The sequence below is a fragment of the Pollachius pollachius genome (genome assembly GCF_949987615.1).
Source record: "Pollachius pollachius genome assembly, chromosome: 8".
NCBI classification, from domain to species: Eukaryota; Metazoa; Chordata; class Actinopteri; order Gadiformes; family Gadidae; genus Pollachius; species Pollachius pollachius.
The window spans coordinates 11203158-11339197 of NC_136941.1; the positions used below are offsets into that span (position 1 = coordinate 11203158).

General features: G+C 46.0%; 6 protein-coding genes across 11 annotated transcripts; 2 read left to right on the plus strand and 4 right to left on the minus strand.

Annotated features, from left to right (window-relative positions):
- Window positions 1–2117: 2117 nt before the first annotated feature.
- plekhg5b (pleckstrin homology domain containing, family G (with RhoGef domain) member 5b) lies at window positions 2118–53892 on the minus strand (the record flags this gene model as incomplete). Of its 5 annotated transcripts, none has more annotated exons than XM_079740691.1 (21): window positions 53398–53891; window positions 41498–41574; window positions 24196–24337; window positions 23601–23703; window positions 23033–23093; window positions 22069–22160; window positions 21804–21940; window positions 20521–20687; window positions 11911–12105; window positions 10412–10585; window positions 9054–9149; window positions 8251–8451; window positions 7686–7796; window positions 7288–7437; window positions 6856–6993; window positions 6615–6734; window positions 6386–6518; window positions 5759–5874; window positions 5245–5393; window positions 3920–4999; window positions 2118–3786 (listed from the first exon to the last, which is right to left on the minus strand). In XM_079740691.1, exons 1-21 carry the CDS (start codon window positions 53477–53479, stop codon window positions 3777–3779), a joined length of 3534 nt encoding a protein of 1177 aa, XP_079596817.1. In that variant the 5' UTR covers window positions 53480–53891. The 5 variants fall into 5 exon arrangements, with proteins under 5 accessions (XP_079596817.1, XP_079596815.1, XP_079596818.1 ...); XM_079740689.1 differs by having other exon boundaries at window positions 3920–5017; XM_079740692.1 differs by lacking the exons at window positions 41498–41574; window positions 53398–53891 and adding an exon at window positions 35144–35268 and having other exon boundaries at window positions 3920–5017.
- Window positions 53893–55868: 1976 nt separating this feature from the next.
- Window positions 55869–61808, minus strand: nol9 (nucleolar protein 9). Of its 2 annotated transcripts, XM_079742235.1 has the most exons (13): window positions 61674–61808; window positions 60564–61092; window positions 60181–60391; window positions 59584–59714; window positions 59138–59273; window positions 58879–58975; window positions 58402–58499; window positions 58129–58296; window positions 57772–58024; window positions 57248–57362; window positions 56747–56921; window positions 56474–56607; window positions 55869–56316 (listed from the first exon to the last, which is right to left on the minus strand). In XM_079742235.1, exons 2-13 carry the CDS (start codon window positions 61038–61040, stop codon window positions 56200–56202), a joined length of 2112 nt encoding a protein of 703 aa, XP_079598361.1. In that variant the 5' UTR covers window positions 61041–61092; window positions 61674–61808; the 3' UTR covers window positions 55869–56199. The 2 variants fall into 2 exon arrangements, with proteins under 2 accessions (XP_079598361.1, XP_079598362.1); XM_079742236.1 differs by lacking the exon at window positions 61674–61808 and having other exon boundaries at window positions 60564–61185.
- A 917-nt stretch (window positions 61809–62725) lies between these two features.
- Window positions 62726–67028, plus strand: zbtb48 (zinc finger and BTB domain containing 48). The gene is made up of 10 exons (XM_079741831.1): window positions 62726–63451; window positions 63536–63828; window positions 63909–64014; window positions 64422–64514; window positions 64659–64745; window positions 64907–65061; window positions 65296–65432; window positions 65749–65913; window positions 66051–66139; window positions 66236–67028. Exons 1-10 carry the CDS (start codon window positions 62768–62770, stop codon window positions 66752–66754), a joined length of 2328 nt encoding a protein of 775 aa, XP_079597957.1. The 5' UTR covers window positions 62726–62767; the 3' UTR covers window positions 66755–67028.
- A 277-nt stretch (window positions 67029–67305) lies between these two features.
- klhl21 (kelch-like family member 21) lies at window positions 67306–76592 on the minus strand. The gene is made up of 5 exons (XM_079742558.1): window positions 76461–76592; window positions 70693–71783; window positions 69408–69813; window positions 68941–69013; window positions 67306–68669 (listed from the first exon to the last, which is right to left on the minus strand). Exons 2-5 carry the CDS (start codon window positions 71717–71719, stop codon window positions 68331–68333), a joined length of 1845 nt encoding a protein of 614 aa, XP_079598684.1. The 5' UTR covers window positions 71720–71783; window positions 76461–76592; the 3' UTR covers window positions 67306–68330.
- An 11663-nt stretch (window positions 76593–88255) lies between these two features.
- syt6a (synaptotagmin VIa) lies at window positions 88256–120916 on the plus strand (the record flags this gene model as incomplete). The annotated part of the gene is given in 8 exon segments (XM_079741515.1): window positions 88256–88412; window positions 112601–112823; window positions 112825–113034; window positions 114152–114710; window positions 118060–118180; window positions 119316–119487; window positions 120448–120598; window positions 120845–120916. Coding segments are annotated over 8 exon segments (1665 nt in total).
- A 3613-nt stretch (window positions 120917–124529) lies between these two features.
- olfml3a (olfactomedin-like 3a) lies at window positions 124530–128883 on the minus strand (the record flags this gene model as incomplete). The annotated part of the gene is made up of 3 exons (XM_079742350.1): window positions 124530–125353; window positions 126811–127135; window positions 128776–128883. 3 exons carry the CDS (start codon window positions 128881–128883, stop codon window positions 124530–124532), a joined length of 1257 nt encoding a protein of 418 aa, XP_079598476.1.
- Between the last annotated feature and the right edge of the window lie 7157 nt (window positions 128884–136040).

Consider the following 136040-nt stretch of genomic DNA (forward strand, 5'->3'; position numbering starts at 1 on the left):
AAATGTACTTATTGTAACAAATGCACTTACTGTAAGTCGCTTTGGATAAAAGCATCTGCTAAATGCCCTAAATGTAAATGAACATGTGTGAAAAAGCCATGCATCTACTATTGTACGACTTGATTGTGAACCTGTACAACCCCCACCGTCTCCCAACACAAAGTTGGCATCACTTATTATGTCACACTTAACATAAACCCAACCTTATCAACCAAGACACTCTAATGTCATGATGCAAGGAGGATGATCCCAAACTGCTTTAGACACACACACACACACACACACACACACACACACACACACACACACACACTGGCAACTGTTAGCTTGGTGGTCATGTTTGGTGGACAGGCGTCAACGGGAGCCCACAGGGGCCAGATGTTCAGCGAGGGCCCCTGAGCAGCATGGCATATGAGGGTCAGCAGGATAAATGCCTATGAAGGTCAGCAGGACCGGCCCACTAAAGCCCACCTCGTGCCTGGTACTGATGGAGGGCAGCTGTTCACAGGGGATATCCAGTCCATATGGCTGCTGCTTGTCCCTGGGCCTTTTCACAGCACAGCCCTTGTAAACAAGCTGTAGTCCCCATGTTCTCTGCCCTTTTTTTTCCTCCTCCCCACTCCTGTTAAACATGCCCCGAATCCAATCAACCGCGCCCCTCTAAAGGGGATGATGTTGATTAATGGGAATGTGTATGTGTGGTAGTAGTAGTGGCCGATAAGCCCCCCTCTGAGATTACACCCAGGCAACCCACCGGCTCGGCAGCCAGCCTGCCATCCAGCCTGTTGGCGGCCCACCAATGCAGGGGGGCACCAGGAAGTGGGCGCAGCTTAGGGCAGGGGATTGTTTTAGACAGACAATGGTGTCTACCTGGTTTTAATCCCTGCTCCAAGAGTACAGAGGATTGGCATTGGAGTTTTAATAAACCAAAGTGCTCCTTTAATCAGGATTTGCCAAAGTGCCCCTTTTGTGTTAATCTGACATTTTTTGTTACAGGATGATTTTTGACATCTGTCATGCCGTGGATGTTGTTGGCTCTCCATCGCCCCCCAGATGCACAAAGTTCTCTGTAGAAAGGGAAAGGTGGTGGGTGCAGAACTAGAACACACTCAAACAATGTCTAGTGTTGAACATCAAACCTTTCAGTAGCAGTACTTCAGAGCAGCATCAGTAAGAACAACATCCCAATTCACAACAGAAGTCTGTCGACTCAAACAAAAAGAGTTAAAATGAAGGCAAGAATGCCATGCCGAACATGGTACAGTGCCAAAAGTAGTTGTGTACCTGCTGTACCTTATATCATTTGTGTATGCATTATTATGTTTGTGTTCAGATGGCTACCGCCCACCACAAGCTAATAGATCCCGAATGTTTAATTACTTTATGAAAAAAAAAAAAGGAAGCTGCATTTTAATAATTAAAGACCTGCATATCAGCCATAGAACATCATAAAATAGTTTTAAAATGGAGGATTACAACTGTTAATCCAATGGGGGGCCAGATGTGAGAAGGGGAGGGGCCCGGTCGCATCCAGGACCAGATTAAAAAGGGGGGGGCGCACTTGCCTGTGGATTAGGGGCCGTGTGGCCTCAACATGCTGTAATCTGCAGATTAGCCGATATAATCACCTGTAAATACACCTTGGCCACGGCGCTGACTTGGGACATGAGGTGACGCTCTTTGCCAGGATTGGACGGGGCACACCTGTGTAAAGGACACACACACACACACACACACAGGAAACCAGGAGGAGGGAGGGAGGCATAGACCCACATGGTCAGGTATTGCGCAGTGCAGTATACTTTCCGAGACCCGCCCCCACAACGAAGAAGAAAATAACTTGATAGGACTCCCTTCTTTGATATCACTACAAACCTGTGCACTCCCGTCTCACTCAACAGTTCAATTGCGTCCACACCAACCCAGTCTTCATATGACGTATTAATCCACGCTCTGCTGACACACGTGTTCTTTTGACATTTGTTTTGGCTGCATGAAAATGACCTGTGGGAACCCAAACCACAAGCTCCCACAAACCTGCTCCATTACAACGGATTAAAACATTCAAACAAGGATTACCACGTACATATTTTTAGCATTTTTGTTTTATTTTGTAAGACACTTAAAGAGACATTCCTGAAAGGGGCCACAAATCATTTTGGTTCATAGCAGTACATGATAGCCTGACGAGAAAACGAGACAACAATTATTAAGACTACACAGACAAAAACAAAAATCCTTATGGAAAACTATATCTATATAGATATAGATCTATATCTATATAAAGACATAGGAATAGATATAGATATTTATAGATAGCGCAGGCATAATAAATATTACAATATTTCAAATAGACAAACTAAAAGTAAACAAAGTTAACCTATTTGGTTGGGGAAACCTTTGGAAACAGGTTATAGAAGCTAAACATCAGTGTGTGAGAATGTTAATTCATCGGGGTGGACTAATCTGTCTGTTGTCCTATTCTTCCAGAGCAATAGAGTAGAAACCACCATTAAGCCTATGGAACCGCTTTTAACGTGTTCAGTCAATTCAACGGTTCATTTTCATCCCTGTGCTTAATACAAAACCAACTTGTCATTAGTTCATCATCAAACTCCAGTAACTAATTACCGGACCGATTTGCATCTTGTGGCCGTCTCATGACATAAACAGATAGTGTATCTGGTGGCTGTGACCGTTATTCTCTTGGGTTGGCTTCTACTGGCTATCAAGTCTGCCTCCAAATCATTTTGGGCATGCTAGCAAATAATTCACAGATGCAAAATACATTTGGTTCAGTCAGGAATAATGGACTGTATCTTTCACTCACTGATACAAACGCACATCCATGCATACATGCACGCACGCGCACACACGCTCATGCGTGCGCACACACGTTCATGCGTTCGCACACACACAAACGCGCGCGCACACACACACACACACACACACACACACACACACAGTCATACACAGTGGAGACACAAAACGGCAAACAATTTGATTGAAATTCATTGTGTCACTCTGAATATAATTTCACCCCTTAGTGATTCTTCTACCTAACAAAGATAATTGTGCAAGATTAATTTATTCTCTCTTTTCTCAAAGTGACCGAGGAGCAGTATAAATACTAAAGCGATTGGTGGGTGCCATTCGGTACTTTGGTACTTTTGGAACTGCGTGGCCCTTTCCCTGTGACTTGTGTGAAAGGTATGTGGACTGGGAGCTTTGGCTGACTATCCAGCCCGTGCCCCATGTAGCCCTACCCAGGCTGGGCTGGGCTTTGGAGCCGGATGAGGCAGAGAGACCATGGCTTCTTCTTCTCTCTCTCTCTCTCTCTCTCTCTTTCTCCCGCTCTCTCACTCATTCACGCGTCCCCTGTCCAACTCGCTCGATGGGGCCTGAAGCACCTTCATGTCTTGTACGCCACCCCCGGTCCCAGTTCAACATCAAGGATCCAGCCCCTTTAAATGCTACTTATCAAACAAAGTGCAAAGCAGTTAATGTCTCACTCTCCTCTCTCCCTCTGTGCCAATAGAGAAACTATAGGAAACCAATGCAACTGGAGAAAAAAAAGAGGGGGTTTGTTTTTGTCCCAAAGCAAAGTCAACGGTGAGGAGAGTCCCACGGCTTATCCACGGCCACACTGGAAGGGAGAGGGCAGCGAGAGAGAGTGCATTTTGTGCCAATAGGAATTTCAGTCCAGCCACATGAGACCCAAAAACAAGTGTTTGCTCCTTATTCATGGCCCGCGAGAGGCTGATCCGCCACAGTGGTTATACCTCCCTAGGAAAAATGAAAAATACACAAGGTTAGGTTGGTTCCGAGCGACACAACAAACGAGTGATTTAAAAAAAGAACTGGAGCAGAAGGCCTAAGGCACGAGAGAAGGAAGATAAACCAGGAAATGCAAACTCACGACGCAGTGAGGGTGGAATTCAGGACCAGGGTGGTGCGTATCCGGTACAGCTGCGCCACAGTCAACTTCTTGTGCTGCGGGCCCGGCGACTTCCTGCTCTTCACGGAGGTCTCTCCCACGGCGTCGACCGCCACCGCCAGCGACGGCGGTGTCGCCTCGTCGTCCGGCTGGACCGCCTGCGCCGCCGCCGCCGCCACCGCCGCCGCCGCCGCCCTCCGGGCGTCCGCTCGCTTCAGGGTGGCGTCCACCTTCTCGGCGGGGGGCCGTGCGTCGCCGGACGCCACGGGCTCGGACCGGAGCAGGAGCTCCATGCCGTTGTGGTGGCCCAGCTCCGTCAGGCTCTGGCTGTGCAACATCGACGGCAGGGGGCCGTCGCCGGCCGACGGGCCGCGTTCCGATGGGCTGCCGAGCGCGCCCCGGGGCGTGGCGGGCTCCTGGCCGCTGCCGCCGGCGTCGTGGCAGCGCTGCAGGAGGTTGTCCTCCGAGCGGGAGACGGTGAGCGCGGGGGGCCGCTGCAGGCAGCGGAGGCGGGGCAGGACGTGAGGCCGCCTCCGCGGTTTAGAGGCCTGGACCACGGAGAGCTGGGAGCCCAGCGAGGTCGACTCCTCCTCCTCCTCCTCCTCCTCCTCCCCCTCCTCCTCTTCCTCCTCCCCCTCATGCTGCGGCTCCTCCTCTACCTCTGTTTTAAACCGCTCCCCGTCCCCCTCCTCCCGCGGCCCCCGCCGCTCTCCACCCGGGACGTCCCGCCGCTCCCCCCCCTCGTCCTCCTCCGTGTCCTCGCCCTCGCTGTGGCCGGGCCGGGCCCCCAGCTCCTTCAAGAGGGACTCCGGGGAGAGGGTCCCGTAGGCGCTGTCCATGGAGCGGGAGCGGCACTGGGGGTCGGGCTCCGGCCCGTCGGCCCCCGGGCCCCGGTCCCGGTTGAGGTCCTGGGGGAGGCTGCCGTGGAACCGCTGGTGGCCCGCTAGCTCGGGGGCCTGCAGCGGCCTGCTGGGGCCGCCCAGGGCCGGGGTGGGGGTGGGGGGCTCGGCCAGCTCCTCGATGTCCATCACCGACAGGGTTTCCGTCGAGCCGTCCGATTGGCTGACAGAAGACGAGGGTCTGTGAGTTCAATAGACGGGCTTAACGGGCGTTCATGTGCAGTACAGGGCCGATCAGTAAATGTTAAAAAAGTAATTTAGGAGAAAATTAATTGTACCCAGACACCAACATTTGCATCAATATAATCCCAAAACAAATAGTAACCCATAGAGACGCAACTCAATAACATAAATGGGTCACGGCTGGGCGTGTGAGAGAGAGTGTGTGCGTGTGAGTGTGGGGGTTACCTGGTGCTCAGCTGTTCTGTGTGTCGGAGCGAGGGGGAGCTGGTGGGGGAGTTGCTGCTGGCGTCCTCCTCCTCCTCCGGCCCCGGAGCTACGGGGGGGCAGCTCTGCAGCCGCAGCAGCTCTGCAGCCCGGAGCTTCTGGAGCTGGTTCTACAAAGGGTCAACCGGGCCAGGACACATCAGTACACACACACACACACACACGCATGCCGTGAACCACACTCCCCTGGTAACTCTCGGTACTAGCGTAATGGACCCAGGGGGGCGTCATAGCAGCATTGTGTATTCTAACTTATAAAGAACACTATTATTATAGAGATCCTCAAAATTCAGAAAGAATATTAAAATGCAGATCGATGTCAATGGGTCCAAGTATTTGATCGTTTACTACTACAACAACACAATAAAACAATAACATTAATACAAATAAAATAACCAGTGTATTACCATATTGACGAATAGAATAAGATAAGATAATGGATACATAGACGCCAAATCACGATTTTTCCTTTTACCTGGACATTGCAGATGGCATCGACCCAACTTCGCCCCTGGGCGGCGCTGTTGGCTTGGAACGTGTAGGCGGCGACAGCGTTCTTGAACTCATTGAGGTAGATGAGGATGAACGAACCTGCAGGAATAGATGAATGAAACATGAGTCGACGCTGTTGACAGGAGGAGGAAATGACACCATTGGATATATTTATAGGACCCTGCATGTAGACTCATTTCCCTGTTGGTCCAAAGTGGCTTTCTTTCCTGATTCCCAGGTCAAAAGGGAATATGTGTAAAAGGTGGGGAGTAGGTTTACAGAGTGCGTTAAAGCCGCAAAAACACTGAACCGAGTCCATGTCGAGTTCTTTACCTGACATTAGTTTTTTACACTTATTGTTATTTATCAGTGAAAGTCTGAAATAAATTAAAGGCGTAAAAGATGCCAGACAATAAGATTAAAAAAAGGCAGAAGTACGGTGAAGGATTATTGAACAAATAATAGAAATGTAAGCAAATAAAAGACTTTCGCCAAACTTTAGTTTAAGTAGTGTGATCTGACGGGGTCTAAAAGGCTCTTTTGTGTTTGGAAACTTGTATTTGTGTGTGTGTGAGGGCGTGCGCGTGTGTAATGCAGCAGAGGGCCTCACCGGGGTCTTTGAGCTCTTTGCAGACCACGTTGTGCACGAGGAGTGGCTGGCGGATGACCTTCACCTTCTCCACCCGCTTCACGCTCTTGGTGATGAGCAGCAGGTCGGTGAACAGGAAGCAGTACACCTCCATCTGCAGAACGGGACAAAGGCACCACCTTAGAACCCCCGAATTCAAACCCGCTCTCTTAACGCAGCTCTACAAAAACACAGGAGGTATTGTTCCTACCCGGCTGTCTTTCCCCTCCTTCATTCTCAGCGCGCCCTCGAGGTGGAGCTGCCGCGTCTCGTCTGGCGTTGTACCCCTCATGGGCGCCATCAGGTCGAAGTGGTTGAAGTCTTTCAGGACCTATGAGAGGAATTTCAGTCCAATGTTCCAAAAAAAAACAAACTGCAAACGAATCCTTTCCAACTTAATGCACTTGAGAGAGGAGAGGGCGATGGGAGTGGATCACAGAACAGGTCCTGACCTTCTCCACCTCCTCGCTGCTGCCCTCCACGGCCTCGTAGGACTCGATGCGGGCCGACATGGTGGCCAGCTTCTGCTTGTCCTGCCGCTGGCGCATCTGGGAGTCCACGCTGTTGATGAAGCACTCCACCGAGACCACCTATCAAGAGGAAACACAACAGTGCACCTTAGCTCAGGTTACGCTCGCAAGAGCCTCGGTTCAAAACGACTTCATCTCAGACGCAGGGCATGCCGGTGGCAGGTAGGGGGGGGGGGGGGCACCTTGCTCTTGGATGCCCACGCAAGGTAAGCTCTGGTTCCCAGTAGCTGTGGGCTGGACGTCACACATCCTAACCACTAGTGGATCCCGCCCCGATGCAGTGTTATTCTGTTCAACCAGTGACATGGGAATACCCCCCCCCCCAATGGACCCTGGGTAGGGGGTGCAGCTCACCATGCTGCTGACCAGGTCGCGGGCGGCCGGGTCGTCCGTCTTCTTCAGGATGCTCTTCAGCAGCAGGGGGTACTTGGTCAGCCTCTGATGAGGCTTGGCCAGCATGTCCGCCAGCTTCAGCCTGTTACATTGCTTCTTGGTCTCTGCCCACTGAAGAGAGGACAGACGCACACAGTCAAGATGGACACAGAGACAGAGTGAACACAATCTGCAGTCAAAAACCCCAGACAGAGAGACCGACAGACACTTCCTTCGCTCTTTCTGATCTGGCTTATGCGTGTGCCAATTTGAGCTAATTAGCAATGACCAGTGTTTGACGCCAAGTGAGTGGCCCTATTCAATGTAAAGGGGGGAGTAGAGAGAGAGCGAGAGAGTGAGTGTGAGCGTGAGGGACTGACCGTGACGTAGGTCCTGAAGAGCTCGTTATCTCGGTGCTGCGTGCGCATGTACTCCATGCTGGCCTCCTCCTCCATGCAGTAGCGGATGTAGGGCTGGAACCTTGAGCCAAACTGGACACAAGAAACGCCAGGCGATAAATACTGTTGTTGGTGTTAGTGTTACTGTTGTGAGGGTTAGGGTTCTTTACTGATAATAATGCTCTTGTGAGGGTTAGGGTTCTTTACTGAAAATAATAGCGTTGCCTCTGATGATTTCAACATGACAGAAGAGAGATGATGAGATGACGATGACGGAGTTCATCAGATGAGGATGACGACGAGTCACCAGCAATACAATGCCGCGAGACTGGGATTTGTTTTGATTCATTTGGCATCGCGAAATATGATCATTTACATCATATCCAGTATTCAATCGATGTGCAGCTCTGCATTGTAGGGTTGATCAGCCAATGTGTGTCAAACAAGTCTCCTCCCTCCTCCATCTCCGGGACGACGAACAACCCACGTGTCCGTGTACACAATCGCCGGACGGCGGTAACAATGTCGGGGCCCCGGCTCCACTCACCGTGGTGAAGCCGTGGTGGAGGGCCGCGGGGTCCAGCAGGGCCCGGGCCTGCCGCGCCTGCTCCAGGGCGGGCAGCATCACCTGGCCCCACAGGGCCGTGTGCAGGCGCACCAGGTCCTGGATGTTGCTGAACATCTTGGTGGGGTCCACCTCCGTCAGCAGGCCGCTCTCCTGCAGGTTGAGGAGGCCGCTCAGGAACAGCTGCCCGGGGCGAGAGACAGAGCGAGAGAGAGAGAGAGAGAGAGAGAGAGAGAGAGAGAGAGAGAGAGAGAGAGACAGAGACAGAGACACAGAGAGAGACACAGAGACACAGAGAGAGACACAGAGACACAGAGAGAGAGAGAGAGAGAGAGAGAGAGAGAGAGAGAAGATCAACATGAATAATAAGTGCATAACAAAAACAAAGATCACCATGTCCCAAGAACAGATCCAACCAGAAGTCAATAGGATCTGGACGGTTCACTAAGGTTTGGACCTTTCATTAGTGTCTCGACAATTCAGCATGGCTGAAGTGCATGAAGGGTATGATCTCATTCTTCCCGACCGTCACACAGACACAATCCTGCCAGGAATCCCAGGTCACCGAAAGTTATCGAACGCTGGAAAAATCGAACCTTTCCATTTGAGACCTTGCCTACTGGGAGGGGGGTGGGGGGGAGTCAAGGCCAGGTTAGTCAGTTAACGAGGTAGTGCGGCGTGACTCAAAAAATCATGCATCAACATGTGACCTGCCTCTACGTCTGGCCTTCTACAGTTTTCTCTGGAGTGCGTGCAGACGCTGTCCTCGCTGAACCCTGACTTACATCGGTGATGACTCTGAGCTTCTTGATGTACGTGGCCTCGGTCTGAAGCAGCTCCCAGATCGCCTCCTGCTGGTGGAACTGTCGCCTTGTCAGCACCTGCAGCCACACACACACACGCACAATAAGTTACACATGTGCATCGCATCATAAAACCAGACAGTGAGGTATGTGCCTTATCAGAGTGGGCTATATATCACATACTGTGTGGTTTACAGGCAGGAGTTGTGAACACATTGTGGCCCATTATTAGCACAAGCTGATAAACACACTCAATAGCAGGACAATGGCCACTCAGGATCAAACTAATCAGAGGGACAGCTTGTAGGACACCCATGATCCTCAATACCATAGTACAGCAACTCTTACACACACACACACACACACACACACACACACACACCAGAGAATTGACATAGATTCCGCCACTGACATGAGCTAGCACAGACACACACACACACACACACACACACACACACACACACACACACACACACACACACACACACACACACACACACACACACACACACACACACACACACACAAAAAACAGGGTGTCTTTGTTCCAGAGCAGACGATTCACAGACAGTTTATCACAGGGTAAATCGATAACAGCTGCCATAAACCGTCCATCAGCCTGAGCACCTGGACTCTTGAGTCACACTGGATTTGCCATAAACAATCAAAAGACCAGGCAGGTCAAACGGGAGTCAAGGTTTAATTTAAGAGAGAGTCAAGGTTTAATTTAAGAGTAAGTCGAAACTACGTATTATGATGACATCCATACTTCTGAGCTAGTACTTCCCTTCAGAGGGGGCTCAGTACACTTCAGCATGAGAGACTGGACCCATTCATCGACATGGTGTGTGTGAGTGTGCGCGTGCGTGTGTGTAGGTGTGTGGAGGTGAGTGAGTGAGTCAGAGAGAGAGAGTGAGTGAGAGTGTGAGAGAGTGAATGAGTGTGAGAATGTGAGAGAGTGTGTGTTTGTGTGAGAGTGTGAATGAATGTGAGAGAGTGAGTGTGTGTGAGAGTGCGAGTGAGTGTGAGAGTGTCAGTGTGTGTGAGAGTGTCAGTGAGTGTGAGAGTGTCAGTGAGTGTGAGAGTGCGAGTGTGTGTGAGAGTGTCAGTGAGTGTGAGAGTGCGAGTGTGTGTGAGAGTGTCAGTGAGTGTGAGAGTGCGAGTGTGTGTGAGAGTGCGAGTGTGTGTGATAGTGCGAGTGTGTGTGATAGTGCGAGTGTGTGTGAGAGTGCGAGTGTGTGTGAGAGCGCGAGTGTGTGTGATAGCGCGAGTGTGTGTGAGAGTGCGAGTGAGTGTGAGAGTGCGAGTGTGTGTGAGAGCGCGAGTGTGTGTGGGTCTACCTCGGGGCTGTCCAGCAGGGTCTGCCAGCTGTCCTCCAGGGCCAGGTTGGTCTCCTCGTCTGCCCCCTCCCCCCAGGCGTCCTGGTGGAAGGCAAGCTGCTGCGGCACCTTGGGCAGGCCGAACAGCATGTAGGAGTGTAGCTTGTTCTGGAGCTGCTCCCCGCGGTCAAGCTCCTACCGTGGGGGGGAGAGGGAGGGAGAGAAGGAGAGGACAAAGGAGAGGAATAGAGAAAGAAGGAGGGAAGGGAAAGAAGAAAGGAGAGCCAGAAGGATAACAAAAATAAATGGAAAAGGAGATCAAAAATGAATTAAAGAAAGCAATTGAGGGAGAAAGTGTGAGAAAGAAACAAGGGAAGAAGGACAAAAGAAAAATATAGAAATATTAGTCGATTACCGCGCTATATGGCCAACGTTCAACTCAACAGAAGTTCAGCGTTCAGCTGAATTAGAGCCAATTAAAAACCCAACAGCATGACAGCAAGAAGAAGACACCACTATTCTTACAGTGGGAGGGACACCATTGTTCCTATTCAAACTGTAGGGGAGGACACGCGCGTTAGCATATCCCCTCTGCTCGCGGGCGCCAGCCCCTGAGTACACTCCACCTCTCCGTGGCCTGCTGTCGGCCCACTCTTATGTAGTTATGAAAATGAGCTCTGTGGGTTGAGACCTCAGAACAATGGAGGGCACCGCTCGGGTTGTCAGGGGTGATGCCTGAGCACCACGACAGATCTGGATCATCGCCCGGGATTAAACCGAAAACGGTGATGTCATCTTGTGCCGAGTGTTTAAAGACGAGGTTGTCTTTCTTTAAAAGGCCCTTGTGTGATTGGAGCAGGGCCGGGGTTTCGTTATGGCGGGGAGTTAGGGGGAAGGGGTTAGAGGTGCTGGGCAGAGTGAGGGGAGATGAACCGCTCCCTGACAGGTGACTGACAGATACGCTCAGAGTCAAACATCTGCTACTGTGCAGGATGTGACCTCAGGCCTTGCAAAGACAATAGGGTGTGTGTGGGCGTGCGTGTGTTCCTGTGTCGCCGGCCCTTTGTTTGTGTGTGTTTGTGTGTGTGTGTTGCTATTTTGTGTGTGTTTTTTCGTTTTAATTGTAGTTAGTTTTTTCTGCATTAACTGACTATCAACAGACTACAGGGACTAGATCAATTGAACATCAATCACCTTCTGTATAGACTTAAAAAAGAATCCTAATACAGGACAGAAATGTGGAGTTTGTAGGTCAGAGTGTGCAGGGGAAGCCTCCCCCCACACACTTCAACCGCTGCCTGCCTCTAATGGACAGTTGGTTGGTTTGTATGGGCATTACACCACCAACACCACCACCGCCTACTACAATGTTCTCAATACTTCAGAACACAATCAATACCCTGCCATAACACACACATGCCTTGAGGCGGACACTTTCATTAAACTCTTACAGTACCGAGCATGGGGCATGGGAATTGAACCCCCTGCCCCATGTCGAGGGGCGTGTTCTTGGTCCGTACCTTGCCGAAGGCGGCGGCCCCGGCGGTGGAGCTGAAGAAGCCGCTGAAACGGCTTGCAGCGCGGTTCTTCCAGTTGTCGGGCCCTGCCCCCACGCCGGGCAGCGGCGTGCCCATCTGGCTCAGGGAGTCCGGAGACGGGATGTTGGAGTCTCCCAGGAACTCGGTGATGTTCTTCCTCCGTCGGGCCTGATGACCCTGCATGGCACGGGGGGGGAGGATACGTTAACGCGTGTCACAAACAAAGACATGGAGAAAGGAAAGCGAAAGAGGACAGTGAGGTGGTAATGCGACCGGGGGTCCGCGCGATGACGTCAAGCGCCTTCCAGAGACGATGAGGGAAGTGTGCACAGACGGAATCAACAGGAAACCGGCTTTGGGAAGAGGGGCGGATTCTACAAGGAGGTGACATCAGCAGGACCGTTAAAGGCTCTGAACGGACCGTCTTTCCACTGCAGGAAGGAAAGAAGGAATGCCTTCTTCCTGTCTTAGGGAATACCCGTAACATCACAACAAGAAACTGCCCAGAGAGCAAGAGAGAGCGAGAGCGAGAGAGAGAGCAAGAGAGTGAGCGGGCGAGAGTGAGAGAGAGAGATAGAGAGCAAGTGAGAGAAAGAGCGAGAGAGAGAGGCAGACAGAGAGACAGACAGAGAGAGAGACACAGAGACACAGACGTAGGGTTGGGCCCAAGGAGGGCCAGGGGTCTGAGCATTGTGTGGTCACCTCCATTGTTCCCCTGTCAGTACGGCATCACACACCCTCCCCTACACACACACTCTTACTTTAGGAGCGGTGGCAAAGCAAACAAGCGGGTGGCGTGGCGGTATCTGAGGAAGCAGTTGTTGTGGTTTGACGACGTGGTGCGTGGCAGTGCTGAAGAATGCTCTGCTCAGCAGACACGGGGCAACCTACCCTTCAGAACCCTACAAGTCTACAATTAAGATTCAAAGTGCCCTCCCCGATGCAATCTGTGTAAGATGTTATTGGGAACACGGCCGTGTAGCGGATACACACATCTGATGCAACCGCCAAGTGTGGCTCTTTTGTTTGGTTTGAAGAAGGCATTACGTGGGCTGCATGTTGCAGACTCATTAGAGTTGTACATGATGAGCTTCGACTATGATGGGAGCTATTAACTGAAGTAGCTCAAAGTTACCATTCGTCGTGATACCTTCAATTACAACAACTATTTTGTTTTTAAAAAGGAGGGGACTGGTAATGAAGACTCGCGTGAAGAGATGTTCCCCCCCAAGTCATTCATTCATCAACATCAAGTGTTTGGAGTTCCATATTTAGATGCCTTGGTCAGCAGAAATTAAATCAGGGATTTTTCTGGGGAAATCCGACAGGTGCTAGGAAACACTCAGACTCTGCTTGGCTTCCCAGTGGAGCTGGTGCGGCTGATAACTCAACACTGGAAAGGGAAGTAGAGGAATTACTGTTGACCAATGGCACATTCACGGCCATGCTCATGTATTTTCCCTGCTCTATACGGTACCGTGGCCACTGGTTTTCCATCATGTATTTACCAAACCTGCTTCCAGGATTGCCCCTTGAGGATAAATACAGTTTTTATGCAGAGTATTGCGGTATGGCTTCTAGCAGTTTAAGCAAAATCTAAGAAATAAAAAAAAGAAAAAATTGCATTTCAAATATAAACTTGTGTGCAAAATTGAGAACACAACAAAGATGACTAAAGATGACTGATAAAAAGATAGATAAAAATCTTGCACAAATATTATACAATGAAAAGGAAAAAGGCGTCCTGGTCATTCCTTAACTTAATTAGAGCAACAGAGAATAGAGCAACAGATCAGCCATCATGCTACTCACCAATGAAGCTAGACGCATCTCAAACACCATCCTAATCCCTCAAGCAGACTCAGAGAGTACAGCCCGTGAGGCATCCAGCCGCCGGCCCCTCTCAGAACCGGCCCGCACCGGCTTCAATACTGCCGGGGTCACGGTGTGGACACCAACGCACAGCCAGGGAGGGGAGTTGTAACCGCAAAAACAGCCAGAGCCTAGACGTCCATTCAGAAGGGTCTCCTAACACCGAGCTTTGGATAGTGTCCCACTGACTGGCGTGCTCGGCTGGGTTTCTGTCGATGCTCTCGATCCTGGGTTTTCTCTTGCTTTCTTTTTTTTAAGGACACGACGGCCATGGATTACGTCCTCCCAGTTCAAACAGCCTGCATTGCACACCGACACTGGCTCAATGTCATAGCAACCTGGAGGAGCCAGGCCTTATTGTGTTGGGACAGGAAAACGGAGGTGGGGTCACACTTAGTAGTAGGGAGGAAGAGAGGGGGAAGAAAAAAGAAAAGCGCGGCCAATTTCCATAAACGGAGGCGGAGTTGTAGAGCGACAGCTTGGGGGGGGGGGGGGCTTGGGGGCACACATCCTGGTACTGTGGAGATCCCCTTGCTATTTCCTATTCTCTTGTCTGTCGCCCAGCTTATGATTTCTTACCAAAGCACTGCCCCCCCTGCCATCCCCCCTTGCTCATTGCAACTATTGCCCAATTGCAGAACAGACACCAGCTAGCTGTGGTGGCAATGGGGTAAGGTGGGATTATGGAGTCTTCTACAGTAAACAAAACCAAAAGCAATGGGAGGAAACCATGAACATTTTCAGAAGTCCCCAAGGCATCGTTGTTCTTCTGAAGCCAATAAGCCCAAGGAGGAAGGCCTTGTTGTGACCGTCAACAGTTGTCCAAGTAGTACTTTCAAGTAGAGGAATTTTTAGACAAAAAAAAAACCTTTGGACTTTTCTTTGAAATAAAAGTTGAATTCATCAGGGATGAGCCTTATGGTGCCTTCATGGAAATCCATGTTCAAGCTTTAAAAGTGTATCTCACGTTAATTACTGCAACAAAACACATCCTCAAAAGCAGGTGGACGTGTGTCCTGATCAGAAACAACTGTAAAATACATTTGTGGCATTCCTTTAGCACACGTTTGTTCAGGAAGCGTTGTTGTTTTTCCGCCCACCCTGTTCATGGTAGCTGCTAGTGTCGAGCCGTAAATGATCCTATAGAGTCAACAGAACACGCTGTAGCCGTTTACCGCGTTTCCCCAAGTCCCTGCCTATGTAAACACCTCCGCCCGGGCAAGTGTTGGCGGGACCCCCGCCACGTCACGGAGTTGACAGCTCTGGGAACCGAAAGGCCTGCTGTGGACCTGGAGGTGGTGGGGGGCGGCAGGTGGAGGGGGCAGGTTAATGATATCAAGTCTTGGGGCTTTATCTTATCGTTAGCGTTTGTGGCGTTAACATTAGCGGAGGATGAGGAAGCGGGGGGCAACATTGTTTTAAGGTACCCTTCCCCCCGCAGCCAGAAAGAGATCGCATTGAAAATAAATAACGTGGTTTCACAGTTAAGGTAGTCAACCCCCCCCCCCGCTCCTGCCTTTGTTTACGCCGGCCGCCAGATAAGGAGCCCTTGATCAGGCTGGCTGATTAATGACAGGTAAAGGCTGTGACACAAACCCTTCCTAAGACCCGTCACATTGGGGCTTCAGCAGCAGGGAAGGGGAACCGTGCAGATGGTCGACACAGTGGACCATTTGGACAACCGACAGTCTTCCAATAATCCAGAGTTTAGGCGATAATAATAAAACTGTGTCGCAGAAACACACGTTTAACCACATGAACCTGAAGCAGGAGCAAGACATGGGAACTATCGAAACAATGATCCCAATGCTCGAAACAATGTTTTAAAATCACTTTTAGAGCGTCAAACGATCTTGGAGGTCCTTAGACCCATACACAACCCCCATACACTGTTAGAATTAGAGTAGCTCTCGCATGCAAACACACACACACACATAAAGATGCAGTCAGTCAGTCAGTGGCAAGCGCCCACACAACGTCATGCACAAACACACACGCCTGTTTGTGTGGTCAAACACAATCACACACAAATACATACACACCCAACCATGTATCCTGGTGGATTAAATACAACAGGACGGTATGAATGGACAATGAAGAATAGAAGTACTCAAATGCTCAGTGACAGCGACATTTGACCAACGATCTGTTGTTCTTTTTGCTCTATACGATGTTGCGGAAATGATTTGTGTACCATCATATTGAGCTTACATAGCCTACCTCCATACAAGTCACATCAATGCGTTAGAATAATGAGTTTATCATTATTGATGCAAACTATAATAACTGGTAATGCTTTCTAGCACGGGGGGGGGGGGGGTGGGGGGCAGCACCATCTGTCAAACGTGTACTATACAGAGGTGTCATAGACTACAACATAGAAATTTACGTAGTTTTGCAAAAGCATAAAAATTCGAAAGGTATGACAAATTCACATGTTTCAACCTGAAGGAACCGATTCTCGGAAAAGAGCCGCCCATCACTGACAGGCAAGCGCCGTCAAACAGGTCAAACTGTGCCTTTACCATCACAAGGGAGGGAGTTGACCCTAGCATGTCAGCCTCTCACATTCCCCAGGACAGGACAGACCCCAGAAACAGACCGTACAGTTCAGCCCATCTCACCTGACATTGCGGTGGTGCCGAGGACTCTGGGATGGCAGAGTCCAGGGGCATGAGGTCCCAGCTGTAGCCGGACGTCAGGCGACCGAAACGCACCATATTGTTCCTCAGCTCAAAGCTAACCAGCTAACCAGTCAACCTGCAGGACCTGACCCGCTCAGATGTTCAGTGGACGGAAATATCCCTGGTAAATCCAACGGTCAAAGGAGCTCCATTTGCTGGGTTGACTAAAGTGCACTGTTGGCCTAGTACGGAGTCTGCCTATCTTGACTTGCCACTCAAACACACACACCTTAACAGAGTCCTGAGCAGCCAGCTTGGCTCCTCCCACCCTTTAAAGAACAGTGCTCACCCCCCCCCCCACACACACACTTTCATTACAAAACTTAACAGATACACATTGATCACAATGTGCAGGTTTCACGTTGATATTCATGAATGCAAGTTGCATCAGGAATACATACAGTCCATGCATATACCTAGATACTTAGATGACGCCATCTTTAATGATACTAGTTACGTAGATACACATGGTATGTACCATTCATATTAGTCATTTTGTATGCATGACAAATGCATAGCCTAATCACATCTAGCTATATTACATCATACCTAAATGAGCAGATACTCTCGTACAAAGAGATATAACCAAAAAGGTCAATAAATTCTACTTGTCAAAATAGCTTCATTAGGATTCACAATGAGTAATTAAACACTTAATAACCTCATCAAACTATTGCATGAGAGTTCAATGATCCGTTTACTTCAACGGCATTATGTTGTTTTTAACTTAATCTCTGATAAAGACGTTAATGTTCAATCAACTGATAGTTGTCGCTCTGTTAAAATCAAAGAAAGAGGGAGATTTTGGGGCTTATCACCTACACAGAGAACATCCTCCCACCTCCCTACTCCCCCATATGCAGCCATGAGCCCCCCACCCTCCAGTTAAACCATTATACTGCAGAGCAACTGCATGTTAATTTACAACTTCCCACTTTATAAGTCTAACATAGAGGCCAGATAGCCGCCCTGTTTTATAGTCACACGCACACAATCTTCACTGTGTGGGCAGTTAGGACGCAGTGTGTAGCGGGCAAAACAGAAGAATGGTATAATTGCCGTTCCAACTTGCTAAACATCTGCCTCACACCTTTAAGACAAAGCACCGAGAAGGACTTTCTGTGAGCAGAAGTACAGAAAGAGAAGTGGTTGAACAAGCGAGAACATTACAGTAAGCTACGACTGAACAACGGTTGGGGGGAACTATGTGTGTAAACACACACATGCATGTATTGATGAATACACCTCTATTTAGTATTTAGGGTTATGTTTATTCTGAGAGCCAGAGGGGCCAGACGGGTCTTTTTCCAAATAGTGAACTCCTCAAACAAAAGAGCTTCACACTTCTTCTGTAGCCACCCCAACACTACGTTCATTTACACTGAAAACATCTACTCACAACCAAACACCAGGTGCTCTTTCAACTCAGAGGCTCTGTCTTTACTCTGGTTAACCCCTACAATCTCATTGGCTCCATCTGTACTCTGGTTAACCCTCATAACCCTAACCCTGCCACCCCCGGCTCATCTCAGAGGTCCTGTGTATTGTCTGGTTTACTCCATCCTAGAGGTCCTGTGTATTGTCTGGTTAACTCTTCCTCAGAGGTCCTGTGTATTGTCTGGTTAACTCTTCCTCAGAGGTCCTGTGTATTATCGAAAGCGACATCTTAGGAAACGATCACTATAAGGCCATTATATTACAGCTGTGATATTGCTTGCCAGGCCTCCACAACTTAAGGAGGAATGGTTAAAGAACATTAGGAACATTTGTACAATAATGATCAATGCTAATCCAATGGAAAAATAAACAATCGAGTTCAGGATCGTTTGCATCGATTGGTTCTGATAAAACCACTGGTACCATTGATTATCCACCTGCTGCTTTGTGCAAACTTTTTACGATAGCGTTTGAGATTTGAACGATTGTAAACACGGTTTCTACAACAGAGTGGCAATGCAAGTCGGTTGCTAGGCTGTTATATTCCCATGCCAACGATGTATGAATATTATAGTGTGATTAGACGGCAAAGGTCGATTCAGATCCTTACTGGAAATCACACGGCCTCAGTGTATCTAGCTTTTTGACTGGCTGTAAAACTTGTTTTACTGCTGAGAGCTCCACACTCTAGTATGTTCAGGAAATCAGAAAAGAGAGGAGGAAGTAAAATGCTGGAAAAACCCTACAGCGGAAAATAAGCTCAGGTTCAACCCAGCCAAGGGTAGGGGAACCTGCATTTCTTCTAAAACAAAACTATAAACCAACCAACTCTGCAATTAGTTTCAATTTTACAGCCTCTGACTGCATGATAGATAAATAGGCTTTTCTTTAAGTACAATCCATTTCATATAATGATCATCATTTGACCACATCGTATAACCTTCCACACAATTAAATACATGTTGATGAGGGTGACGTGAATATTTATGGAATATAAAAAGGGAAATATAGGAAAGGGAATCTTGCATCTAATGATCCCAAAACATATTGACATAACCATCACACTACACTTGAAACATAATATGGAATATGATGATATTTTGGTGTGGTAATAAAAATACCTGCTATAAAATGATATTTTATATCAGGTATTTAAATAACACTCAATCAATTATGTAAAACCGACAAAGGACAGATGGGAAGCAATGTTTTATGAGAGTTATCAGCATAACTGGAATGTAGATTAGGCCAAGCCGCCTGCACTGTTGAACCTTGCCTCCAGCTGCATGGCTGAACCTTTGCTTTGATGATATGTAATGATCCACACTATCTTTCCTCTTTGTCCCCAACAGGAGGCGACATGTAATCAACATTAACTTGACTGTAACTGCTTCAACCATGGGGTCATTCTATTGGGAAGAGGTGAACAATTGGCAGTTTTTTTGTCTTGGATTGGAATAACACAGTGACCCTACCTAGATGAAATGATATTTGCCAAGTGGCAAATATCATTTCAAATATCAAAACCTTTCCAGCCAAAAGGAACTCGATTCACCCAGGCACGCATGCGTCTAGGCTGCTACCATGGAAACGCCCAAAAAACTTGTCAGCGATCTCACGTCCTCCCATTTCCTGTGTCTTGGGAGTCTGGGCTGAGACCCAAACTGGTTCACAGCCACTGCGGTTCGATGCCCGGAAGCCAGAACCAGCAGCAATATCCTCCCAGGAACAATTCTAATTCAACTATTTATTCCGTAACCATATATCCAAAGTGTAGGTCCAGTTCCTTAACACTCAAATGACGAACCAAAGCTCACCTAGAAAGACCTTAATGACTAATGAACTGAGCATATGAAAGCATAAAAGGGCGAGGAAGTTAGCAGTTTGTTGCATCTCTTATGGCACATCTTTGAACGCAGACCAATTGGAGAAAAAGCCTCCAAAAGCCTTCTAGTGTGTAAGAGGACTTTAAGCGCCCCCCTGTGGACACTATTTGTACTATTAATCCAATACTGTTTCAGAAGACCAGTAATTTCATAACATAAAGTTTCAATATTGGAGCGTTGGAGAAAATTACAACTAGGAGTATAATACAATTGTACACAATAATACCTTTGAGGGCATGGTTAAGAGACAAATACTATTTACAAAATAACTAAATAATTCTTTTGAAAATCCTCCAAAAGAAAAGTGCCATTCTTGCCATTCAGTAACGGACTGACTTTTATCCGAATAACTCCCGGCACTAGGACTAACGCTGGGGTCCCCATCGCTAAGACTAATGCTGGGGGTCCCCAGCGTTAATCCTAGTCCTACCTAATCCTAGTCCTAGGTCTAACGCTGGGGTTCCCGGCAACCTGGACTGTTTGTTTCCAGGCACTGCTGAGCAACAAGCCTCTACCTGTTTGTAGCCACCGGGGCAACCATGACCTCATCAGCAGATCAATTAGCTGTCTGTTCCACATCTGAATTGGACCGGATGACACACATATTCAACATGCGCGTGCACACACACACACACACACACACACACACACACACACACACACACAAACACACACACACACAGGCCAACCATCCGTGTGGGTGTGAGGCGTACCAAGAGGTCAATGCTGTCGCTTCGCCCCAGGGAGCCGTGCTCTGCCTTCTCGCGGGCGGGGGCCAGGATGTAGCCGCTCTGGTTGCCGCAGGGCTTCATGTTGGGCAGGCTGAGGGAGCGCAGGTCCTTCACGCCCTGCTCCACCTTCAGCTCGTCGCCCGGCCGCGCTGCACAGCCAAAACACACAAACACATGCGTCTGCTTTACAACCGTTTAGAAGTAATGACAATGATTTAGAGCTTTTTTTAGACACTAAAAGCCCTTTAGATAGTGTGTGTATGTGTGTGTGTGTGTGTGTGTGGTGTTTCAAATTCAAAATAATCAACAACCAGATTACAGTTTACTGGATAACTGGGGTTTTCTGAGTAATCATACTACATATACATAAGGGAAGGGATTGAACATGCAAAACAGGGGGGAAATAACAAATAAATTAAGTCAATGACCATATTTAACCCGTTTCATAATTTGTAAGTAACCTTGAACCAGAGATATTTTCAGTGAATTCAGTGATAGATCATGAGGAAGCTGGTAAGGGTAAGTTTGGTCAGGTTAGCAAGTAAAGAGGTTGAGGTGCAGTTTTTGGGACTGCCCAAAAAGGTTAAAAGTTCAAAAGGTTCAAAGGCAGTCACTATACTGCCCTGGGGACTTGGACTGTACTTTATACACAGATATACTGTCGACAGACAATGGCCTAGTTAGGCTTGAATGGAATGTTACAATACAATGCAGCCAATACCAACCACCCCCACACCCATGTGACTCAGTAGCAGACAGTACTCTGTCCAAACTCTGCTTCATATTTTGAATAAATAATTGAATCATTGTAATCAATCCGAATTAATCGGTAATCTACTGCAAGCAAGCCGTCTTTCTCCTTGGATAAGCGATCGTCCTCGATTGTATCTGGGTATATTCAATTATTTTCCTCTTAAATAAAATTTAGAACACAGACCCTGTTAATTATTGTCCCTCTTACAAATTGTACACATACTTTATATATATTATATGCAATTATGCTTTTAAATGTTCAATATTATAAGCCATAAGCTGTGCATTATGAAGTCATTGGAGGCTTTGCAAAGAAAGCCCTGGGTCTTTTCTATTTGGGTTTTTCCTATGTGGTATATTATTGTTTTTATTGTATGTTGTATTGTTGCTGCTGATGAGGGAGGGTGTCGGATGATTTCTAACTGCAACTTGAGTCCCAAACCAAAACTGCCCATGGGACTAAAAACTTATGTCTAACTGAATGCACACAACCACATGATGGCTCAACTCACCTTTAACCTTGAGGTAGTGTCCCCCAAAGCGGTACGCCTCAAAGTTGAGGGACAGCGGGGTGTTGGACTGGTCCAGGAACAGGTCCACCCGGGCCAGCTCGATGCCCTTCCTCTCAAACACCGGACCCAGGACCTCTCTGGTTCCCACAGGAGAGACAACAGAGGCGTCATTGTACGTCCAAATCGATACACACAACACCGACACACACCAGTCTTAGAGTGGGAGGGGAGCATGTGTCCGATCAGCCTGGGGGAGTCCACTGACCTCAGCGTCTTCTTTTTCACCGCCGGTACAATCTCTGTGTCGATGTCGACGTTGAGGTCGAATTTGAGGCTGAAGCACTCCTTGCTGGGGTCCTGTCGGCAAAACAGAACATTGTCATTTTATGTAGATGGGGGGGGGGGGGGGGGAGTCTGACCATATCAACCCTAGGTTTCACTCACTACAACACATAGGCTTGTGGAGACATTGGAGTTATGTTCATGGAATGGTATGGTGATGATAGACAGAAGGTTGGCCATTTCAAAGCAAAGGTCAGAACCAGGTATCTTTTATGGATATATATCCAGATGGAAATTCTATATGCATTTGACCAAGATAAACAGCACTAAATCATTTCTATAATATTGGGCGGAGCAATATCAAAAATAATAAATGATAACACCAACCACATTGAAATGATCATCTTGTTCCAAGTCATTTGGTCCTACAGTAAAATAAAACGATGGTACTTATGTGCTACCAGTTAGCTACACAAGGGGGCTCCCCTTCACTAAGGAGCCGGGCCTCAGAGCTAGCCTAGTCTAAAGGGGCTCACTCTGTAAATCCTCCACTGCAGCTGAGCAATAACACCGTCTGCCAAGCCAGGTGGCTTCTTTGATCCGACGCAACTCCTCAACAAATGACATCAATCATTATGTAGTACTGGAGTGCATCATCCCGTAAACACTGCAATGTTTCCCCGAGGTGTGGGACGGTGTGTCATAGTCCAGGTTGAGATCACCATGCCCTACTAGGAGCATTTAGAAGGCAATGTGTCAGAGTGTCACTGTGTGTGTGTCCAAATGTGAGTATGTGTCCGAGTGTGTGTGTGTGTCTGAGAGCCTCTGTCTCTCTGTGTGTGTGTCCGAGTGTGAGTCTGAGTGCCTCTGTCTTTCTGCGTGCGCGAGTACGTGCGTGCGTGCGTGCGTGCGTGCGTGCGTGCGTGCGTGCGTGTATAAATATTTACGTCAGTGTGTCGTCTCCGCGGCTTCTTCTTCACCAATTTCAACGCCCCGGTTTTACGTTCCCTGAAATGGAAACCGCAACGGTTAAAACACACCCACACGCTCCCACACATACAAACAAAAACACATTGCCTCCGGAAGACCAAACACACGACAATCTTTCAACTTCGGAATACTTTCATTTATTAGATGAAAACGCACATACGTACGCCTCGGATATGTCAATATAGTCCGGGGCGGACTACGTGCACAGTCTCATCGCCGTGGCGAGGGTCCAGGTAGCGTAGCGTGCATATCAATCCCTCCGTGACTGTCCCTCCTTCCCTCTCTTTAAAGCGTATCTCAAGACCTTTCTGTTTCAAGAACACTTCTCTTCCACCCCTGCACAGACCCCCTGTGTATATATATATATATATATTCCTTTTTTTTCATTGTTGTTTTTTGTACTTCTTGTTGTGCTGTCTTGCTCCGTGCGTGCTCATGAATCTGTGGAGCGACCTTTAGTGTGAGAAGGGCAATAGTGAGAAGGCCGATATAAAACAAACGTATGATAACGGAGAGGCTACTGACCCGCGGTCGTGCACTTCCTCCTCCTCTTCCTCCTCCAGGCCCGAGGGGGGGCTGGTTCGCGGGGGGCAGGAGCGTGTGGACACGTTCCGGGCCAGAATGGAGCCTGGAGGATTCAAACACACATGTTGACACTAAATAATAGAACACACAGAGGATACCATCGAGAGATACTATGGTCTGATCATCTGATAGACCGGAGCTGTCCTTCCTCACTTTCTAGAAACGTCCATCACATGACATGGAGGATTTCACAGAGAGTACAGGATCTCTGTACATTGAGTTCAAAGATTGTTTACTGTTAAACAAAAATCGATTCTAGCCAAGCTCAGAGACCTATAGGTCATGACCTTAACCATGTCGATAAAGACACAAAAAACACGCAAGAGAAGTTTATCTCTTATGTGTAATAATTCACTTAATAAACACTTTATGTTTATTAAGTGAATTATGATGATGATTCATATTTTCACATCTTAAGAATGTGGTGTGACACATCGATGTAGCGGTTTTGACAGGTTGACACATTGCCTCTGACACATTGAGCTTGTTAAACTGTGGCTGGAAGGACTTCAATTGGAGAAACGCTGACTCTTACCTTGGGGTTGCAAGTCAAACCGGGGGTGCCGCTCAAAGTGCATGCTGTCTGTGTTCTCAGAATGAAAGCGCAAGTCACATGACTCACACAGGTGAAGGGGGCGTTTGCTGTTCAGGTCTTGGCAGTCTTGGTGGTGGCAAACCTACGTACACAACGACAGGGACAGAAAGGGGGACAAATGGGGTGTCAGAATCACCAGAACAGTACGAGATGCACATGATGGTTAGAAAATGACGCGGGAGAAATACAAGGCTGAAAGCTTAAAGATGGTTATGCAAATTCATTCCATCCGTGTTCAGACACACATTTGCTCATCTAATCCTTCAGTTTATCAGCTCTGTCTCTCTCTCTCTCGCGAGTATTAAAGCAGACGTTTTGACAGATTTATAGTTTGACCACTAACAACAACAGTTTGCTCCTTAATATTAACTAACAGTAACACACATTCAACAGATCTGAGGGCTTTGGCTAGCCATGCATATGGGCAGTTTCATTCAAGATAAATGACACCAGCTGATTTCAATTAGGAGGTCCTCTGAGCTCTGCTGAAGGTGATTGGCAGTGACATCAGCTGGTGTTCTGATTGGCTGGAATGCAATTCTGGCATGCATAGTCATGACCCTTTGTTGCACATTAGGTACAAGTCTGGGAAAGGTAGACACTTGACATTGTGGAGTATTTAAAGTGGCATGTTCTGATTGATTTTTTTGCCCAAGGAACTGATCGGATCTCATTGAAATTAAAAAGGGTGGTTATATAGGTTAGATATAATTTGAGTGTTATTTTGCAAGAAATGAGAAATGAGTGAGTCAAATGCTCTGTAGAAATATCTGCTCTGGTTGCCTGTGCCTGCCTCTGTCTGATACAATTCTGATTGTTAACAGCTCAAAGCTAATTTCAGGTTTCAGGAATTCCTCTTGCCCGTCAATCTCACTGTGCACGCAAAACATGGTCATTACAGCACCAAAGGTTTGCGAGTGTAACAACAATGGTGGAGAAACGTAGGTAGTAATGGGGCGGATTATTTGATAAATCTTGCCCTCTATTGATCTGTCTTCACAACTCTCTAATCCAACAGCAGCCTTAATGACTTCTTAAAAGTTCAATGTCTTTTAGGTTTGTCCTAAACCCTTTTATCCTTTGTGGGGACCATGTTTTGTTTCAGGAAGTGAGTGGCTGTGGCAAACCAGCAACGTGTGACTACTGTATAATGATGCATTAATGTTCTTGAGACATTTCCCAAGTTATCAGTACACAACCACAAGTTGAAACATCCCCCACTCACACTCTGTTCATATCACCGCCAAAGAACACCCACGGAAACTCTTGCCTTTCCTAATCAACTTCTTGGATCTGACCAATGGCTCCCATCCTCAGGGGCAACCTCCCGCCCCCTCGCCTGGTCCATCTGTCCCCCACCACTGATTAAGGAGACGCATAAGGAGTCTCCCTGCCGTTACAGGCCGCAGATCGGCTGCTGGATCGGACCATAAGAGGTAAAGCGGGGGGGGGGAGGGGAACTGACCACGGGTCAGTAAGTGGAAGAATCTCCCAAGTGCTGCTGCAGACAGGGCAGCAGAAGGCCAGACGATTAAGCTCCTTTCTGCCCAGAAAGCTAGATCAACGCCCCCCCCCCCCACCACAAACACCCATATCTTCCTGCCTCACCCTCTTCAGAGAACCAGGACCACCAGGGGGTCGCCCTAACCACGTCTGCCCCCCCACCAGGCCCCGTCCGAGACCTCACCCCTGTGCAGGAACCAGGATGTATGGGGTGATACAATGGAGGCCCCGCTAATGGACTTCCTCACATTGTTTCCATCATGTGGTCCTGGGCATGCGCGGCCTTACACAAGGAACAGACACACACACACACTCTCACACACACACACACACACACACACACACACAGCCGGCCTGTGAAGTGTGTGTGCTTGTGTGTTTGTTTTCGGCAGCGTGCAGTGCACTCGAGGGACAGAGCATGTGCCAAGGAGTCTGGCTTTTATGTAAACACAACAAACATAGATGAGGCCGAATCCCCAGGCACAACATTGTCCGATAAACATCATGTCCACAGCTTGTGCCAACACCCACTGTATTCATATCTGCGTTACGGAGCGGCCCCGGAGATCCACTGTGACGAGAAATCGCACACACGAGCGGGGCAGTGGAACAGCCATCACAGTCAACACATGCCAAGCACTTGATAAACACATCTACTGTACATGGAGAAGACCTGAGAAGGAATGATCATACAATGGCTGAAAACAAACAGTCCCAGGTCCTTACTGCTCGTTAAGCAGTAATGGATCCAAGCTGTGCTGGGATTGGCGGTTATCAGTTTCAAGGGAAGCTGATTGCCTGACTACAGAGAAGCGGCACTCTGGCCAACACTAACACTGTACAACAATTTGCAAAAGTGAAGAAAGACAAAAGTGCATACAAAGAAGAAAGACAAAAGTGCATACAACCGGGCGAGCTGGATGGAGAAACAGAACCCCACAGAGGAACCATGGTAACCCCCCCCCCCCCCTCTCTGTACCGTTGGTGTTTGAGCAGCAGCAGCATCAGCAGCAGAAGTATCAGCAAAAGCAGTATCGGCGGCGAGGGTAACGCAGCCTTCCATCCCAGTCCTGTCCCAATCGGACTCCACCATGTCCATGTTGGTAGCCATGGTCCTACCGCCCCATCCCACGCAAACCCCAGAGCAGGCCAGACAGACACTCCCGACGAGCTGCCTGGCTCTTAATCCACTCTGCTCACGTCTAGCCAGCCTAAGCTCATGGAGAAGTAGGCTGTGTGGGGAAACAGCAGAGGGGGGAGAGAGAGAGAGAGAGAGAGAGAGAGGAAGCAGGAGTGGACAAGCTGAGGATGAGGAGCAGCAGGGACAATCCCAAACCAAGAGTCAGGAAGGAGGAGATAAAAGGCAGAGAAGTAGAAAAGGAAGAAGTCTCTCTCTCTCTCTCCTCCCCCACTACTCTAATCTAGTGGTCCCTAATTGGTGACTGTGGTCTGTCAAAGCCATCTGACACTCCAACAGAGATTACACAGCCGCCCCCCCGCCCCACAACCTGCCCGTCATTCTCCCCACCCAGGAACCTTCCTACCACCACCCCTAGTCCCTAGAAGTAATGTAGGGATGCAAGGTAGTAGCCACATAAAGTAATGTGGTCGGAGTTCAAACTAAGGTAAGATTCATGTCAAGTAATGTTGTAGTAATGTCAAGCATTTTAATGTAGTATTAATGTAAGGTAATGAAATGTAATTTTGTAATATTAATGTAATGTTATCATAATGTGAAGTAATGATTAGTACTAATGTAAATTTATGTTATATCAATGTAATGTTAAAGTAATGCTATGTAGTACTAATGTTAAGTAATGTAATATAAATGTAAAGTAATGTAGTCACAATGTAAAGTATTGTAGTAGTAATAGTAGTAATATAATGAGGTAGTAATGTAATATAATTGAAGTATTGCAATGTAGTATTCATTTAAAGTAATGTAGGTGTAGTATAACACATAGGTAATGTAAATAGTACAATAGTAATGTTAAGAAATGTATTGTAGTAGTATTGATAAAGTAATTTTGTAGCAATGTAGTGAATTATTAATGTGAAGTAATAATAATGTAGAGTAATGTCTCGCGTTTTACCATTATTATTAACATGACATGGCTTTCCTCCCTGAGCAGGATAAGGGAGAGTATTGTTTGGCAATAAGACAATCCAAAAATAGTACGATGCTCATGATGCAGTTGCTTGATGAGCAAGCAACTGCTTTGTTATTAGAACAACAATCCCCTATACCGATTACGTTCCATGCGTTTGAAGTACGGCTCATGTGAAGTCTTTCCCTCGTCTCTGACAGGAGACGGCAGCCACAGAAGCAGCTTCCACCAGCACCACCACAACGACGAGACGACGCAGGTCTATACGTAGTCTGGCTCAGAGCTCTGGGCCTGGAGGTCTGACTGCGGCACCCCTCAACAAGTCCACGCACCCACAATCCTATCCAACGCAAACGGCGGCAATCCAAACACCACAGGGGAAACAACTCTACCACCCCAAACTGGGAGGTTCAGCCTCAGCAAGACGCTCGCGGCCTCGTCCGTTACACCTGTAGGGACACACACGGAAGAGCTGCGTATCTTCCGACATTCACAGTAGGGTGGGAGGGGGGGAGGAGGAGGGGAACATTGTTGCAATACTGAACATTCCGATTGATGAAAAGAGCTGATTGATAGTTTGGTTTATTATTCTGAGGACCTGACTCTCTCTCTCTCTCTCTCTCTCTCTCTCTCTCTCTCTCTCTCTCTCTCTCTCTCTCTCTCTCTCTCTCTCTCTCTCTCTCTCTCTCTCTCTCTCTCTCTCTCTCTCTCTCTCTCTCTCTCTCTCTCTCTCTCTCTCTCTCTCTCTCTCTCTCTCTCTGTTCTAGCCCTGATTGAGGAGGGGGGTGTGAGATAAAGGGATATGAGGTGTGATTGGGAGAAGGGGGGGGGTTAACGCCACCAAGGATGACAATAGCTGAAGGTCCTCCTGAACCTCAGCCCCCCCCCCCTCCTCACCTCGCCTCACCAAACCACTCCTTAACTCACCCACCGTCCCCCCCTCCCCCTTTACCAACAACCAACGGTATTTATCGCCAAAACCTCACTCCACCTGCTGGACACTGCCTCTAATCCGTCTGAATAGTGGTGGGGTGACTAGTGGGGAGCTCCGGGTGTGTGTGTGTGGGTATGTGTGTGGACTGACTGCAGCTGAAACACTGCACCCACATACACACACACACACACACACACACACACACACACATATATATATATATACACACACATACACATACAAACACCCCTTTTATGAATCCCATTGGCTGCTCTTTGGACAGCTGTGGCTGGCACACACACACATTACCCCCTCTCAACCCCCCTAGCGTCTCTTGTCGGGGCAAACCCACGCCACGTAGCACCTGCTGAGTGGGCTCTTGTTCCAGCGCCGGGCTCACATGCATCCCGGCACGCAATGCTTGCTGACGCCCGGCACACACAACATACGGAGACTTTTATCTGTTGGTATGGGGTTCAACTGTTGCGTGGATGTCGACAATTGCAACATATTCGATTTCAGATTTCTATCTGTGGTGGGCAGAACAAGAGGGGTGTGTGTGTGTGTGTGTGTGTGTGTGTGTGTGTGTGTGTGTGTGTGTGTGTGTGTGTGTGTGTGTGTGTGTGTGTGTGTGTGTGTGTGTGTGTTTTAGGGGCTCATCTTGCCTGGTGGCAGCCGTCCTAACAAGTAAGTTCATTAGAGTATTAGCGCCCTTCATCTATCTGCAGATCCAACATCCCACTTTTTATACCAACTTTCTACAAATAGCAGCACCTCATTTATATTCAAGCATTTAGAATCCAAGGACTCAACGTCATAGATGTTATCAATACATTTAAATCCTTCAAATGTTGTTGCATGGGCTGAAATGAAAGCTAGTAGAGAACAACACTCCACATGTGAGCATTAGGGCTACGCGTGTCTGCCTGGTTCATGCTTTAGCTAGCCTATTGTCAGCTTCTCATCAGCTTGCAACAGAGAGACTTGGGGGGGTTAATACTTCCCTTTGTATATTCAACAAGGGTCTTAAATGAGGCCCCAAAAGGGATGTTTGAAGCATTCCGATAGTGCCTCAAACCTGACGGAAATGGTGGGATTCGGAATTAGTTGGGAGTCTTTCCCTTGTCATTAAACAACACAGAGCAGGTCTACAATATGTCTTATAGTATCGCTCAACTAAAAACATCAAACTGAACCCTGCTCATAACTCAGTCTTTGTTGATTTGGCACATGAAACCACCTGGCTTTTACACTGCGATGGACCAACACCACACACACACACACACAATGCACCGTCTGCCCTCCCTCCCAGTACTCCTTTGAAGCTGCGTCCACAACAGCAGGTATTATCTGCTCCATTATGTCCCTTGCATGGCATTAGTCAACAGAAAAAGGATCAAATCAAAGCCCACTTGAACCTGAACGACTCATACAACACCAACAACTACGTGCCCAATGCAGCTCTGGGATGGCACCATATTGTCGGTTATTCCGCATCGCACGAGAAGCTTTGTCGATTCCTTTGTCCTCTTTGCCAAGACTCTGGTGTCAAGCGGCTATGTCGGTCGTATTAGTCAGGGGCCCCGAACACTAATCCTGGCCCTTCCCAGAAGAAGGCCTGCAACAAAAAGGGCCATGTGTATCATCACTGAAGACCTGCTTGGCAGTGGTACGGGATTGCATCATTTGCATCCACTCATCTTTGCCCATAAGTTGTCTCCTAGTAGCTAAAGGTGCATTTTTAAAAAGACTGGTTCTCCACCTTTCACCAGTTTCTAGTTTTGCCATTTTCTCTCTGAAAGCTCTCAGCAGGAAGAAGGATAGCTCTCGCCCTAAAGTTAAATGGATAGCTCTCAACCTCCAGCTAAATGGATAGCTCTCAACCTCCAGCTAAATGGATAGCTCTCGGCCTCCAGCTAAATGGATAGCTCTCGGCCTCCAGCTAAATGGATAGCTCTTTGCCTCCAGCTAAATGGATAGCTCTTTGCCTCAAGTTAAACGGATAGCTCTCGGCCTCCAGCTAAACGGATAGCTCTCGGCCTCCAGCTAAACGGATAGCTCTCGGCCTCCAGCTAAACGGATAGCTCTCGGCCTCCAGCTAAACGGATAGCTCTCGGCCTCCAGCTAAACGGATAGCTCTCGGCCTCCAGCTAAACGGATAGCTCTCGGCCTCCAGCTAAACGGATAGCTCTCGGCCTCCAGCTAAACGCATAGCTCTCGGCCTCCAGCTAAACGCATAGCTCTCGGCCTCCAGCTAAACGCATAGCTCTCGGCCTCCAGCTAAATGCAATACTCTCGGCCTCCAGCTAAATGCATAGCTCTTGGCCTCCAGCTAAATGCAATACTCTCGGGCCGGCCTCTAGCAGAAATTATAGCTCTCGTCCTCTAGCCAGAAGGATAGCCCTCGGCCGCTAGCTAGAAAGATAGCGCTTGGCCTCTAGTTAAATGGATAGCACTCAGCCTTTAGAAAGGCAGCCCACGGCCTCTAGCCAGAAGGACGGCTCTAGCTGGATGGATAGTGCTTGACCTCAAGCTAAACAGATAGCGCTCGACCTAAAGCTAAACGGATAGCCCTCGGCCTCAAGCTAAACGGATAGCGCTCGACCTCAAGCTAAACGGATAGCCCTCGGCCTCAAGCTAAACGGATAGCCCTCGGCCTCAAGCTAAACGGATAGCGCTCGACCTCTAGCCAGAAGGATAGCACTTGGCCTCCTTCACTTAAGCACAGTCATTCCCATGTAACTTGACATAATCATAAAATTCATAAATGTGATTAATACATTTACATGATTATAATCCTTTGCTATCATATCTTTTATCTTATATGAAACCCAAATGAAGAGAACCTGAAATAAAAGTGAACTTCAGCTTGAATATTGTGATCCTTTCTTATAAAAAGGGGCCCAGTCTCTTCGCTTCAGCAGCGAGAGGGCAAAAAGCACTGCCTCTGAAACGGTCTGAAGCGGTCGGTGTGACAGCGTATAGTCATGCACCGTCTTGTACAAATAGTGTGATTGTTGTGAGCTCACCAAACACGCCCCGCACCAGACAAGAATGGGGCTGTGTGACTAAGTGCCAAAGGTCTGGGGAAGACACCCAGGTGTCAGGTACACATCATAGTCTGCGCACGGCGGGAGCCGACGTCTCCTTTTCACTGCTAAGTGCAAAGACGAACCCTAACCTTTCAAAACGTAAACACGCCGGTGTGGTCACGCACACGCTTGAGGGAGCCGGCGAGAGAGGGAGATCGCTCAAAGATGACCACCGTTGAGAAGCTTCCGGAAAATAAATAAAAGCGGGACCATCTGCTTTCCTCCGGTGGAGTTGGGTTAATCCCAGTGCTTTTCTGTTTCCACGGCGCACACACACACACACAAGTGGTTAGAGGAACATCTATGGTGCGCCCGGCAGACACTCGCGGTCTGAGCAGCAGCTGCGGCGCTGCTGAAATCCCCAGCAGCAGCCAAGAAAGATATACTTTCCCAAGTGCGCCTTTTTCTGATATTTCTGAGCGCGCTTGGTGCTCCCCGTCAGGGTTAGAGAGCTTTGCTCATTCTGTAAGCAACTTTCAACAACCTCCGGGGGCCGGGTTAGTGTGTCCCGGCCCCTCCGCCGGCCGGACGAGACGTCCTTTTAACCCTCCCCATGACAGAGTTGCCATTAGCAGGGGGCCTGTGTGGGACGGCAAGCACACAGCGCAACATCAAAGGGAAGCCGCGGGGGGGGGGGGTTGTGGCCGTGGCCGGGGCCGGGGCCGGGTCCGGGGCCCCGGCTCAGATTTATCCTCCAATAAATGAAGACCGTGCGGCGGGCGAGGAGGGCTGGGTGGGGAGGGGGTTTAGACTGAGCCTCCTCTGCCAGCTGCACCCTTTCTTCTGCTGCCATCCGCTCTGCTGGATGGGGAGGGGGGGGAGGGGGAAGGTGTAGATGAATGTGCCAGAGCCTGCCTTTTTTTTTTACCTTTTACTGCTGGCTCTGTGTGCAACAGCACCGCCTGCCTTGTATTAACTAGCTGATCCTCCCCTAGGCCCCCCTTGCCCCCCCCTCCCTCGCTCTTTCAACACATATGGATCCACTCAAACAGAGGCACTTGTTGCATCTTACCCTGTCACCACAAGAGCAAGGTGTGCAAGAGTGTCTCAGGGTGCAAGTGTGTGTGTGTGTGCTCGCTTTTGTTTTTCTTGAACATGTGCGCCGCCGGTTCAACAGGAAGTCCCATGCCGGCGGAACGATCCGTTTAATGAGAGTAACGCGGGACGGATTGATGTGGCTATGATGTCATCGCAAGTGATGACATCATGGAGGTGGGTCACAGAAGGTGGACTGCCTTCATTGGTGTTTTGGATGGTGTGTGACATGTGTCCAAGCAGAAGCTTGTTTACAATAAACATTAACCAAATCCACAGCGTTGGGCTTTATGAGCTGCATCCTTCTTAAAAAATAAATAGCTGATCAGAATATGTCATCCTTTTTTACCGAATGAGTATGCCGATAAGTTGTCACGCACTATATTTCACCACCCACTCCCTAATCAGGGACAGGTTGTTGAGCAAGCATCATTATTTCTTCCCAGATTACACAAGCCTGTCTCCTAATCATCATCATCATGAGAATAAAACGTTACTTCCACATTCAGACATTCGTAGTCAGGGTTCGCAGAAATACATCTGCTTCATTTCCCTCTTACCAGAGCAAATGCTATTGTGGAATCGGCAATGATTCCAGTGGAATCGACATTCTGAGAGACAATTAAGTAGCTGTGACGTGTGTGTGTCTTTCTGTCTGTTGGACAAGGGCTGGTCAGGGTTAGGGTAAGAGTTCTTTCCGCGGTTTATTCCACTGACTACCACAAACTTTCCAACCTGCACGTCAGACACACTCACAGGAAATTACTCATTTTTAAGAAAAAAAAAGAAAAAGTATGTTTCTACATACATAAAATAACAGTTTTTCCAACAAATCACGCACAAATACAGCAAGGTCTGAAAGTAGGCAAATGTCGTTGTTCAGGAAACAAGTACTTAAAACACAGAACACATTGTCTTTACAGACACAGAAGCGTCAGGTTTGAAACCAAAAAAAAACATTTGTTTTTAAACTCAACACTAAATGAGGCTAATTCGATTCCAGCTGAAGCTCCGCCCACCACAAACAACGGATCAAACGGGGGAAACGGCGAGCACTCACTCACACCGAGAGACCCCTAATGTCTAGAGACACCGACCAGCTCGGTCACAGGACGGAAGAAAAACAAGAGAAGATATTTCAAGCAACAAAAGGATCCTCAAAACACCCAAATCACATTGTTTTGTTGGCAAAAACACCTAAAAACAAACCATAATACGCTGCAAACTCACCGGGCCCGCAGCTCTGTTCTCACTCTGCTCTGACAAAGTCAAGTGTACTTTATGATCTGCCCTGTGTGTGTGTGTGTGTGTGTGTATATGTGTGTGTGTGTGTGTGAGAGTGTGTATGTTTGTGTGTGAGGCAACCATGGGCTGGACTGTGACGCAACCCAGCTGTTCATATCCATAGCTGCAAGGCAGGAGGAGAAGGAAAGAGACGGAGCGGCCGTTGACGTAGCAGACACCCCCCCCCAGAAAAACTAAAAAGAAAAGGGTGGCAAGAAGAAGAGCCTCTTTTTCGCAGACCTCATAATTGAGACACAAGCTGTTTCCCCTCACTGTGGACGCTGGAAACGGATGATTTAAAAGTCTTGATGTGGGGGGGGGGGGGGGGGGGGGGGTGAGAGGAGAGGCGGAAGGGGCCGTGGCGGGAGAGCCCCCGGGTTGTTGATATAAGTAGCAGATGCGAAATACGCAGACACTTGGGGAAAAAACCGACCTAAACAGTCCAGCACGGCCGGTCTGGCTGCCGGGTTACACAGGCACACAGCGCTGTGTTGTGCAGCAACACGTCTTCCTCAAAAGAAATCAGTGGGAAAGCTCAGCAGTGTGTTATATAGTGAGAGGGGGGGGGGGGGGGGGGGAAGAGTTCTTCCTATAAGAGCAGGGAATCTTAACTCCCCAAATGGCTTAAACATAAAGCGATCGGTCCCCGAATATTGCTGTAAAAACCGATATATATTTTCACCAGTATCAGGGAAAACCTACTGTAAAGTAACCGACGAAGGCTTGAATGCTTATTTTAGAAAATGGACATGTGTGTGTGGACACACACACACACACACACACACACACACACACACACACACACACACACACACACACACACACACACACACACACACACACACACACACACACACACACACACACACACACAAACACACAATCCAACAGTCTTGTCGCCTGAAGCCAGTACGGTTTAAGTGTTCACCTACCACCACTCCCGAATGCAGATTCCTTCCCACTTTCACTGACAGATTTTGACGGATAAATCCCGAAGGTCCAAAAAACTGGCAGATGTCACAGGGTTTAGATCCCAATCCTAAAGAAAACAGACGCAGCCTCCTTTTTCCGAGCGCGTGCCGGGAGAGTCGATAACGAGCCGGGATTAGCGGAGCGCGTGCGGCGGACGGAACCTCTACTGTCTGAAACTTCCCACAGCGGAGCGACGTTCCCGGCGGGACTACCGCTAATCAGACGCGAGAGAGGGAGTGTGGTGAAAGTCTGTGCTGCTCCCACAGGCGAGGGTTAGAGTACACAGTCCCTACAAAACAGACCTGGTCTACCACGCCTTTCTCCCTCGATCACACCCCCGCGCCGACGCCCGTATCCTCGGCTGACTCACGTGGATTCATCACAGATGCACCACGCCGCCAACTTCTAGGTGGGAAATTACAAGTCTCGTCGAGTGTCTGTTTGCATTATTGTTTTGTTGTCCTGTCTTTTGACTCGTTTCTTCTTCTCTTGATCCTCTTTGTGTATAGCCATCTGACGCAAGGCTTTTTTTCTTTTCCCCCTAATCATAAGGCTTTGTTGTCGTTTGTGGTGTACGCTGGCCCTTTAAAACCCTAACCTGTCGTGGAGTAAGGTCACAGTGGGGTGGCCGTGGGGGGGGGGGTTCACGAAATGTGTTGACTCTGAATGATGTAACTCTGATATCATCATTTAGTTAAAAAATAAGAAATAGGGAAGGAACGGCGTGAGAACTAAACTGCCCTAATGAATCCTCATCATCACCGTGGGACCCAATCCATCAATACTGTCTCATGTCCGATGGCCAATACATTGCATTGGACTTGATATTGTTTTTGTTGTGGTTGGCATCATTTGTAAGGTGCCCGTGTCTGTGATATATTTTGCCATCGTCGCGCACACACACACACACACTGAGACCATACCAGGTGACCAATACCAAGAGGCCTTTGCTCTTTGGTCATTGGACCTAAGCGCAGATGAGCCATGTTTAAATCCTTCACAATTAGCTAGCCAATTCTGAACCACTCAGAGAAACACAGACTGGGGTACATATGTAGTTTTGTTTGTTTGCGTGCACATGTGCGTGCGTGTGTGTTTGCGTGTATCCTTAATCAGGCCAAGGTGTTTAAAAAAGGGTTAACCCTGTGCCACACTGCCATGGTTGGGAGGCTGAGATGTGGGCAGTGCGCCAGTCTCCTTATCCTTGATGCACAACCTTGGCAGTAACCCTCATGTGACCCCCGGAGTTAAAATAAAGACAGATCTATTTATCCCATGTCTTCCAGTGAGGATGAGTCGGAAAGAACTAGGGGATAATGGAAAAGAAGAACATGAAAGAGACAGAAAGTACGAAAGCATTATATAAAAGTCAACAAAAGAACATTTGACATTGTGCGGTCTCTCTTGGGCCACGACTGTTTTTCGTTGGAAACCCTTACTCATCCCCGTCGCGATAATGACACGCTTTACAATTGCAGATTTCTTCCTAAACGTCGCTTCTAACTAAGCCGTGCAGATTGCCAGTCTAACAACACTTCATTAGGCAGCAGTTGTTTACACACTGCAGGAAAAGGCAAACCGACAATTAGTGGGCTTTGCCACGGAGTGGTGCTTCGCATGCGAGGGACTTGGGGATGTTTTCTCAGCCCATCATCAGTGACGGTGGTGGTGGGGTCTCCTCTTTAGCCTTTGCAATATCGGTTGGCCCCTGACCAAGACCTTTCCACTAGACCTGCCAGTCAGGTGGCGTCTTCCTGTTATGAACCTTTCTGTCGCTATGCGGCTTCCTGTCATGGTTGCTCCTGAGGGTTGAGGGGCTCGAGATGGCGTCACTAGGACCCCCTTGTCAATGTTTCTACTTCCTAGTCCCCCCTGGCAAGACATTCTTTGGATGGTTGCACATCAACAAATGCGCATTCTGCTTTTTTTACATTCTAAAAACACCAGTAAGGATGGGCATGCATTCCAGTGGTTCCCCCATGTATTGTTTCAAATGTTTTTGGCCATCCCTTTGTTAACTGTTCTCCTGACTTACACTTGTTGTGACCGTATGGAAGTCCCAGTTATATAGCGAATATTGGAATAGTCTTATCAAGGTATATGACGACACCATAACTTAAATAAGTAATCACTCAAAAATGTCCTATTATTAGAAGAATAGCACACAGTTCTATAAAAAGAATATTGTTTCATCCTAAAAGAATGTACACAAGTAATGAAACTCTCTCCCCAGACTACTTCTTTTGGAACATTTCAGGACCATCCCTTCACCAAGGACTGGAAAAGTACAGCAGTGTTTAAGGGCCATTCTGATTGGTTCCCTGCGAGTGACAGTATGTGTAGACGTGTGCAACATAGAGGGCTGAAAGCCTGTTGTGGCCTGCTGTTGGATTGCACAGTGTTTGGAAGAATGAAGAAACACTGAAGACTGAAGTCCAACTACTATTTAAAACCAGGCTAGTGGCTGAAGGACATGCATCCAAGGTTGACAGCTTCATATTAACCATTACATGTAAAAGCTTAACACGGGTAGAGCGGGATAGATGGCATTTGTTCTATACAGTGAGCTATTAAAATGAGAAATAGCCCTGCATTGCAACTAATGCAACCCTGCTTTAAAAACCCTAAAGTTTAATCGTAATGAATTACCAAGCTTCATATTAAACAGGAGTCTAAAGTAAGCTTGCATACACATATGACTGGATTGATTTAGCTTTGAAACAAAGTATTGGCGACAGAATAAAACTTCTATAAGAAAAACTAAATTAAAAAAAGAAAATAGTAAGCAACATGTGGAGTTAGTGGGAAAGACTAATAACGGCCAAGAGCATTTAATCCAAGTTCTGACTCCAAATTAAACACTGGATGTGGTGGAAATATTACAAGACCACCTTTTATGTGTACTAGTGGCCCATTGTATGGTGTGACCATAGAGTTTCTACAAAAATGTTGAAAAGCTCACATGTTCCACATTAATCTTTTCCTAAGGTTCATTAAAACAGTGGTGTGGTTTTAGGTACCAAAATCTAATCTTAGTAAATTTTATATCAGCATTTTCCAGAACGCCTCCAAGAACAACCAGAACAATGAAGACAGCCTCACTACTAGCATGTTCTAACCCGGTATTATACATTAAACATTGCATACAATACACCCAAATGTCGTCTTATTAACAAAAAATGATTGATTGTTGTCTGATTAGCAAACCTACAGAGAAGGGATATTAGCCCATGACACCTCATGACATCACTTCCTACGCAGGTAGAGTTTATCATAACGTGACTGAAAGTGTCTGCCAATATGTCTCAACACGCAAACTTTATGTCTCTGGGTACGTCAGGCGTCCACACAGGTTAGGGGTTGAGAACCGACAGATAAAGACTACAACAGAGTTGAGCTGAGATGAGCAAGTGTGAGAGGCAGTATCAATTAAAGTCTTTCTCCCCGTTTGGAAATGTGTACACACAGTTCCCATTCCCGTCCAAAATTAGAAGTTCAGGAATTCACCTCATCATTTACAACGGTATGAACAATATGACACAACTCTCCTGGATTGGGTAAGTCTGCTCGCCATGAGCAAGCCTTGTTTTGGTTTAAATAATGTTGGCTTCCTCTCAGTGTTACTCATCATGACTTCAGGATTAAAACCGAGCAAAAACAGAAACAACGGATGAAACCTCAAGAATACACTTTTTTTTTTAAAGAGGTTGGGTTGAGAGTGAGGCTGGGGAAAACCGTGACGGACCGAAATAGATCCTGGGTGGGGAGACATGCTAATGAAACCGCCTCATTCTTTTTCACGTCAAGAAAAACGTCTCACAGTTTCTCACTTTCTCTCTCTTCCCCCCACACACACACACACCTCTCTCTGTCGCTCTCTTTTCTCCGCTGCCAGCTGTTTAGCATTGGGAGGGGCCTGGTTGCCACGGGAACCCACACCTTCAAGATACTTGTCTGGTCCTGTCCTACAGAAGGCTCAAAGAAACTGAGGGAGGGAGGGATAGGGAGGTTAGGAACGGGTGATCAGGGGATGAAGGGGTGACAGGAGCAAGCTTAGGCCAGCTTTGAGCCCAAATATAACAAATAGAGTCTGGCCCTCCACTGGTCCACAGGTACCTGATCAAACCCCTCTAATATAGCCCCCGTCCCCCCCGTCCTGATAGCCACCTGCCAAGCCCGGCATGAGCCACTCTCTGAACTGCACCAACCACAGAGACAATGCTAAGCTCCCCTTCGGCTGTGGATCCGCACCATCAAAGCTAGCACGATCTGTGTCAGGTGGTGACAACATGGAAGGAGTGTGTGTGTGTGTGTGTGTGTGTGTGTGTGTGTGTGTGTGTGTGTGTGTGTGTGTGTGTGTGTGTGTGTGTGTGTGTGTGTGTGTGTGTGTGTGTGTGTGTGTGTGTGTGTGTGTGTGTGGCGGGACACCTGGTGTGATTGAATAGATTTCAGATGAACTCAGCGCAACCCGCACGCTAAAAGGCTAGGTCTCCTCAGCCCAGGTGTGACTGGAGGAAATGGGGCTCTGTGGGGAGTCTGGTGGCTATGTTGCGCCAAGCCCAATAACGAAGCCCTGCCTGGGGACCAAACTGGTTTTCAGAGGGAAACGGCAGCTGGGAGGGAGAGAGCCCCAGAACAGGGGAACGCAGAGAATCCCTCCCATCCCATGCTGTTTGGATCTGCTCTGTGTCTTGTTGCAAAACAGGCCCCTCTTCAAAGAGATTGGACTTAAAATATATATACACTTTCAGTACTCTTAGAATCACTGCTAAAAGCTTTAAGTGTTTTTTGTTCAAAGTAAAAAAAAAGAAAAGAAAATCCTTTGATGCCACAGTTAGTGTGTGTGTGTGTGTGTGTGTGTGTGTGTGTGTGTGTGTGTGTGTGTGTGTGTGTGTGTGTGTGTGTGTGTGTGTGTGTGTGTACGTGTGTGTGCGCATGTGTCATCTGAACATGCTGCAATTCATGTATGGATCGCTCAAATGGTACATTTATGTTCTCTATATGTTTGGATCTGTTTATGACTCTCAGTAGCCTTAAGATAGTAAGAGGAGAGAGAGAGCGAATGAGAGACAGCGAGAGACTGAACACAAACTCTGTTGTTGTGACATTGCCCTCTGCTGTTTAAGATGAGACGCAAAAAACGGTCTGGCTGCTTCCCAGGGATGAGACGGATTCAAAGAGAGGCCCGTGTCCAACATATCCATACCCAGGATCAACAACATGACTCAATATGGTAAACAATTACACCTCGATAGAAACCTTCCAGTCCCGTGGTGCTCTTGATTAGCCGATTACTGTGACTAACAGTGACTCAGAACATGAGTCACCTTTTCTGATTAATACAAGTTGACTGTTATGTTAGTGTTTACTTGTTGGTCAGACTTGCTCCACTCTTTTCGGTCCGACAAGTGGGATGAGCTGTCCTCTGTCGTCAGTCTGTCCACCTCATCCCTAGTACGTCGGTCTGGTCTCTCGTAGTCCTATTACATAACATCGGCCCCTGACCCCAGCCAAAGGGGACCAACGGTGTCACACACTATTTGTCCCTATTTGTGGCTGCCCGATGTGACAGACAGACAGGCAGACAGAAAGACACACTTCAAGAAAGCCAGAGGCCCTTTATTAGAGCCTTTTGTTGAAAGAAAAACAGAAAAGACAAGATTGTTTTTGTCTGGGGGGGGGGGGGGGGGGGGGTTGGGGGAAGGGGGAGCTACTGCATGCAATTCTCTGAGGCACAGTGGAAGAGATGGCAGATAGGGGAGCAGGTAAGACCTTAAGCGCTCCCCCACTTCCTGCTGGACTTTATTGTTCTCTATTTATAACTCCTAGCCCTCTTGCTGTCGTAGGAGCACCCGACCAGCTCGGTAACTCGCTGCTTTCTCTCACCTCTTCCTCGACTCCATTATAAACGTTTGCTGTATTGGATGGTTGAGGGAGTACCCTCTATACCCCTAGGTCATGAGGCCGTTCTACAAATAGACCAAACTTATAGACCAAAGAAAAGGCTAACTTCACTTAAACAGAAACATAACCAAATCGAGAGAAGGTTGAGTCAGTGGGCAGGGAGCGCTATCCTCAAATCCCTTTCTCTCTTGGCCAGACTCCCGTTTACCAATCCAGCAGCTTCAAAGGAATAATTCATTTCACAGTCTAGTGGGCAGCGAGCAACACACTCCCTTTTGACACCTAAAAATAACACACACACACACACACACACACACACACACACACACACACACACACACACACACACACACACACACACACACACACACACACACACACACACACACACACACACACACACACACTACCTTGGAGGCCCTGCGGCGTTCCGGGCACTCTGGGTTCTGGCAGACCACCCAGTCCTCCTCCTGCAGGGGCTTCTCGTCTGGAAAGAAGAAGAAGAGAAGTTTGACTTAACCTTCGAGAGTATAGTCAGGGGACGGGAAGGCATCAGACCAGGCCAGTCTCAACGCTGGACATATGAAGACAATGACAACCTTTTATGAGTGAGGTTAACCCTGTGCCAAAAACAAATTTGTAAATACTGCCACAAAGGGGATCGTTTAATAATAATAATAAATTATATTTATGTAGCGCATTTCAAACTCAAGCACACTTAAAGTTTTTAAGTGTCTATTTAAGACCAACTTATTAAGTGATAAATACAAAAAAAAATTCCTGTTTTATCTAAACAAGTCGAAAAAACAATCCCTTTGGTCATTGAATACAAACTTTGTTGCTAGGAGTGTGTCAGCGTATGGGTTTAAGATGTCACCACATCAACAAGCCAAAGTAGTACAGATCGGATATGAAGGAACAAGTGAACGCCAGAGGCCAGTCTTCAGCAAGCGTTCAAGGCCAGCGTCCTTTAAAACATAAACAAACAATGCCCTGGTCCGCAGTCAGAGCTAGGTCATGCAGAGCAAGAGCTGGAGCTTTTGCCGGCCTGGTAGCAGAACGAGTCACCTTCGAGTCAACCGCTAAAGCTACACCCCAAGGGTCAAAGGGGAGGACGACAATCAGCGTAATTGGTGCCCGATGCGGGGCCCACCCGAAAGCCCCTCCGAAAGGGGGGCAGGGCTTCGTTGCCTAAAACTGTCCGGGGTCAAGCCTTCCAACTCTGACCTGGTTCAAATTGCAGGAAGAAAGCATGCACCAGCCCTCCACCACAGCACTCCCACATGCATACAGCCAGTCTTGTGTCAGGCTTCTATAAGCTGAGGCTTCTGTAGAAGAGACACATCAGTCCCAGGGTCCTCACAAGAGCTCTGGCTGGCGGCAGCAGAGGGAGCCTCCAGCTTTTATAGACATGTGTGGACACATACACATCCATATTTACCCCAATGGAAATCGGAGAGAGCGCGAGAGAGCGAGGCGTCAGAGGGTGTGTGTGTGTGTGAGGGGTGTTGGTTTGTGTGTGTTTTTTGGGGTAAAAATATGCACATTTTAAAGCAGTAACAAGACTCGAGAGTCTGGAGGGGTAATCTGTCTGTCTGCCTGTCAGGCACTGATGAGGAAAGGAGCAGCTGTTGCCATGTGGTTTGGAATACAGATGTGCATCTGTGTTGTCACTCCCTCAGCCTGACTCAGCGGAATCCCAAATGGCACGCTCAGGCTAAACGACTGGTGATAAAAAGCGCCCATCACGGCAATCTCGCCGTCAACCACTGGCCTGACTCTCTTGACCACCATCGTAAAGCCACGTAGTAACCACTAGCCGTATCTCCTCATTACCCATCCATAGTCTTCCTCACCTCCCTCAAGCGTCATGTCCACATATCCATTGTTTCAGGTTCAGCTTCCTTTTGTACTTATCCTGTTTTATTCCAAAACCGCTCTTTCCTGCAGAACATTCAAACGCGGCCTCCTTTCGTTGATCTCTCCACCTCTCCCTTTGCTCTTTCCCTCTTGCTCGCTCTCTTTTGCCCTCGTTTGCTCCCACTCTCTCCCTGATGAACAGGAATTCCTGAACTCAGCACTGCTGATTAAGCCTAAAAACAAACCGACACAGGCACACACGCTGCACACAAGTGTGCACGTGACGCCACACAATGAACCTGTGAACTAAAAAGCGACAGATTCCCTGCAAGCCGTCATGTGCTCCAAAACACACAAACAATCTCCAGTTCAACTACCGTGCGCACAAATTAATCTGTTGCCACGGATGAGCGGCCTCTGTCATCTACAGTTTGTACTTGTAGCCAGAGCTAAACCAAACCTAACCAGCACAACCAAAAGGGCCACAATCCATTCACTTACCACTCTTACAATGCTTTATGGAATTGAAGACCACCACAATCCATTAGTTTTTTGGTTACTCTCGCTTTGCTGCTTGGATTACTGGTAAAACGTTTTTTTTGTACTACAATCTTTTTAATAGAGAATGTCAAAAAGTTCAAAAAATGCCCAGCGAATGTGGAGCAGATTCAACCTCATATGACAGCCGGAAACAGAATCAACACCTGTATTGAGGCTACTTTGATCATTCATGGTCCTAGCATCGTTACGTTACCTTGAAAACGGTAACGTAACGATGCACCTCTAGGCCAGGGGGAAAGGTTATGCAACGGCTCCGGTGACGGGACAATAGACAGATAGGAGGCAGACGGGAAGGCACGCCGACAAGGAAACCTGGCAGGGAGCTGGGCCCTGGGCAGCAGAGATAGATGCACGCTAGCGACACTTGAGGGATGGGTGTGTGAGAAACAGAAGCTGGCGGGACTCGACGTAGCTGGTGAGAGACGGTCAGGCTGAGGATGGCATGGCTCCAGGGAAGAGCAGGCTGGCAGGGGTGCCAAGGAAGAGGCGGCACGTGCAGGAAGCTCTGGGGAGACGGCGGTACAGATGGGCAACAGACACGCAAGGGCGACCGGCTGGGGCGGTTTGCTCTGCTGCGTGCCAACGCGACCTGTGCAGTCTGCTGTGGGACACATGCTCAACATAGCTACCTTTGTTTTTCATCCAAAGGGCGAGTTTGGCATTTCAAAGGAAAAAAATGAGCTGTTCCACATGATGATTGCCGTTGTGTAATGTTAATAAAAAAAAAGCTTAATAGAAAACCATGTTTGCATGCTGCACACTGAATTGAACAATGGAATCACAGCTGTATCGTGTTCCTCCATGGCTAAATAAGGCCAGGTCTGGTGGACAGACCCGAGTTCTTGATCCAATCTGCAGCGCGCAGCCAACATCAGGACAGGGGTTTCAGCGGCAGTGGGGGCCGGGAAAAAAAATATCCTGTTCGTGTTATTTTACCCCCGCAGTGCCCCCCCTCCCTCCACAAACCTTCTGGCTTTATTAGCATATGAAACTTGTGTTTACATTGCCATCGCAGGTAAGAATAGTTCTCGACATAAAATGAAGAAAAATGGACACCCAAACCTCATAAGATGTGAAGATGCAAAAACAAGCTGATTGGATAGTTTGTTCTGCGGTCGTCTTATTGGATAGCTTGGACTGCCTTTGGGTGGATGAATAGTGTGGACTGCTGCTGGCTGATAAAAGGTGGAACATTCTTTCTCCCATCACGTCACATGCAAGGGAAACAAACTGTAGGGCAGGATAAGGCCCAGACTTAATTACACTATGATCATGTTTAAGAAAGGTCACGTGGCGTTACATAATGTGGATTTTTTTCGAGAGCATTTATGTCCCAAGGATACAGTAATTGGTCAGAAGGGCTCACAGCACCTTGTGTGTCATGCAATTCTTCATGAGACGTGTGGTGGGTTCAAGTAGCAGACACAAAGAGAAAGAGAGGTATTTTCCCTCATTACTGGAATCCCAGGCCGATTAGTAACCCTGGAATGTTGCTATTGGGTGTAGGGATAGTATACACGGAAAGGGGACACTAGTTAATAATACAATACGACTTCATGCTTGAATAAGGTTGGCAGTATGTTTTGACATCCCATTATAGTCCCTTGATATCGCATACAAGTCACTTGGTGACTTATCAAGAAGCAATAGTGCTTGACAAGTCAAATCCCTGTTTTCAGATCTTACTCGAAAGACAACTTAAAATAAGATGTACAATGTACAGTATTGTGGTGAACTAGGTTCTACACGGATTTGAGCCATGCACAAAGCAGACTAAAGTTTGGAAAGGGAAAGAAACTGGTTGCGATGGTGAGGGGAAAAAATGCTCAGACATGTACAGGTCTTGTACATTAGGTTAATTGGATTGATGTTGCTGGCTTTTCCTTTCAGATCCGACTACGTTGGTTTGATGACAATCCGCTCACAATCGATAGAGCCCAGTATGGGACATCACATAATCTGATTATGCACTTGCTGAAGCTAAAGAATGTTATTTAGGCAGTAGAAACCTAGTTTAGCCATATTCTGTTCAGTGGTTATCTGATTCACCCCCACAAACCCCAATGGCGCCACAGATACATTGCTGCCATTGATAACAAAAACATAGAAAGGGATCCTACCTGCACCCTGGTTCCTTTGTGTTCTACACACATTTCATCCAGTGTTCAACACCACATCTTTCAAGCAGTGCGATATATCATTTTTATATACCGGTATATCATGAATTTGTTATCCACCCACTTCAAAAGACAAAGTCAGTGGCACAGTGACAAACTGAACAACTAAACCGAGCTTCCTTGTTTCTAATAAACAGATACCAAATCCGGTCTTATAGCATCTATCAAAGTAAAATGATCAACACAGGGCAAGGAGAGCTGCATTTGTCAATGTGCCTCGCCACAGACAACAGATAATTCAGCCCGACACATATAAACAAACTTGTAAAGTCAGGCCATGATGTGAACCACCATCATATGGGTCACCAACTTCTAATCTATATATAATTAATTTTGTTGTTCAGTCAGATGGAGTCAAATGGATATTGGCACTATTGATTTTGATTACAACTTTGAGTCAATATGGTGACATAAACAATGAACTTACCGACAGGCTACAAGCAAGTAATGAATAGATGTAAAGAGTTCAAATCCATACTAAATAAAGCCTCTTCACATGTCAGAATAAGAATCGCGATACCGGTGTCGCATCAACTAATCCGAGTGCTTACAGAGACCATTCACTCTTCAGAGTTAATAAGCTTTAAGAAGGTTGACACCAATATCCAGGATGTGTTGCTGAGTGTGGAGGGCCGGCATAATCAGACAAGGATTTGAGACGTTGCGTTGAGACTGGTGAGTGTCGGGCTTGAAACAGGAATGGGGGTGTGTGACTGAGTAGAGCCATGGTTCTGGAGTTCCTCTAAGCTGCCGGTGGCTGAAACTGAAGCTTGAGAAAGAGAAAATGAGCCCTAAGCCGGGGAGAGCTGACGTTGAGTGCAGCAGCAGAGTAAGGAAAATGTTGGTGCCCCCGCTTAATTACAAGCGAGGGTAAAAAAAAAGGTGAGGATCAAAGCCTGTTCACTCTGGGGAGCTCCTCCTTGCTAGGGCCAAATCTGCCAGACAGGTCGGCCTTTAACGGCGACCACCCCTCAGCTAAGTGGAGCAGGAGGGGTAAAAAAAAAGCCGGAACACCGAAAGCCGGTTGGCACAGAGGGCAGGATAAAAAGCATTCCTCCCCACGGTTCAATCTTATCACTTCCCTTTGGCTAATGGAATAAAAAGAAGGGCTGTGTAGCTGGGGGAAAATAAATCCGGCGTGCTCCTGGGCCGTGCCATAAAGCCCTGAGAGGAGGCAAGAGGCATGTCAGTTCAGCGAGGCACTTATTTACTGGTAAATATTTCATCTCTGGGGCTGTTCCCATTACCACTTTCCTCAACTCTTCTCACCCATGTGAGGGGCTCCCCATACCAGGTCAACGTTCCAAGACTGGGACGGTGGAAACAAATAGGAGGGCTTTTCCATGATGGTGCTGAAATGCTCGAGTCAGAATAGCAGATCCATGTGAACCAGAAGCATCTGCTTGCACTAACGTTTCATACTATCAAATATAGATGAGGCATTACCTCACACGTTTAACAGTGTGAGGTAATGCCTCATCTATATTTGATAGTATGAAGTACCTTCCCATTTTAGATGAATAAATAGGAGCCATTATGGAATAGATTCCTTTGTAATGACCAGAATTGACCGTAGCAATGGCGGGGGGGGGTCCACATTACCCTGAATAACATTAACTTGTTAATAGGTGGGGTGATGATTACTAAACCACTTTTTGGCATGTCACATGTGCCTGGTGGTTGTACAGAACTAGAGGCAACAAGAGGAAGTAGCAACAGTAAAAACGTCCACAATGAATGATGCCGCTGCCTCCCTACACCCTCCTATACATCTTGCTATGCAGCGTCTATCTATTCATATTTACTACAACTCTAAAGCACAAATCCATCATCAAAACAGCAGTTCTGACATATGGAGATTAGAATTGGGCTCTCCTACTGAGAAATGTTAAATACAAATCCAATCCCATACACAATATAGTGATAATCCTGGGGGCAAAGTTGGAAATCCCAATTCCTGGTGCAGGCTCAGATTAAGGATAGATATGGGAGATGTCTTCCTTACGGATGCTTGACAGCTTTCATATTTTAACAATGTTTTCAGGAATATTCCCCTACACATGCAGGGTCCATTGAGAGTACTCAAAAGCACTTGTATACTATGCATACAAGTACAAGCATAAGCCTATTAGAAACCTGTAATCATTTGTAAACATATCTAAATATGCTGCGAAAAAAAATGGAAAGCTAGAAAGGGAAAATATTGTGTCCAAAATGATATCTTTACAGCCTGCTGTACCAATATTACAACCTGGACTTCAGAAATAATGTGCATCATCCAAATTCCCCACAGTAACGTTTGATATTAAACTTGAGTAGGTAAAGCTATTCCAGAGGTTGCTCGTCACGTTGTAACTTTATACAATTATATAAAATAGCGACAGAAAAGACGGCCTCATACATAATTATCTATAATATACAATCAGCTTTGAAACAATGAAAAAGCTTCTTCATCATCGGGACACATTTATGAACACACCCCAGCCCATTTCACACCTTACCATGAAGATCATAGAAGACATCCATGGCGGAGGACCAGGAATACCGCTCCATCCCCTCTTCCATTAGAGAGGGTGGCAGAGCCTCCAACTCATAGGCACCCCGCTTCTTCCAGTACATGAACATCTTGAGCTGGTCGTGTGTTTTACCACTCAAAAGTCCAAAAGGTCAAAAAACTTGGCTAGTCTGATGCCTACCCTCATTTTGATTCGTACAACACTAAAAAGGATGGGGGTGGACTCTCAGAGACAAATCTCCCACTGACCAACCCAGACTTCCATGAAAGGTTGATCAAATGAACTCCCGGCAACTTCGGGTTCTTCTCATATGCCATCTCAAAAAATGTATACATATCACCAACCTCATCGGCACAATTGGCTAATCAAGGGCACCCCACTTGCTTTGAGCTCAACTAAATCAAATAAATTTTAAAAAGTATTTAGCTTTTTCATCAAAACAAATAAATTCCAATCTAAAACTAATTTGTTTGCCATCCCAAGCAAAGCATTGCCAATACATATAAAGTTTTCAAGAAGTTGATCAAATCGTAAAATGATACGGCGTAAAACTGTTGCCCTGATTAAATACATTTGAATACGTCCCTCCAGGTGGAATCCTGATGTTTTTTGCATGCAGCATCATGTAGATAATTTAAGTCATGTTGCTGTGAATTCATTATTCAAACATCCATAAATACAGAATTCTGAACAACATAAAGAAACATGTTAACCCTGAGTCCCTAAGTTACAAAAAAACGATATCTCAAGGTCTTCCTAAAATGTGTGGCTGACTGAATCCCATAAGAAAAAAAGATTGCAGATGCAGTCACCCTCTCCAAGGCTCCACCACGGCTGTATCCATGGTCAACTTTCCTAAACTGGTGTGCAAGACAAGCTGTTCATGTCAAACTCCTGTGTAGGATTTAGGAGAAAAAAATGGTAATGGGGGGTGGGGGGACACAACCCACTCCAGTAGACAAGTGTAGTATTCATGCAGAGGTGAGTTGCATGCTGGGACGGGCAATGTCGGCCAATGGCCTTTAGACGTAGTCACACAAAGATCTCTTTTAAACCTCCTCCCACACCCGGAGTGGACTTTCTTTATGATTTGTGCAGAACTGTAAAAGACATTTTTCTGCATTAATTACAGCCCTCACCTTTTATGTCTCCTCAAAGATTTGTTCTTTTGTAAATGCAATTCTTACATTGAGTTAAATTAAACTGGGCTAATCTAATGTATCAGAGATCCTTAACCCTCAGACGCTGAAGGGCCTAATCTCCACCCTAGACACAACATAGACCCACAACACAAGATGTGCTAATGTCTGGAGGGGAAGCGCCCCATGTAGATAGATAGCAGAGACCAGCCATAATATTTTCCCCGGACTATTGCTGAAAAGGTCGATGCACTGCTATTATGCATCTAAAAATGGGAAAAGAATCACTGAGTATCCAGCGAGCCAGGCAAGGGAAAGGGAGGAACGTTGTCACACACACACCAACCCAAATGTCCAATTTTGGTATAAGAAATTAGAGGGTAGAATGGGAGCTAGGTTCTGCAGACATATGGTAATAATCCCTAACCCGCCTTGAGCACAGAGTTTCCTATTTAATGAAGAGAGCGGTCGTGCAGCATGAGAACCTCGCTGCAAACCCCACAGGCCAATTTCCACCTACTGCACAAACAAAGGAAGAGGACTGGAGGAGGCGTCGTCCCCCGTTCACAACCTTCATGAGGAGGACGAGTGGACGCACTTCTCATGCTCTGTTAAAACACAAGGGCTATGGTGGATTTATAAACACAGAGGCTTGTTAAGCTGTGATAAGACCTGCATCAAATACATTTAATTAGATCGCTAAAGAAAATCCTCAGGGGAACGCCATTCTGTTTGTTTTTTTAGATCCTAGCTGTTCAGCTGCCTGGAGCTCCTGGGTGTTCAGCTTCGTTCCTCTTTGAGTGGGAAGGTGAGAAGCTTAACTATAATAGACCAGGGTGCTGCCACATAGGTGCGCCAACTTTAATTATGACAAATTTATCATTTTGTCAATCAAATAAAACAAAAGAAACACAATAAAATGTTCCTTGTAGTTAATGATGGCCATTAGGGAGCATGGGTTACAATGATGTGCCTTCAGATGTGCCTGCATTACGTGAGCAATAGCTTGAGTGGCACGATTTACAAAGACATCCCAACACAGCACTTATTTCTGGATCCCCACGTAGTAAATTTTTCAAAGTGAAAGGAAAATGTTGAATGCGGTGCTTCAGCGAGTGTGTGTGTGCCATGAAGACAGAACAAACACAATACATCCGCGTAACCCATGAGGCGGTAAATTGGCCCTCAACACACTAACTGAAGTATTAAGGGGCCGTTGGAGAAATTTGTTGTTTAACCAAGAGCCAGTATAATTAGGAGCTGAAGGAGTCAGTAGTACCGAAGTGTGTGCGAGGCACTGAGTGTCTACGCCTCAGTGTTGACAGAGAGAGTGCAGTGGAGAGCTTGTGCATGACCATGTGGAGAAGGTTTTGAGTTATATTTAGCAAGGTTGCGCATCTCACCGACCGAGTTAACCCTTCACTGACACTCCCAGACGTTGAGCGCAGGGGTGGGGGGTGAGTTTATTATCTGAGTAAAAGCCAAAGCGAGCTCTTTCCTTTGCTAGCAATATGGTATATCAAATATGCAATCTGCAATATGGAAGATGTAATGCACATCACAAAGTCTTGTTCAAATATGAGCCTGGGTGAGTATTGTTATTAAAGACAAATGTCAAATATTTAATAACAACAAAAAAAATGATATATATTTATATTAAATACTTTTTTATCACCATTGACAGCAATGTGACACACACTTTGCACAGCACAAGCCCAGGACCCAGGTGGGCCAACACTTTGAACCAAATGCAACAACAATAAATAGCACTATTCAGGTTCTCAGAGCTTTTGTGCAGGAACAATCCATCAGTGCATGGGGTGGACTCCCTTGTGTGCACATGGAACAGGGCGGGTAGGACCGAGTAAATTGCCATCAAACATATCATTTCAAAGTTCATACAGCTCTTCAGAGGGACAACAGCACATCAACTTGTTGAGATGAATAATCCTATAATTGAAACCATCTGGCTGAAATTGCAGGCTGTCAAAGGTCCACCAATAACAGACTTTGGAGAAAATCAAAACACCTATTCCATGAAAGGATGGTTACTGTCATAAAGAAGGCTGTAATATTAGTAAACAGTCATTTTACCAGGTGGGAGCATTTTGACTACAGGATACAATCAGGAATAAACATTTCCCATTATGCTTGGAGCGTTCGAGTCCATCTGTAAGTTTCTTTCTATCCTTGAAATAAAGCCCAACAGACATATTGCTAAGTCTACAGAGATACAATACAACTTTGACCCTCATCGTCTTTCTCTGTTACAAATAATATTGACGTTGGTAACTAAACTTTAATTTAATAAAAAATATTTTCCTTTTTCACACAAATTCCAACATAAATATGGCTCACGTTATAATATGAAGCCAACAAAAGATGAATGACTTAAGCCGCTCTTTAGAGGAATTCTATACTCAGGTGAAATTAAAGCGAGTACAGGAAACGAATTAGAAAAGCCTTTGGCTCTGCCGTATTCTTTGTATAATAATTTAAAACAGCTGACACTAGTTTATGAATGAATACCCCTTCCGGGCGAGGCCAGCCTTTGCAATTTGAACCAAAGTTATAAACCAATGTATTCCTTGGAACACAATGGGCAAGGTGAAGCACAGGTGAATAGTGCACTATATGACAGTATTTATCTATACTGTGGTCTGATGGTTCTGTTCTATGGTGGGGCCTGATGGGAAATTATATCACAGAGGGGTAGTGGGGCGGGGTGGCCTCCAGCTGTGAGCGTATGTTTTATCGGATTACTTCATGGTTGAGGGACAACATCGGAAATTACTTTGCAGAGGGGTGTGGAAGCCACTGATTTACAGTCTGGGACAATGTACTCGATATGAGCCAAAATAAGCATTGATCCCTATTCAAATGAAAATATTCTGTGTTTCAAAGAAAATCTATGAGCATAGCTGAGAAAGCAGAGTCACACAACTATTCTGCAATAGGACAGAAACAGACATGCTTTGACTAGCTAAGCTCGAGCAGTAAAAGTCAATGGGGAGAGGCAAAGAAGCAGAACTCACTCTAGACCAGACTAGCAACAGGAAAGTAAAAAGACGAAAGAAATAAATGATGGTGGGAAAGAAAAAGTGGAACAATGGGAGATAATCTGAAGAAGGAAGTTTAGATGGTTACGAGCAATGGGCCAGGCCTTACACCAGATTATAGGAGGCAGACTAGCTAGGGCTTTGCAGCCATGTCAGTCAGGTTCTAAATGCACTGTGAGCGGTCCATCTCCAATCCATGTCGACTTGGACAGCTAATGGGATTTGTTTGAACATGAAATGCCTTCAAATAGGTGCAAACAATTATAGTGAAATGCCTGACATATTAACACCAAATTCATAATCCGTCAATAATATCTCCCCCATTTATGCTTTTGGGGAATAGAATCTAGACATCTGCTCTCAGATTAGACTAGTGTGTTTAAGACAGGCTTAGGACTGTTGGCCTGGAACACTGAGGTGTTCCAGACTCTGCTAATTAGGCTGCTCAGCGTTAACTCCATGCTGACCTTGCTTACTGTATGAACACATTGGCTGACCACACTGTGGCAATGTGAACGGTGTGACAGCGTATAAATGAACTTCATGTAAAGGCAATGGGTAATGTTGCTGGCATACTAGCCTCAGACAGTCATGTATAGTCGCTAGAGGCAGTCAGGTTTTATTTTGAGGAAAAATGTAGGCCTGTGTGTTATGTTGTGTCTGAAAAAAAGGGACAATGGTGCCAATTTTAAATGTCCCAACTCCATTTGAGGTTTGGATTCACGATGCCTAGAGTGTAAATGAGTCCATCCAACATATTAGAGCCCAATTCTTACGTTTTAATCCACCCGCTCACTTGATGGGATGGGAAGATAATGTCTTGTTTATGTATGTTAAAGAAATTGAAACGTCTCTATCTGTCCCGGTCCCGGACCAGCCTTCATAACCTACAATGCCCATGTGACCAATTGTCCCGTAAAATCCGATCTTTGAATAGACCCAACACCATTTACAGTAGACAAAACGAATACAACAACATGCCACACAATATTACTTACTGAGTCGTAGTTTTAGACCAAGCCAACTCCTCGGGGGTGATTTGTGGAGAACTGAATTCATGGTCCACTTGTTCGGAACCATCTAAGCATGCGATCCTCCTGGAGACTCCTCGACGCAGGTCTGCTCCGTCGTGGATCGGATGTAAATGAGAATTCCTTCACGTCTTCATTGTGCTTTGCGTGTAGCTTCGTTTCACACTCGTTAGCCTCCTGGGTCGAATGTTAATTGTGAAAATTGGTGCTCAGATCACGACTAATGCACTAAATTATTGACAGAAGTAACATTTTGCATTCCCCTCTCCAGCGTCAGTGTTTGTTTGATGTTAAACGTGACAAAGCAGTACATAACGACCTGTTGATGCAATCTGTGTGAAGATCTCCTCGAGGTCCACTGTATCTTTTTGTTAGCAAAGGTTCGTGTTCCAGATCCCAATACGTGTTCAATACGGAACAGGAGACATTCTACGTCCATACCACAACGACACAAGTTAAATCACCGCCATCAACTCTAAGTTAGGTTCTGTTAAAGTTTGTCACATTTCCCCCTCCTTGCCTCGATCGAAGTCGGCTGACAATCAACCATCAGCTCTGTTCCATTCATTCAGACCACCTCAACCTGGATCTACAAAGAATCGCCGTTTCTGTGACGATGTCAACATGTCGCCGCTAGGGGCGCCGAAGACATCAAGTCTCACCGTATTCATTGTATAAACATCTGCAAACCCTGGATGCTGCAAACCAACGCAATAAGAGATGACCTACATAGCATTGAGAAAGAAAAAGTGGAATATATAAACCATTACATTCAAAAATATTTTTTAATAGTTGGTAATTACTTTATTTTGATCACGTTGAACTTGAATCCAGTCATTCAAGTGTGTGTGTGTGTGTGTGTGTGTGTGTGTGTGTGTGTGTGTGTGTGTGTGTGTGTGTGTGTGTGTCTGTCTGTCTGTTATTACATGCAAAACATGTCCGAACACAACATAGGGAAGCAATTATTTACCTTAGGGCAAGAGTAAATCCAACCTGTCTGACAGCCACGCAGCACCTTCGATTTACTCCTGGCCCCAGGTAAACAGCTTATCCAAAGCTGTGTTGACAAACACACACACAAACCACACAGAGATAGGGCACAACACACCAGCTACTTCCATGAGTGAATCTGTTACTGTTAGATGGGTGGTCCTCATACTTTCTTCTACAGTTCCATAACAGCCCCCCCCACTCCTTAGGAGTTAAAGCCTAATATGTTCACCGGACCAACAAAGCAAGTCCTGCACAGGAGTACCTTTTTACCACAGCCATCATCTCAAAGTACTGTGGTGAAAATGGAACAGTTTATAACTGTAGGATAACTCATTGTATTTTCCAATTGGGATTTGGATTACATACAAACCAGGAGAAAGTACACCTCCAATATAAAACAAAGATGACTTTGCAGCCTCTAATATTGACTGTGGAGCCTTTTTACAAACCATGGTGATTTCCTCTATTGTGTCACTGTGTTTGCCCCCAATATGTTCAGACTTGAGTGGATGGCTCTCTTTATTCTGCATGAGCTCTATTGGAAAATGCCCATCCTGGGAAAGTGAAAACAATGACACAACCACAATGTAGCTCTGCTTGTTTGACTGTGCGCACGCACACACACACACACACTCACACACTGGTGGACCAACAGCAAACAAAGCCAGACAAGGGACATACAGGGCATGTTTAAATAGCTCACTTAACAAATGAGAAATTCTCCTCGGCATGAATGGATGTTTATGACTGGAGTTCTTGGTGCTTCCACCTACTGCCTTGTCTCGATTATAGGCAAATAACATTGTTTACCCTTTATAAACATTTGCTGGTAGTAACTATAGGGTCCAAGTTGTTTAGATTGGATCCTAAGCAGAGATAGGAGGAGTTGAATGTCATCTACTTCCTGACAATCTAATGTAGTGAGAAATAGCTCAGTAAGTAAATCAAGTGAAATGTTGCCCACCGATACGATGGGACTTCATTTTACAGCAGACTCCTACAATAGAAAATAAACTATGTTAATTTGTAAATGCAAAACAATACAATCTATGTATTTTCTATGCCTCTACCCCCATTAATGAAATGCAGTAGAATGCAAATGCCCAAAGCTATAAGGTCAAATTGACATTGGTGCAAACAAAATTAATTTCATGCTCAAGAGCATTCAATAATGAGGTGCTAAATTGAGCCTGCATAATCTTTGTACTGCGCAAGCACAGAGAAAGAGGCTTTTACATTTCAAGACCCATACTCACTACTGTAATATTATGCAGTCGTTATTTTGGTTTTTAATTTCAGTTCCACTTAGCATCTATTTTAGCACCAAGGTTTAATTGTATGCTTTGAGTCACCAAGCACTTAACACTTCCCTGTCCGGACTGCTCACTGCTTTCACACTGACAATAAAATCACAGAAGTTTGAAAAACAAGGAATTTCACTTTTAATGTTGTAACAAATATTGAGTATCTGCTTGGAATGCCATTGAATGATGACATGAAATAAGAGCTTCAACTGTAAATGCTTGCTTAGGTTTTGTCTTGAAAAGGAGAGTGGAACCCAGTGTCATTCATTTCACTATTTGTTCTCTCCACAGTACTTGTCGGGACATCCATTGATAGGAAGGAGCAATCCACGCTCCACCAATGATGGACCTTCTTTTCACAGTAGCCCCTCCCTCAGTTCAGCATAATCTCAGCTCTGTCAAGTGGAAGCTTGCTGCAACAAGTCTTTAAGCAAGGATAGAGAATCAACAAACTGATGTGTCTCTGAAGTCGCTACTTCCCCACTTGACCGGGCCGTACAATGCCTTTGAAGACGCGAATCTTCCCTGCTCCGGTCAGATCAAAACTGTAGTCCGTGGTGACATATGGCTTCTCTTCCTCGAAGCCAGACTGAAAACAGAGGCGGGAGAAATTAAAACGCAATGACATGTGTATCATTCATCCATGCAAAACTCAAGCTTGACTATTTATTTTTTCCACTCATGCTTTAAACTGTCCATGTGGTTTCGGGAGGTGCATAGAATGATAAAGGCAGCGCTTGGCTCACCTGTGTTGTGAGGATGCAGGAGGGCAGGGTGATGGCCCCCAGGAGGAGACAGTTGACGTTGCGGAGGATGGAGGGGTCCACAGGGGTGAGTAGGAAGTACAGGCCTCGCGCCATGTCGATTCCCCGGAGCACACCTGGCAACCGTTACACGTGGTCAAAACGATAAACCGTTCAAACTTCACCTCATCATCAAATGGTGTGGGTCAGTACACAGGTTATGGAGAGGACAGCTGCTTGTTGTACAAAGTAAAGACCCGGTAGGTCACCACTCACCGAAGCCCACACAGGGGCAGAGGGGCGCATTGGAGAGGACCACCGGGCCTCCCCGGCTCGTCACCTTCTCTGGCAGGCAGCACAGCCCCACCAGGCTGGCGTTGGCGGCATACAGCACGTGGCTGGGGGCCACCTCGCAGTGGGTCACACCGATAGCCACAGCTGTGTGAGGGACCTTTACCAAGGCAAAATAAACAAAACCATTCAAAATAAAATCAAACAAGGCTAATATATATATCCCGACCGCATATAGAAAGATGCAATACAGAGGATACTAGGTCAAACATGTCCATCTCAGTTAGTCGGAAATCACTTGACAACATCGTTATAAATCTAGGCCTAAATGAAAATCCTGCAGCCCAACAGTCAAATATTATTTGACTGTAAATACTATTTTAGAGGAGTACGTTGTAGCATTGTATGGGTGGTATGAGTGATCAAAAGCTTGCTGTTTGTATAGAAGGATATAGAGGGATCTTTGGTTACAGCAGATACCGGTACCTGGTAGGGGGTGAGGCAGTGCAGCTGCCTGACGGGCCCTTGTTCAGCTTCTTGGAGTTGACTCAGGTAAGCTAGCAGAGAGAGCTCTCGGAGTTCATTGCTACGCTGGTGTTTCCTGGGAGATTATTGAGAGTTGAGGTTAGAGCGACCCCTAGTGGTGGAAGTATTTAAATGCTTTTCATCCCCATTTTTCCTTTACTCTACTGGAATGACTGCACAATTAATAACATCATTAATTTCCAACTCGTATGAGCTAAACTCAATAAGCCTATCACAATCACAATTAATGCATTAAAAACTCAAAGAAATAGCACTGGGTGTTACATTTTTTCAACACCCATTACATTCAAATCAAATTACAAATCGTTACACCTCAGCAATAAGTGAGGCGCTCCAACCGATCACAGGCACTTCCGTTAGGGGCCCTAGAATACAGTGATCATGCACAGTTTTAGCAATGACTGCCACTAAATAAATAAATAATATTCTGTATTTTCTTCATCTCATCACTGCGGCCCACTCACGATGCTCCCTGGCGCCCCACGCCCTGGAAGGCGGACTGCACGGCCAGGTGGGTGTAGGTGCGGGCGGGGCTGTGGCCCTCCGTGAACTCGTCCATGGCCGTGTGCGCCGGGGGCTTGGTGAGGTAGCCCTGCGCCATCTGCAGCAGGTCCAGCGTGAGCGTGGGGCAGTGCATGGACTCGCCATGGCCCAGCTGTACCACGTGGGTCACGGGCAGCAGGCGGAGCACGTCCACCAGGAGCTGGAACCCGAAGCCTGCAGGACGGCCAGCAGGGGGCGACGATACAGCTCAACCGTTTTACACGCACACCCCCCCCGGGGGAAGGGCTGAACTCTTTCACGGCGTTCAGGACACTGACCTTTTACCCAGCCCATGGTGTTGATGACCACGGGGGTGTCCCTGCTCTGGGAACGCCTGCTCCACAGGGACTTGATGGACTCAAGGTAGCGGTCCAGGTCCGAGTCGCAGGACGACTGGCCGTAGTAGATCATGTGTTCTGGCGTGCGCTGGTGTGTGAAGGGAGGACCTTAAAAGAGCGCTTAAGTCAGTCCGCGGCTCTATGCCTCGTAGGATATGCTATAAAAACTAGGGCAAACTAAAAGCATCCTGGAGAAGAAAGACATCAGCATACCCAAGAGTGGCTCTGTCACAGTAGACAGGGAAAGGCAGCCTGACGGGGTGAATTCAGTCTGTCCCAGGTCTCCCTCCAAGTAATCTATACCCGTAGTGCTGGAAGGGCAAAGGCATCCCATTAAACGTCGAACCTCGAAAACCAAAGGTCAAATTATTATGACAGTTCCATGAACCAAACTGTTCAGCAGTACAACCATCCCCCGTCAATACCCATTCACAATTCTTCACTTTTACTACGGGCCAATGCGCAGTTCTCAGATTCCATTTCCACATTTTAATGAAGAGTTTAGGTTTAGTTTGCCGTTAATGGTCTTATTTAGGGACATTCAACATGGCTGTGTCAAATTATATTTTAAGCATAAAATTGTATTTTTTTTTAGGGAAATGTTGTGGTTAGTCTGATACAGCCATCATACATGATACTTGCATAAAAAAATCAGTTAATCTCCAATACATTATTGAAATTCATACTTACTGATTGAGCAAAGTATTGAGGAGGACTCGGATAAAGGTGGACTTCCCTACGTTCTTAGTTCCACATACAAGGACCACCACGCAACCATCCCCGTCTCCTGGAAAGAAAGAAAAAAGGAGGTTTCTTGTGTGAAAAGACCCTAGAGATGATCCCTTAGTCTGTAGCAGACCGCCAATGGATTATGTGATGTACCTCTGCATAGACCCTAAAGAGGAGCCCTTAGTGTCTAGTAGACCAATGGATGGATTATAGGATGTACCTCTGCAAGCGCTAACCACCGTGTTGAGGGCCTCTCTGTAGCTCTTCGACATCCTCAGGCCTTCCACGTCACTGACCAGGGGGATCATACCCAGCCCGTTGAGGGGCGTGTCCAGCACCGCCGACATGAGCTCGCTCTATCAATCGGGAGGGAGAGAAAACTTTGATCAAGCCTAGTCCGTACAGTCCATTTCCCTTCTGGGCATAACAGTTCATAGTGTTGAGATATTGGAAGATTTTATGATGGATTGTAGCGCTGCCAACTCATTACAGGACACCATCTGTGCAACAAGAAACATGTAAAGGGTATGTCCATAAGAAAATGTTGATGTATCAAACATGAAATACTCTAGTGAACATCTCCAACCGGCTGGTTAACTTGATCGATAATGATGGGAATGAAACAACTTATAAAAATATATAAAGTGTATCTCTGGCTGAACTCACCACAGGGGGACTGAACAGTTCACTGAGATCTGGGAAGCTACAAAGGAAGCGGGTCAGAGAGGTCTCCATGGGCTCCAGAAGGATCACAGAGGAGTTTAGGTTGATTTTTCTCAAAAGCCTTTTCCGTGATGCTGGATAAAAAGGGAGACATATCAGTTATACAGTGTTGAAATAAAATGAACTACATCTGCAGCATTTCCTTGCTGGTTGGTTCCAACATATTCATAATCCTCACTGCTTGTGTTACATGGTAAGGCAGCAAAATGTTCACACATAATGTTACTCTTATAACACTCTCTCTTAAATAGATATCATAAAAGTGCCACAGCTAGTTTACTACGGGCTTTGGAGGATGTCTAAAAGTTGACAATGAAGATCTTTGGTGAAAGGAAGCTTGAAGGAATCATCCAAAACGCCTCACCCCATCTTAACACACATACAACCATGTATCCTAATATTCAACTTACCTTGAATAGTAAAGTACATGAATAGTAAAAAGGAATACATGGAAGTATTCTGTGACTGAAGGATGAAGGAGGTGCATGTTTTAACATGTAGTATCACATGATATGGGTGTCAGAGGTTTCATGTAGTTACCGGGCGAGAGATACTTGCGGAGGATCGCAGTGGCTTCCATGCCCTCGTCTCGGGCATCATCGGTGCTTCCCAGCGCGGTGACCGTCAGCGGGCAGTGAGAGGCCGGAGAGAAGAGGGGATACGGCTGCTGGCCTTCTTCGATGGTGAACCCCATCACCTCAACGCGCCCGTACAGGCAGGTCAGAAGGCACTTTCCTCGGAAACACAGCGTCTGTCGCAGAGACAAAACCACATAGTTGTTTTACCATGTAACAGGCACCGGCGAAATTTACTTTGTTTCATTCAGCCAAAAAGAAAAGGTTATGCAAGAATTTCAATGGTGACCTAAACAAAGCAGCTTAAAACATTTACTGATTTGGACTGTCTCATAATGCTTTGTATACCTGAGACTTTTGCATGACAAGCACTGCATGATTCCGGTCTTCATCTCTCTCTGCGCAGTAATGAAAAGATTCTCCCTCCAAGCGCCCGGAGCTCACAGTCTCTACGCCATCTGCGGACTTCTCACCATTCCCAAGTGAGCTCTTGCCATTGGTACTCCATTCTTGCCAGTCATCAGCATCAATGTTCATTGTAACTTCCGAATTCCCGTTAGTATTTGGATATGTCTTCTCAGACTCAAAGGAAGTGTGTTTCTTTTCTTTTGATCCAGAAAGGGTCTTGGCTTTCCTTTTCAGCCTTTTCACTTTGGTTTTCTTCTTTACTGCTGCTTGGTGTTCCTTGATCATTTTGACCATAACAGGGGTTGAGGGGAGTTCAGATGAGTTCACGCGAGTTGTGCAGCGTTGGGCCTTGGTGTTCCTCCACTTCAGAGAGGAAGCCTTAGCCCCCTTTTCTTGAGCCAATTTATTTACCTTCATGTTCCGGCGGTCAATGCGCTGTCACTGGAAGGGAGATGGGAGATGGGACATGCTAGAAAGAGACAGAAGAGAAAGATATTTTTCAAACAGTTTTCAAACTTTTCATATGATCGCCTGCATGTTGTATCTATGTAACAATTGACCACCACTCTGATATTAACACTACAACATAACCTCAATAGTTAATGTGGTCAACCCTATGAGCCGTTAATAAAAACACTTTAATCAACTACGCCAATACAAATAAAAAACAAGATGTTGAAGTTATTCAATTGGGATCTGCTAGGGATCTATCTATTGCTACATATGTCTACTAGTAAACATGTTACCTAAACCATTCCGTATACTGGTAAACATTAAAACCTAAACCAATCTGTCTACTGGTAAACATATATACAAAGAAAATCCTTCATTATGAAAACATTTAAACTATCCCAGTCTGCAGACTGGTAAACATTTAACCTAAACCAATCTGTCTTCTGGTAAACATGTGACCTAATTCACTTAGTCTACTGATAAACATGCAACATTAACTCGTTATGTTGTCAACATGTATGCTAGCGTAATCCAGTCAGCCGAGTCGCTACCGATCTTGTATTTAATCTCATTTATATTAATACATATGTAATTTACCACAATGTCGTTACATGCATGAAATGTTCCCTAAACCCTTTAGATGTGTTTTTGGTCAGTCATCTATAAAATCAAGGCAAACCATGAGCTAGCTCTAGACACGTTGTACATGCGAGCGTGCTAACAATCTTACCAGTTAGCCATGTGAAAGCAACAGATCCTCAGATGGCCGACCAAAAGCAACGCGGAGTTTAGTTTCTTACAGCAGTTATTCGATACATTTTTCCTGTTTCATTGAAGGAAAACAAAAGCGAAAAAATGCTCACACGATTATACTAGAGCATATGTATTCAAGCTGAGGGAAAGAATTCATATTACCAAAAAATAGCTATTATTGTGGAAAACAACATTTCGCAGAGTTTGTTGGTGAACGGCGTCACATCCACTTCCTTTCAAACATTGAAGGGCCTACCCGAAACAAGGTACACATGTAGCATAACGTTAGCTACTTTGTTTATTTATTTGCTGATCATTTCAAGATCAATAACGTTATTTACAGGTTAATAGCAATTGTGATTTAAATAAGATTACGGTTAAAGTCTGTACTGAGATATCCCAATGAAGAGATCGTTAAGGGAGTGTCTTTAAACATATGCGGTGGGACATAACGTCGAGCTCAGCGCAGGGGTTTGCAACAATTTAAGACCCACCAGAGATAGGCTGGCTGGAACTTGTTACTTGACAAGCGTTGTAACGTTCTTGACATTATGAATTTTACACTTAGTAATTATGTCAGGACATATACATTGCATTGAGAACTGCTCTAAAGCGAGTAGATGACTACATTTGCATATCATGAAAATGTATAATTGCACGTCCCTTAACAGGCTAAATTGCTTATTCTTCAAGGATAATAATGGCAGGACATAGTGTTTAATACAATATCGAATTACACTGCTGGTACCAAATTACACTAAACGGAGAGTCGTTTTAAATGTACCTACAATCCTTTCTTAATATTGTAAAAAAATAATAATAATAATAATAATAATAATGCTCTAATCATAACGCCTACTGAAATATACATTGATCTTTTCCAGTTTTCATTCAAAGGCCCACGGTGTGCATTCCAACAGCCATCTGAACTGCGAAAAATGTTTCCGCAAGACAGCAACCATGCAAACAATGTACTTTCCTCATTAAACCAGCAGAGGACGCTAGGGCGGTTTTGCGACGCCGCCCTGGACGTTGGCGATGGGGTCGTGTACATGGCCCACCGCAACGTCCTCGCCTGTTGCAGTGATCTCTTTCGAGACGACGACAACCCCAGCAGGGAGGTTCGTCTTAAAGACTGCCCTAACGACGGGCTGGAGCTCCTGCTCAACTTTGTATACACAGGAGAGCTAAAGCTAGACGCCTTGAACCTGGATAATGTGCGGTGTGCTGCGGTGTGCCTGTGTGTGCCACAAGCACTTGCACTGTGTCAGTCCTTTAGCGAAAGCTTAAGAGAACCCATGCCAGTGAAGCGCAAACGAGGAAGACCTAAGAAGGCCAGGGAAACAATTGAGCCCTGTTCAATCCATAAAGAAATGGGTGCTTATAAGCCCAGTGCAGATTCATCCACTCCCAGCCCCCATGACACTGTGACCTCAAAGGTCACCGCCATCACACGCTCGGGACGCAAAGTCAAGTGCCCTCGTCGCCTGCCAGGGGAGACCTTTGAACCTCCAGGGCAGGATAACGGCAGCACAGGAGCCCCGCATGTCAGACCGGTGGAGTTGAGCAATCACTGTGCACCGATCGACCGGACACCTGTGCATTCGAGTAGAGAAACACAGGTAGGTCACATCAGGATCACGTTGCTATTGTTGCGTGTTTGCTGTTCGATGCAGCTGATGTGAACGTGTGTTTGCTTGATTCAGATGTCCGAGGTCCAGATGGACTTCACGGACGCGCTGGGTCACGACCTCCATCGGGAGGCGGAGGACGGGGGCGGCGGTTTCGATGCGGTCGACGAAGACTCGGGCGAGGAGTACGTCCCCGTCGCCGAGCCGAGTGCAGTCCCGGGGTCAAGTCGAAGGAGTAAAGTACCCCGCAAGGCCGAGAAGAAGGAAAACGGTGAGGCCACAGAAGCCGACCCCAAAAAGCCGCCTGTGCAGTGTCCTGTTTGCAACAAGACCTTCCGCAGTAAATACTACCTCAAGGTTCACAACAGGTACGGGGTTGGGGTCGAGGATTGGTCATCTGCGTTTGGATTTGATTTGTTCTGTATTGATTTGACTGTCTGGTTTTCAGGAGGCACACAGGCGAGAAGCCCTTTGTGTGCAGTAAGTGTGGGAAGCGGTACTTCAGGAAAGAGAACCTTCTGGAACACGAGGCCAGAAACTGTTCAAAAGTGGTGGTGAGTGGCCACATGCTGAAGGTTTGCAAGTCAAAAATTGGAAGACGAAACGATTTTCAAGCTGAGATCTAAAAATAAAACAGGATAGATGATTTCATCTCATTGGCCCGCTTTATTCCTCTCTTTTGCACAAATGGAAAACGACTAAATGTTAAGTGAATGCATCTGTTCTTCTGAGCCATTCAGTGAATGGGCAAGTTTTGTGTGTGTATTTGTGTGCATGTTTTTCGGTTTAGTTCTAGTGTATCAAGGTGCACATATTAATCCATCTCAATGGATTGGTGTACACTTTAAAATGTAGAGCTCCTTTTAGCTTTAATCAAAATTGAATATTGCATTTATTAGGGTTGTCTAGGATAAAAGAGTCCTCTTGATGTTCCTCATTTTGTTTCCTGGTTCTTTTGCAGACATTTTCTTGCACAATATGCCCCTCGGTGTTCAAGAGAAAACAGGAGTTTCGTTTACACATGATCTCCCACACAGGAGACATGCCCAATAAGGTATCAACACCTTTTGATTATTATATCTGTGATCAGTGATCATTAATGATCTTTTATAATATAATACTTTGTGATTCAATAAAACGACCAAACCTTTGGTACCTGATTCCAACTAAATCTCCTTATTCTGCACATCCATTCCAGTGTACGTCATGCCCTGAACAGTTTATGCAAAAGAGGGATCTGACGATGCACTTGATCAAGATCCACGGCTTTGCCAAACCGCATGCAGTAAGTTATACTCCACATGTAGCTTGTTGTAGCTTGTATGAACATTTCACTTTATTATTCACACTAGCGTTGCATTTTGTATTCCGGGGATTTCTCTGAGATGAAGATAACCCTGAGGTGAAACTCTGTTTTGACCGTGTCCTATGAATCTATTCTCCCAGTGTTCCCAGTGCACCAAGGGCTTCCTGACACGCACAGAGCTGCGCGTGCACGAGGCTGCAAAGCACCGGGGGGAGAAGCCCTTCGTGTGCGAGGAGTGCGCTCACCGCGCCTCCAGCAGGAACGGGTTGCAGATGCACATCAAAGCTATTCACAGGTTGGGAATCACAGACCGCACTCAATGAATCTTTCATGTAACTTGCTGTCACTTCAGGTGATATTTTGGATTGTTATTGTTTGATTTAATTATTATTTTGGATTTTAGATTTTTTTAATTATGTAAACAGATTACAAAACAATGATATGTAAATGTTGCATTTCAGTCTTTTTATGTTGATGTCGGGCGTCTGGCTTGCACCATGTGGATAATCCTATCATTTCTGTGTTACAGAAACGAGCGGCCATTCGTGTGCAGCTACTGTGGCCATGCGTTCACCCAGAAGACCAACCTGATCATGCATTTGCGGGTGCACACTGGTGAACGGCCGTATCAGTGCCATCTCTGTGGCAAGACCTTCAGGACGCAAGGTTAGGACTGGCCTCTCAATATCTAAGACATTTACCTACCCAAACCTCTTCTGTTTGAAAATGTCTCCCAGCTGTAGATTATTCTTAAAAGCTTGATCTCCAAGCTTTGTTGGTAGATAAATAGATAGAGTTGTGTCTTTATTCTTCAAACATATATGATGTATTATTGAGTAATTATGGTTACCTATGGTGATCCTATACAGATCAGTCATATACGCAACCCCTATAGAGATCTTGCCTCACAACGATCCCCGTACAGCAACAACACAATTTTCCCAAAGTAATCATCACTTTCTGTGTGTCTTTGTGATATTAGCCAGTCTAGACAAGCACAACCGGACCCACACGGGTGAGCGCCCCTTCGGCTGTGAGTTCTGCGAGCATCGCTTCACGGAGAAAGGCCCGCTTGTTCGCCACATCGCCAGCAGGCACCAGGAGGGGCGGCCTCACTGTTGTCACATATGTGGCAAAACCTTTAAAGGTCAGGAATTCCACACAAAATATGATCTGTTATGATGATGTCCTGTTATGTATTTCAGTCTGTTATACATCTTATTTTTTCTTGCCAATTATCATCCCATTCTATTAAAATGGCGTGTATGTCTTGTCCCTTTATAGCCTTGGAACAACTTCGAGTTCACCTGCGGCGCCACAAGGGAGTGAGGAAGTTTGAATGTGTCGACTGTGGCTACAAGTTCACCCGACAGGTAGGTTTGTGAACATGCGGCCAAACGAGAAACCTATAACGCACCACCGTCCCCCGATGGCCACACGACTTGACACCCTCTCATGTACTTTCCAAGGCTCACTTGCGACGTCACAGTCTTATCCACAAACGCATGGAGAACTACAACCCCAAACAGAGGAAGCTGAGGAACCTCATCATAGAGGGCCAGGCCGAGGGCGAAGCCACGCAGTCCCCCATGACGCTGAGCACCACGCCGGACCCTCTCCCCCCGGCCCTGCCGATCCAGGAGGATCCGAGCCAGCAGTTGTCCCTTCCAGACCCGGGCCTGGATCCGGACAGCTTTGTTCCCGTGGTGGTGATGGAGGACGGGGTATCCATTAAGGCCCTGGGGGTAGGGGACGGATGCCCGGGGAACATCGTCCCCGTCTCAGGGGTTGCAGCAGACTCAGCTGGAGCCATGCTCGTACACCACGGTGGTGTTGGAGCGGATCGGAGAGAACCTAGCAGTGCCAGAGCGAGAGCTGAAGGAGACATAATGACTGATACGCTCATAATCCACGTACAGCCCCAAGGGAATGATCCGTCCCCCATTCCAACCTTCCTTAAAAGTGTGGTTGAAAAGCATTTTGTATGAGCATGTGTTAGCATAATCATGAGTTGAAACTATGAATCTAATCTTTGATGTTTGGGTGTTGACATGCCTAGTGTGGAAGTAAATGTCTCTAAGTAGAAGGAAAAAAAGAAACCATTGCTTTGTTGGTTGTTTAGTATTAAAGACAACAAAGGAGTAACAAGGGGCGCAAATTCGAAGAAGTGGAACTAGAAATCGGTCTTAACGGCTGCAACAAAATCATTGGTCAAGATCAGTGTCCTCACCAATCAAAAACTGATCATCCTGGAGCACAAGAGGCTGTTACTTAGTTTTGATCTAATAAAAGATAAGTATTTGCTCACTTAACCTTGTCTTGTTCACCACAGACCATGAATTAGATTAGTGTAGCTTGACTTTCAAAAGCAGCAAAACAGACATGAAGCAGCATACTACACAGACTGGGTTTTATTTCTGCTACCATTCGAGACATCAATGTTACACAAACACATTACATTCAGGCAACGATGGATATATATAGGAAAATAGCTTAAACAATACTAATATATGTATGAAAACAACAACCTATTAAGAAAAGTGTTACTTCGAATACTATTTTACAAAAAAATCAAATTCAGAGATTTGTAGCACTTCCAGTTGTGTTTGAAAATCCACCACCGCAAACCACTGCTGGGTTACAACTAATAAAACAATACAAAAGCATAAATATATATAAAAAAGAAAACATTCAAAAATATACTTTTCCAGCACATTATGTACTGGAACCCAGAAATATCTGCCAAGGATCAGGAGTGAACAATTATTTTTAATAGGGCAACCTGTCCGATTTAGACCACATCAAGAAAATGTCTCTAATTTGTTTAAATTTTTCAACACGCTAAAGAAGTTAGTTTTCTTCTGTGACAAAAATAATACAATAAAAGTTATGCATTGCAATTGAAACTCAGCAAGATTGTAAACATCTTTAAAGGTGCAACACTTGATAACTACAGAGACGGGAGCTGTTGTTTAGTCAAATTCATAATCAGGAGTTAGAATATGTGGACTTGGGATTATTGTACACGTGACATTCTACATAACATTGGCGAATCAGCCCCCACAGAGTGGCAAGAAAAGCCTTGCATGTCCGTGTGGATCTAGCTAACAAAAGGTCAGGACTCAAAATTTAGGAATGTTAGCGGGTGTCAGGGATATTATTGATCCTCAACGGATTCTTGACCACAACCGTGCTACATTTGATTTTAACTGACGAAAAAATCAACCGCTATCCAAAAACTGTCAGGGATGTCCTGGAAACATCTAACTGGGTCTGTCAAATCCTTTAGTCCATCAGACCTACTCATAACCATGAGCACTGATCAGCGATGGCAGGATAGCAGGCTTGCCAACCGCGAGAATGTCAGATGGGAAAACCTTCATAGTACCAAAGTGCTTCTTCTTCTTCTTCTTCTTCTTCTTCTTCTTCTTCTGCTTCTTGTACAGCTTCCACATGTCCAGGAGGTGAATTTAGAGTTAAACCCGTTAGTGGGGCCAACTTTATCTCCCTCCAGGAGGCTGGAGGGAGATAAAGAGAGAGTACTGTGGGTGTGGCCTCCGTTCCTCAGCGGGCCGGGTTCACGTCATGGTTCTGGTTCTGGTTGAGATTGTTGTGGAGGTTGAGCAGTGCCTGCTGGCGGTTGTGTTGTCGGTGCAGGCGGACCGCGTTGGAGTCGGGGATCTCCGCGGCTTCGAAGGTGCTGGCCACAAGGGGCATGAACTGGCGGAAGATGCTGACGCTGCCGTGCCAGAAGGTTGGCTGGGGCATGCGGCCGGCGATGACCCAGCCGCGGGTGGCCGGGTCGTAAGCCTCCACCACGTCCGACAGCTCGAAGGTGTTGTCGTAGCCGCCTGACACGTACAGCTTCCCGCCCAGTACCGCCACGCTGCCGCCGACGTGTACCTGGAAGGAATAGAGCACAGAGATATTTTGAGTGAGTCATTTTTTTCATTCAATATCCGAAATTATGACTCAAAGGTGTTCTCTGACAAGAAAAAGGTCACATTTAGCTATGATAAAAAATGGGCTGGAGACAGTAAGCTATAGATCATTCAATAGTTATAACAGATTGCTCCTCAGTAATATGTGGCTGTGGTCAGAAGTTGTGTCATATCATGAGAGGACATTTCAGGTTAACCTGATAAAGGAGACACGATAATATCAACATTGATACCTGGTTCATTGGGCTGATCTTGTCCCATTCGTTCTTTTTTGGATTGAAAACATCCACCTCAGCAGAGTCATCCCTGGATAAAACACATTTAAAAAGACAACATTTAACAAAAATATAACTTTTGACATTGGAAGGTCAGTATTACAGTATAACATCCAATCCCGTGTACTAATGAAATACCTATATAAAAAATCAATTTAACTCTTACTAGAACTTATCTCCTATATTGACATATTTTCCAGCATGCTCACATCCTATTTTACATGAAAAATACAACTGATTAGATCACGGAAGTAGGCGCCACATTCCAATATGAACGCCTTTTCGTTGTTATTTATCACTCTCCCGGTGTCACCAGTAGGGGGCGTGTCCCTAGTAGGGGCGTGTGTCCCCAGTAAGGGGGCTTGTCCCCAGTCGGGGGGGGGCGTGTCCTCAGTCAGGGGCGTGTCCCCCACAGCTCTCCTCACCTGATGAAGTAGATGAGGCCGTCCAGCGTGGCAGTCTTGGGGGCGAAGGACCAGGGCGGCAGCTGGCCGGCGCTCACCAGCGACCAGCGGTTGGTCTCGCCGTCGTACCCTTGAATAGCCATGGTGTCCTCGGGCGTCAGCGAGCCGATGGCGTACAGGCGCCCGTTGCAGGTGGTGGTGGAGCAGTTGTCCATGGCGTGCAGCATGGGCGGCAGGGCCTCCCAGCAGTCCAGCGCCTGGTCGTAGCGCTCGGTGCTGTCGGACGCCACCACGTACAGTTGGCCCTTCACCACGCAGGAGCTGTGGTACTCGCGGGGCTTCAGCATGGGCGACACCTCCGTCCACTCGTTCACGCTCGACTTGTAGCGCCACACGCCGTCGTAGAGCCGGGAGCCATCAGAGCCACCTAGGTAGATAAAGAGATGAACACAGCGGTTGTAAACGGTTTCATCGACTTTCCTGCGGTGCCATCGGTTCGGTCGGTGGACATAATGATCAACGATGGGTTTGAATAATAGGGCTCTACGCTGCAGGCTGGGTGTCTAGTTAATCCAGTTTGCCTTCAGAGACTTATAGTTGCAGCAATCGATCTCTCTTTCTTCTTTAAATGTGGAGCCTCAGAGCACCGTCCTCATATGGTTCCTTAAACATTAGCCCGGCCAGGGGAAAGATATTGGAAAAACCTCCACTGAGCAGGATATATTATAATTGTCCCACAGTGAGCCTGCGAGTTAACACAGAGGGAGAGTAGGTCCTAAGTATACTTCTTCTGTTGCGGCCATGGCCTCATGTGGCCTTGATGAAAACTCATTGAGGATGAGGATGAGGAAGGCCTCTGGTGGTTTAATCCGCCACTGCAGCGCAGAGAGGACAAAGTGTCTTGTGTCAGTTTCCTCTTCCACATTGCTGGACCAAGCTGGCTGGATGAGTGTAGTTTATTTATACGCACTAGGCGAGCCATATTGTAAGATGAGAGGAGCGGGAGGAGGAGGTCAGGACAGAAAGTCAGGATACCAGTGATTCTCTCTGGTAGAGTAAATAAAAAACTATTAAAAAAAGCGTCTATCTCCTGTCATGACAGAGTTCAAAAGCAGAGCATTCAAAAAGAGTCCGAGAATAAAGCCGACAGGCTGAACTTGTGACTCCCCCTGTCCTCCATTTAGAGGGAACTTCAGAACGACCTGGGTGTCCTAAGCCGAACCTGGACTTACAATCAGTGAAACCAGCTAGCTCAGCGTGAAGATGAACCTGAACCCGTCCCTCTCCCGACAGGCCGTCCACTTACCTGTGACATACATGTCGTTCCCCAAGGCCGCTATGCTGTAGCCGCCGCCCAGGTGGTCGGGGAACTCGGCCAGGTAGCGCCACTGCCCCGTCTGGGGGTTGAAGCAGTCCACGGTCACCAACTCGTCGCAGTCCTGGTCGCAGCCTCCCACCACCACCAGGATCTCCGCCAGGCCCGTGGAGGAGCGCGGCCGCATGCGGTTGCAGGGCCGGTCGTGGCGGTCGTACTCGCTGGACTGGAAGCTGCGCGCCTCACTGACCATGCGCAGGCAGGTGGGCGACAGGTAGACCAGCGGGTCGCTCTCCACGTGGGCCAGCAGGAAGAAGCGCCGCACGAAGGGCAGCCGCACCTGCTGCAGCAGCTCGGGCCAGTAGTGCAGCCTCCGCTTCAGGTCCGCCTTCACCCAGCGCGTGGCGATCTGGTAGGCCGTCTCCTCCTTGTCCACGCACAGCTCGTCGTCCGACACGATCTCCAGCAGGCGCTTCCAGGTCAGCTTCTCAAAGTCCGTGCCCTTGGCCAGGTCCATGATGTTCTTGAGGACGTAGCGCCGGGCGCTGGCCGCCAGGTCGCGGCAGGCGTACGCCTCGGCGAAGTCCTGGATCTCCAGGCAGTTGGAGACGTCCAGCCGCTGCTCCAGGAAGGCGCAGCAGGCTTCCTTGACCGAGGGGAACTGGAAGAGGTCGGCCGTCTTCAGCAGCAGGTCCACGTTGTCCTGGGTGACGGTGACGCGGCCCGTGTAGCAGAAGTCCACCAGCAGGCCCAGCAGCTCGGCCGACACCTCATGCAGGACCACGCGGTCCATGGCGCTCTCCCGCAGCGTGCCGGTGAACATGGCCCGGAAGTAGGTGCTGGCGGCGGCCAGCACCGTGCGGTGGCAGTGGAAGTCCTGGCCCTCGGCGCTCAGGGTGACGTCGAAGAACTTGCGCTCGGCGCGCAGCTCGTGGATCCCCCGCAGGAGGTTGAAGGCGTGCGCCGTGTCGAAGAAGGGCAGCGTGGACGGCTGCGTTAGCAGCGCGGGCTTCTCCATCTCTGATCCCCGTGATGGGTACGTCGCTCTCGGCTGGGGCTGTTCAGAGCACTCGACTTGACATCTAGTGGTAGATGGAGAGGTTGCACAAGGAGGTAAATTGTTAGAACATGTTTTTATATAGAGTGTGATGAGAGACAGGGCACTCGAAGAGCGCCCTGTCTCTCATCACACTCGAACGAACACGCTCGAAGGTTAGCTTGTTGTTGCGCAGACACAATGACAATCAGGAATTACCACAAATCCGAACTTTGATTTATCAGGAACTATTGTGTGATTTACATTTCTATGGACTTTTTTTTCTTCACATATTCCTATTTTGAAAAATGTACAGATAAATAGCTTTGGGTAGTTGAGAAATCAAAACAAGAAACACACTATTGAAAGGATTTAAACTAGAAGAAACCAAAACACTACTACTAAACTAACACAACTACCTAACTAACCAACTAAACTAAGTGTAACTCCTACCTGAGGGGCCCTCACAGGCCGGCTCCACAGTAAAAACCGTCCGGTTTCTAGAACATACAACAGTCAGTTGCTCTGTTGGCGCGTATGACTAGCTACTTAGCTGAGTTTGAAAAATAGTGCGTGTGCCTCCTGCTCAGGAGCTATAAATACAGCGGCAGTGTCCATATCCAGGCAGGGGGGTGGGGGAACACACCCACACCCCGACTATCCCCCAACCAGAACAAGCCTCTAACAGGACCAGTGCCAGCTGAGCCAGGACAAAAACACAGAGCCCCCTGTCATAATAGTCCACCAATCATCTAAGGAGAACAAACCAAACTAGTTGATTAAATGGAGACATAGAGAACATGTCTTGTTCTCTATGCTTGTTGTGAGAATAGTACAGGAATCCTGGGAGAAAGTATTCTGGGTTGTCTTTTGAGTTTCCTAGAAAATGATTAAGAGTGTTGTATAGGCTCATAGCAGCAAATTAGGAAGTTCTTTTGCCTTGGGACTATTCAATTAGAACATAATGAGCTAGGAAAGCAGACGTGGATTTGTGGTTTACACCGGGTTTTTTTGTTAATGTGATAATAAAACTTGTAATGGAAGATCACACACTGTGCTGAAAGGTAAAAGAGAAAGATAATTGGAATTGCCGTACGTGAGCGCAGAAATGAATTCTATAGGCGTCTATAACTACTGCTGCACCTGCTGCTTAGTTCAGCAGTATTAAGAGTTTAGTTTAAGAGTTATTGGAGCTTATAAAAAATTTGTATAATGTCGTCATCAAGAATTGTTATGCATTCAACACCATGATAATAACCTTCCACACTTAAAACAATACTCTTGCACACAAAACCCACCAAGCGTGTGCCCTGCCTCTTGCGGAACAGTAGAGGTTATCAACACACACACTCTCACCAACGCACACACACACTCCTAGCTGCCTAGGGATTTAGGGATGATCATTCCTTCCTAAAATACACAGGCGTCTCTTTACCGGGAGATTGACCCAAAGGTTGTCCTTCTCTCTCTATGCCGCCTCCTCTCTCTAGGCCTCCTCCTCTGCGGTGTTCCACAGAGCAGAACACCAGCGACATGACTGAGAGCCTGGACACACGCATTCCACACAGGGTTCACACACTGCAGGCTCTGTGACGCATCAACGTACGGTCCCGGCTGAAGACCGGGCCTCCTTGTCCCAGTGACTCAGCTGCGGTTTCCCCCTCTGCGTGTACACCAGACATAGTGGATGAAACATACCGAGGGGCCTCCTCTAGCTTCTGTTGGCCCTGTTGCTTCCTTTTAGTTTTTTTTGGGATGATTACTGACTTTCCCTCTGTGGCGTTGATGTACTTATTCCCCACATATTGTTCCTTTCTTTCCTTCTTTGTACTTGTGTTGCTGGACAGTCACAGACAGCCACGGCTCTATGGCTGGCTACTTAGCCAATTTAGCTAGCATTGCTTCCATATTTCTTTTTTTTTTACTACTTACACAACAGCGAAATACTATTTGGGGGAATTCAAGTTAAACAACCATATTTGGTGATTCACTTATTATTACAGAATTTCTTATTGTTTACACTCTGACTTTAATGAACAAAAAGCCAACCCGTCCTTAAAAAACGTGCACTAATCTTTGTGTGCTCTTAACCTTTTAGACTAAGGATCACAGTGCTCCTTTTGGAAAAAGTCAGCCCAAACCTGTTCACAGACCACGTTCGACCTCCCTATCTTCAGGCTCTGTCGACGCTATCGTTAATCTCATCATCAAAAGCGTCGGCCCCGTAATGTTCGAATCACTTTTGTGTCAGTACACAAACAACCAGCGGGTGCATTGAGTAACCTTTCAGTGTGTTTACCGGGTCCGGGCCAAGAATAGCCCACAGAAACTTTATATGCTCGGAGCGGGAGGAGAGAGGATGAGGAAGACGGGCCAACAGCACCCCTCTCCACCACCATCACTGCCCCGTCCCCCCTAGTTCGCCACATACAGGAGCGGCCCCCTGCTGCGGCTCCGGGAAGTAAACTTATGTCATGACCTTGGGTGATGGTGAGGACCCCACACCCCACATAGAGGGAGTAAGAGCGTTTAGACACTGCTCTTAGTTTAGATTCAAGCCAACTCTCAAGAAATGTTCAATGGTAATTGTTGTGTCTGTAAATGTCTGGATGAGGTAGTCAAGCACCTATAATGGGAAACAGATTCTTGACAGTTGGCCTTCCATGGTTGTGCAACTGCTGGGGGGAGGACATATAAAAAGACAAAAGTTGTATGGCTTAGTTTAGAAGTTAAAAGGCAACTAGAGAGCAAGCCATGTGGCGTACCACCCCTTACAGAGGCTGAATATAATGTAACATCTTCTTAAGATTATGACTTCAATACAAACAACAAAAACAATGGATCGAGGGCTTCGTTCTAAACCAAACCCTAGATCCATGCAGAGTCACAACCACATAGGATTGAGGGGTTAGTTGTAAACTAAACCCTAGATCCATGTAGTCACCACCACATACGATCTAGGGCTTAGATCTAACTAAACTCTAGATCCAAGTCAACATCACATAGGATCTAGGGCTTAATTCCACTGCACTCCCATGTTCTCCGAACATGGGAGTGCAGTGGTCTTAACCCTGCTCCGGTACTACAAAGGCTTTTAAGGCTTGGCCCTAAAAAGGCAAGCCAGGCTGCTCCACTCATCACATTCCATCTGAAGGGGGTTGATGTGAGGCCTCCAAAACCAAGCATTAGCCGGCTAGGATAGAGGTGTGCATGTGTGCATGTGTTAGTGTTGTAGGGGAAAGGAGCTGGCAGTAGGATAGGATAGTATATGTGTTAGTGTTGTAGGGGAAAAGAGATTGCAGTAGGATAGGATAGTATATGTGTGCTAGTGTTGTAGGAGAAAGGATCTGCTGGTAGTAAATGTGTTAGTGTTGTTTTTGAGAAAGGAGCATGCAGTAGGATAGGATATATGTGTGTTAGTGTTGAAGGTGAAAGGAGCTGGTAGTAGTAAATATGTTACTGTTGTATGGTGAAAGGAGCTTGCAGTAGGATAGGATGGTATAAGTGTTAGTGTTTTAGGGGAAAGTTTCTTGCAGTAAGATAGGATAGAATGTGTGTTAGTGTTGTAGGGGAAAGGCTCTGGCAGTAGGCTAGGTGGGGGTGTGTAGTTGTGTGAAGTGTTAAGGCTCTGGCAGCAGGCTCAAGTCCCATTTTTGCCACAGAGGTTTTGTAAGACAAATTGGTGCGACTTTTACCAAACTGAAAAAATGACCTTCTGGAAACTCTACCATGAATACATGGCGGAATGATGTGGGTTTTTCCAACATACTGTACATACAGCTATCAAATATAATGTGTGTCACTATACATGTAAGGCATTGTAATAGTTAGAATATAACTTAGAACCTAGTCTTCTTAGTTGTTAACAAGTTTCAACTCATGAACACCCAAGCTCTGTCCAATAATAATAAAGTTTATCTTAAACTTTTACATGGAATTTCCATAAAGGCCCAGCACAAAGTTGTGCACGTCAATACTATCAAGACTGAGATAGTGGAATAGCGATACTTTAATAGTCGTCCATGGCAACGTTTTTGCACTTTTTGCATTGAATACACAGATAAGCACACATTGAATAGAGGTGTCAAACGTGTGGATACAATGATCAACGCAGAATTAAAATGAAAATGAGTATAAATAAACGTATAGCTAGCATTAGTCTACATTAGATAGTACACTAACTAAGAGGATATACACGTCTGTAAATTACCTTTAATCTAAATTAGGCAGGGAAAGAGTATACAACGTTAAACGTTTAGAAACTACCATTAGTCTACATTAGATAGTACACCAACTCAGCGTATATAAACTAGCATTACACTAAATCAGATAGTACACTAACTAAGAATATATAAACTACCATTAGACTAAATTAGATAGTACACTAACTATGAGTATATAAACTACCAATAGTCTACATTAGATAGTACACTATCTAATAGTATATAAAATACAATTAGTCTACATTAAATGAGTTTATAAACGTATATCCACGAAGAGTAAATGTGTATATAAAGGTATACAAACGTATCCAAGTACATAAACGTAAACAAAGGGTATATAAATATATTTAAATGTAAGTAAACGTTTATATGTTTATGCATGTATATAACAGGCATATAAATGTATATAAAGGTATATAAAGTGATCGGCCCTCAGCATGGATGCATCCTCGACCACATCGGATTGAAACAAGACAACCAGCTCCCTCTTGTCTACTCACCGATCCCCACGTCGTCGACAACAGGAAGATATATATGACGATGATCAGTTTAATAATAAAGAGATATCTAGGCCACGAAATGTAACTTTGATGCTGGCGAACTCTCCGGGTTTTCCTGCGCCATGATTCCGCTATAACATTTGACACATGATACAAGTCTCCTGATTGGATAGGTCTTTGACAGAGTGACGTCGGCCAACGTGAGCTCGTTCCCCTGGTGTGATTGGTCTATATATCTTTACAATATTCATTAGTTCGCCGTTTTTTAAAGACTAGTTATTGCCAAAAGATAGTTTAAGGGCAGAACATTTTAAAAAAGTTACATATAGTATGGACAGTAACAGTGGGTTCTTTGTGTGTATATCGATCATCCATCTTCTCTCTCTCACTCTCTCTCACTCTCTCTCTCTCTCTCTCTCTCTCTCTCTCTCTCTCTCTCTCTCTCTCTCTCTCTCGCTCGCTCGCTCTCTCTCTCTCGCTCTCTAGATATTTTGATATATATATATATATATATATATATATATTTACATACATAAAAAGAAAAAAACATATATATATATATATATATATATAGAGAGAGAGAGAGAGAGAGAGAGAGTGAGAGAGAGAGAGAGAGAGAGAGAGAGAGAGAGAGAGAGAGAGAGAGAGAGAGAGAGAGTGTGTGTGTGTGTGTGTAAGAGTGTAAGAGCGTGAGAGAGATTCAAATAAGTATATTTAAGCTTCAATGTTTCCTCACTCACTCTCTGAGAACTTTATCTAAAGTTTGCTCGTTAATTGGTATGATCCCATCTGTCGGTGAGCCAGCAATTGAAGGAAGGGCCAAAGTCCCTCATCTAATTAAGACCCATTCCAGTAATCTTCAGAATGTACCAAATAATGCCCCAAAGCCCCATCTTTTAAAAATCCAACTGCACAAAAAAGAATATTCGGTCAGATTATGTCAGTTTTTTAATAAGAATCGACCAACCACAATCTCAATGGCACGCCACATGTCACGTCTCCAAACGCCGTGACGTGTCAAGAACATTTTCTTACCTCCTGGCGGCTTTTGGATAGGTACTGGAGGCGTTTTTATTTTAGTCGGCAGCAATTGGAAAAACTGTCAAAAGGAGAAGGCAGGATAAACCCCACGGTTTGACACTTGTGCTTGTTGAACATTACCCTTCAACATGAAAATATGTAGAGGAACAGAGCTTATGATGTGTCATTCTCACCTCACGGAATCAAATGCCAAAAGAGGTAGCTCTACTATCATCCAATTTGAATTAACTATTTAACATTCAGTCAAATTCCTTAAATTACTTGCACCCTGATGCATGATCTAATATTACTAGGCCACCCAGAGCAGTTTTTAACAAGATGAACAAACGCAAGGAGCCCTCCAAAGAGGTTATGCCTATGTTTAATTCAGGACAAAAAAATATCTTAATCAGTCTTTACCTATGCCCCTCTCCCAGGAGAGAGAAGAACACAAGAACGACTCAAGAAAATAGACCAGTTGTAAAGCAATTAAAAATTGGCCTTTGGTTGAACTTTGTCTTGACCTTGTCACATCCCTCAGGCTTGGTGCTGTGGAAACGCTGACAAGCAGCTCTTGGTTGGGTCAAATTGACATTGTGAAGCTGCTGCAAAATCAACGCTCAGTACTGGAGAGAAGATGACATTTTTAAACGTGTTTCAACATTGGCATCACATTTATACATACACAGGATCACACGCTATATAATCATGTTATATTATATTCATAATATAATATAACATCGTATTGTATGGCATTATACAGTATCATATGATAATATATGTGTGTGCCAAAATGGCCAGGCTTTACTCCAATTCTCTACATAGGCTTTCTTAGATGGCACTGGCTCAAATATTCAGTCAAAAAGGAAAAAAACATAAATAGACCACCAGAGGGAGACGTCCCCTATCTTTGGGCTCCTTACTGCCCTTCTAAAAAGTAGCCTTTTTCTGAAGGGCCATAACATTCATGCCATGAAACACAACATGATGAGCATTCTGACATTCTGAGCATTTTGTAATAACAAGAAGATTAGAAGTTGAAATATGTCTCAACAATTAATACGTAATTTGAATATTTATCAGTCCATCTTTTCACCATTTGTAGTGTGATTTTGTTTATATATTGGGTTAATTTGTTTGTTTTGTTTGCCTTAAAGATGTACAGTTAGTTTAAAAGTTAGTTTAAAAATCTTGGATAAAGAGAGTCCTTTCAGCAATGGTTGAACGAAGTTTGAATATTCAGTTGGGTGCATGCATACCACCTAGATGCCACTAAATCCTACACACTCACATTTAAATCTGTATGAATGCAAGTGGAATTGAGCAAAACAACCAAATCAACTATTTTTTTTAAATCGAAGAATATTAAATCAAATCATTATTAGTGCAGGACTAAATCCTCCACATCCAATTCAACATTTTATCTGCAATGGTTTCGTATTTGTCCTTGTAAAGTTATTTTCAGGGCATTTTTAAGGATGATAGCGCAGTCAATCTTTAAATAATGGATGAGGGACAGTACATTGAATGTCAATGCTTTATCAGGAGACAGTGCCAATCAATCAGAAGGAGAAGTTGAGAGAAGCGGACAGATATAAGCTCACAAAAGAGGACTTTGTGAAGCACGATGCAGGGTAAGAAGAACAGGGAGAGGAAATCGCACAGAATCTGTTCTGCAGGAGAGAGGGCATATTTTAGCTGTCTTGTTTGTCTCTTGAGCCTTTAGGACATCATAACAAATGTCAACACTCTTTTAGGTAGTAAAACATTCTTCCTCCACCCCCTTTGTTTAACATCACATAACAAACGAACCTTCCTGATGCTTACATAAGTTATAAATGCAGGGAAAAAATGAATAGTAAAAAATGCTTGCAAGGCAAAAACCTCACTAGTTAAGTCAAGGTGACTTAAGGTGTTATTTATTAATTATGTAACCATTAGGCTATTCTTCAATGTTTTTTCTTATTTAGTTATTTTTTAAAAATTGGAACCCCTGGTATAAAATGATCAGGTACCTTTGCAATAATATTCAGAATTAGACCACCACTATACCAAATTATGAAATGGATATGGAAACCCAAGCTTAATAGTGTGTCTTTAGCCCCGGCCATTGCAGTAATGCGGTAGATGGTGCCTACCCCTCCAACATGAACTCATCTGTTATGGATCATTAAAGTGGTCCCGCTTTGTTTCTCTATCTCTCAATGTGCATTTTATAGAACCCAAAGTAAATTACTTTCTCTGGTTTTCTTTTTCCATTTTCATGTTTTTTTTTTTCAAGTATATGATTTCATTTCTGCACAAGCAGTTTTTCTCCCAAGAGAATCCCCAATAATACAACACTCAAAAGTTATGTTCCAGTGCATGTCTGCGTTGAATGCAGAAAACACATCCTTTGTGGTGTATTAAGTACTGAGTCAGATGTTGGGGTACTGGGCTTGCTCCAGAGGCAGGGGGTGGGCAGGTGGTTTGATTAGAAGAGTGGGTGGGGGACGATAGAGACAGGCAGAGCAAAGGACTCCAGGCAGTGGTCCTCTTCTGTGCTGGTGGGGGGTCGCCCACTTGACGTGATGTCACCAGTGTTTGTTGTTCCATGCTGCCAGAGAGAGAGACTGCCCCTACTACGCATAGGCCACAGACAATGGTGTAAGGAGCATCTTTCAATCAGGGATCATGTTGGCCGCCTTCTTTCTGAACCTCCCCCTGCGTCAACTTGTTGTCGAGCCAGGGATTTGCCCTTGTTATTTTTCCTGACTTGCTCATTGTAAATGCACATGTTTAAGGCCTCATGGTTGAGGCTAAATGACACATCCAGGCCATATCTGTGTTTTCTTGGGTCTTTCCATTTCCCCTCCTAAGATTCAGGCCTAAGCCCTAGGAAAAGACAGAAAAACACTAATAAATATTTTGTCAACATTGTTATTTTTAATCATTATTATTTGTAATGTTATTATTATTACTGTTATTATTATGTGAAAGAATTAAATATCTTTCATAAAGTTGTTTTTCTGCTGTGTAGTGTTTATACTTTTTCACACCACACTTAGTTTAACACTACTCAGTCTTTGGTGAGACTTTTATTTTTTTCTGATGTATTCACTGGGGAAAAACAGCTACGCTAGTGTCTCTTTATTGAGATGAATATTCCTGAGGACCTGGCAATCGTCAGGCCCTGGCTACATAATAATCAACAGCGTAATGGAATCGCATCATGGGGGCCACTTCTTGAGGATATTACCTCATGCTGGGCCGTCAGAGCGCCTACTCTGAGAATATAAAATAAAACATTTGTGAAGCCCTCCCATTCATCTTTATGCATCTGCAGGAAATTGGCCTTATATGCTCTCTACCCTCTCTCAGATAGAATATGACAAAAATGGTTAATGCCACCATGGGCCCATCATCATCATCAAAGTTTCCATGTGGAACATTAGCATCCATTTTCTCCTCCGCCAAACGTATTATTTGGAGATTCCTAGACTGTGTTTTCCCGAGCATCAGCATAGTGTTTCCTCTTGTTTCTGAAGCACATCTATCACAATCACGTTCCTCTCTTTCACCCAGGGTAAAATATAAAAAAATAACTTTCTTCCCCCTGCCAGAGACTCCCACAGCCATCCATCCTCTGCCTTCATGCCTCCTAACGCGACACAATTAATCATGCTGTCAGCCAATGTATGCACCAGTGCTGGCGAGGGCCCTAGGTAACCAGGCACACGGTGCCGCTCACACAGAGATAGCCGAGACGGTGACCCACTCCATCGTTATGTGGGTTCAAATTAACATTTTATTATCTCATCCAGTGTTTTTTTTTTGGGGGGGGGGAGCTGTCACAATGTGATGGATCTGTCAGCACCGAATGTTTGTTTAAGGTTAAGTATTCTATCCAAAAAACTCTTTTTCCTTTGTGTGCCGATTTTATGATGTGCGATCAAAATCATTGAATAACAGAAATCTATATTTATGCATTTTAATCTCCTGCCTTGTTTATTCCCCACTGGCTCATGGTTGATCGCACAGCATCAGCCCTCTGAATCATTCCTGCGCTTCTCTATTTTCAGACATCTGCACATGGGTATAACAGTTGGTTCCCCATCAGGGTGTATAAAAGAACATCTCTGTGGTTTCCCCATCAGGGTATAACAGGACATCTCAGTGGTTTCCCCATCAGGTTATACCAGAACATCTCAGTGGTTCTCATCACGGTTTAACAGAACATCTCAGTGGTTTCTCATCAGGGTACAACAGAACATGTCAGTGGGTTCTCATCAGGGTATAGCAGAACATGTCAGTGTGTTCTCATCAGGGTATGGGTTCCCCATCAGGGTACCCCCCCTAATGAAGAGGACGGGACGCCCATGACAGCCATCACCCTGCCAGCAAATCCAAATAGTTTTTTGGGTAGGCTGCTGCTGGTAGTCTAATTAAATAAACATATCTATACAAATAAAATAAAAAAACTGTAGGTGTTCTATTCAGCAGCCAGTTCTTTATCAGCAGAGATTGGCTTTAACAGTCTCTCCCAACCTCTCCACAAAAGGCGTTTATCGTGGGGGCCGTCCCATCCTCCTGTCTCCAGTAAGCGGCAGCTCTGTTATTAGGGGATGGCGATCAGTGAGTATGAGGAGGGGGCCGAAGACAACCTCAACCGATCATTAGGAAAACAATGATCACTCTCTACTCAACCAATAGGAGGGCTGTATCCCTATCGGGGGATCTGATATGAGTCAGCTTTAAGCTTGCCGGGGGCCTGTTGATGGGTCTGTGTGTGTGTGTGTGTGTGTGTGTGTGTGTGTGTGTGTGTGTGTGTGTGTGTGTGTGTGTGTGTGTGTGTGTGTGTGTGTGTGTGTGTGTGTGTGTGTGTTTGTGTATGGTGTTGGTTGTTGAGGTGGTGGGTACATTTTTGTCCAATTTGATGTACAATACAGTAAAAAGATGAGGGCCGATGTGAAAATTCCTTCATGTCATTATTTATTTAGCTTAGGAAGGTGTGGCCATTACAGAGCAATATAACCTTCATCCAGTGGAATGTCTTCAAGAGAAAATGGTAAAATATCCACTCTGTTGTTTTAGCGTTAACTGAAATCAAACCGAAGGCCGCCCGAGCTCCACTCCTTATTATGTGATTATTTGTTGACAAGTGTTCATCCAGATGGGAGCGTAAAGTGTTTTTTGATGGTGGAGACAACACTGAAGCCTGTGTTTATCCACACAAAACAGATGTCACGCTCCTGCTTCACAGGAAGAACATCACAGCATTGTGCCCGGGTGATTACATGCTCTGCCAAACTTAGATTAGAGACGATATCATTAGGTATGAAAGCCCAGCAACATCGCTGAGTCGGAATTAACCTCTACCAGCGCTATAACTGGCTCATATCGGGCTGTCTCTCTTGGTGGAAGGGTTTCCCGTTTCTGGATATTATATTTAAGGTTTTGATTATGATTTCATCGTTTTAATTATGTGTGGTCCGAGGACCGCTTCCTTAAAAATACCATAAAGATAAACCTAATCATTTCACGCACTTACCTTAAAGGAGCAGTCTTTGTGTTTAACCTTTGTAACCGCCTCTACTGGCTTCACTTAAACCGCTGTTACCAATACTTTTTGTCAAAATGAATTAGTTGTGCCCATTGTGCCGTTGAGCAGTTAGCCCTCACAACGAATGTAAACAAGATAATTAGTTCTAGTACGTCTTTTGGAATCAACGCACTGAAGTGCTACTTTCATGGTTTATGTTTGTAAACAAAACTTCTTACTTGATGGTAGGATCCCAAGAGAAATGCGTTGATTAAAAAAATGTCTGGATTACAAGTCGGATGTCAAATCATTAAGAGGATTGCGAAAAAGACCAATTTGTGTAGAAATTGGGCTTGGACTCATTAATCCTTGAACTGCATTTGGTTCCTGTGGATTTGACATTGCATTAAACCCGTTGTAGTTTCCGTGGCTACAGATATACGTCTGAAGAGAATGAGCATGACTTAATTTGCTATTTAATCCCCAGAATCTCCCACTTCCTGCATCTGTTAAACGTAACGACCCAATGCATTCTGAACCAACATCCCCTTATCAGTGGTTATGCCCCAAACAGCCGGGGCACTGGGGCCGTGGGAGAGCGCTCCACCGAGGATCCTGGAGATAAATACGGTAACGCGGTGAACCTTTCCTCAAGACCTGCTCTCCAGGCAGGAGCTATGGCACTGGGGAAACATTGTGCATCATTGTGACGAAGTTCTCGGCTGATAACTACATTGTAGATTTTATTTTAAGGGAAAGTTTAATTTTTGTACTATATATACAAAAACAAAACTTTGTTTTGTTTTGTTTGCCAATCTCCCTCATTCCCATATCATTCAGCCAACAGTTGATGCTGAATAAAGATGGTTTCTTCATTAAATTCCCCCCAGATTGGTTTACCGTGAATTCCTCGTCTCTATGATTGATTCTATATGCTCGATGTTACAAATTAATTTTTAGAATATGGTCTGTGCTATATCTGCTGATATGGCAAGTTTATTTATACAGTTCTGTGTTGTAACACTGAATTAATCATGGAACAGTAATCCTGGATTGTGCAAATTATATGGAAACGATTTACAGAACTTTAGGCTACACTTTTATTTTATGTTCTAAAAAAAAATGCGCTTCAACAGTTGAGTATCATCAGCAAGTTCTGCACAAGTTGGAAAAGAGACTTATCACAACAACCTCTTGTCTCAAGAGTGTCTTGTCGTTCTCTGTAAAGGCACCAGACTTTACAGACACAGTGTCACCATATGACTCTGCTTCAGGTTCCAATTACAGTGCAGTACTTTCCCCGCCCTTTCATTAACTCTCCCTCTCTCTCTCTCTCTCTCTCTCTCTCTCTCTCTCTCTCTCTCTCTCTCTCTCTCTCTCTCTCTCTCTCTCTCGCTCTCTTTCACATTAAAAGGACTCCACAGGTGTTCCTTCACTTCATTTTGGCTTCCAGAGGGAAATAATCTCTTTTCATATTCCCTCTTTCTCTTACACATGCAAAAATCTGCTAGTACCTTTTCAAGACTCAGTATTCCATTTCCTATGGCTTACAAAGTGAAAGCGTTATACCTATACCCCCTACTAGGATGCTACCGAGATGAGGTGGAGGCATGATGCAGGAATATCGGTATTGAGGTTGGGGGAGAGATTCCCTCTTTAAGTTGAGGTCTGGCTCAAACAGTGACTCCTGGCAGTGAGAATCTCAATATATTCATGGAAGATATGGCCCAGGGCACATTTCAACTGGAAAAGAAAGAATCAAATACAAAATATTATGATGATCACAATCCACAGGGGCGGTCAATACCACCCTCACTCTTCAGCGTGTTTAGTGTCACTGGGTTATTGAAATAACACACTGTGGATGACTTGACTATTTTTTGTTTTATCCTTGTCCTTTGGGGACTCAGAGAACTGAAATAGTTAGGTTGTATTTGGATATAAAGCCCAAAGGCTTCTTGTAATACGCGTTGGCAGGTTCCTTTGTTCACAGATCATCTGCTGTCTCGTCGCCAGGGAGCATCGCTTGCAAAAACAAAATACAACACAACATATCACAAAAGAAAACACTTACACACACACACACTCACACGGTTTTGGGCCTTGTGTCACTAATGAGCTACAAAACAAGTCAAAATAGAAGTATATTTTTTCCTCATAGCCCCACAGCGGAGTTAAGAATCTTGATTGACGCATTGTGACAAAGACGTCCATACAGACACACACACACACACACCCACCCAACCACACACACACACACACACACACACACACACACACACACACACACACACACACAAAGGAACACATGATGCACCCGGTCACTTTATAGAAATCCTGATATCACCCCTTCAGGACTTGAAGTTGGGAAGTGCCCATGTTGATTAGCATAGCTTTGAGTGGGCCAAGTCTTTGTCATGTGTTTGCCACTCTGAATCAAGTTCAACATCCGCAGCCACCAGGCTGTCACCGCCTGAAGATTTGCCACAGATGAAGTTGATTTGCATATCAAACCCAGGACCTCATGTGGCCCGACCTCCTCATTTGCTCAGAAAAATATGCTCACACCTGCCTCAACATGATGAGTAAGACCGCTCCCTCCATGACCCCTCTTCATTCATGGTCTGTGGGCCGACGTATTAAGGAAATAATGTGTAAGGGGAAATGTGATGGTCCGTTAGTTGGTGTGACTTACTGAACGAGTTGATGTGGGCTCTGCAGTGGTCCAAATTACCACATTAATTTACAATTAGTGCACGCAGGCAAGTTGTTGTTTTTATTTCTTTCCCCAGTAAGGTAGCGTGGAGCACTGGAGTGCTAAATTATTCAGAGATGGTATACTACTTTCACACTATTCTGTATTCTTTCTGACTGTGATACCATGAATAATTAACTGTGAACGGAGACTAGCCCACACAATTAAATGTAAAGGAGTTAATCGCTGCTTTATTCTTCTAAACATATGAATATTGCCGGCCAAAAGCAAGGACCATGAACGTTTCTGCATATGGTTCTAAATTACCTCCACACCATTTTGTATGGAGATAGATTTTTCTTCATATCTTTGTTTGCCAAAGTTAGCATGTTGTGGTGAGTATGTACCCATCTACTCAGAACACACAACAGCCAAAGATGTGGGAAATAACGCAATCGAAACGGCTCCGTCACTTTTATGGATCTGGAGCTGTAAGTGCATCGATCGATAGCCGTAGAACGTCGACCCCGTCTCATCGGCATTCAGCGCCCCTGAGCCACCCAGGGGGCGGTAGCCTCCGATGAAGGGATTTGATACTTGACGCTTTCATTGGATCCCCTGTGGTGTGAGCCCATACATTCCCACATCAGTAGCCTGTCCATTGTAAACACAACCCGGGGCCATCGGACCCGGCGATGGCGTGGCGGGGGAATAAAGGAGGACTTCACTATCAGCTGGAGCAGATGCACCAGCGTAATTGACTTCTTTGAAGACCCATAGCCAGGAACAATGTGTTGTTGGTTTGGGCCCTGGTTATCACTTTTGGGGCCTGTGTATATCTAATCCAGGGATAGCACATGGGGCAAGAGGGAACCAGTGTGTTTTAGTTCCCTGTCTGTCAATTGAAGATTTTTTACACTACTCATCAGAAATCCCAGCACATTCAGATTGGCGTGTAATTATTCTTCCCCTTCCTGGTTGAGATAATTAAAATTACTTTTGATGAATATTTAATAGAGAGCATCATTAGATGTCAAAGGTCATGTACATTTAACGAGGAGATCGCCACGAAACAATGGAAAAGTCAAGTTAATTAGTGTGAACTTTTCTGCACACAGTCCAGTGTGGATGCATATGGGAGAGTCAACACATGACGTTATGCACCAAGGTGGAGCGCAAAACGCCTTTGGTAAGGCACAAACATGCACACGCACACACACACACACACACACACACACACACACACACACACACACACAAACACACACACACACACACACACGCACACACACACACACACGCACACACACACACACACACACACACACGCACACACACACACACACACACACACACACACGCAAACACACACACAAACACACATAAACACAAACTATGCAGTGTTGCTGTGTTGCGGGTCCTGGGATCTTGTTGATTCGACACAACAAATGAGATGGGTGTCATGCCAGTGTGGGTCGTTAAGTCACAGGTGGCTTCAACACTACCCAGGGGGGCCGGGCGGACCCCGGGGGGACAATATGAGAAGAGGCCTGAGAAAAACAAGCCCAGGGGTCCTCGTGAAGGTGTTTTCATTAAAACACTCTGAGAGGGTGACATGGGGGGCGGAGGGGGGGGCAGGAGCACTCGGGGAATAGAGGGCAGAGAGAGAGAGAGAGAGAGAGAGAGAGAGAGGGTAGGGAAAGAGACAGGGGAGGACACAGAGAGATAGTGAAAGAGATGGGGAGAGAGAGATGGAGAGAGAGTGAGTTAGAGAGGGGGAAGGGAGAGAGATGGAGAAATATAGAGAGGGGAGGGAGAGAGCGATGAAGAGAGCTATAGAGGGGGCAGGGAGAAAGAGAGAGGGAGAGAGAGAGGGGGTGTGTGAAGAGAAGAGGAGGGATTAGGGCTTAACCTCTTGTTGGAATATTGACTGTTGCCGTGTGAACTCCTCTCATATCTTTAATGTGGCATCTTTCTTAAGAAGAGGAATGATGCAATTCTTCTGTCCATGGGAATACCTGGAGGCATGAGTGATTCATTAAGCCCCCACACACACACACACTGCTGTGCAGATGCGCCACGCGCATGCACGTGCATACACACAAGCAAAACATGCACGTGGATAAAGGGATAACAATAAATACATCTTGGCTCTGGTATTTCACTCATATTTTCAGGAAGAGGATTTTGTCTTGCATCCAGTCACACAACAACACATTAAGAGGCACAACAGGAAAACACACACACACACACACACACACACGCACACACACGCACACGCACACACACACACACACACACACACACACACACACACACACGCACAAAAACAACCACACATGCGCCGAAGCCCCCGCAAACGCACGAGTGTGCACTGGAGAAAACCCCCGCAAGAAGGGGGGAAGATTCAGCGAATGGTCGGCGATGACATGTTGCATTTGTCTCGTGTATCCCACGCTGCCGCTCGTGTGGGGAGAGCTCATCCCCTCGGATGAGCACACACACAACCATACACACAGACACAAACACACACTCACCACCGAGGATGCAGACGAGAGCATGAGTTCGGACCGAGCGCAGGATGACACGGTCTGTCAGAAAGCCGTGACCCTAATCGTTGACCTTTGTCTGGCCGACGGTGAGCTGCTCGCTCAGGACACCTGCCAGGATTTCTTCTTCCTGTTGTCCAAACAGAACTCCGACCACCCAGAACCAGGTAAGTGATTTCTGGTTGGTTTGTTTCATTAGGGTTAGGGTTGTACAAATATATATGTGCATAGATGTCTATCTGTATTCTTGAATTAGAGCTATATATATATATATATATAAATGTATCTGCATCTGGAGTTAGGGTTATATATAGATATTTATAGATATCTATATATGTATAGACATTTATCTGTATCCATGAATTAGGGTGAAATATATATATATATATATGCACCTGGAGTTAGTGTTATATATATCAATGTATAGATATATATCTATATCCATGAGTTATGCTGAATGCTGTTGCAGCTTTTATCTCTCTCCTCAATTCTAGGATTTGTCCCTCTTTGCGCCTTTCTGTTAGATTTCATCCATTCTTTGACGTTCCCGGTAGTTTTCATGCAGATCCAATACTGACCGTATCTTCTGAAAAGTCCTAATCCAGCCTTCACAAGGTGAAATAAAGCATTAATGTCTTCCTATATTATTCTATAGTGTTCCCTTGTGCTTTCCATAGACACTTGTTTGTCTTCCGCCTTAATAAGTTTCCCGACCCCAAGGCAAAACAGACAGCAATAGTAGAATATAACAGACTCATCAGTTGCTGGGTGACCACAGCCTCTGTATCATTAATAGATAAACCCTGAGGCTAAATATCGCCAGCTGATGTCCCCCAGACCACCTCGGGTCATCCGTCAGAATGGAACAGGTTCCTGCTGATAATGTATTCTTTTCTTTTGGCTTGGATGACACTTTGGAAGTACTTATTGAGGAAGTTACTTGGCTGAAGATTAATAGTAAGCATCTGCCTAATCCAATCCACCTTCAGCGCACTTCACATAATCTCGTAATTATTCATGAGGGATATTTTGTATTTTTTATTTGACCGTTACTCCAGGGTTCTTCCTCTGCAGCAGCCTGACATTTCCAAACTGTGAGTCCTTTTGCATCCCAGACAAAACCAAAATCTTGTGGTTGTTGTGGTTTTAGAAGGACAAATCTCAAATTCCTTTTGCAGAGAAGTACCCAAGTGGCGTACTCAGTAGTAAGCGCAAGTAGACTGTAGTAGTAGTGTCTCTAACACATTCATGCATGACATGCCTTGTGAGAGCTATTCATGTCAAAGATCTTTGTTATGGACATATTCTATTTATGTGACAACATGGTGACCGTGTCCTCAACTGTGAAGCATACATCAATCATTGGGATATGGAGACTCTGGGTTTAGCAAACAATAAAAGCAGATCATTACAAGTCTTAAACTAAATTGCACCCTTGTGTCTCATGCGCTTGGAAAAATAATTGAGTGGGATCCCGACGAGGATCATCACTCACAAACAGCCCATCATAGTCTTTGAATGGATGCTTTCTCCGTTTACACACATGCTCTTACATGGCTTCATCGCGCATGCATGTCCGCTTTGATGCGTTGTGGATTAGTGCAGTGGATTAGAAACCGCGGTCGGACGGCTCAGCGTGTCTCCCTGTGAGTGAGAGTCTTGCTGTGGCATGAGGTCTGCAGGCAGGTGCGGAGAGAACATGTCATTCAAAAGGAGGAGCCCCCCGCCCACCACCACCTCCTCCCTCCCTGTTTACGGACTGCATGTCACACCACTCCTGACCCAATCTTCTGTCACGTCACATCATCCTCACTGACCGAATCGGAACGCCAGTGCTGCTGGTGGCGGCTTCTGCGCCGCGGGGACATTAAATGCCATTGCATGTTACCCGGGCCGTCGCTGTGAATCTCTTCTGCCACATGGAATCCAAACACAAGCTGCTTCTCATATTGTGGACAGGGACATGCAGGGGAAGGGGGGATGGACAAACTGTCTCCCCCCTGTGTATTTTACACGGTGCGCTGCACACATTGCAGAGGGACCCAAGTGCAATAGTGAGTGAAGTGATGGTGCGCACTGCACTCGTCCCCGTGCAGCAGTGGCAAGCTCGGGGTTCGGGGCCAGCGGGAGCTTCCAGTTGACATACGGGAGCGGTATACGGTTCTGCTACGTATAATATAGATCTGTGTTTCGTTACTTCCCTCCAAAGTGTGGTTCTTTGTCACAGACGATGAACGCAATTGCTATTGCTTGTTACTCTACTGATGTGATCTATAAGATACTCAATTAGAAACAGCCTCCTTTCATTTGGTGGTGGGGGTCTTGCAGTCAATGGTTTTTCTACGCAAAGATATGGTTGTACTCTTTCTGCCCTGCCCGTCGGGAGATGGGGACGGCTTTGGTGTTTTGGTCCTAAAGAAAAGTTATTTTCCCTTCTCAGTGAGAATGCAAAATAAAACTTTTGCATTGTTGACAGGCAGATCTATGACACCCTTCAAGCAGAAGCCAATGAATTCTAAGTAAGCATACTAATATACACCTCTCCTGCCTGTTGGCTCTTAATATAGCACCCTGAGTCCCCCGACCGCGGTCTACCATTGTGATCAGCGCTGATAACGTTATTAGGGATCAGGGAGCCTTTCTCAGGCAGCCTGTGTCTTGATATAGCTGAGAGATTATAGCCTATGCCTGGCCTCTGTAATTTGGTGAATCAGTGCGCTGCTTTCAGGCTAGCAACGACAGCGCACTGGGCTAGGAAACCGGCAGGGACACCTAACCCGGGCTCTTGGAAGCTTTTCGCTTCCGTGATCGGCTACCTTCCTGAGATATTGATATTCACTCCGCAGTCGTGACGCTCAACATGAACGCGACGCTCCCTGAAACCTGTGGAAGCCATAGAGAGGCAGAACGCATGTATAGTCACACACACGCAAACCCACAAACCAACAAACATATGTTAATTGCATGGTCACACACATACAATCACTCACAAACACACACGCCTACACGTTACCTGTGTAAAAAAACACATGCCTATAAACACACACACACACACACACACACACACATATGCCTATGCTCACACACACTTACTCACACAGACAGACACACACACACACACACACACACACACACACACACACACACACACACACACACACACACACACACACCTACACACACACACACACACACACACACACACACACACACACACACACACACACACACACATATGTGCACACACGTATAACACATTTCACTTTCAACACCATCAGCAGCAGCTTCAGGTGTGTGGGCTTGAACTGACAGGGCTTATTTTGATTGCATTATTTCTCACGCCCGTCTTGTTGTGAGCATTATCACGACCTCTGGCTGGCGGAGGCAGACCCTCACCTGATGGTTCCTGTTGGTCCCACTGGTGGGCTTCTCTGGCCCACGGTCTCCGCGAGGGGGTGGGGCGTTGGATGCTGCATTGCAGGTTGAATCCAAAAAAGCAAGCAAAACAAGAACATCAAATTAACTGCCCTGGTGAGATTAGAACCCCCAAGAACCGCCGGGCCTTTCAATAATTCATATCTACAGTCTACCGCCCCCTTTTTTATTAGACACAACATTGCAATGCAGACAACCAAAAGAGAAAAGAACCTTTGCTTACCAAAAGACAACAAATGGGTGTGTTAAGTGCCCGCAACGGCAAATCCCCTCTTCCCAAAAGCCCTCACATTATTGCTGGTAATCACAAGACGTTTAAAGCTTTCTGTTTTGTGCACTCAAGCTAAATAAAGGCCTAGCTTCGTTGTTTTTTGCCCGGGCTACATCGCGGACGGACCAGGCTGAAGACTCAGGCTACATGGCTGGTTTATCATCTGGAGACTCAGGCTACATGGCTGGTTTATCACCTGGAGACTTGGGCTACATGGCTGGTTTATCATCTGGAGACTTGGGCTACATGGCTGGTTTATCATCTCGAGACTTGGTTTACATGGCTAGTTTATCATCTGGGGACTTGGTTTATCATCTGGAGACTTGGGCTTCATGGTTGGTTTATCGTCTGGAGCCTTGGATTCCATGCATGGTTTTCACCTGGGTAAAGGCAGGTGACAGGTATCTGATGAAGGCTGCTTAGAGTGAAGCAGTCCGAGGTTAAAGTCACGTCACTTCTCCTGGGGTTGGGTCAAAAAATCGGAGTAGTAAATAATTGCGAGGAGGTTTTCATAAATATAAATGTGATAAAGAGAAACACTACCATAAGCGGACTGAATACCAATCCCACTTTTTTCTTCTACTTCTGACAAGCCTGGGAAGCAACATGCTTGTGAACAGCATTTTATATTGAAACGCCTTCTTCTTTTCCGTCTCTGGAGAGCCCTTCTTCATTTTTTTCTCCTACCTACAATTTAATTTGAAAGATCAATAGCTCCTTGGCGGTCCCTGATGGGGCTGATAGGCTGAGGATGCATTTTCTTTTTTGTCTCCCTACAAGGCCTCCCTCCTTGTGACCGGATATTGGTATCATGACTGTGAATCTATTCCCTTTGAATAATGTATAAAACCCACAACCAACTTGTTCCTGCAGACTGGCTATCCCATGAATGATCAAACATGAATATGTATTACCAAACCAGCATTGACTGTTCATAAAACAGTGTTTGCAGTGTCTTAAATCTGGCTTATTGTTTTTTGTTTTTTTTTGGGAGTTTCAAAGCAGGCCACACTATTGTTATCCTTTGTGTTTCATTTATTGATTCATATTTTTTTATGCTTTTGGTTTAATTGATTAATGTCACAGAAGCCAAATGAGGGTTATGTGATGAATTATGTAGATCCTTGCTGGGTTATCCTGGGCCATTGCTCCGGTCCAGGCCTCCACTGAGCTATTGAGCGCTGGCGCATTGGTTTATTGATTGAGGAATCAGGCCCCAGGCAACCACTGCAAGTCTGACACTATAGACACAGATGGAACTCAATGTGAGAGCCAGCGCCTTAATGTCACTAGAGCCCAATTAATGTTCATTCCCAGCCTTGGTATTGAGATTTGAGGGGACATTTTGAGCAAGATTTCCTTTTTTAAAAAGTAGAAGGATTTTTCTGTGCCTGTCTTTGATTTTTTCCTCTTGCCAGATGTAGATGAGAGCACCAAATCACCCCTTCATAACTTTGTTAGGTTATTTTAATGCAATAAACTCAGTGGCACTTTCTCTTAGTAACCCTGCTTGTCCTCTGTCTCAATAGGAGCTTAAAGCCTCTTGGTTGGACGCCGCAGCCCTAAGCTGATGGCGCAGAAACGCGGGGACACAGGCACAGCTCCCTACAGCTCATCAAAGAGAGTGATGAACGATGCACAGGTAGCATTACCTGGGGTTATTTTCTCTTAAGCTAAGGTAACCCACTACTTACTAGTGAACACTTTCAACTGTCAGTTCTTTAAACTAGAAAAACTACACCAAAGTTCCGAACTCCCCAAGTGATGACTTTTCCATTGCAAGGGGGTGTAGCGTCTCCAATTCAACCTAACCATACCTTAACCTTAACCATTCAGTTTCAAACTACAAGTTGAGTAGGTGTGTGAGATTTGTAGGACATCACAACTGTTGCCTGTAAATTCACAGCTGTGGAAAACGTTTTTCTTCCAACCCGGTCTGTATTCACACTGTTAAAACGGTTAATGAGGAAGAGGTTTAATATGTGATCCCTTTATCCACTGATTGGTCTGGCGCTTTGTATCCACCAATATCGCCTAAATTCCATATTGACTAGCGTTGCTCCAAACACTATCAGCTCAACGTCAAAAGTGTTCTGGCAAATTCTGCCTGATTAGGGAAGGCAGCGGACACATGTGAAGCGCAACCCTGAGACGGCCCAGAACATTTTGTCCCTTATGTTCCTGATAATGCAGAAGTAGAAAGAAAACATGTTTTTCCTGTCTCTTCCTTATGACTCCCTAATGTGATGTGTAGTCCGGGTCATCGGGTACAAAGAAACTTAATTTTTCCTCACGGAAAACATGGAGCTTCCCTAACGTGGTTTTAGTTTCAGGTCCGGGAACACACCGTGCCTTGGGCTTTCATCAGCCCAGACAGACCCCCGACCCCCCCACCCCCCCCCCCCCACACACACACACACACACACACACTCAAACACACACACTAACATTTCCAGGAAGCACCGCTGCTTCCTTTATTTTTGTGTTTCACTTATGATACAACTCTGCGGTGCCCCCCTAGGGGGTAGCCTGACCCTTAAGAGGAACAATCAGGCAGACGGAGGTGAAGAAGGGGGTAAGATGCAAAGCTGCATCATCATCCCTGCCGTGTGCACTCATGCATGCGCGTATGCTCGCAATCCCATGCATATTGGGTCAACCACTTAGCAGGGAACATATTTTAGGGGGGAGACAATGCTTGGGGCTGAGTTAATTTTTTTACAGACAGTGCTATCCTCTGTTTGTTGTGACATTTTATCCTCTGATTGGATTATAGCTCTCTCTACAAGGCTCCACTGGCCACCCTGAAGGGATGCTGCCTAAACCTGACAGGAATTGATGCACTGACCTTACTAGCTTGTCTACCATTAGAAAGAACCACCTCATGGGTACATTGTGAACAATGGAGGATGTAAAACCAAGCCATGTATCGTCGATGCATTCGCTGATACATTTATAAACGTTGTACCGGTGGGAAGTGGCTGAATATGGCGGATGATGGATCAAGCATAGCAGCCTACAGGGCAACAGGCCTTGTGAACCACTTTAGGACGCCATTCGAACAGGATGCCCGTCTGCCCAGCTTGCCGCGAGCCCAGACCACAAGTTAGCCTGCCTACCAGAAAGAAGGCACATGGTTGCTAGGCAACCAAATTAAACAGGGATTTTCCTGTGACGAATACAGATGCGACACAAGGTTCTGAACAAGAATACAAAAAATGCTTGACGCACTAGTGAAGGATGGTTCGAATCCAGAATGGCAGTCATGATCAGATTTCTAGATGAGCTGGTTTACTAGGTACATGTCCTTACCAAGGGGAGTCAATGTTTAACATGCAGCCCCAACCAAGTTACTCAGAATCACCTGGCGAACACACCCTGGGGTCCTTCCTCCATTATTCATCAATGGAGACATTAATGCATATTGCATGTCTCATGTATCTGGGAGATGGACTAGGCTAATGAAGAAGCGATAGCTTTTGTTCTCTTGCACGACGGTGCGTGTTTGATCCGAAGCATGGTGGTCAAACATTCAGCAACAAGTTAGAGGCGCAACTAAATCAGCTTTGCTCTTCACAAATGGTTTAGGAACCATTTTGTTAAATAACCATGTGCCTGGAACACAGGCTAATTTAACAGTCTGGTGACTGTTAATGTTTTCATTCTGTCTTGCTTGTCTGCTGCCATGGTACACGTACACATCTGTGGTATACTTCAAGCGTCACTGAACAACAACAATTTTAATAAAACAAATTAAACACCCAGTTAGATGTACAGAGAGTTAAAAGCTTTTCATTACAACACTGCTTTCTCTCGAATAATGGAGTATTGGTTATGTCAGATTGAACAGAAAAAACACTTCCTGTTCAAGGCTCTCATAAACAACTTCAAGCCACACTCTTTGTTGATTAGTTTATAATCAAGGCATGCTTGTCCTTTATATATTATTGTATCATATGAGTACAAATCAAATAGGAGGAAAGTTGCTGATGTATAACCAGAATGTTTACAACACAATTATACTATTTGTGAGCAGGCCGTTGGTGTGTACATGGACTGACCTGAAGGGGGTCACTTGTAGCATCAATCTCTCTATGGAAATGAGCTCCACAGTGGGAGACGATGGACCCCTTCTCTTGACAAGTTATTCATCAGCCAAGCATGTAATTACGAACACAAGAGGCTCATGTTTGCTCCCATGCATACCTGTGACACAATGACAAGAGTAGCAGGGGCGGCTGTCTGCACAGCAGCAGCAGCGATTACCTCCCGGGTGTTGCTGTCAGAACGCTGAGGATAACCTGCAGGAGGGAGGGAGGGAGGGAGGGAGGGAGGGGAAGAGGGGCGAACAGTAACCGTAACTTCATTAAAGTAATTAAACCAGATGCGCACAAATCAATGCCCTGGGAGAGTTTATGTGCTTCACTCTCCTTTTTTGTTTTGGATGACAAGCATTGGGCCAGTCGATTGTCTGTTAGGGCTCGATAACAATTTTAAGAAAATCATCAAATAGTTTTTTTTTGTTCCAATTACTATGGGAGTTTATTTTACCACTTATTAATCATATAGGCTACCAATCTTCCACTCGAGACTATCTGAGCTCACGGTGGAGATATCAGACGAGACACACCATGATTAGCCTGCAAGCCCAGGGTCAGACACACGCCAATTTAACTTATAGGCAATTAAGGGGTTTTAAATTAGTTATATCAGTTTGAGGTGACCACATTGAGGCTACTGAGATAATAAATAAATCATTCTTCTAGCACATGCAGCAGGATCGTATTTGCTATAAAAAAATATAGCTCTTCCTCAAAGGTTGTCTTTTTTACCAACGTACTGATTGTACTTATACACGTATGTGAACATAGATTATGTCACATGCTATTTTGTTATAGAAAATGTGGATTTTATTGGATTTGCCTTTCCCCTGCAGAAATCCTATTTAAAGCACACGCCTTATCTAAATGTTCCATAAGCCTATTTGTCAAGCACATATTCAAAAGGGCCACCAGAGCAATGGGGACCTGCAATAATGACAGCTGCTAGCTCGAAAACAATGCATCTGTCTTGGGCTTTCTATATGAGGAATCGCTTGGCATTTCGTTTTGGATTTGGTCCAGGCTGAGGCCAAAAAACACTTTCTTTTTATACAGCTGCCTAGCATTCATGAGTGTGTCATGGGTGAAATTAAGAAGAATACTCCAAATCAGTTCTGCAGCCTAATATCTGGAGGACAATAGGTGGTGGTGCAACAATCACCTTCCCAGCGATTCCTTCGTACACTCTCATTGTTTGATAATTAACGCCTTGTGTTTGTTGATGCTCAAATTAAACAATGCACAGTCAAATTTGACTATACTGTACTGTAGAGACAAATTAATGTATCCCACGCATAAAAGGATTTGACAAAGCCGGCAGGAAGGATGACCGTAAGCAAAGCAACACTTATCCCTGTCTTCTTTCCTGGCCTATAAATAGAGCCTTGTGAAGAGGGTCACTGGCAGAGGCTGCAGCAGCACCAGTCCCCCCGTGCATGTCACGTTAAATCACAGTATCATTCTTTGTAAGTGTGTATGTAGGACCCAACCCAGTGGTTACGCAGTTTGTTATTAAGGTGACTCAGAGATCAGGGTAGGTACGGAGGCCTTGTTCACACTTTTAACTAGTAACACCCCACCGCCGACAAAACACATCTTACACATTGTTGGAGCTAATTAGCTGTGGCGTTGGCTTCCCAAGGGAAGCTATAGGTGTTCCAATTAACAGCGTGGGACCACTTCATATAGACTCACATGCTGTGCAGATCTACATGAATAGTATGTCTGATGAAGTATGAATATGTTGAATAGGCCATCCCATTCACCTAACATTTATTCCATGTCCTTCCCCATCGTCCACTCCAAGATCTGGCTCAGTCCGATCCCCGAAACGTTAAATTCTTAGCTTCTAACACAGTCTTAACACCCGGCAGCGCCCACCCCCACCCCTTACCTCTAGCATCCATCTTCAAACTTCTCCCTCCCAGTTAGACATCAACAATGTATTGTCTTCATGAGCCTCTTCAATGGCTTCTCTGCACACTGAATGGATTCCACATTTGTATTCTGAGAGCCTGGAGTCGCAGCAGAATGTACCCGTCTGCACTCTGCTTTCCTTTGAACTCCACACTGGCTTCTTGGACCCGCAGGCGCGGACTTCCATCACGGCCGCGGATGGCGGGAACCTGTGATGAACGGTTCATTAGGAAGATAAATGGTGCTTCTGAGTTTATCCCTGGTGTGTGTGCACTGAGATGTTCCTGAGAATCTCTCGGTCACTCTTTGCACGTATATTCAGGCACTAGCACCTCTGCAGTCCCCCAGGAGAGACGCCCGCCTTGAGCATAATTCAAAGCTAGGATTAACCAATTAAGCGTTTAAGACAAGTGTCTTAAAAAAACCATTGCAGTAAGTAGCAGTGTGGTAGAAACATAGCAGGGTTCACACCAGTCTGTCCAATATTAAGCAGATGGTTTGCTCCTTCATGATTATGATTGAAAACTTTTCAATGACCAGCAGGTGTGTTTAAAGGTGACATATTATACCACCAGGTGTGTGATTAAGCCATTACAAGCCGTTCTGAAAATCTGCCTCTTCTGACATCACAAGTGGGCGTTTCCACCTAGATGTGTGCTAGATAGATGAGCAACGTCTTCTACAGTCCACTGGGTAGGCTGGTAGAGTGATCTATCCAGCACACATCTAGGTGGACACGCCCACTTGTTATGTCAAAAAAGGCTGATTTTCCAAACGGCTTGTAATGGCTAATCACACTCACACCTGGTGGTATGATATGTCACCTTTAAGTGGCCAGTCCTCTTTGACCGGAAATTGTGAAATAAGTTTTTAAAGAACTTCATGTAGATGTATTTTAAACCATATAGGCATTGAAGAAATGGTTTAGGGGTCTCTATACCTATGTATACGTACATCTTTGATATGCAGTGGAACATTAACAATTTGATGTGTCTGTCTTAATTTATGTAATTTCCAAACTATTTACATGGTTTTGATAGGACTATGGATAAAAAATATATTAGACAAAGAGAGCGAAGTTAGAGAGCCAAGAAGAGCCTAGAATCGATGTATGTGATGGGAAGCAGCCCGGATGTTTGCTAATGACACCCTTTAGAATATTTAGTAATAGCTGCCTATTAGTCACACTTTCCACGCAATGGTTGTTAATGAAGGTTTCCCCTCATTAAATTCTCAAATTTCAGACAGCATTAATGAGCCCATCTTTCTGTGAGATTTGTCAACTCTTTCTGGAGGAAAATGACAGCAACATCCAAAGTAACGGGGTGTGGGGGGACTTACTGATAGGGCACTGTAATTGCTGGTGTCCAGATACAGAGCATTGGAACGCGTAGTTTTGAACACACTTTTAGATCGGTACTACATGCTGCATTTAGCAGTCCCCATTGCTATGAATTGATTATTTTCCTGTTCAGAGCACTCTGTTCTCGACCAATGCCAGTTTTTCTAACCAGTACCTCACATAGAGTTAGGTTTCGTCCTTCATGTTTCATAGCGCAACCAGTGGAGTGTTTGGTAAGGTTGTCTACCATGCAGCCTCTTAAGCCAGTAGCAACACAGCAGTACACCCCCAGCAGACCAGATGATGTGGAGGATACAATGATGCTAATCTAGATCGAGGACTTTCTATCCCTGCTCCTCCCCCTCCCTCACTCCAATACCTTCCTCCCTCTTGCGCGCTCTCCCTCTTTGTTCAACAGTGAACTGATTGTGCTGCAATATCGCGTGGCCATAGTCTCGCGCACTGTAGTAGACGGACGCCGCGCGAGGCATCTCCCGGGCTTATTAAATCAACTGCGCATGACTAAATGCGTGCTAGAACTACAGCAGCAACGCGGCTTGGGAAGTTGCCTGGTGCGGCTGAATAAAAGAAAGAAAGAAAGAAAAAAGCAACCCACTCGCTCCACCCCCACTGTTCACGCGCCTAATTATACATTAAAAAAAACACCTTGCTTGTTGTATTTGGGCATCTATTCAAAGAACGCCTTTGATATTTATTCAACACATGCTGCATGAATATTCATGCACTTAAACTTATGTCTTCATTGTTGTTGTAGGTTGTAAATAAATGTGTAGACGACAAGTTCTCTATGTTTTTAGATTTTTTTTTTTTGCCAGCCTCTGAAACGTTTTTGATGACACACCAAGTCGAAGTGGCGCGTTTGTCCGCAACAGTTGAAGTGAGAGATCATTGAGCCTGTGTGACGGATCTGTGGACTGTGTGATGGACCTGCCCCCAGACATTCGCAGAACAGTAGCCTGCTGACTTGCTCGCTCAGACTCCAGTGCCATAGAAACTCGGTTCCTGAGTGCAGTGAACGCTCATTCGGTCGAGGAGCCGGCAAAGGGAGAGGATCAAGAGAAATAAAGAAGAAAAAGGAAAGAACAGATAAGAGAGAGAAGGATAGAGAGGCATAGGGCGTGAAGTGTGTGGAAAGGAAGAGAAAAGTGGAGAACACTGTCAACGGTGAGTACCCAGTTGTCTGCTCATATCTCACTAGTTTATAATCTAGCTTTCAGCCTTTTTCTCCCCTTTCGCTTTTGATGCAGTTTATCCTCTTGATTTCTCTGTAGGCGAGGTTATTGGGCGAACAGGTAGCAGGTTGTCAGTGTGTTGGAGGATGGGAGGGTGAGCCCTCACCTAGCGCGGTGCTCTGCGCTAGATGCACAGCCAGAATGATTGTATTTCTTTAACAATGTTGTTTAACCAACAGGCATTCTTAGCCATAAAGATTATTCTGTTATTTGCGTTAAAGAACAGCCAGAAGTGCAATTTAATATTTACTTTAAATAATAGCCTGCACGTTGAAATGATTCCAGTTTATCCGCGTCTCCGTTTCGGTCTTTTTTACTTCTGTGGAATATTCATGATTTATGGAGGCACCGTGTTAATATTTAATTAGAGTCTGAAGCTCCCACTTTTTTGCCTCGCCTGTCCTTTTGCACATTTCTCACATGGTGTGAGGGAACATGGTTGAATGGCAAGATAGTAATAACTTGGTCCTTTACAACGCGCCCTGGTCCACACCTGTGTGATGGAGGTGAGGTCGGCGCCTGTTTAGCTGCATAGCGTAAAATGTGGACTCAGGCAACGGATGAGGGATGTGTCTTTTTTCATGAATGTCTGTGTGTATGTGCATACCCTTATTTTGTTCGACTATGTATTATTGAGTATGCAAAAGGGTAATATGTGCCGGAGTGAGAGTATGGATTTATGTGTGTTTGTGTGTGTGTGTTTGTGTGTGTGTGTGTGTGTGTGCGTGTGTGGGCGTGCGCGTGTGTGTGTTTGTGTGTGTGTGTGTCCGCGCGCGCGCGTGTGTGCGCGTGGCTGTGTGTGTGCGCGCGTGTGAATGCGTGTGTCTGTGCGCGCGTGTGTATGGTGTTTGCATCATGTGTTTTTGTTTCTTTACCTACTACTGTTTGTGAATCGGTTGCGTGGTGACTCCAGTGAGACCACCCCCCCCCCCACCCCCCCCCCCCCCCCCCCCCAGCCTAGTAATCACAAGTGAAGAGAAGGGACAGCAGCAGAGCCAAGGAGACACATTTTAAATACTATGCAGAACACCCTCCGTCTCCTCGAAAATATGAAGTGTGATAAGACATTGCATTATTCCTGCTTTAAAGAGATATACGAGCCCAATGCGTTTCCTTCCCCCCCCATCCTCCCGCCCTCCGCCTGGCACCCTCCTCTCCACCGTCTTTATCTGCTCCTACAGAGCAGTTATGTCCTCGCTGGATCCCACTCCTGCCAGCTGCAGTCACAGGAGACCGCCAGACCAATTCAAGCCCTCTTATCACCTCCCCCCCCCCCCCAGGCCCTCCCTCACTGCAGGCCCATTTGTTTGCATTAAAGTCTGGCGTGTAGTAGTGCAGTGTGTGTTTGTTTGTGTGTGTGTGTGTGCATGTGTGTGTGTGTGTGTGTGTGTGTAATGGAGGATAGGGAGGTCACATATATGTATGAGTAGGTGCTTATATAAGACTGTGACACTGACGTGTGTGTGTGTGTGCGTGTGTGTTGTCGCATGAATGCATGTGCGTTTGTGAGCCTCACTGGCGTGATTGCATCTGATTTGTCGGATCATGGGTGGGGTGTGTGGGGGGGGGGGGGGGGGTTGGGGGTGGTCTTCCTCCTGGTCTTCCTCGTGAGATGATTCAAAGATCCTGGCCTCCTCTCCATGTCTTCCCCCCTCTATCCCCCCCAGCCCCCCTCTCTCTCCCTGCTTCCTTTGCAACCAGTCCTGCTTAGGGCTTCCGTGGACCCCAGCAGGTCTAACCGCCGGGGGGGCCGTCACTCAGAATAGCAGGAGCCCCGGTGTGTGTACAGTAACACAACAGACCACGACCTGCGCTACCAAAGCCGCTTAACGCACACAGCAGCATAGCGGTGGGTAGGGACAGTATGATTGGTGAGAGGACACCAAGACGGGAGACCCAATCCATTTCAATGAAATATTCACACTATGAGGCTTGTGACAGGGCTCCACGTGGCCCTGGGGCCCTGAGGCCCCGGGGCTGAGGTGGTAGCTGGTGTTATGAGGAACCGCCGGCATTACCCTCATGGTAGGGCGGGGTTTAAGCCGGATGGCGATAGCCGCGGCAGTGACGAAGCATCGTGACATCATAGCAGCGCGACACAGTGTAGCCTGCTAATAAATTCAATTGAAAAGAAGAACGCGACACATTAAACAAAGAGCATCCCCCTGTCACGCGGAAGGGACAATTCTGTCGACCAATCAACGGACGGCGTGTGTGGCTCCACCTTTTCGGCAACCCTTCAGACTGCTTGGTACCCCAACGGAGGTGTACAGAGAAATAGGTCCGGCTCAGCTCGCTTATTTTGGGACCCTGCCTAATTTTCGGCGGTGGAAACGCGAACCGTGCCGCACCGTACCACACCGAACTGTACCGCACCGCTCGGTGGAAACGCGCCATTAGAGGGGAACTGGGTGTGCTGTAGGGATGTAGGAGGGGGGAGGCCCGCCAGGCTTGCCCAGGGGGTGTGTTATAAGACAGCCTGGTGCACAGTCAGGAACCAGGGGAAAACAGTGTTGCCTGCAGCGTTGCAGAGCGTTTAGAAGGGAGCATGGATGTTAAATTCTAGTGTCGTCACTTTCTCTGCCCTGATTATAAAGCATCACCACCTTCCCAAGGGTTTCATGACGCCCCTCAATAGCAGATGCCATTAGTTCCTGAATCACAATAAGCCGTGCATCATATAATGTTTCACATACAAATGTATTTCCCTTGGAGAAGCCATCCTTGAAATAGTGTTCATGTAGTGGCAGCATGCTCGTACCAGCAGATGTAATGTCACACTATTATCAGCTCCAATGAGCTTGATAGCAGGGTTTTCTGTGCTTATGCTTTGGATCACATGTAAAGTAGCAAACAGCATAATACCGCTCTGATGATTAATTCATTAATTTTACATAAATGATCCAAGACATGTCCAACAGACCATTTTCCTGTATTTGTAATCACCCATGTCTCCTGCAGCCCCTGCAAGAGCAGCACATGGGATGTGAGCTTCAGAGCAACAACCACATTTACCGCACAATCAATACCAAATTAGATGATATGTTATAGATCAAGCACAGCCAATCGGAAGATGAGTTTAACAGGATCCAGATTGCCAATCTGTGTGCAGATGCCTGGTGTACAGAGTCTCAGCAGCTCTTGATTAAATGCTGCACGTGGAGCATCCTTCTTGCTCTACATCAATCGCTCTAAGCTCCACCACTAGCCAGTAGTCACCCATCCCCAATTACACGCCAAGCCTCATCTCCTGTTTTTGACCCCACGCCCGTTGCTGTCCTACAGACCCCGGGGCCCAAGGTCGATCAAATCAGGGTCTGAAACTCCCCCCCACCCCCCCTCCCCCAGGAAAGTAATGAGCCCGTTTTTTCTGAGAGGAAGCTGTGAGGAGGCCTTTCTTTTGAAATGGCACACGCACACACACACAGACGCACATACACACGCACACATGCATGCGCACACGGACTCATACAGTACACACACACACACACGCACACATACACACACACTCACACACAAAGACTCACACTCACACACAGACACACACATGCACGCACGTACCCTCATGCAGACACACACACACAAACTTTCACACACAAACACACAGACAAACCAAAGGTGTTTCAAGCAGCCCTTCGTGGAGAAGGCACTCGTGGGTCGGAGAAGGGAAATAGGAAATTTGACTGGCAGTATGATCCGATCAACGGATTGAGCTGCAGGCACGCGGGAGAGTGAAAAAAATGCTTTGCAATAGTTCCACCACACCTGCTGCTACAGCAATAATGACATTGTTTTTCACTACATATGAGTGAAATATAGCATGTGGTATCCATTATATGTGATCCAGAGCAGACGGAGGGAGCCTGGCTTACATCCCTTAGGGTCATGTTACATAGGGGAGGTTTAAAGGTCACAGGTCACACCTTGGCTTGGGATGATTAGGTTAGTCTGAGTGATTTAATGGGACGCACCATTAAACATCTCAGAGGGAATGATGATATGCATTAAAGGTAATAATAGCATTCCAAAATTGATATGCAGTCTGTTATGTATAAATCCATATGCCTCTATAGGTGTTATTTTTAAGGTGTGAATAACTCAGTGCTAGTGTGTGCTGGGACGACAACGTAATAGCCAGAATAACACATAGTTGGGATGCACTGAATCTGTCCTTGCTGAACTTGATGCTTGAAAGAAGGAAGAAAAAGTTGAGTCCATAGTATATTAATCAAACAAGATGATATGATCTCATGATATAAATATGAATTATTTAAATAAATATAGCTATTATACCTAGTGGAGCTACAGATTAAATAATAAATGGTACAGATCTAATGTACCGCTTTTACTAAACAGTTGACTCTATGTCACAACATCTGAACATCACTCTTCGTTTGACAAATCAAACCTTCTTCATTAGACTTGGATAATATGCTGTATGTGTTTGAAAGAAAAAATCCCTCGTCATACACTCAGCGGTGCGTGCCAAACGATGACGCTGTTCTGTTTTCCTCCACAAATGCTTTCCAGTATTTGTTTACGCTGTCCGCTCCGAGCTTTTAAATAATAATGTGTATGGCCCCTCCATCCATCCTGGTATCGCACCACTTCACACCTCATCTGTAGGGTCCACGTCCTGGCTAAGCCACACTCGATCACCAACAGGATGCGCAGGTGATAAAATATTAAATGTTGAAATGCAAAGTGAATCTGAATGATCTCCAATGGGCAAAGTGTTAGTGGAGATCCCCTGTTGGACCATTGGTGCATCACTGTATTACGTCCATCTGTCATCCTGCTTCATTTCCCTGACATTCATTGATATTATCTAGAGATATTATATTGACATTATTAGTCATTAACTCATGTGGGAAAGCCTGATATCTGATTTGCGGATGAGCGAAGAAGCATCCAATCAGAGCCAGCCAGAGATGTTTTTCAGCCATTGAAATGGAGATGAACATGGAGGTCAATGGGTTAATGCATGTTTTCATGACGATTGCTTATGCCTAGTATAGTTTTCAAGTCTATCTAGAGTATTTCTTCCCATACATTTTCAACATAAATGGCAATAAGGTGGTCAGATAGGCACTCATTCATATGCTCCATAAGCTATGGCCGATAAATTGGTACAAGACTTTATGGGAATCCGTTTTATCCAAATCTCCGATAATGGAGAGAAGACATAACACTGGTTTGATCCAGTTGGAATCATATACTGTATCGTTGGATAGAAAGAGATGCTGGTTCTTCATGTGGATGAACAGATGTTGTAATTAATGTGGAGTGTTGCAGAGAAGAAAGACTTCACACTTCTGTGTGCGACAAAATAAAAGTCTTTGGGGTGGCCCTCGGATTAGCCCTCACAATGCGGGTGCTGAGACGTTGCATGAAAACAAGTGGGGTCAATTAGCAGACTCAAGTGTTTATCGGGGGTGGCTGTGAGAATATCAGATAAACACAACATCAGCACTTGTGCACCCGGGAACGAGAATCCTAAATCTTTATATTCTGTGTATATCTACAGTGGTATATATTTATATCTCTTTAAAGTGTGTGTGTATACATTGATTGCTGTGTGGAATGTAAGGAACCAGCGTTTAAATGAGGCTGTCATTTAGATAAAGAATTCAAATTGTGCATCTAAGTCAATTCATTAATGGTTTTACAGCTGTTGGGTAGACAAGACGGGAAATGTTGCATGATGAGTGTACGCATGTGGATGTTCATGCTCCATCCATCACTGTTCCATATGGCATGGAGCATCGCCTCATCAAAGCCAAAATCCGGGAGGAAGGAGAGCACCCTGTGATGTGTCATCGTAACTCAAATGCACAACATGGAGTCGTAGAAATTCATGCCAGCTATCTTTCTCCTAAGTTATCAAACATTCCTCATGGGTTGATTCTCATTGCGAATAATTTCCTCTTTTATAAATCACCATCCCATAGGACTTAATTCTGTAATTTAAATGTAAAGCTGAAGCATACAAAAATAGGAAAATAGTCTATCCTAACTTCCAGTTATTACTTTTAAATGAAACCCTAACATCCCCATATCCTATGGTAATTAGGTAATGGAAGACAAATGTGATGAAAACTTCTTGTAAGTGGGGTGTGTAATGTTTTTCCATACACTTTTTTCGTGCAGTTTTTTCTTTTTCAAATGCTTAAAACAGCCAATGACCTTTCAGCATGCATTCTTGAAAGGTCATCCACCGCTGGCACCAACAGAGGCAGACATCTCTAAGGGGCTTCATACTCCAGGCACATAAAATACTGCAATACAGCACCTCTCTTATTACCAAACATTTACTCAGTCACATTTAGAAGCGAAGCACGGTGAATCACTCATGAGTCATAACCAGGGGATACATGAGGAGGGCTAAGCCCAACATATCATGCACAATAAAATGCTTTTGTCGGATTAAAAGGGAAATGTGTTGGGGGTAAAACATTTAGTCTATTTTTTTTGCTTCTGTCTAAACATCTCCTGCAGGCAAGCGGTGGAGGTTTGGGATTTGGTGATTCAGAGGATTATGGGGGATTTCAAGGTGGCGCTCAAAGAGGAATTACAGGATACTGCGATTCCCAAAATGGCAGAGGAACCCACATCTAGATCAGAGCATCTCTCTTCTCTCTTGATATTCTGCTTTTGCTTGCGGGGGCAAGTGTGTATAAGACAAAAAATGGGGTGAAGAAAAAACATTGACAAAACAAGAGGGGTGCAATGAAGTGTGAAGTCTATTTGATAGTGTGCAGTGCTACGTATGCCGTTTCCCCATTTCAGGAAATGTCATTATCCCTCGCGTGTCGCGTGGGGTTTTCCAGAACAAATTTCAGCTTCTTTGCGAAAAAAAATGCAGTTGGGGACCCTTTTCCGTTCGATACGGGCAAATTGAAGCTATTTCCAAAATGTCACCATGTCACTTCAGAATTCATATTTGTCTTTTCCTTTTTTGTACCTCATGTTGTGTTTAACATTTTGTTAAAGACTTTTTTTCTTCCACTTCACTTCCAAAAGTGAATCCTTCAAAACACAGAAGTACGACAATGGGATAAAGAAATAAAATCAAAGTGATGAGCATCACACAGTGCAGTTGAGTGCAGGGATAGGTTGTCATTCATCAGTGTTACAGGGTGCAGGGGCTGTGGATATATAGGACCTTTTTGTGCAGAATCTAAGTTGCTGTATAAGAGCGGAGTCCCTGCCTAACCCCTCCATCTCCTCTCTACGTCCATATCATCCCTCCACTTGCCAGAGAGGAAGGGCCTTTACATTTACATTCAGGGCATTTAGCAGACGCTTTTTCCCAAAGCGACTTACAATAAGTACATTTGTCAGAAGAAGAGTTTTTTTGCTCTCGGTAGAACAAGGATGTTCAAAGAACCAATTGCCAAGCAGTAACAATTGTAAGGTTAACCCATTCCCTGTATACAACAAAGATTACTAGGATAAGATGTTACCCAATGCTTGGAAATATTTTTAAGTGCAAGGACGTTCAAGATACAATAAGTGCGTACATTAAGTTCCAGGAAGTACAACATACAATAAGTGCATACATTAAGTGCCAGGACGTACAACATATTCCAGAAGGACCATCAGTCAATCATCGCTAGAGATGGATGCTCTCCAGGGAAATGAGGCTGAGACTGGAGATACACATGACAATCAGTCGGAAACTATCAAAAAAAGGTCAATCGAACTGATACTGACACTGATCAATATAAATAGTGAGTCCAGTGTAAATGCCGACTACTTCCATGGGGTTGAACCCTCTCGAAACACAAAGCGGACAGTTCCCATGTTTTGCATGATGATCAGGTTACTCTAGAAACCAGGGTTTCAAAATGCCCCAGAAGGGGAACACCCGGGCTACACTTTGCTCTCTGACGTTCTAAACACTTTGATAACATTTGCAATTCAACACTGTAGACTTACTTTTGAAAATGACTGTACGATCATTGTACCTCTTCCTACCTTCACTGAAGTCAAACCCACATGGCTGTGAGAGAAGTTTGAAATGCTTCTATGCGCAGAGGTGTTTCTGGTAATTCTGAGGTTTTGTTGAAAACAATACAGAATAGTGGTCAATTGAATCAGCTGTGAAACTAGCTATGGCCTCCTCAAAAATGCCAGTGTGGCTGCTGTGATTTCCTGCCAACGAAAGCAATATCGGGGGCCTTCGGATTGCCTTTTCTCTAGACACACACCTGTCGTTTATCGACTTACGACCTATTTGTTCTCCACCAAACCCCACCTGAAGGACTTTTATTTGGGGGATTGAGGCAGTGCCACTGGTATTGCCCAGGTAAGCGCTTTTCCCCCTACATCAAAGCTCCACAAGAGGAACCCCTCCCCCCCGATTGACTGTATCCGGCACGAGATACATAGATACATTGATAGGTAGATAGATAAGAGAGAGCAAATCCTTGCTATCTGGTGGGAGTGTGATCATTACTGCTGTCTGCAAACCTAAGGTCAGTCCGGTCTCACGCTGTCTGTGGGGTTGGAGCCTGGGCGGAATAATAGGTTCATACTGCTGCACTTCATTATGCATGTCTGTCTATGGAGAGGGAGAGAGAGAGAGAGAAAGAGAGAGAGAGAGAGAGAAAGAGAGAGAGAGAGAGAGAGAGAGAGAGAGAGAGAGAGAGAGAGAGCACCACTGTCTCTGTCAATGTCCTTTTCATTGTGGTTGTCCTCCTCCTCTCCTCTCAAATTCAGCTCTCCTTCCACACCGATGCTTCATTAGGCAGAGGGTGTGTGTGTATGTGTATGTGTGTGTGTGTCGACTTGTTTTGGTGTGTCTTTGTACGTGTGTTTGTTAGTGTGTGTCAGTGTGCATCAACAATCTCTTAAAATCAGGATGCTGCCCGTGTGATATTGCTAATAGCCAAGCCAGGTGGTGTTGTTGTTTTATTCACAATATGTTTATTGTCGTTTTTCTTTTTAACAACATACATAGACACATGCGCCATCATAATAGGGATACAAATTAAGTAATTACTTTAAGAAATTAAATATAAATTATACTGAAATGTATGTAACAATTAAAAAAACTATATATATATTAAAAATAAATCCTCCACTGTATATTAATTTTACATTTCCGATAGTTTCCGACAATCAGTCGGAAACTGATTGTCGGAAACTATCGGAATATTAATTTTACATTAATCTTACGTTTTGTATGTATGTATGGTAGCCAGGTGGTGGATGTTTGTGTCTTACAACCCTGTTTCCCCTTAATCGGTGACCGACCAATAGTCAAATCTTAGAGCATCTGCCTGCAGGAGTTGCTTTTATGAGCTGCGAATAAGGAATAAGTGTAGTATTAGTCCATGACATGGACTAGACTGTAGTGTCTTGTTGTCTCTTCCCATGACCACCGGTCTGAGCAGGTCTGGGGCTTCATATTCTTGGTGTTTTATTTGTTTTGGTTGACAGATCATTAGGGTTACATAACATGGGAAATAGAGTTAGCTGGTTTCTGCAAAGTGGTGTTTAGGAGTTGAATGAAAGGCTTAACAGGGCCACGCCTCCTACTCTGTTCACACATCACCGAACTGTTTAGTAGCCCTTCCATAATATAAATGTTATATTAGTTTCTCCTGGTGTGAGAGTGTGAGTGTGAGAGATTGTGTCTGTGTGTGTGTTTGTGTGTGCGTGTGTGTGTGTGTGTGTGAGTTTGTGTGAGAGAGTGTGTGGGCGAGAGAGAGATTGTCCTTGTGTGTGTGTGTGTGTGTGTATGTGTGTGTGTGTGTGTGTGTGTGTGTGTGTTATTGTGGGTTTGTGGATGTGTGTGTGGGTGTGTGATTGTGTTCCCTTCCCACTCCCACTGTTCTCTCCGACACGGGGGAATGACTGAGATTGCTCAAGTTTAATGTCACGTCTGCATTAAGCATACTTCGCTTCCACTTTGTGACCAGTCAACACTTTGATAGTACCAAAAGAGAGCGGAACAGCCGTCCGTTGTTGTCGGATTTTAGCGTGCGCCGTGGCTTTGCTTCAAATCGCCGTGGCGACTGGGAGGAGGCCGGCGACACAGCAGACGTGCCCGGGGGGACTGTGTGAAATCTCAGATGACACACAGAAGCAGAGCCAAAGACTCAAATCCGCCCCTCTGCAGCAATAAAACCCAGAGAAGCTCCACAGTCTACCTACCGGATAAGCTGGTAAATTCCCCTGGGTAGACATTCCTTTTGACCGGTGCTCATGGTGTGTCTTTTCGTCAGTAAAGAAAAAAAACCTCTTTGATTTTGTTTCAATGACGGTCTCGACTAAGCAACGCACAAATCAACCCCTGCTTTGAAATGCAAGCTGGCAACAGGCGTGCTTTTCCGTGGGAATCATTTAATTTATCTCCATGCCTGGACATGGGTGGCTTGGAAAACGAAAAGCATCCTCCGTGGACTGAAATATACTCACAGGTTGCACCAGCCAGAGATATGCTTGTATTTACCTCTGCTCCTCAGGAGCTGAAGCCAGCTGCATATATTACAGGAACAAATTGAAAGTGCCTGTTAGCGCAGATCCTACCACTATCAGTTCACTACCACCGCTGCTGGCGCATATCAGAGTCAGCCCCCCAAAGCCCCCCACCCCAAACCCCCCCAGACGCTCCTGGGCTAACCGTATTGTTGATAAATCTGTGTAATCGACGTGGGATGTGGAGTAGAGGGAAAACACTGCAGCAGAAACATTTCAAAGCCTTTGTAAAGCATGCAAAAGGACTGCCGGTACCAGGGGCTGTGGAGGGGGGAGGGGCGACGCTGTTTACCCACAGGAACATCACGCTGAATGTATTCTTTTTTTCTTGGGTTCCTCTTTGAATGCCACCTCTGTGCTCAGCAGTCTCCAGCTCTGCCTTGGCACCGTTGCCGTCCCTTGGACAGCGCATTCATAACATCCCAAAAAAATTAATTCATTTCCCCCTCGCATACCCAAGCTGTTTTCCACGCGGACATTTGATATCTCTAGAGGGGGGTTCTGAAGCTACGGCTACGGCTACCCATACACAACCGCCTCCCTCCTCCCCACATTGATATTGAATATCTCCCTTCAGAGCTCTCCTTTTCCCCACCATGGCTTGATTCCCAAGAATATCCATTTTCTATGAAGAATATGGTTATAACGTGTCTTTTTATCATGTCTTGGCTGAACTGAAATTATTATTACACCGAATCGCACACTGCTAATGAAATTATACCAAAAATCTGTTTTGTGTGTGTGTGTGTTAGCATGTGTTTGTGGGGCATGTGTGTATCTGAGCGCTTGTGTTAGTGTCAATATGTGTGCGTGTGTGCATGTGGATGTGTGTGCATGTGTGATACAAAAGGACTCTACTCTACTCTATTTACATTCATAACCAGACACAGACATTGCCACCTCTCTCCCCTGCCTAATGGAGGTTTAATAGTTTAATACTTTAATATTCATGACATCTCAGACAAAACTCCCGGCACTACACAGCTCCTCTAGGTACTACAGAGCCCTTGTATAACGCCCCAACCATACGCCCAAGACAAAATAATATCATGTTTTGCACTCTAACCTTGTTCTATATCCTCTGTTTCTGTCTCTCTCTCTCTCTCTCTCTCTCTCTCTCTCTCTCTCTCCCTCTCTCTTTCTCCCAACCCTCGTAATCACCATCTGTTTGTCCATATTGCCTTCTCCCCCTGTTATCTCGTCCCTGCGGCTCTCTCTTTCTCTCGCCCTCTCTCTCCCTGTCTCCCTCGCTATCTCTCTCTCTCTACCTCTCTCTCCCTCTCTCTCCCTCTCTCTCTCCCTCTCTCTCTCTCTCTCTCCCTCTCTCTCTCTCTCCCTCTCTCTCTCCCTCTCTCTCTCTCTCCCTCTCTCTCTCTCTCTCTCCCTCCCTCTCTCTCTCTCTCCCTCTCTCTCTCTCTCTCTCCCTCTCTCTCTCTCTCTCCCTCTCTCTCTCTCCCCCTCTCTCTCTCCCTCTCTCTCCCTCTCTCTCCCTATCCGTCTCCCTATCTCCCTACCTCCCGATCGCTCTGCGCCGCCCCTCCTCCACCAGACCCAGCCTTCGGGCTCCTGCGAGCCGTGCTGGTGGTGTGTGGCCTTGCCCTGCTGGGCCTGCTCGCCCTCGCCTCCTGGAAGCTGTGCCTGGTGCCGTGGCGAAGCAAGACGCTGCTCTCCAGCCCGGCCGGCCCCCCCGCGCAGCCCCGCCCCTTCCGGTCAGTGTCTCTGTCGCCGTCGCCGACGCCCGGCCCCCAGCAGCAGCATCTGCTGCCGCTACCCCCCGCCGTCGTCACCGGCCGCCGTCACCATGGCAACGGAGAAGGTGAAGGACCACCCCTTGGGGTCCATGGGTTTCCTGGAGGCGGCGGTGAAGATCAGCCACACGTCGCCGGACATCCCCACCGACGTGCAGCTGTCCATGCGCGAGCACTTCCTGCGGCGCACGCAGCGCATGACGCGGCAGGCCACTGAGCCCGCCTCCTCCACCAGGTAGACCCCCACCCCCACCACCACCACCACCAGGCCCCCCGTAAACATGTAGTCATCAAGATGATTACGCCTTTCTATTATCCAAAGCCACTTACAAGTGAGGTTGGAGGCAACCCAGGCCAGCGTCTAAATTGGAGCCGCTAGGAACGTATAAAAGTTATAGCGACATAATTGTTGAATAGTTGAAATGAGAGTGGAGAGAGCACAGCATTGCCATAGGAATCTGAAATAATACAAGGCGAGTCATTTTAGTGTTCATATAGACACAGCCATGGGAAATAATTACATGTTGCCGTCGCGGCACTAAAGGTCTGGCAATGTCAATCAATCTCTTATGTGTTCACACATCGTATACACACACACACACACACACACACCACACATGCACACTCACACCAGCAGACACACAGAAAAAAACGAGATGGAGCTAATCTGTCTTTACCCAGAAAATCTACACAGTGTGATTACATTGTGAAGGGAAGCAGGCTCCCTCGCTCTTGCCTTCTCTTTCTCTATCTCTCTCTCCTTCCCTATGTCTCTTGTTGTCTTATTCTCTCTGCCCATCTATTTCCATCACAAAAATGCACACACACACACACACATATACACGAACACACGCACACACACACACACACACAAAACACACAAAAATAAGACAAAGTGAAATATTACAATTATAATACGTTTCACAAACACAGAGAAAGGAGCGATAAAGCTGACAAACACTAACAAGGGCTAAAACGGAAACAGCGTATTTCCTCAAATCGCCTGTGACGGAAAGTTATCAGTACAATCGCACCAAAGCCATCTGGCCAATAAAAAGCTATTAGTGCGCATCAAGTGATCTCATAGCAGCACACATGGTGACCATAACTCAGGGAAGCTTTCACCAGGGTCAACATTACAGTCGCCGGGTGCTGGCCCGGTCTTCCGTGGGCCGAGACGGGCCGCGGACTAAATGATGAGACCCGGATTGAGCGTGTCCGATGCTTAAACAGCAGAACCGCTCGGGTGCTGCTGCAAACCGCCCTTATCCTACATCTCTCCGGGGACCAAAAAGCAAATCATTTTGACACCATTTTCCTTTCCCAATTTCTCTCTATCGGCCCCCTTCCAGGCACAACTCCTTCAAGAGGCACCTGCCCAGACAGATGCAGGTGGGCAGCCTGGACCTGGGCAACGACTACATGCCGGACCTGGACGAGAAGCCCACCAGCATCGGCCGCATCAAGCCGGAGCTGTACAAGCAGAAGACCCTGGAGGCGGAGGAGTCCGACAAGTACACGGGCATCAACTGCGGCCGCATCCACTTCTCCCTCAAGTACGACTACGAGAACGAGGCGCTGCTGGTGAACATCCTGCGCGCGCTGGACCTGCCCGCCAAGGACCTGTGCGGCAGCTCCGACCCTTACGTCAAGGTGTACCTGCTGCCCGACCGCAAGAAGTTCCAGACGCGCGTCCACCGCAAGACGCTCGACCCCACGTTCAACGAGAGCTTCCAGTTCCCCGTGCCCTACGACGAGCTAGCCGTCAGGAAGCTCCACATGAGCGTCTTTGACTTTGACCGCTTCTCCCGCCACGACATGATCGGAGAGGTGGTGTTGGACAACCTGTTGGAGACGTCTGACTTGTCCCGGGAGACAGCGATGTGGAGGGACATCGAATACTGCACCACTGTAAGGATCATCGTTTCCTGTCACTCCCTTATTGGTTCACACGCCAGGGCTGCACGTGTATGATTGATTACATAGCATGGGGGGATGGGCTGATTGCCTTTTTGCGTTTCGATTTTATGAGATTAGTCAGGTTACAGGCCATGTTTTGTGAGAAGACATGGAAACGTAATACACATAAGTCTGAAATGATTTCACAAGAAAGAAATGGATGCGTCTGGGTTTCTTGCGTATTCAAACGGAGCAGACGTGATCCTCCGCTGATCCATCTGATTTAATAGGAATAGATTACATTAGTACAACATTGACGCGTAATCCTTTGTTTTATAGATCATCATAATTTCCCCCCACAGCACTGATGTATGGCTGTACCTAAAAGGAAAGACAACCATCCTAAATGAAAACCTCCAACTAACAGCACACTTAAGCCACCATTATCATTAATCTCTTTGCTGGCGGTGCTGCCCTTGGGCCAAGCTGGTAGAAACCTGTCTCCACACCCCTCACCTCACTCTCTTCTCTTCACACAGCACTTCACTTTAATATCATCACCCCTAGCACATCTCCACCTCCCCCTCCTCACCAGTTGTTGAACTTCAGCAGTATTTTGTGGGCTGATCAATAGTCTCAAGGGTTATTGCTCAGGAAGCTGAAAGAATTTTGGCGAGGGGGCCTTGGCACCCAGATGGCAGAATGATTTCCTGTCAGAACCCCCTAGTGCTCCTCACAGCCAGAGCCCCAGGCAAAACAAACATAGAGGAGCCTCCCCAAAGTACGGACGTCATGCGTCCAACAGCGGGTAGGAACGGGGAGTAGGGCTGAACGATTAATCCAATTCAAACCGACATTGCGATGTAATAGAACGCGATTTAACAATTTTACTGTTACTCTCATAAGTACAATTCACATTCATTTCATCAGATGTTATAATATCAATTCATGCATCAATTCATCTCAACACATAGGCCTGGCCTAAAGGGTTAGGAGCAGTTTACATGTTGACTGCTTCCAATGGTGTGTTGGTCATACTATAGAATGATTTATTGCTTGTTAAGTGAGTAATACAGAACATTAGGAACTTCGCAAACTAAATCGCAATCGCAATATTGGTCAAAATAATCGCAATTGCAATATTTCCCCAAATCACTCAGCCTTAACGGGGAGCTGCATAATATGAGGCATTGGGCTGAATTCAAAAGATTAACTTACTGACCTCCACGTGCACTAATGAGCGGTAGGTGGCTAGGACCAAGCTACCGCTAATAGAGAACAGGAGGGGGAGCTGAGAACGTCCTGCGTCTGTAGATCAAGAAAGGGTGTTTCGTCGATAAGATAACAAAAACCATGGACACCAGCGTGGAGGTGACGCGTTTTGAATGTGATCCTATGACAGTGTTTCAGGGACTTTCCGTCAACGGAAATCCCCTTTAGTTGCAAATCAGTGGTGTGTTTGAGAAAGGGATTATCCATTCAATGCTCCCCTGATCATTTATAATGCTTGATCATACAGATGAATTGCTCCATTACACATGGAAGCTGCTGAGAAACAAAGGAAACGGGTGTGTTTTTCTTTAATGTGTGAAACACAGGTTTTTGTGACAATCAAAGAACTGAAATGTTTTGGGTCATTGCTATTCAGCTCAGCTGAGGATGTCTTCAGTTTTTTTCATGAATATATTCCGGGAGGGCGTTTTGGTGGATTTCTGCACCCTCAGATTTTCATTAAATCCATCTGGGTTTCACATCCATCCAAACGCTAAATCCGCACTCTCTGCATGGCTGAGGCTAAACCCTATGCTTGGTGTGTCATATAGGATGTTAAGACTTCCAGGAGGCCCCTGGAAGTGTTAGGATGTGAACCAATAGGAGGGCTTCCCACCAAGCTCATTGCAAGTGATTAGAGGCCTGGCACCCTTAATACTGTTTATGGGATGAGGCTGAGGGCTCTCTGGGGACTGATAACAGCGGTCTCATTCTGCTGGAAATGATTGGCCCTGTGTGACGCCTTGTAGTGGACAGCTCATGCGTGTACCCAGGGAAAATGTCTGCTTCCAATGGGCGTCTAATAAACCCCACGGCTGATTTGTGCTTGACAGGTGGATTGGAAGATTATTTTCTTTCAATCAACAACAATTATAAGATAATGTGGCTAATCTCGGAGGCAGTGTTGGGTACCACTCATCGCTCAACCGCAGCTGTAATGTAATTATTTTACCTGTTATGTTTTTGTTTATTAAAATATTTTTTTAATTTGTTTCCCATCCCGAAGAGGCCCCTGATAATAAGTTGTTATTTTCCTAATTGATCTAATCAAAAATGTTATTAGCCATAGAATAGGACCCTTGGAATTTATGCGAGAGTGTTGTTTATGTAAACACTTTCAAAGTTAGTTATGCAACTTTTCTGTTCCGAACGTAAATAGTTGTAGCAAGTGGTATTCACATCTTAGGAAACTGAAGAGATGGGAAACATATCTGGGCTGCATTCCCTTTTACTATGCATGGTGGATTAAGGGCACATGGAATTATACACGAGCACATCTGAATTAATGCCTACTGTTTCTCTTTGAAGGCCTTCGTGTTAACACAGCATGAAATCATTCACACCATGACGAGCAGAAACTATAATGTCTAGAAATACCACAGGAACGCTTTAAAATACAAGTCTGGCCTTTATCAACTATTTACAAGTTACCAACATTCCCAAAGTGACATGAATAATTCATGTCCTGACCGTGATTCGTGGGCCGAAAATGGTTAAAATGGAAGAGGACGCTTCACCTCCAGCTCAGTCGTTCCCTGCAACAAACGCACACACAACCAGAATGGCTTTGAAGCACAGCGCTCTTCAGTCTCCTAGGGGCTCCCTCGCTCTGACTGTTAATGATCTGATAACCGAACTGTGCCGAAAGGAAATCCAATCCTGATATTAAACGGACTACTTTGATTTATGTATGTGTGTCTGTATGTGTGTGTCTGTGTGTCTGTATGTGTGTGTGTGTCTGTGTGTCTGTATGTGTGTGTGTCTGTATGTCTGCGTGTGTGTGTCTACATGTCTGCTTGTGTGTCTGTATGTCTGCGTGTGTGTGTCTGTATGTCTGCGTGTGTGTGTCTGTATGTCTGCGTGTGTGTGCCTGTATGTCTGCATGTGTGTGCCTGTATGTCTGCATGTGTCTGTATGTCTGTGTGTCTGTATCTGTGTGTGTGTGTGTCTGTGTGTGTGTGTGTGCCTGTGTGTCTATATGTGTGTGTGTGTGTGTGTGTCTGTATGTCTGTGTGTCTGTATCTTTGTGTGTGTGTGTGTGTGTGTGTGTGTGTCTGTATGTCTGTGTGTTTGCCTCTCCTCCCAACAGGAGAATGTGGACCTAGGTGAGATCATGTTCTCCCTGTGCTACCTGCCCACTGCGGGGCGTCTCACCCTCACAGTCATCAAGTGCAGGAACCTCAAGGCCATGGACATCACCGGCTACTCAGGTAAGGCCGGGGGACAGCCTATCTGGAGACTCGGTGTGTGTGAGTGTGTATGTGTGGGAGTGTCTGTGTGTCTATAGGTTTGTGGTGATTCTCATTGATTGTGAAAAAAGTCTGCACAGGGGAATACTGTAGCCGCATGAATATTCAATTTCCAAGATGTCAAGTAAAACAGGCAAACAATGAAGCCCCACACACACATACATCCCCCCCCCCCCCCCCCCCCCCCCCCCCCCCCCCCACTGCTGAGCCATGTTTATTTTCCAGACTTATTATTATTCAACGCTTGTAATATTAAGACATCAGCAAATAGCTGCAGGCCTGATGTTTATTCTAATAGAGTCTCGTTTCACATTGCATTTCACATCTTTTGTCGCAATAAAACCTGCCGTTAAAGGCTGCTGTTTATGTGTTTGCTCGCCGCTAGGAACACCGTTATTAGTGGATGCTTTTAGCCCATTGTTTTAAGAGAGGAACACGTTTTTGACACCCCTCTCTCCAGTCATCCCAATTTTTTGTCCAATTTTCAATGCATCGCCACAATTCCCACGCGCCTGTCAAAAAGCACCACCATATCAAATTGTGCCGCTAAGCACATTACGCTGCAGAGAAAGCACTCTTCTATTTGTTGAGTACATAGATTTTGGGCAGCATACATCTGAGCCATGACATAATGGATAACAGAGGAACACTGCAACAGGATGGGGAGGTAAAGAAACGAACCAAGATTGCCCAGGAACCTTCCCTCCATTAGACCATTTAAGTCGACTGTCTCTCCCCTGCCCTATCTTTGTATTTACTGGGAAGTGTTGAGTCATCATCTGTTGTCTGTGCAAGGGATGGATGATGCCAGGCCGTAAAGTGTTGTTTTGTGGCCTAAGTACCTCGGATGTTGAATTAAAAGCAGGTTGTGCGACCATTGCTGCATCATAATTCTTAGTAATGCTGTTGGTAATAGCCTTATGTTTGAAGACTTCCAGATGCTCAAAGTCCAATTATCCTCCTTTGGTGATTCATTTCAGGGAACAATATACTATATATCAAGGTTTTCGAAGTAAATTATCCTCGTAAAAATGACCCTAAGGGCTATACAAATTCAATGGGCTGGACCTGGCCCTGTTTCTCTCTGCCGCTCCAGATCCTTACGTCAAGGTGTCGCTGATCTGCGATGGCAAGCGCCTGAAGAAGAAGAAGACGACCATCAAGAAGAACACTCTGAACCCCACCTACAACGAGGCCATCATCTTCGACATCCCCCCCGACAGCATGGACCACGTCTGCCTGCACATCTCCGTCATGGATTACGACTTGTGAGTACGACGGGGAAACAAACAAGCAACAGCTACACTCCAGCGGGGTCCCTGAGCCTCGAACAGCTTTATTGTAGAGGCTGACGGCTCAGAAACCATGAGGAGCCGTGAGTAAAGAAAGCGGTTCAATATGATTTAAAAGAGGGGGTTCTTGGGATGAAACATCTGAGGACAGTCACGTGGAGTCGGCTAAACACCGGGGCTGCCATCACAGCACACTCCTTCGCTTCCTTCTGAGGAGGAGAAGCAGAAAACAGGATTTGACGAGACCGTTAGCTGACAGAATGAGAACGTCAGGAAGGTCAAAAAAGAGTGATCGACTGCTTTTTTCATTCTTCTTTCTACTGGTGGGAGAGAGAGTGGAAGGTGAGCTTCAATAGATGAGTCTATACCGACTAGTTTGCCTGTTTAACGTTGCGTCTAATGGTGACGGGGACTGAACCGATTTTTTATTTCGCGTTGATGACCGGTGTACTGGTTTACGTAACGCGCGACGGCAACAAACACACACCTTTGGTTTGTGGACTAATCTAGCGAGAAAAGACAGTGTTGGTTTCATTTACACTTCAGATAATTGTAATAGAGTGTGCTCTCAAAGAGCGTGTACAGCGTGTGATTTTGTTCTCAGTCTTGCTTTGATGGCCTTTTTACCATTGAAATGAGGCGGTGCCATTGTGCAGGGTGATGCTCGGCCGCAGCATCATCTTACATCTGGCAGGCTTGTTGGGCGACACTTGAGCATCAGACCTCCTTTGAAAACAGCAGAAAAAAAGGCATGCTACAATTATTAACAACAATCAATGGATGTGGGTGTGTGTTTGTTAATTTGTCCGTGCGTGCGTGCGTGCGTGCGTGCGTGCGTGCGTGCGTGCGTGTGTGTGTGTGTGTGTGTGTGATTATGTGTTTGTGTGGACGTGTGTGTGTCTGTGTGTGTGTCTGTGTGTATGTTTGTCCCCACAGGGTAGGTCATAATGAGATCATCGGTGTGATGCGTGCTGGATGCAGCGCTGAGGGGCTGGGCCGGGACCACTGGAACGAGATGCTGGCGTATCCGCGCAAGCCCATTGCTCACTGGCACCACCTGCTGGAGTCCAAAAAGTCGGAGAAAGAGGTGCGTTGTACCGTGACGCTTGAGGACAAAAGGGCTTGAAAGAAAACAAATGGACAGAGTTTGCATGTTCTGTACCATATAAAGTCACTTTGAACATTAATGTCTAAAATATGGTCAAAAATTATTAAAAACGTTTTTTTTTGTGACTGTGCGTGTTTGGTTGCATGTGAATGTGTGTGTGCGTGCGTGCTTCCATGCATATGTGTGCGCGTGCTCGTGTGGTGTGCGTGTCTGTGTGTCTCTCAGTGGAAGGCGAGGACGGCGAGCTTTGACAGCCAGGGCTCCTGCCCTTCACCCAGACCCCCCGCCAGTCCCTGAACCCCCACCACCACCTGGGACCCACACCCAGAGCCAGATCACGGTGGCTCCCTCCTGCTGATCCCACTTCCCCCTCTACCTGGAGAGAAAAGACCACCACCACCCCCCTCACACCCACACCCTACCCAACCCTCCCCCTACTCGCCCGCGGTCCCCCTGGTCTTTCCACTGACTGATGTTCTAGGAGGGGGGATCTGCCGTCTTGTCATTGGGTTCGTTGCTGGAACATGGACACGCCGCTTTCAGGGGGGCAGACGACACCGGAGAAAGCCGAGCTGATGTAACTCTTTGTGGTGTTGATGTGGTGTTTGGACAGTCTCCCTCTTCGTCTGTCCTCTCCGGAGGGGAGTTTTCAGACTTCCAGTCGTCCAGACGTTGTCCGTAGATCGTGTGCGTTACCACCTCCATGCGGAGGGAAGAATGGGAATAGCATCCCAGTGTGCTCCCTTGTCCACGCTGCACGTTGAACATTAATATGGGTGAAGACGTTATTTCGATGGAGGATACCCTTGAGCCGTCTTAGGGGAGCCAAGGGGGGGAATGGCTGTTGGCCAGCTTAGAAGAGAGAGGTACTTTCAAGGAGGCCTTGAGAACATTTTGTTTAAAAAACAGTTTTCTTGCTTGTGGATATTTCTCAGTACTCTAATAGCACATTTCAATTCTCCTCTTATTAATGTGGCCCAGGCAAATTATAAATCAACTGAAACTAAAAAGTACACAAACAAATGGTTTTCAAACAAACCGAGGGAGGAAATATAGACAAAAAATATATAAAACAACTGTTTAGCATAATTCCTTTCCAGTTTCTTTAGTAAAGTAAGCAACTCTGCCAGGCTTGGCTCACACAACAGCTTAACATATAATAACAATAATTATTAATAAGTTAGTAAGAAAGTAACTAAGGGGGGGTTTTATGCACCTTAAATTAACTGGTGTTTAACTACAACAATTTGAAATGACTTTACTTTTCTTACATACCCTTCGCTCGTTCAAAAAGTAGCATAATTTACCTGTAGCATAGCGTAGACGTAGCTAAACCTACCATAGCACATACAAAACAAGACCAACAAACGAATGGCAGAGCACCAACGCACAAACGTGCTACACTTATGTTTAAATATGCGACCCAAATATGCTGCAAAAAAAGTCACATACAAAATCATTAAAAAACACAGCCACCGTTTCATCATTGTCAAGATGATTATGTATGTGTACAGCATATTTCCAAGGGAGTCATTCCCGACCCCCCAGGGCTTCGCTCCACAGGGAAGAACGCTACACACCCTTACCTCCTGGTGGTGTTGTCATGTTTTTTATGAAGGTCCTCATAGAAGACAACATGGTGTTGTTGTGGGGGGACGGGGGAATCAAACACACTGCACTTCTTTGTCAATTGCTTATCATTTCTATGTACAGATTAACGGTGTGTATCGTTTATATGATGTGTGTGTATGTGTGTGTGTGTGTGCTTCTGTGTATGTATGTATGTGTGTGTGTGTGTGTGTGTGTGGGGGGGGGGGGGGGGGGGGTGTGTGTGTGTGTGTGTGTGTGTGTTTATGACTGTACATTTTATGCTTGTGACAGAAATTCACAAATAGAAAAGAGAAGACCTAGAAAACATTAACTATTTTTAGTGTTTGTAGCCATGCTGAGAACCCACAAGTCTTTTATCTTGTTTTGAACTGAATAATGTATCCGGGTGTGAAGATTCAACCTATATATATTTGCCATTGAGAGATCACAAGCTACCATATGGTCTAATATTTGCTGTAAGTTTTAATATCTAGGATAAACGTTGCTCAATTTAAGGACATGTTATGTTATTTTAGCACAAAATCTTTAGACTAGTAAGACTTTGTTTATCAAGTTCAATTACACTTGTATTTGTGGTTAAATACAAATACATATCTATCTATATATCTATATATATTTGTTATATTTGTTGTTAACATCTGGACTTTTTTGTTGTTGTTGTTGTTGTTGTTGTTGTTGTTGTAGTAGGATTGCACACATTTCAATGAACTCAGGCTTGGAGTTTTTGCCTAGAAGAGTTTAAAAAGGCACTTGTTAGAAACCAATTGCCAAAAAACAGGGAGAAACTAATTCAATATGTATGTATGTATGTATGTATGTATGTATGTATGCATGGGGCATTCAGACTCCCTGCAGAAACATATTTAGTGTTGAGTTATCGAAAGGCAATGAAAGGGTTAAAGACTTTCTCAACAGAAAAATCAGGAATAGTAATTCAGCATCTCATAGTAACCGAAGCATAGCGAGCCGTATCGTAAATCTCATCCACTTGTTTAGCTACACCAACATGGGAGCCAACAATGGTCTGATTCAGTAAGCAGACCTACAAAAGACGGGAGGTAGTTTTACCTGTTTCTTCAGTGAGTGCAGTGGTACTCACGAGTACAGAGAACACTGCTTCTGGAGGAACATGTGGCCTAATTGGTGCTTGTTATGCCTAGAAGGTCCGTCAACATATTATTGTTTTTGCTTGGCACAATTCCTCAATCCCCCCCTCCACACCCCTTTCTGAAAATGTGATTGTTTGAAATGTTTGTCTCACACTTCATTGTGGACTATTGGTGGACTTTCTCAGAAATAATTGCATTGGTAATATATTTTATACACAGAATATTTTAGTGTAATATTGGAAGCAAGTGGTTAAAAAAAAGAAGCTGTTTCTTTTCTAAGATGTAATTTATGATGGTCATATGTTTCTCTGAACATGTGCTGTGTTTCCATAGTAGAATATATACCTGTTAATTCAATTCGCCTTAGTTTATGGACTGTTTTAAGACCTACAAGCTTTGGCTAAGATCTGTAGTGTTCCTTAAGGTCTTGTAATCCTTCCAACCATTATGGAAAGTAATGACTTTCCAATTTTATATTGAACAATTTGTACTTGTACTACACATGTTTAAGTAAATGTCCTTTTGATTGAAACCAAAAGATTTGACCCTATAGTTCAGAAAAAAGTATATTTTTCAGTTTTCCTTAGACATCCCAGATCGTTATGATGACTCATGATAATATGTTATTACATCAAATAAAATAAATCTTGAATATATTCATGTATCAGTCTTAACAATCTGATGTTTGAAAAAAAAAATTCATCTCCATAGGACTGTATCTCTATCTTTTACGAAGATGCTAATAAAGTGTCTAAACCTAAATACAAACTCCCTCACTTGTGTGATGATATGCTGAGAGAATAATCAATGGTTAATAATTAATAATCAACAAGGCAAGACGGAGCGGAAGACAAAGCAATCAGTGCTAGCAAATGGCGTTAAGAATCGACTAGCTGTTGGTGTCGGTGTCCGTTGCCGTTTCCATGGTAATGGGGGCGCGGATTAAGACACACATTGCAGTCAATTTCCAGTTGACCAGTGTATAGCAGCACTAATACTGGTAAACAATGTATTCATTTATTAAGAAACCTACGTCACAATCCTATTCCGCTACAGAAAAGGCGTATCAGTGTGAATTTGCAGCTAGAACATCGATCTGAACTGGGACTCATCCGCTACAAACCATAATCATTTTCCAATTTAGATCGCGTGATTTACAAAAACAACAAGCGTGGCCCCAGTCCGACGCACTAGCCCCGCCCTATTCCACCCAGTAGCTTCCTCTTGAGGTTGAGCCGGTACAGGATCTGGTACCCGTCGTCCCAGGCGTACAGCTGCCTCTCGTCGGCGTTGTACCTCAGGCTAGCGTGCGCCCCGAACCTCCGGGGGAAGTAAAGCAGCGGCGCCTCCTCGCCGACCACCACGCCGTTCACGTCGAACACGCACTGCACGCGGGACCGGCTGGCGGGCCGCGTGTTGTACACCACGTACACCGTCCCGCACGCCACGAAGGCGGCCTCGGCGTTCGCCCGGGGGCAGCCCGTGTCCCACATCTGCTCCGTGTCCAGCGTGTCCGGGTCCATCTTGGCCAGGTGCACGTTTGGCTCGTCCTCGCAAGCAGCGAACAGCAGCCAGACGGCGTGCTCGTCCGCTGCCAGATCAGCCGCCGTCTCCGGGTTGAGGGTGTAGACGGAGGCGGGGTCCGCCACGGGGAACAGGGCGGTGGCGACGGCCACGCCCTTCAGCAGGTCGTACTTGACCACCTGGAGCTCGCGGCGGTCCGAGCCCTGCCGCTGGACGTAGTAGAGGTAGTCGTCGTAGACGGCGGCGCCGGCCCCGCTCCACGCCGAGGGCAGTCTGACGTCGACGGCGCCGCCGCTGCTACTGTTACGGTCGAGCCCGGGGGATTTGGAGAGGTCCGCCAGGGAGTCGAAGCGGCGCAGAGTGTCCCCCGCGGTGCCGTTGAACACGTAGACCTTGGAGGTCCGGGGGTCCCTCAGCCACACGCCCTTCGCCCCGCCCACCCGCTTCAGGATCTTGACCGAGCGGATGCTGGAGATGATGTCAACGCAGTCTGTGGGGAGGAGCCGATAAAAGCATGAAATGTGATGTTATTCTGCTGATAATGGGAGGGGGGGAATTTGATTACCGAAGATGCATTCCTGTCAACAAGACGCCGGGAGAGAACATTGATTTGCGCCGCGCACGCTGCAAGTTAATGCTTCGAGGAGATAAGCATATCCTCCGCTTTAGAATTACACTGCCCAGATAGATAATCTGAATCTGAAATGAAGTACACGTGTATTTCCCTGACACTTTCCCTGAAATCTTCCTTGCAAAGGCTTCAGTGTGGTGCAGTGGGCCCCGGCCCACTCCTCTCCCAGCACTGCTGCAGGTTAGCATGCAGAACACATCACCGTCTGCTGCTGTGTAGTTACATCAGCAGCTCTACGCACGGCGGACTCATAGGAGTCAGGAGGGCGAAACCAAAGGGAGAACAAAGGAAGGACTTTATACGTGTGAGCCCTGAATAGCAGCTCACACCCCGACTCGTCCACACCGAGAGAGGGGCTTCTTGATGCAATGCGGTCAGGTTGACTGGCGGTCGGCTCAGAGAACTAACAATGGCTTACTGTAAGTGTAGCACCGCCCCCCCCCCCCCCCCCCCCCCCCCCCCCACACACACACACACACACACACACACACACACACACACACACACACACACCCCACCCCACCCTCAACACCATGAAATGCTGGGTAACTCAGTAGCTAAGGCAGTGTTTCCTGTCCTGCAGGAGCAACACATTACAAATACCTCACACACACGCACACGTACACGCACACATACATGTGCGTACACACACACGGACGCACACACACGGACGCACACACACACACACACTCACAACAGAGTGAAGCCCGTCAGGACTCAGCAGGAGTCATCCTGTCTGCCTAGACGGTCTAATTGAATGTTGCTGACTATTGTAGCTTTTATTCTATGTCTTGGAGTGGGAGTTAGCAAAAAACATGAGGAGAGCAAGTGGAAATGATTCATGAGACAATGTTATGAAAGTGATTAATGGAGACTCTGCCTCCATTAACCCTCCATCAATACAGAGGAATACCTCTGTATTGGCATAGATTGATTGATTTTTGGAGCATTTACGACAAAATAAGGTATGCAAAAACAACCAGTAGGTGCAAAGCCTTATCGTTTATGACTAAACAGATGGTATCTGACCAGAAGTAAATTGGAAAATAAACCAGTCAAAGGTTTCTTTGACTGGAAAGCTGCAAAAAACACTTTCTCATTTTCAGGAACATTATTTGTTCTTCGAGTACCATCAATGTAAACGGGGGTGGCAGTTTGCTCAATGTGGGCCCAGAAGCTAAAAAAAGATATAGGCATCTTATCGCCCCTTGACTCAGCAAACACTCAACCAACGCTCCGAATACACCGATCAAAGGCAGCCACTCTGGGGGGCCAAAAGCCCAGTTCCTGTATCGCTCGATCCCTCCGTTTCTCACCAGACACTTCGGAGCGCACCTCCTCCCACTCCCCTTCCTCCTCCTCCACCTGCTCCCGGGTCCTCCTGCTCGTTCCCGCGCGCCAAACCCCCTGCTCGTGCACCTTATCTGCCGGGTCCACGCAGGCGCGCGGGGAGGTCGCCCTCTCTAGGTAGTCCAGCTCCCGCTCGGCGCGCTCTACGCGGTCGCCGGCGGCGCCCAGGTCCTGCCATAGGTAGCGGTGCTCCTTCCCAACGGCGTCCACCATCTCGGCCGTCAGTTTCTTGAAGTTCAGCATCTCCGTGTGGTAGCGGTGGGACTGCTCGTGCCACAGCACCATGCGGTCCTGCCGGGGCAGGTAAAGTTGGTGGGAAACGTGACAGCGAAATGTGTGTTTATTTTTGACGTTGATAAAATGAAAATTGGACATCTCTTAAACAAATTTCGTAATTAACACTTTTACACATGTTAACACTTTGATCCAAAGCGACCAACAAGTGAAGCTGAGAAGAAACCTTTTGTGCTATTTAGTCATGTGATTGTGTCATCCACTGTGACATCAATTTAACGAGCAGGGTAGGGGAATGCATGCACAGGTAGGCTGTGGATATTGGGAATCAAACCCAGTGCCTTCTCAGAGGAGAGGGCTTTGTGTGTGTTTGTGTCTGTGTGTGTGTGTGTGTGTGTGTGTGTGTGTGTGTGTGTGTGTGTGTGTGTGTGTGTGCGTGTGTGTGTGTGTGTGTGTGTGTGTGTGTGTGGACATGTTAAAGAATTGAGCGACATTGACAAGCGGGTGATTCGGTGAAAAATTATTCCTCTCACGCTCTGTCTCATTTTCGTTTTCATTCTGTCGTCCGCTGCGAGACATGGTGGGGGTCGAATGGGATTGAAAGCTCGATACAACTTTATATTGAATTGTCATCTTCCTACCAAGTCAGTCAGTCAGTCGAAAGAGAGCGAGTGAGGTTCGAGCATATTGGGTACAGCCTGGCGAGCCACCAGGGGGTTAAGAAGCGAGATATGTAGTAAATAGATTTATTCATCTGTAAATAGATTTATTCATTACATCTCAAAAAACAACAACACAAAGCCTTTCAAGTAGGCCTGCTCCATCCGGCACCACAGAGCCTAGAGCAAGCCCATGAGACAAATATTAATGTTGATGATATATCCAGGAGAAGGCATTGTTAACTCGCTGCTCTGAGATATGGAAAAATCCCTATACACGTTTATTTAACCTCATCCTTTTTCATAACAGCTTTATACCTTGCTGTGCCAAAAGATATTATATATGTTGGTGCACACACCCACACACAATACACACACTCTATTATATGTTCTGTTTTATTCGCCAAGTCGGATGTCACAACAAGGGGTAAACAAACAAAGGACAATTAATTATTTTCTGCTCTATTTATCCAAGGAGTGGGAGTGGATTTACGCATCGTGTCAACATTTGCAGCATCAATATCTTAATGATTTATCTGTCATGATGTGGCGGAGCAGTTGTCAGGCTGAACAAAAAAGAAAACGTCTCCCTTTGTAGATGCTTAAAGAGCGCCCTGGACGGGGCTGGAGATGTGTGATGTGGTCCAGAGCCCCATTGTAGCATGGGAAGACCCAGGATCACAGGGACTGCAGTGTGCACCACTGTGATTTCCCCCACAGGGCTCCAGTATATTTGAAGAGCCATTCAGAGATTGCATTAATTGGATTGCAGTATAGTGGAGACATTAAATTCACATATGGACGGAAAAAGAAGCCTGGCGGGCAGGGAGGTCTGGGCTGGGAGCCGGATCCTCCTGAAATATATTTGTGCGCCAAGTTTTTACTCTTTCGCCTTTCTAACTCTGGGGTAATGATCCCCAAGAGGATGTGTGCTCAAGTGGTTTCTAATCTATAATGAAACAGCCTATATGTCCTCCCACATGGAAACGGGGTTGGATCAATTCTTTTTCTACCAGAAAGCACAGATTGTTGTCTTACCTCTATGGCCAGCAGCCTGTTCTCCAGATAGTCTATCAGCCCTTGGTAGTACTGGGCTCCGGTGGAAGCCCAAGCCATAGACACAAGCAGAACAATGACTGGCTTCATCGCCGCCGTATTAAGTGGACGTATCCACTCTGTGACTCTGTCCTCTATTTTCCAATGGTTCCCTTCCTGTACTTGAATCCTTGTTACCGTTGTGCTAGCGTCCTCTCAGCTCTCCAGCTGGACTAAAAGAGGGGATATACTTTGAAGTAGTGCACAGTCAGCGGAGTAGAGTCCAGTTTTTTGGGAGCTTTTAGAGTTGCTAATTCCCGGGGCGGCTTTACTTTCCTGGAATGTTTTCCCAAACTCCCAGGGAGGGGCCCTCAGAGCGACCTCAGCCCTCTCCGTTCCTCAAAAGTGGAAGTGCTTTACCTCCTGTGTGTGTGTAACAGCATATGTATGTGTGTGTGTGTGTGAGTGTCTGGCCGTGTGTGTCCCAAATGCTTCCTACAGTCTTCACTCGAGAGTCTTGGATTGCAGATTGTCTGAAAGAGGCAGAGGTACCGATTCGTTTTTCAATTTCTTTTTTTCCCTCTCTACCTTCTTGGCATTCAGCTCGGACTGCACAGCCAGGAGACTGCGTGCTTAATACGGTCAGGCAGTCATTATGAACTCAATTTGGATCATGATTATACTAGGATACAAGAATCTCTTTACTTGCTTGTTAATTGGAAATTCATACAGCATCACAGAACTGTCTGTCTTTTTTTGTGTTTGGGGTAAAAGTTATTTTTTTTCTAATGAAGCACATAACACCCAACAAAAAATAAAACATCTTGACTGACAATAATAACAGAATGTTTATCCGTAGCAATGTTGGAGACAGAGAAAGGAGAACTGCTTGAAATTAAATATGTGTGTGTAATTGGGCTCCTCCCACAAGCAACCTGTTGTTACTTAACAACCCAATGCAGAGCATCACACACACACACACACACACACACACACACACACACACACACACACACACACACACACACACACACACACACACACACACACACACACACAGCTCACCCACTTACTCACTGTGGGGTCAAAAGTGTACACGGCTGTGATCACACTGACCATCACGCCAGGAAGAGCCCTCACCTTTCACCCTGTCATAACAGATCAAACTTGGTTCCGTGGTAGAAGGTGAGCCTGTATTACGGGGAATAACAAGAACAAAAAAATAAAAAGGATGGAGTCAAAGCAGAACTGATGCAGCATCCTCTAAGTAGGGATAACACAGGGCTACACAGAGCTATTTCAGAGCACAAGGTTTGCCGTATCACATTAATTACAGATTCAGATTCTCCCTCATTAGGCGTCTGATGTCGGTGCTGTAATGAGATGCTCAGTGACTGTCTCATGTCAGCCATCGCTTCCAGGGAACTGGAGGTGAACTGTGGCGTGAACAGAGCCCTGCTGCGTCTATTTTGGTGCACACGGAGACAGCCAAGGCGGACGGCGAGTGTCGTCATGGTAACACATGGTGCCATGCAGCCCCTTGTAGAAGTGGACTTGGCTACCTCATGGTCTGATTTAATCAGGAAGCCACGGCCTGTCTCTTACTGTCCGGCCTCTTTGTGTGTGTGTGTGTGTGTGTGTGTGTGTGTGTGTGTGTGTGTGTGTGTGTGTGTGTGTGTGTGTGTGTGTGTGTGTGTGTGTGTGTGTGTGTGGGGAGGGGCGGGGGTCTGTGTTTGTGTCTAGGTGTTTTAGCATCAAAGGATTTTATTTCATTATAGTTTTAAATGACATTTCAGGCTGTTTTTCAAAAGGTGCTTGTACTTTGAACCATGTGGTAATTTACATCAATGCTTTAATTTGTCATTAATGATTTTTTAAACATGATTAATGTTTAATTATGCCATTGCCTTGTTTGGCCTGATCAAAGGACATGAACCAATTATGATTAATTATTCTCTATCAACCGGTAGCAAATCTCTTTTATGACCTTTGGCTTGGAGATGGATGTCTGTTTAAGAGATTATCAATAGGTCAGATGCTTCTTCATAGGTGGCTTGTATTGGGTTCACACACAAATGCCAAAACAATAAGTAAACATTACATTTCACCTAACTTAAATCTCATTCACTCATTCGCTCACTAACAACCTAGCCAACTTATTAGCTTATACCTTATAACTAAGTAACTACTAACCAGCTAACTATTTTACTCACTAACTAGCTAACTGACTATACTGACTATCTAAGTAACTAATCAACTGGCTGATTGGCTGGCCGATTAACAGACTAACTGACCAGCCGCCAGACTAACCAACTGATTACTCTGCTTTCTGATTGTCTAAACAATTGACTGACTCTACCGTTTGGGATCTCGACATTTCTCTTGAGTCAAAATGGTCTTGTGACCCATGTAGTGTTATATTTCATGTATTTTCTAGACCTGAAGAATTCATGTCTATACATATTCGTAAAAACCTGACAGAGAGCGTCGATGTTCTTCAATAATTATTTTGAAAAGTTGAACCAAACAATTATGAAGTCAGACTGATTGACTGACTCGCTGCCAGGCAGATTGACCATTGTATCAATTGACCAAGATACAATCCAGAAATCATGTACATACAAATTATTAAATATTCAAACTTTTTGGGGTTTTAGTTTATCTCATGGGCCAACATGCAGTCTGAACTGCATTCCACCATTGTGGAGCCAGAAAACCAAACAATCGCCCATTGATTTATTGATTTAATAACTTAAGTTAAACTTTTTATTAGTACTCGTCTTTCAATTATGGCTTCCAGTTTACTTTTTTTCAGTTCAATGTCATAGCCTGTATCTGTTCTACTTATAACTGAAGGAAAGAATATGTATTCCTCAATATATCTGTTGATTCAGGGACTATACTATGATGTTTTCTTAAGATTAAGATGGGACTGGATGTGAAGGCGGTGGCCCGTAGCTTTTATTGTCAACTCATACAGTCATCCACAAGATGGCAGCAGCTTTCTATAAGTAGAAGAAAGGCCAATGGGTGCTTAGTTTTGGCTCTAATGAGTGGATTCAAAGATCCCAAAACAAAAGTTAAACTGAATGATCCCTAAAGGATATAGGCTTCTTCAAGATGCATCATAGGATTTTTTGTAAGCCATTGAAAAAGGCTAACAGGGTTTTGAAAAACCTGGTTGCTGCTTCACACACAATGTCCCCCCATGATGATGAATCATTTAATGATTAATTACTAAACAGTTACCAAAAAAACGAGCTCCATACTAGGCCTAGCTTTGCCGAATATGCCTTGCTCCATTTAATTACTATTTGAGAAGTAATTTGTTCAAGAATACAGCAAGACAATGTTCTAAATTGCCCCTTGGGGCATAATGTGCCCTTGGTGGGTAATCTAAAATATGATTAATACCTAATTAAAAATAGTATGTGTGTGCATGCAAATATGTGTGGTTGTCTTTGCACATGCATGTGTGTATGTGACGGCATATGCTTATGTGTATGTGTATGTATGAGTCTGTGCATGCTTGTGTGAGTCTGTGTGTGCGTATGTGTCGGCATTTGTGATTGTATGTGTGTGTGTGGGTGTATGTGTGTGTTCTGTAGGTTTATGCGTGACCCACGCAGATCTTGCACAATCTCTGCCCTCCCCATGTACTTGCCCTCTCACCAGGCGTCAGCCGCCACTCGTAAAAGAGCCCCCTTTTCCTCCACAACAAAACAAAAGCCGTAAAGGCTGCTTTCTTTATTAGCCCCTTCTGTTGATTGAGGGGGTCAGAGGAGCCCGACAGCGCAGTGCCAGGCTGTATAAAAGAGCAGAGCGTATAGTGAAGCAGTGTAAATCCTTTAAGGCTCTTGTAAATGGCTTTAATACACCCAAGGCGCCAAATCACTTGACCTGCTTTAGCCTTGCCGCTCAGGGGCCTTTCTGGCTGGCTGAGCAGTGTGGAGCCAGGCCCCTCTCCTGCTATTCTCCTGCTGTCAGTCCAGGTAAAAGTCAAGGCCTTATTAGCGACACGCTCGCCCTGCCCAGATCCAGCCGCCGCTGGCACGCCTGAGTTTAATCAGCTGTTAACAGGCCAGGGCGGCGACTCCCGGCCCCGCGTCACGTGGGGGTCCCCTCTGGTCTGGCCGTCTCTCACCCTGCCTGTCTGCCTGCTAGTCTGCCAGTCTGTATGTCTGTCTGTCTGCTAGCCTGCCAGTCTGTATGTCTGTCTGCCTGCTAGTCTGCCGGTTTTGTATGTATGTCTGCCTGCCAGTCTGTCTGCCTGTTTGTCTGCCTGCCTGCTTGTTTTTCTGTGTGTCAGTCTGTCTGTCTGTCTGTCTGTCTGTCTGTCTGTCTGTCTGTCTGCCTGCCTGCCAGGCTGTCTTACTATACCATTGCATAGCTTTTTGTAAACTTTGGCATTCTAATAACTTTGGTGAGCCCGGGTCTGCACTCACTCACAATATGTGTAGGGATTATATAATTATTTCCTCTCACCTATCAGATTAAATTCATGTGCAAGTTTACCCCGTGTTCACCACCTGCGCACTTAATGTACACCTAGTGCACATGACTACAAACAGGTGTTCCTTCTTTATGACACCGTGACTGGGCCCATGTCAAGACACTGGACATTTCTATGCATGCACATTTTCCCAACTATGTTGTTAATGAGAATCTGCCAACTTCTCAACCCTGCCCACAGTATGACAGCCAGTGCAGAGCAGGAGCTTAGGGCCTGCTGTAGACGATGTAGAGCTGTAGAAGCTGTGGAGGTTATATATGCCGTACAAAACGTACAGGCGGTATCAGTGGTGAAGGCTGCAGAGGTTGGAGGGACTCTGGGGGCCGTACGAGCTGTTGAGGCTGTGGAGGCTGTAGATGACGCTGAGACTGTATAAGCTGTGAAGGCTATAGAGACTGTAGAGGCTAGTTTGGCTCTAGAGGCTGAATAGGCGGTGGAGGCTGTAGGGGATGTAGAGGCTATTGAGGCAGTAGAGGCTGCAGAGCCTGTATAGTGTGTGGAGGCTGGAGAGGCTATAGAGGAATTAGAGACTGGAGGCAGTAGAAGCTGCAGAGGCTGTATAGTCTGTGGAGGCTAGAAAGGCCATAGTCTAGGGGATGTAGAGGCTGTTGAGGCAATGGAGGCTGTAAATGCTGGGGAGGCTGTAGAGGCTCTGGGGGCTGTAGAGGGCTTCAGAGGATGTGGACAGCTGCACAGAGGGCTCTGGATGGGTGGGGTGTGGGTGGAAGGTAGAAAACACACTGACAAAAGCAGCATTTATCCAACGTGGCCGCCACGCTCAGGGCAAACGGCGCACAGCTTGAGCCTTGACCACTGGAAAAATAAAGCCGCTGTATAATGTGGGTGATAATATCCAAGGCAACAGGCAACCCGGTGTCTCAGGGGCATGCAGTGGCCCCAGACACACAGCTGGGAGCCATACCTGCTTGCACTGCCTCTGCACATCGCCACCACCACAACCGACACGGTGGTACTGACTGGGAACCAAGGAGTTCTCCTCGGAACCACACAGCCCTGACTGGGAACCGGTTCTCCCGGGAACCACATAGCTCTGCTGGGAACCACAGACCCGTGGCGGGGAACCAATAAACAGCATTGCTGCAACTTTATGTAGCATGAAAAGCTGTGATTTCTTATTATAATTGATCTTTGAATGGCGGGTCTAAGTGGCGAGAAGGGGTGTTGGGAGTGCTCCGATCTGCATGCACTAAGAGGAAATGTATGCAATATTATGTAATGCAACACAGCCATCATAACACAGCCATCATAATGTTAAATAACAAAGCCATCACATCGTAGGCCTCTACACAGCCATCATAACACCATCCTTAAGCAATACAACAAAACTATCATAACATAATGTAACACAGCAATCATAACACCATCCTAAAGCAATGCAACACAGCAATCATAACATAATATAACACAGCCACAATAACATAATATCACACAGCCTTCGTGACGTAATCCAACAAAACTATCATAACATAATGTAACACAGCCATCATAATGTAAATTTTCCATTTTTTTTGCTTTTGTGCATATGTGTGTGTGTGTGTGTGTGTGTGTGTGTGTGTGTGTGATGTGTGTGTGTGTGTGTGTGTGTGTGTGTGTGTGTGTGTGTGTGTGTGTGTGGGTGTGTGTGTGTGTGTGTTTGTGTTTGTGTGTGTGTGTGTGTGTGTGTGTGTGTTAGTGGATGTTGTGAGCTTTGCCTACATGACATGTTCCGGCATTGTTCACGCACCTCTGGAGGCAGGACAGAAGGAAGACATAACACCGTGAGAGGGGACAAAGTGAGCGAGAGAGTGAGCAAGGGAGAGGGAGAGAGCGAGAGAGTGAGAGAGAGAGAGAGAGAGCAAGAGAGAGAGAGAGTAAGAGAGGGAGATAGAGGGAAAGAGAGAGAGAGAGAAATGGAGGGAGAGATATAGAGAGAGAGTTTGAGAGACAGGGAGAGATGTTGAGCGAGAGAGATGGAGAGAAAGCGAGAGAGAGAGAGATGTTAAGAGAGAGAGAGAGAGAGAGTTAGAGAGGGGGAGAGATGTTGCGAGAGAGAGAGGGAGATGGATAGAGAGAGCGAGAGAGGTGGGTCTGTGCATACCATTAACTCACAAAGCACTCATTACTCTGCAGTCTCTCTCCAGCCTCCTCTATAGCTGGGGAAACATGTCTGCTCACGCTCCACACATTATTCCCCAGCAGCTCAAACACCTATTTGGCACGTCGCCGCGTGGCTTTAACCATGACTCATTTGAGTGAAATGCATCAAACTCTGATTAATGGAGGCTTTATGGTTGCCAGCTTGTGAAATGAACAGGGATGTATGCAGAGTCTGTCTGTGTGTGTTTGTGTGTTTGTGTCTGTGTGTGTGTGTGTGTGTGTGTGTGTGTGTGTGTGTGTGTGTGTGTCTGTGTGTGTGTGTGTGTGTTTGTGTGTGTGTGCACACCTGTGTGACTGTATGTGTGTGTAGGTGTGTATGTGTGTGTAGGTGTGTGTGTGTGTGTGTGTGTGTGTGTGTGTGTGTGTGTGTGTGTGTGTGTGTGTGTGTGTGTGTGTGTGTGTGTGTGTGTGTGAGGATGACGGGGGGGGATCAACTTGACACAGTATGGCCCCACCTGCAATTCCCCTGGTTTCAATAGAAACACAGGTTTGTTGTGTTTCCCCATCCCTGTGCATCATGGGAAAATAGACATACATTTACTGTCAACATCGCTGCTTGCAAAGCTGACGCAATGAGCCGCCATCTTTTTCTGTAAAA

Excerpts from the sequence above, each read along its gene's own strand:
- nol9 (XM_079742235.1), bottom strand. The coding sequence starts at position 61,040 with ATGAAGGTAAATAAATTGGCTCAAGAAAAGGGGGCTAAGGCTTCCTCT. Across the intron at positions 56,608-56,746 it reads CTGCCCCTGTGTGGGCTTCG|GTGTGCTCCGGGGAATCGAC; the intron begins GTGAGTGGTGAC and ends AACGGTTGCCAG. Across the intron at positions 56,317-56,473 it reads CCTGCATCCTCACAACACAG|TCTGGCTTCGAGGAAGAGAA; the intron begins GTGAGCCAAGCG and ends CTCTGTTTTCAG.
- zbtb48 (XM_079741831.1), top strand. The coding sequence starts at position 62,768 with ATGTTTCCGCAAGACAGCAACCATGCAAACAATGTACTTTCCTCATTA. Across the intron at positions 64,746-64,906 it reads GCTTTGCCAAACCGCATGCA|TGTTCCCAGTGCACCAAGGG; the intron begins GTAAGTTATACT and ends CTATTCTCCCAG. Across the intron at positions 65,433-65,748 it reads CAAGACCTTCAGGACGCAAG|CCAGTCTAGACAAGCACAAC; the intron begins GTTAGGACTGGC and ends TTGTGATATTAG.
- klhl21 (XM_079742558.1), bottom strand. The coding sequence starts at position 71,719 with ATGGAGAAGCCCGCGCTGCTAACGCAGCCGTCCACGCTGCCCTTCTTC. Across the intron at positions 69,014-69,407 it reads GGCCTCATCTACTTCATCAG|GGATGACTCTGCTGAGGTGG; the intron begins GTGAGGAGAGCT and ends TGTTTTATCCAG. Across the intron at positions 68,670-68,940 it reads AGATCAGCCCAATGAACCAG|GTACACGTCGGCGGCAGCGT; the intron begins GTATCAATGTTG and ends TATTCCTTCCAG.